Source organism: Oncorhynchus clarkii, chromosome 20 (assembly GCF_045791955.1).
Source record: "Oncorhynchus clarkii lewisi isolate Uvic-CL-2024 chromosome 20, UVic_Ocla_1.0, whole genome shotgun sequence".
Classification (NCBI taxonomy): Eukaryota; Metazoa; Chordata; class Actinopteri; order Salmoniformes; family Salmonidae; genus Oncorhynchus; species Oncorhynchus clarkii.
This window is the reverse complement of record NC_092166.1, coordinates 58,183,691-58,313,164: the sequence shown is the minus strand read 5'-3', so window position 1 is coordinate 58,313,164 and position 129,474 is coordinate 58,183,691. Positions and strand designations below refer to the sequence as shown.

The following is a 129,474-nucleotide window of genomic DNA, read 5'->3' as shown; positions in this document are numbered from 1 at the left end:
AAATGTCAACCACCCCGGGCATAAAAGGTTTTGCACAAAGTAACAGTATGGACCAGTAATGGTCGATAGCGACTAGATTTTTTTTTGTTGACATGTCAGTTAACTATAACGGGCCAACAAATATAGGTTAGGTTTATGCTTGTTTGTGTTCCTTCAGTATAGGATCACAGAAGTGTGCCTGTGTGTACCAGAGTATAGGGTCGTTGGCTAGCTGGCTGAAGCGTTTGTGTTCCTTCAGTATAGGATCACAGAAGTGTGTGTGTGTACCAGAGTATAGGGTCGTTGGCTAGCTGGCTGAAGCGTTTGTGTTCCTTCAGTATAGGATCACAGAAGTGTGTGTGTGTACCAGAGTATAGGGTCGTTGGCTAGCTGGGTGAAGCGTTTGTGTTCCTTCAGTATAGGATCACAGAAGTGTGTGTGTGTACCAGAGTATAGGGTCGTTGGCTAGCTGGCTGAAGCGCTTGCAGACGCAGGCAGTCTGACAGAGGTCCTGCTCCAGGAGGTATGAGAAGATCTTCAGAACCACCTCATCTGGAAGCTTCTGCTGCAGGTACTGCTCTGCTGGAGCCGCTACACACACACACAGAGTTTCACTTAGCATTAACAGATGATGCATACACAGTTGTAGAAAGAGCCATGCAGACACGTCACATCCGTGACTTGTACACCTACACACACATTGTTACCTGGCAGGTCGTGGCTTTTGCCGGAGACTCTGGCCCGTTTGGCTCGGTGGCCGAAGGGTTCGGTTGTTGAGGTGGAGGCTCCCTGTGTCAGAATAACACACATCAGCAACACACACTGCTACCTCCCCCAGTGACGTGACTGAGACACACACACTTAAACATTCTGTCTCACTCAACTACATTGTCTACCTTTCTCCTGAAATATACACTGGTGCTAGTGGGAGTATACACCACGTTTCAAAAACCAGTCCTCTCCTTATAAACCAATTAAGGAAAGTGAACAAGCACAGAAAGGTGCTCTCTCTCTCTGACCTCCATTGCAGTCTTGCTGGGACAGGCCACTGCAGTACTGGAGGCTGTTCTCTTGGGCAATAGAGACTTGCGTCGGAGCTGGTAGGGGCTGTTCCCAGCTGCAGGCCCGGACTCCTCCACAGCCACCTCCGCTGCTGCAGCTGGAGCCTCCTCATCTGCTGGACACAGAGGACGCAGTCAGAACACAGTCTGACAGATACAGCACAAAGAAACGTCTTCTCTTTCAGCACAGTTCAACTGACTGGCAGCATCCTCTCTCTGCAGTTCGACAGACAAATACCGTCAGGCAGATGACATTTAAACACCATCCACCCACACAGATATCTACTGTACTGCAGTTGGTAGGGGAATACAGACTGATTACAAAACACAGGTTAATAATGACAGCTGATCACTGGCATTCTAGTTCGCCTTTTATCAAAACGCTTTCAGGACATTCACAGACTGGGTGTCGTGGTTGTGTTTGATTGACTGCATATAATGACAGGGACTGGCTGTTGTTTTGCAGGGCTGTGTGTGTGGCTGACAGACAAAGGTTGGTTGATTGACAACCACAGATGTGTCCCTGCCGCCCAACAGAGCCCTACAATACCATTCCCTTCTCTAGCTGGACACCGGCCTCTGCCCCGTCACACTGATACTAAAAGTCACAGCCCTGAACAGTTGACCTGAAGGTAACCTGGCCGCAGATTTTTACCGCGGGCGACCAGAGTCAAAACGCAACTAACGTTAGTTACGTAGCTAACTAGTTCGTAAATCCGACGTGTAAACAAACATACAGCTAGCCAGCTAACGTTAGCGATCAGTCAGACACAAATTTTTAGCTAGCTTGAACTAGTAGTTCACTAACTAGCTAGTTAGTTAAATTAAATAACTAACGGTAGCCGATGAATGTGATCCACGCAGTTATCTACCGTTAGCTGCCGACTGCTTAACGTTAGCAGGAAAATGAACCTGTCTAAATTGCGGATGATATATTCATATCAGTTGGCTAGTAAGGTTAACTAACTTAGTTGCTGGAGGATGGCGACTGGCTAACACACCCCAAAATGGCAGTCCAAAAACGCAACGCAGATTAATTTCGTCCGAAGCGTTACAGCTAATAGCTAACCTTTTAGTGAGCTAGTAACGTTACTGCCATGACCATGATGACACGTCCTGGCAAAGTCGGAACAAATATATATAAAAATGTGGTCACTGTGGTTCCGCCATGGTCGTCGTTATGGTTGCGTAGTGTGGGCTAGTTCTTTGGCTAGTCACCTTACTAGCTGACTAGTTAGCGAGGTAACGTTAGCTACACAGGCAAAGCACTCACTAACGTCGTTACCCCTAGCCCCACTGGTAGCCACAGACACTCAAGCCAAACAAAGCGCGGCCTGGCCCGGGCCAAAAAGCTACAAGCGTCGGCTTTTCCTAAATAACACCCAGACAGCTGAGGTTGGGGGTCACAGTGGAACCTTGCCGCCCTGACACGACTACAGTCCCTACAGTACTCTGACCGTGGTCCCTCTCACCTCGGTCGCCCTCGTTCTGGTCGGGCTGCACCGGGCGCGGCCTTGAGACTCGCCTGGGTCTCCGGTTGGTGGCTCTGACGGAGTTCATTTGGGGAGTCGGTTGTTAAAATACAAAACGCTTTCCTCGACCGTCCACTTTGCGCTTTAACACCAGGCCTCGACTACAACCCCGTGCGCCGGTCTCTCTCAAACCACCCACCGCGCTAGCTAGCTACCCGAGGTGTAGTTTATGTTTTTTCGGACTGCGCCCTCCTGCACAGCTCTCTACCAGCTCTGTCTCTATATCAAGCAGGAGGAGCCATTGACTCACACAGGGACAGTCGGAGGATGTCTGCCACTAATCATGAGCTTACAGCGACCTCCTGTGGCCAATAATAGACATGTCCTCTTGAGCATGGGTTCTCAAAGTGGGGTCCGAGGTATTTCATGTTTATAATTTCTCTTCATTATTTGTCTTCATATGACAACGATTAAAAAGGATTTGCCAGTAAATTGTCGACTTGATTCATGATGATGACTGCTAGCTAAGATTTTGAAAGTATGATGTTGACATGACAGAGTCCAATCAAAGCTACTGTAGATAAGCCTCCCAGTGGTCTAAGGCACTGTATCGCAGTGCAAGCTGTGCCACTAGAGATTCTGGGTTTGAGTCCAGTCCCTGTCGAGACCGGGAGGCCCATGGGGCGGTGCACAATTGGCCCAGCGTCGTCCGGGTTAGGGAGGGTTTGGCAGGCAGGGATATCCATGTCTTAGCACTAGGGACTCCTGTGGCGGGCCGGGTGCAGTGCACGCTGATATGGTGGCCAGGTGTATTGTGTTTCCTCTGACACATTGGTGCGGCTGGCTTCCGGGTTGGATGGGCATTGTGTCAAGAAGCAGTGCGCCTTGGTTGGGTTGGGTTTCGGAGGACGAATGGCTCTCGACCTGCGCCTCTCCCGAGTCCGTACAGCAGTTGCAACGATGAGACAAGACTGTAACTACTACCAATTGGATACCACGAAATTGGGGGTAAAAAATTAAAAATAATATATAAAAAAAAATGATATAATGTCATTTGACGTCATTTTATCTGTGGCCAATGACCTGGAGCCTTCTTGGATGGGCACTTCTAATGTAACTAATGTAACTTTTTGAGCTCTACCCTTAGATTTGGCAGTGACAGAACACTAAGCCAATCACAGCACAACTAGAGAACATTACCAAGCCTTACACACATATTTTCTGCTGTCTGCCCCACCACCAACTGAAGGCACTGAGCTAGGCTGAAACACCTGCATTTTGGAGCTGCCTTATTCAAGAAAGCAAAAAAGAGACCATGTTTGTATGGAGACTTTACAAACGCAATTCATTTTTAATTTTTTTTTTTTACATTTGCAAACTGATATGTGACATGTATTAATGCCAAAATAACATGCAAAACAGGCAAGCATTCTATAGGTTTTATTTCTCAAATCTCAATATTCAGCTCAATAGCAACTATTTTACAACCAAGATATTTGATAAGGCTTTAAGATATGGATTGACACATGCGCTAAATGCACACTGGCCATTGCGAGGGCATAGGCCTATAGGTCTAATGGGTAGTAGCCTACAACTGCAATGTTTTTTTTTTGGACATTGCATTTACTGTTGGATGAATACATAGCTACTAACAGTGGAGAGTATATTTAGAGTTAGCATTCTAGCTAGTTAGCATGTGTTCCTTGGGTGTTGAACCCCAACTTAATTAGCCTATGATATTAGTGAACATAAATATGTTTGTAATTTATCTCTATAATATAAAACAAAATCTGGAAATTCTGGAGTCCTATTTTGACAGTAAAATATAGCAACTATAGTTTAATTGTCAACCCAAAATTCGCCCACAATCACTGGATTAGGTTGTACAAAATATATTGAGTCATGCATTCCTGCTTGGATGCGTTTGATGAAACAACTTATTTCTTGAATAGCTCAGAAGTCTATTTATTACACTTCTTAATAAAGCACTATGAATTAATTTATAACACATATGTCAGAGTCAAGGCCCGCGGGCCACATCCGGCCCGCAAGAAGGTTTTTTACGGCCCCTGGGATGATCTTGATTTATTATTAGAACCGGCCCGCAGCAAGCCGGCAGCCCGCAGATCTTTTACACGCACCAATACTACATTTCCCACAATGCAAAGGTGACGCACCGAGCAGTAGGCTGCTTCATTTCAATATTTATTGGCACAGCAGTCGTCAGCATCACAGTAAAATTAACTTTCAGATACCCATCAAAAATGGCAAAACGGAAGGTGGATACTGAGAACCGGGGGTTTCAAACAAGGTGGGAGTCGGAGTATATGTTCACGAAGGTAGCTGGAAAACCTGTGTGTCTTCTGTGTGGAGAAAGTGTGGCGGTACTGAAAGAGTATAATCTGAGACGACATTATGAAACGAAACACGCGGACACACACGCGGACGCAACTGTCAAGGCCAGTTTTATTTTGGCAGAAGAGATCGCTAAATCAGCCCGGCCATTTACGGAGGGGGATTTCATCAAAAACTGCATGATTAAAGTTTGTGACGAAGTTTGCCCAGAAAAAAGGCAACTCTTTTTAAATGTGAGTCTGAGCAGAAACACCATTGCCGAGAGAGTAGACCAGTTGTCCATCAATCTAAAAGAGCAGCTTGTGAAAAAGGGAAAAGATTTTATTGCATATTCCTTGGCTGTGGATGAGAGCACCGACATTTCTGACATTGCCCAGTTGTCAATTTTCATCCGCGGAGTGGACTCCAACCTAAGCGTGACAGAGGAGTTTTTGGCTTTACGTCCTATGCATGGCACAACTACGGGGCATGATTTGTATGAAGAGGTGTCAAGATGTGTAAATGAGATGGAGCTGCCTTGGGAAAAACTCGTGGGTTTGACAACCGACGGAGCACCTGCGATGTGTGGACACAGGAGCGGACTGGTGGCGAAGATACGGGAAAAGATGCAAGAGGAAAACGCGACAGGTGAGCTGACAGCTTATCATTGTATCATACACCAGGAAGCGTTGTGCGGTAAAGCCTTGAAAATGGAGCATGTAATGAGCATCATCACGCGCACAGTTAACTTTATCAGAGCCAAAGGTTTGAATCACCGCCAGTTCAAGGCATTTCTGACGGAGTTAGAAACGGAGCATGGTGATTTGCCTTATCACACAGAGGTGCGATGGCTAAGCCAGGGAAAGGTGCTTCAAAGATGTTTCGAGCTTCGTGAGGAGATTTGTCTGTTCTTGGACAGCAAAGGGAAAGACACAACACAACTCCGAGACGAAATGTTTCTGTGTGAAATGGCTTTTCTGTGTGACATTACGAGTCATCTGAATGCAATAAACTTGCAGCTGCAGGGTCGGGATCGTGTCATCTCTGATATGTACAGTACAGTGAAGGCATTTAAAACCAAACTGACTCTGTGGGAGACGCAGATGCGGAAAGAAAATTTGAGCCACTTTCCCAGCTGCCAGACCATGAAAGAGAAGCTCTCTACCAGTGCGTTCCCGAGCACACAGTTGGCTGATAAAATAGGTATGCTTGCCGCTGACTTTCGACGCCGATTTGCTGACTTTGAAGCACAAAAAAGCAGGTTGGAACTGCTCGGTAACCCATTTGCTGTTGACGTGGAAAGCTCACCACCAAACCTCCAAATGGAGTTGATTGACCTCCAATGCAATGATGCACTGAGGGCAAAATATGCGGCAGTGGGTGCTGCGGAGTTCGCCCGTTTCCTCCCCGGCACAATGCCCCAGCTGCGCATCCAGGCTGCTCAAACGTTGTCTATGTTTGGCAGCACATACCTGTGTGAACAACTGTTTTCTTTGATGAACCTGAACAAAACATCACACAGAAGTCGACTTACTGCTGAACACCTCCACTCAATTCTGAGGATTTCTTCAGCTCAGAGCCTTACCCCGAACATTGATGAACTTGTGGAAAAGATGGGACACCACCAAGTATCACCCTCAACCTCAAACAAGTGAACATTACTGTGCAATCACATATTTAGAGTTTTTACTCAGTTCAAGTTTAAAAGTTAAAATTTAATATTTGTTTTCACTGCATGTTACTTCTCCTTAAACAAAGTGTTGTTTTTGATTAATAGATTTTTGCACTTTATTTTTTTGTATTTCAATCCAATTATATTTTAAAAATATTTCAGTTGAGTGGATGATAGAAAATTGCTATTATTGTTTTTTCTTTGAAGTAAATTTAGCCCACTTTTGCTAAAATAGAAAATATAGTCTACTGATGGTGCCTTGAATACCGGTTTCTTTCATTTAATGTTCATGTTATGGGGATATTTATATAAAGGAAATTTGTCTTTTGTGTCTGTTGAAAATTAAAGATTACTGACAGAGCCATAAGAAAATATTGCTTTATTTATCTGATCATATTGTAATATATTTGTTAGGTTTTCAGTAGGTTCAATTAGGTTCACTAGACTATATGCGTCATTTAAAAATTTTTCTATGAACATTCGAACAGTCCGGCCCTCGTCTTGTAGCTGATTTTTTTATTTGGCCCTCCGTCCATTTGACTTTGACACCCCTGATTTATAAGATTAATTACTCATGACTTGGGTGAATGGGTCTGACCAATTCTTGGCTGGTGCCTGTGCCACCAACTGTAAAAGTCAGTGACACCAGGGAAAAATGTTAGGCTGGAGCCCTGTAATAATAATTAACACTTAGGGTAGTTGTTGATTCAGGGGAACACATGACAGGCACTCATTTGCAATATAGCCTAAGTCGTTAGCTTGGCTTTCATAAAGTATAAGGCTTAAGCAGACAGGCAGACAGACATACAGTGCCTTGCGAAAGTATTCGGCCCCCTTGAACTTTGCGACCTTTTGCCACATTTCAGGCTTCAAACATAAAGATATAAAACTGTATTTTTTTGTGAAGAATCAACAACAAGTGGGACACAATCATGAAGTGGAACGACATTTATTGGATATTTCAAACTTTTTTAACAAATCAAAAACTGAAAAATTGGGCGTTGAGTGGCTGCTGCCAACACACTGACTCAACTCCAGCCACTTTAATAATGGGAATTGATGGGAAATGATGTAAAATATATCACTAGCCACTTTAAACAATGCTACCTAATATAATGTTTACATACCCTACATTATTCATCTCATATGTATACGTATATACTGTACTCTATATCATCTACTGCATCTTTATGTAATACATGTATCACTAGCCACTTTAACTATGCCACTTTGTTTACATACTCATCTCATATGTATATACTGTACTCAATACCATCTACTGTATCTTGCCTATGCCGCTCTGTACCATCACTCATTCATATATCTTTATGTACATATTCTTTATCCCCTGACACTATAAGGTAGTAGTTTTGGAATTGTTAGCTAGATTACTTGTTGGTTATTACTGCATTGTCGGAACTAGAAGCACAAGCATTTCGCTACACTCGCATTAACATCTGCTAACCATGTGTATGTGACAAATAAAAATTTATTTGATTGGATTTGATTTGGTGGTCTGCTTATAACATGTTGGTATTACAGACTCAGTCAGGGACACGTTGAAAATGTCAGTGAAGACACTTGCCAGTTGGTCAGCGCATGGCCCTGCAGCCTTGTGAATGTTGACCTGTTTAAAAGTCTTACTCACATCGGCTATGGAGAGCGTGATCACACAGTCGTCCAGAATAGCTGATGCTCTCATGCATGCTTCAGTGTTGTTTGCCTTGAAGTGAGCATAAAAGTAATTTAGCTCATTTGGTAGGCTCATGTTACTGGGCAACTTGCGGCTGTGTTTCAATTTGTAGTCTGTAATAGTTTGCAAGCCCTGCCACATCCGGCGAGCGTCAGAGCCAGTGTAGTACGATTCAATCTTAGTCCTCTATTGACATTTTGCCTGTTTGATGTTTCATCTGAGGGCATAGCGGGATTTCTTATCAGTGTCCGGGTTAGAGTCTCGATCCTTGAAAGCGGCAGCTCTACTCTTTAGCTCAGTGTGGATGTTGCCTGTAACCATGGCTTCTGGCTTGGGATGTGTACTTACTGTCACAGTGGGGATGACATCATCAATGCACTTATTGATGAAGCCAGTGACTGATGTGGTGTACTCCTCAATGCCACCCGAAGAGCATATTCCAGTCTGTGCTAGCAAAATAATCTGCGTCATCTGACCACTTCTTTATTGACCGAGACACTTGTGCTTCCTGCTTTAGTTTTTGCTTGTAAGCAGGAATTAGGAGGATATACTTATGGTCAAACGGAAGGCAAGGGAGAACTTGGTACGTGTCTCTGTGTGTGGAGTAAAGGTGGTCTAGAGTTTTTTTCCCCTCTGGTTGCACATTTAACATGCTGGTAGAAATGAGGTAAAACTGATTTAAGTTTCCCTGCATTAAAGTCTCATTAGAGTCTCAGTCTCTGTATTTTATCTATGTCGTCATTCAGTCACAACATTTTTTAATGTTCCTTTGGTAGGATATTTGTGATCGTAGCTCATCTATTTTGTTATCCAATGATTGTACGTTGGCTAATAGGACTGATGGTAGAGGAAGATTACCCACTCTCCGTCGGATCCTTACAAAGCATCCGACCTAGATCCCCGATACCCCCATCTCTTTCTCATGCGAATAACGGGGATGTTGGCCTTGTCAGGTGTCTGAAGTAAATTCTTTGCGTCCGACTCGTTAAAGAAAACATCTTCTTCCAGTACAAGGTGAGTAATCACTGTCCTGATTTCCAGAAGCTCTTTTCAGTCATAAGAGACTGTGGCAGAAACATTATGTACAAAATAAGTTACAAATAGCACAATTGGTTAAGAGCCCGTAAAATGGCAGCCATCTCCTCCGGCGCCATACATATCTCCCTGCCATATTACATAATTTATGCATCAGCATACAATACATTTTTGAACTCACCTTGTTGTGCTGTGCTCACTTGAACAGGAAGGTGGCTCGGTGGTCCTTCAAGGGCAAATTTTGTCATCAAAATCTGGCATTCTCTGGATTTATGGTGCTTTCAAGACAACTGGGAACTCGGAAAAAAACAAGGTCGAATCACGATGACGTTGCTGATCTTCAGGTCGGGGGCTCAAAACAGTACATGGTAAGTGGTAAGAGCTAGGCTCAGGGGCTAGGCCAGGGGTTGATTTGGGTCTGGGCATGAGAGTGTTTCCACATTGAGATGGACCCATGGACCTGCCTCGCACCTGCAACCTTGTAATAACATCTTTGGAGTGTGTGTGTGTGTTTGATAAACCATCTACCAGCCATTTCCCTCTTCCTGATGAACGGGCTGAGTGCAGCTGTGTAACCTCTCCTCCCACACATACACGCAAACGCGCACACACACACACACACACACACACACACACACACACACACACACACACACACACACACACACACACACACACACACACACACACACACACACACACACAGAAGGGTTGGGGGATTGGTCATTGTCCTTGAACAGACTGGATGTGCTGAAGGACAGAATGTTTCTGATAACACAAGAAACTGCTCAAAAATGTGAGTGTGCCTGTGTTCATGTGTTCGTTTTGGCTTCTCTATGTGCAGCCACTACACACTATACCTCAACTCCAAGTCTCAGTAACATTCTCACTCTTGGTAAAATGCACAATCATAGAGCTTTATCAACAACAGTAGATGCACAACTCATTTAGACACATTTTTTTCTACAACCAATAAACGCAACTCATGAAAGAACCAGACCTGGGTTAAGTAAACAATTTAAAGTAGTTTAAAATACTTCTGCCGTTGGTTTGGTTTGCCCTGCTCAATGGAATGCAAACTTTCTAATCTACATTAGGCACACAAAAAATCTACATTAGGCACTCAAAAACACAAAGCACCTCTTTGTGTCTGTATCTGACCCAGGTCTGGAAGCAACAACAAACAAAAAAACATCTTTACATATCTCTTAAAAACATTTAACAAATCTTGAACTGTATTTACTCTATATTGAGAAGACAGGGGAGGGGAAAGAGAGATAGAGAGAGGGAGGAGGTAGAGAGAGGGTTCAGTATGTTGATGCGATCAGGTGAATTTGTGAAGTCAAACACTAACTAAAGTACTACTAAACAGCCATCTGCTACTATTAAACAGCAGCCTGTCACTGCGCAAACCTCCTGCAGTCCTGTGTGTGTCTGTGTGCATGTGTGTATGATTGCGTACGTGTGTATGCGTACTCTGAGACATCAGGGTCCCATCCCTCTCAGAGAAGCTGTTGTTGTTTAAACCGGCCACAGTGTCCCGTGCCTGGTCTTGGGTGAGGGGGTGAGGGGTTAAAGGTCAGGGTTTCAGTAGGGGTCCGGTGGCTTGGTTGATTTGAACCAGTTAACACAGCGTCCCGTGGGAGACTTTGGGCGACATTTGGATCCATGCAGCCTGCTGGACGGAGAAACTCTCTGTCCTGTAGACCTGGGCTTTGGTCGTGAACAGGCCGTATCGCGCTGCCAGCAGGAAGAAGTCCCGGCGGAATGTCCGGGTGCATAATCCGTACAGGAAGGGGTTGGCGCATGAGTTTATTGGGTAGAAGAGGACCAATAGCAGCTTGGAGTCGGAGACAGTGATGAGGGGTAGTTTGAGCGCGGCAGAGAGGGCGAAGAAGGAAATAGGCGCCATGCACAGGAAGTCCGTGAAGATGAGGATGGCCATCCGCTGAGCCATGCGGGTTTCAGCACTGGCTGGGGGGGAGGAGGAGTTACGGACGGACAGGTAGATGCTCAGGTAGCACACACACACGCACAGGAAGGCCACCACGTTCAGCAGCAGGAGGAACATGACAAACACCTGAGACGGCAGCGACTCCACATCCATGGGCAGGCAGATACTCACCTGAAACACACACACACACACACACACACACAATTCCCAAATTAGCATAGAAGCTGTGCAATATAATACGTGTAGAAAAACAGGTAGCATCACACATCCCTCACCTTGCTGTAGCTGCTTACCCCTACAGTGGGTAGCAGAGCCGCCAGACAGGAGAAGGCCCAGCCGGTAGCCATGACAGCACAGGCGTGTCGGAGGCGGAGCTTGCGGTCCAGTCTGAGGGCGTGGGTGATGGTGTGGCAGCGCTCCAGGGTGATGGCCGTCAGAGTAAACACAGACAGCTCACTGGCAAACACCTGCACATTCAGTATAGCGCCTCTGTTAGAGCATCAGTTCTAAGCGTTCAGATCACTTCAGTATACGAAGGCTAGGGCGCGCGCACACACACACACACACACACACACACACACACACACACACTTCCGGCGCCGACAGAGATGGCCGCCTCGCTTCGCGTTTCTAGGAAACTATGCAGTTTTTTGTTTTTTTACGTGTTATTTCTTACATTAGTACCCCAGGTCATCTTAGGTTTCATCACATACAGTCGAGAAGAACTACTGAATATAAGATCAGCGTCAACTCACCATCAGTACGACCAAGAATACGCTTTTCGCGATCCTGTGCTCTGCCTTACAAACAGGACAACGGAGTGGATCCCATGCAGCGACCCAAAAAAACGACTCCGAAAAAGAGGGAAACGAGGCGGTCTTCTGGTCAGACTCCGGAGACGGGCACATCGTGCACCATTCCCTAGCATTCTTCTTGCCAATGTCCAGTCTCTTGACAACAAGGTTGATGAAATCCGAGCAAGGGTAGCATTCCAGAGGGACATCAGAGACTGTAACGTTCTTTGCTTCACGGAAACGTGGCTTACTGGAGAGACGCTATCCGAAGCGGTGCAGCCAACAGGTTTCTCCACGCATCGCGCAGACAGGAAAAAACATCTTTCTGGTAAAAAGAGGGGCGGGGGCGTATGCCTTATGACTAACGTGACATGGTGTGATGAAAGAAACATACAGGAACTCAAATCCTTCTGTTCACCTGATTTAGAATTCCTCACAATCAAATGTAGACCGCATTATCTACCAAGAGAATTCTCTTCGATTATAATCACAGCCGTATATATCCCCCCCCAAGCAGACACATCGTTGGCTCTGAATGAACTTTATTTGACTCTTTGCAAACTGGAAACCATTTATCCGGAGGCTGCATTCATTGTAGCTGGGGATTTTAACAAGGCTAATCTGAAAACAAGACTCCCCAAATTTTATCAGCATATCGATTGCGCAACCAGGGGTGGAAAGACCTTGGATCATTGTTACTCTAACTTCCGCGACGCATATAAGGCCCTGCCCCGCCCCCCTTTCGGAAAAGCTGACCACGACTCCATTTTGTTGATCCCTGCCTACAGACAGAAACTAAAACAAGAGGCTCCCACGCTGAGGTCTGTCCAACGCTGGTCCTGAGGTCTGTCCAACGCTGGTCCGACCAAGCTGACTCCACACTCCAAGACTGCTTCCATCACGTGGACTGGGACATGTTTCGTATTGCGTCAGACAACAACATTGACGAATACGCTGATTCGGTGTGCGAGTTCATTAGAACGTGCGTTGAAGATGTCGTTCCCATAGCAACGATTAAAACATTCCCTAACCAGAAACCGTGGATTGATGGCAGCATTCGTGTGAAACTGAAAGCGCGAACCACTGCTTTTAATCAGGGCAAGGTGTCTGGTAACATGACCGAATACAAACAGTGCAGCTATTCCCTCCGCAAGGCTATCAAACAAGCTAAGCGTCAGTACAGAGACAAAGTAGAATCTCAATTCAACGGCTCAGACACAAGAGGCATGTGGCAGGGTCTACAGTCAATCACGGACTACAGGAAGAAATCCAGCCCAGTCACGGACCAGGATGTCCTGCTCCCAGGCAGACTAAATAACTTTTTTGCCCGCTTTGAGGACAATACAGTGCCACTGACACGGCCTGCAACGAAAACTTGCGGTCTCTCCTTCACTGCAGCCGAGGTGAGTAAGACATTTAAACGTGTTAACCCTCGCAAGGCTGCAGGCCCAGACGGCATCCCCAGCCGCGCCCTCAGAGCATGCGCAGACCAGCTGGCCGGTGTGTTTACGGACATATTCAATCAATCCCTATACCAGTCTGCTGTTCCCACATGCTTCAAGAGGGCCACCATTGTTCCTGTTCCCAAGAAAGCTAAGGTAACTGAGCTAAACGACTACCGCCCCGTAGCACTCACTTCCGTCATCATGAAGTGCTTTGAGAGACTAGTCAAGGACCATATCACCTCCACCCTACCTGACACCCTAGACCCACTCCAATTTGCTTACCGCCCAAATAGGTCCACAGACGATGCAATCTCAACCACACTGCACACTGCCCTAACCCATCTGGACAAGAGGAATACCTATGTGAGAATGCTGTTCATTGACTACAGCTCGGCATTCAACACCATAGTACCCTCCAAGCTCGTCATCAGGGTCTCGACCCCGCCCTGTGCAACTGGGTACTGGACTTCCTGACGGGCCGCCCCCAGGTGGTGAGGGTAGGCAACAACATCTCCTCCCCGCTGATCCTCAACACTGGGGTCCCACAAGGGTGCGTTCTGAGCCCTCTCCTGTACTCCCTGTTCACCCACGACTGCGTGGCCACGCACGCCTCCAACTCAATCATCAAGTTTGCGGACGACACAACAGTGGTAGGCTTGATTACCAACAACGACGAGACGGCCTACAGGGAGGAGGTGAGGGCCCTCGGAGTGTGGTGTCAGGAAAATAACCTCACACTCAACGTCAACAAAACTAAGGAGATGATTGTGGACTTCAGGAAACAGCAGAGGGAACACCCCCCTATCCACATCGATGGAACAGTAGTGGAGAGGGTAGCAAGTTTTAAGTTCCTCGGCATACACATCACAGACAAACTGAATTGGTCCACTCACACAGACAGCATTGTGAAGAAGGCGCAGCAGCGCCTCTTCAACCTCAGGAGGCTGAAGAAATTCGGCTTGTCACCAAAAGCACTCACAAACTTCTACAGATGCACAATCGAGAGCATCCTGGCGGGCTGTATCACCGCCTGGTACGGCAACTGCTCCGCCCTCAACCGTAAGGCTCTCCAGAGGGTAGTGAGGTCTGCACAACGCATCACCGGGGGCAAACTACCTGCCCTCCAGGACACCTACACCACCCGATGTCACAGGAAGGCCATAAAGATCATCAAGGACATCAACCACCCGAGCCACTGCCTGTTCACCCCGCTATCATCCAGAAGGCGAGGTCAGTACAGGTGCATCAAAGCTGGGACCGAGAGACTGAAAAACAGCTTCTATCTCAAGGCTATCAGACTGTTAAACAGCCACCACTAACATTGAGTGGCTGCTGCCAACACACTGACACTGACTCAACTCCAGCCACTTTAATAATGGGAATTGATGGGAAATGATGTAAATATATCACTAGCCACTTTAAACAATGCTACCTTATATAATGTTACTTACCCTACATTATTCATCTCATATGCATACGTATATACTGTACTCTATATCATCGACTGTATCCTTATGTAATACATGTATCACTAGCCACTTTAAACTATGCCACTTTGTTTACATACTCATCTCATTTGTACATACTGTACTCGATACCATCTACTGTATCTTGCCTATGCTGCTCTGTACCATCACTCATTCATATATCCTTATGTACATATTCTTTATCCCCTCACACTGTGTACAAGACAGTAGTTTTGGAATTGTTAGTTAGATTACTTGTTGGTTATTACTGCATTGTCGGAACTAGAAGCACAAGCATTTCGCTACACTCGCATTAACATCTGCTAACCATGTGTATGTGACAAATAAAATTTGATTTGATTTGATTTGACACACACACACACACACACACACACACCCTCCTAGGTCTACAGTATACCCACAGTGAAGAACCCGGCGATGTCACAGCCCGCCCCGGTCTGCCAGCTGATAGCGTGGTTGTAGTACAGACCTCTCGTACGCACGTCCACTGTTGCTATGACCACCAGGTATACGCCCATACACAAGTCGGCAAAGGACAGGTGGCACATCAGGAAGCGTGGCACCGTCATCTTCGCTCGGCTGCCTAGCAACGGGGAGGGGAAAGTTTAGTAATAACTTTTATCACAAGAACGTATTTTAATACGATAACTGCTTTCATTACAACATTTGTCATCATTCACACATTTGTATTGTGATAAAAACAGTTATTGTGATAAAAACTGTTATTGCGATAAAAATGTTTTTTTTTTTTTTTACTGACCTAGCAACACAAGCAGCACGATGGTGTTGCCTAACAGTGCGAGCACAGAGATAATCCAGATGAGGACACGTAGAGGGGCGGAGCCCATGATGTCTTCACAGGGGTTGAAGGCATCGGGGGCGGGACTACAGGCCACAGATGTCCAATTTAAACAGAAGTCCATAAAGAAGTGGAGGTTGTTCTGAGCCCCGGGTTTAAAGCACGCGGAGGTCATCCGGAAGGTCCTGACAAATGCACGCAAGAATACGAAAATACAGACACACACACACTAATTTATATGTGACATAATATACACAGATATATTCTATCTTGGAGTGTGTGTTTGTCTTCGTACCTGTTCCTCTGGTGTTTATGGAAGGCACAGCAGTGAGATGGGTAGGTGAGGTTAGCCTGTCGTAGCTTTGTGAATAGGGACAGGGGAGGCAGTGCTCTGAGTGAGAACACCGAGACAGCGGACAGATGCTCAACTTCACCCAGCACTGACTCTGGCAGGGAACTCAGCGCTGTACGAGAGATGTCTCTAAATACACACAGACAACAACAACAACACTTGGACACAAAAACAAATGACAGCGGATGATGTCACTGACGTGTCGTTGTGGAGCCATGCTTACAGGAACCCCGGCCCCTCTGCTCCTTTGAAGGAATTATTATGCATATGAGAAAGTTGCAGGTTGCCCATGAGAAACCTGAGCAAAGAGAGAAAGAGAAACCATTATAGTATGTATGTACAGTGGGGCAAAAAAAGTATTTAGTCAGCCACCAATTGTGCAAGTTCTCCCACTTAACTTCCATTTCCTAACAATTGCTCCCACAGTTGATTTCTTCAAACTAAGCTGCTTACCTATTGCAGATTCAGTCTTCCCAGCCTGGTGCAGGTCTACAATTTTGTTTCTGGTGTCCTTTGACAGCTCTTTGGTCTTGGCCATAGTGGAGTTTGGAGTGTGACTGTTTGAGGTTGTGGACAGGTGTCGTTTATACTGATAACAAGTTCAAACAGGTGCCATTAATACAGGTAACGAGTGGAGGACAGAGGAGCCTCTTAAAGAATATGTTTCAGGTCTGTGAGAGCCAGAAATCTTGCTTGTTTGTAGGTGACCAAATACTTATTTTCCACCATAATTTGCAAATAAATTCATAAAAAAATCGTACAATGTGATTTTCTGGATTTTTTTTTCTCATTTTGTCTGTCATAGTTGAAGTGTACCTATGATGAAAATTACAGGCCTCTCTCATCTTTTTAAGTGGGAGAACTTGCACAATTGGTGGCTGACTAAATACTTTTTTGCCCCACTGTATGCGTGTGTGTATGCGTGTGTATGTGTGTGGGCGTGTGGACTCACAGTTTGTGTATCTTGGTTCCGTTAAAGGCGTGACTCTCCACCTCACTGATGCCGTTCTTGGTCAGTCGTCTGGAAGAGGAACGATGTATAAAGTCATTCCATGAAAATGTCATATTTCCAGGGAGATGTGTGGCTACTCTGGGTGTGTGTACTCTGTGTGTCTGTGTACTCTGTGTGTGTGTACTCTGTATGTGTGGGTGTACTCTGTGTGTGTGGCTGAAATGGACAAAATGGAATGGTATTAAAACACATACTGTAGAACCTGTGTGTTTGATGTGTTTGATACCGTTCCAATAATTCCGTTCCAGCCATTACTATAAGCCTGGCCTCCCCAATTGTGGTGCCACCAGCCACCTGTAGTGTGTGTGTGTGTGTGTGTGTGTGTGTGTGTGATGGTGGTCACAGTGTAATATAGACCTTGGGAGACGGGGTTGATAAATTGTTCACTTATCCACCAATTCCCTGTCTGTGTGTGTGTGTGTGTTTGTGTGTGTGGGTAGTGTACTCTGTGTGTGTGTTTGTTACTACTCACAGTTCATCGATGGTATTAGTGGTGAGGCCGAGGAAAGCGTTGCTGGGGATGATCACTATGTGTACATTGTCCTGCAGGTCCCTGCACCACACACACACACACACACACACACACACACACACACACACACACACACATACAGAGTACACACACTCACAAAAATAAAATAACCAAACTCCTACAGCTACAGATGTACAAATCTTAATCTAGAGCCAGTTTGCTACAGCAACAGGAAATGTACAATTATTATGTGGATTATAACATTTCCTGCTGTGCATTCAAATGTACAAAAGTGTGATTAAATTAAGATTCTGCATCTGTAAGAGAAGCAGCTCATGTTTCCCACACAATACAGTAACATGTGAACTAGTGAATACACACTCACAAACACTACAGTAAGAGAGCATGGTGACCTACAGCAGAAACGTCAGGGCGGCGGAGTGGATCCGGGAGAAGTTAGGTAGAACCCTCAGTCCAGTGTTGCAGATTGTCCTGAAAAACAGGGCAGTCCCGTCAAAGCCAACTGATTTAGGATTAGCTCTTAGGGTTTAAGGGTTAGGGTTCACTGGCACTCACAGGTATGTTAGTTTGGGCTGTCCCATGAAAGCCTGTTGAAGTAGGGGTAGTGGTTAGGGCTAGGTTTAGGGCTTAGGGATTAGGGTTAGAGTTTAGGGGTTAATGTTAGGTATAAGGGATAAGAGGTTAGGGGTTAGGGCTTAGGGGATATGGAACTCACAGGTGACTGAGTTTCGGAAGTCCCATGAAAGCCTGATGATGGATGATGACCAGGTGTTTTGACTTGGTGATGGTTCTGGAGCAGACATGCAACATTTGAAATACACACATGATGCATGAAATGGTGTGAGAGTGGTGTTTGAGTTGCCTATGAATGGTGCATGGATGCTGTTTGAATGGTGTATGAGCGGGGTATGAATGTGTTTGAATGGTGTATGAGCAGGGTATGAATGTTGTGTTGAGGGGTGTATAAATGTTGTGTTGTGGGGTGTATAAATGTTGTGTTGAGGGGTGTATAAATGTTGTGTTGAGGGGTGTATGAATGTTGTGTTGAGGGGTGTATAAATGTTGTGTTGAGGGGTGTATAAATGTTGTGTTGAGGGGTGTATAAATGTTGTGTTGAGGGGTGTATAAATGTTGTGTTGAGGGGTGTATAAATGTTGTGTTGAGGGGGGTATGAATGTTGTGTTGAGGGGTCTATACATGTTGTGTTGAGGGGTGTATACATGTTGTGTTGAGGGGTGTATAAATGTTGTGTTGAGGGGTGTATGAATGTTGTGTTGAGGGGTGTATAAATGTTGTGTTGAGGGGTGTATAAATGTTGTGTTGAGGGGTGTATGAATGTTGTGTTGAGGGGTGTATAAATGTTGTGTTGAGGGGTGTATAAATGTTGTGTTGAGGGGTGTATACATGTTGTGTCGAGGGGTGTATAAATGTTGTGTCGAGGGGTGTATAAATGTTGTGTTGAGGGGTGTATAAATGTTGTGTTGAGGGGTGTATACATGTTGTGTTGAGGGGTGTATAAATGTTGTGTTGAGGGGTGTATACATGTTGTGTTGAGGGGTGTATAAATGTTGTGTTGAGGGGTGTATAAATGTTGTGTTGAGGGGTGTATACATGTTGTGTTGAGGGGTGTATACATGTTGTGTTGAGGGGTGTATAAATGTTGTGTTGAGGGGTGTATAAATGTTGTGTTGAGGGGTGTATACATGTTGTGTTGAGGGGTGTATAAATGTTGTGTTGAGGGGTGTATACATGTTGTGTTGAGGGGTGTATAAATGTTGTGTTGAGGGGTGTATAAATGTTGTGTTGAGGGGTGTATAAATGTTGTGTTGAGGGGTGTATAAATGTTGTGTTGAGGGGTGTATAAATGTTGTGTTGAGGGGTGTATAAATGTTGTGTTGAGGGGTGTATACATGTTGTGTTTTGGTACTGTAGGACTAATACTTACATCTCAGTTAGTCTGGGGAGGTTAGCAAATGCAAAAGCCCCGATGCTCTCTAACATACCATTCTCTGTTAGCACACTGAGAGAGAGAGAGAGAGAGAGAGAGAGAGAGAGAGAGAGAGAGAGAGAGAGAGAGAGAAATGGTCAGAGAAAGGGAGAAATTGTCAGAGAAAAGGAGAGAGGGAGTTAGGGAGACAAAGGAAGAGAGATTGGAAAAGATAGAAATGGACAGAGGAGTATAGCAGTGAGAGTGGTTGATCTATCTATATATAGCACACTTGGTTTTAAAGTAACTGTCCAGTGTTTCCAGATTTCTATGAAATGTGAGCTATAATTAATTACAATATGATTGAAATAGTTTTCCTTCCAAAAAATACATCCAAAGTAATTAAGTATGTTGAAAAGCATATTCTCTGTGTTGGAATGGTGTGAGCGTACCTAAACAACAGACGGGTGTGGGCGTATACCGGTCATTAAAAATATGAATGCGAGTAGTCAGCTGATTGGCCAGAGGAGGATGACAACATAGCTAGCATTTTTTTAAACCTTCCGTTTTTGGTGGAGATGTCAACAACATTATTTGGGTATGAGTTAAACAGAATATTAACTTTTAAAAGTTAGCTTTTCAATGGACAGTTACTTTAAGTAGCCTAGCTGTAGTCGTTCCTAAGGAGACAAACCAAAGACAGAAGATTAAATGACAAATCATATTTTCCATAACATAGGCCTATTATAAGGTATTCCTGTCTTCCTCTCCTCTGTTTGGGTGATCAAAATCTACAGTGTTTCTACTCATCGTGTTCCACATCAGTCTAAACACATAGTCGGACTAAACACACACACCGACACACCGACACGCACACACACTTACATGGCAGTGAGCTGCTGTAGGTTGGTGAAGGCTTCTCGGGGAAACACTCTGATGTGTGTCTGTTTGAACTCCCTGCAAAACACAACAACGAATTAGATTGTCTGTCGTACCTCATTCACTAACTAGCCAATCAATGAAAAACGTTCCCTGGCCTTGACCTGAGAACAGAACACACACAAAGAGTTCACATTATTGCTGGGAACGATACAGCAGCCTGTGTGTGTGTGTGTGTGTGTGTGTGTGTGTGTGTGTGTGTGTGTCCGTGTTAGGGGGACCTGATATCTCTGTCACATCCTCTTTGGCTGTGATTGACCGGATTGAATCCCAACCTTAGTCTTAAGACCTGTATTTACACATACGTGTGAGTGTGAGTGTGAGTGCGAGTGTGTGTGTGTGTGTGAGAGTGAGAGAGAGAGAGAGGGATAGTGGGTTCAATTCTAAGTGGCATATACTGTGTTACTGTTACATTAGAGAATGTCTCTGCTGGAAGTCTTTGTAGGAGACATGCACTGTTGCCCATTTGTGGTGATAGCCTTGAGATTCCTTCAGAAATGTTTCAACTATAAAAGCATGAGGCCAGAGTTTACCACAGTCTACTACTATCGCCTCCCCCCGCACCTCTTCACACCATAACACCAACCCAACGACATCATGACAACACAAAGAGACAACAATTGCAATAATGACAACAACAACATCCACATCAGCAGCTGTTAATACAATCAAACAGACAATAATTCAAATCACTAGAATTTCCATCAGCAACATCAACAGCCAAAACTGGATCCCCTCCACCTCTCTTGCATCTTGGGGTGTGTGTGTGTGTACTCACAGGTCGGTGGTGTTCTTGGGGTGTGTGTGTGTGTGTACTCACAGGTCGGTGGTGTTCTTGGGGATGTGTGTGTGTGTACTCACAGGTCAGTGGTGTTCTTGGGGATGTGTGTGGGCATATGTGTGATGGTGTTACCCATACAGAGGTAGGTAAATGTTGTCCCAGAGTTTACCATTGCTACCTCTGCCTGAGACACACACACACAGCCCAACACAAACAGCAGCATCTTCATAATCTTCTTCATCTTCATCATCTCCCTCCTCCACCTCTCTTCTCTGTTCTAAAGTGTCCAGAATGGCTTCAACTCGCCTGTCTTTTTCTCGTCCCAGCACCTCTTCTCTTTCCTCCTCTCCGGTTATTTCTCTTCTCCTCTTTCTTCTCTGTCTTCTTCTTCTCTGTCTTCTTGTCCTCTCTTTTCAGATCCCTATCTCATCTCTGCCGTAAATGCTTACATGTACACAGGTGCTTCAGCAGTGCCCACAAACTCATCCCGCCTTTCCCTTTTCCGTCTCTCCCTCCTCAGCAGTGCGTGTGCATGAGTTTGAGAGAGAGTGTGTGTACAAGAGAGAGAGAGAGAGAGCGGGAGAGAGACAGAGATTGAAAGAGGCTGGCGCTTCTTCCTGTATGTGTGGGTGTGTGAACTGCTGTTGAGTGTGTGTGAGAGAGAATGTCTCTGCTGGGAGTCTCTGTAGGCTGAGGCTGAGAGGACGGCTCATAATAATGGCTGAAATTGAAGAAATGGAATGGTATTAAAACACATACTGTAGAACCCGTATGTTTGATGTGTTTGAGACCGTTCCATTAATTCCGTCCAGCCATTACTATAAGCCTGGCCTACCCAATTGTGGTGCCACCAGCCACCTGTATAATATAGACCTTGGGAGACGGGGTTGATAAACTGTTCACTTATCCACCAATCTCTTGGATCCCTAACCCCTACCCTTTGTCCCCTTCCCCTAACTCCAGAGGATCTTGTTTAATATCTAAATTAAATAGGTCAATCAATATGTAAATACAGTAACTCTTACTGTAATACAGTAACCCTGCTCTCTGATAGGCTGGATTAAATCACGTACACCTTTCCAATCACTTACTCCATTGTATAAACCGCTAGGGGTTAGGGAGTAGGAGCTGTAATGTGTTGAGGATAGGAGTTAGGGGCTGAAAGAGGCCCTGGCTGGGACCAGTGAGTGTGTTTAGTCTGTGTGTTTGTATGTGTGTGTGTTTAGTTTAGTCTGATGTGTCATATTTGTGTCTGAAGGGAGCAATGTGGACATAACATTCTCTAACCCTACTGCCCTACAAGCACTCACACACACACACACACACACACACACACACACACACACACACACACACACACACACACACACACACACACACACACACACACACACACACACACACACACACACACACACACACTGTATTTTGTCCTCCTCTTCTCCCCCATTCTCTTCTCCCTACATACCTCGCTCCTCAATCTCTTCCTCCTCTTTTCCCCTTCCTCCATGCACCTGTGTCTGGAGCTGGAGGGGTGTGAGTGTGAGTATGTGTGTGTCAGTGTTTCAAGTTTCAACGTTTATTCGCCATGTGCACAGGATACAACAGGTGTAAAACAGCACAGTGAAATACCATGAGAGATCTTTCCCAACAATGCAGTGATAATAATATGAATATAGATAATAGAAAATAGAATAAGTCCCGAGTGGTGCAGCGGTCTAAGGCACTGCATCGCAGTACTAGAGGCGTCACTACAGTCCCGGGTTCGATCCCAGGCTGTGTCGCAGCCGGCCAAGAACCGGAGACCCATGAGGTGGTGTACAATTGGCCCAATGTCGTCCAGGTTAGGGCAGGGTTTAGCCAGCTAGGATGTCCTTGTCCCATCGCAATATAGCGACTCCTTGTGGCGGACTGGGCGCATGCACACTGAATTCGGTTGCCAGCTGTATGTTGTTTCCTCCAACACATTGGTGCGGCTGGCTTCCAGGTTAAGTGAGCAGTGTGTCAAGAAGCTTGGCGGGGTCGTGTTTCGGAGGATGCATGGCTCTCGACCCTCGCCTCTCCCGAGTCCGTACTGGAGTTGCAGCGATAGGACAAGACTGTAACTACCAATCGGTGAAAAATGTTGGAAAATGGTGTTTCATAAAGAAAGTATTCACATTTTCCACAATTTTTCACCACCATACATATTTGTCCTGATTTTTTCTTTTTTCCGAGTAGGCTGGCTCATAGTAATGGCTGGAACGACGAGAATGGAATGCCATCAAACACATAGAAAACCATGTTAAACTGATCCCACTATATGTTTTTGTGCTTGTAGATATGGCTGTCCTTGTTCGATAGAGCCATTGAACCTCTTTCAGCTATGTTCCTATCAGAGGATTCATTGCTAAATATACAAGCAAAAAAAAAAAATTATCCAGTCTCCGAAAACTACAATTCATGTGGGGCGGTGCTTTGTGCTCTGGCCTGTCCCTCCCACAAGGCAGGCTCTTTTGAAAGGGAGGCAGACACTAACGTCACAATCCTTTGGGCAAAACTAAAAGAACTGACCAGACCACAATGGCTTCAAGTGATTCCTCTGAAGTGATTCCTCTCAACACAAATTCGACAATGAAGAATTGTTTGATGCTCTGTTAGCTACATGGTGACATTCAACCATACATGTTTCAATCAGAATAAAGCGAAAAGGATTTGAAACAAAGAGTTGGATTTAGCTAGAAGCTCAGCTACAGCTGATGCCAGCACTACTGTAAAAGGGCAGATGACAAATACGGTGGCTAGCTAAGAAAGTCATTTTCCTGCAAGCCACCTAGCTAGCTAGGTAACTTCAGTTTATCTACTGAAACCCATATTGTGTATTGCTGGCTAAAATACTACTGTGTTACAGTGGGGGAAATCAAATTATTTTTCTGATTGCTAACTTAGGTAGCTAGCTAGCTAAACAACTACAGGTAAACATATATATGGCTAAAAATAGAAGTGGTTTTACAATCAGATATCTATTGTACCTCGATTGTAAAACCTCTTCTCTTTTTAGTCATAGATATAGCTACTAAACAGCTACCTACATTACAACCAGACACCTAAAGCTAGGTTTACCAGCAAACGTTAGCACATGACTGGAGTTGGCTGGCTAGCTTGCACCTGCTAACTTGTTATGCGCCACGCCTTGCGTTTGTAACTGGTTAGCAAACATGTGTAACATCAGCGACTGTGAACCATTTTACTAGCTAGCTATGTGACGTAATTGAAGAGGGTTGGCATTGGTTATGATTATGACGGTGGAATCTCACAAAATTATAGGCGTGACGCAATATTGGGGGTGTAATCAATGTAATACACACCATCACAATAAATCCATTATTTATTTTAGTCAAGTCTAAAGAAACATTTTGATATGAAGAAAATGTATTTTAGATGAACAGAATATGTTATCTGTCTATGCGCCATGCCATAGGCTGTAGGCTTGTTCATTTAGCTGACAATGTATGCTTATAAATCCTGGGTCATTCTTTTATTCAACATGATTTTATAGTAAGAATAATATAATTTAACTTAGCTGAATAAAATAGAAAGGATATGTTTCCTATTTATTTATTTAATTTTTTACTTGCTATATTGTATTTACTTTGCCACCATGGTCTTTTTTGCCTTTACCTGCCTTATCTCACCTCACTTGCTCACATTGTATATAGACTTATTTTTCTACTGTATTATTGACTGTATGTTTGTTTTACTCCATGTGTAACTCTGTGTTGTTGTTCGTGTCGAACTGCTTTGCTTTATCTTGGCCAGGTCTCAATTGTAAATTGAGAACTTGTTCTCAACTTGCCTACCTGGTTAAATAAATGTGAAATAAATAAAATAAATATAATTACAGAGTAGCTATGATGAGCATAAAAGTGATCATTTGAAACAGGTTCAATATGACATATTTAGAGTTATTTGGCAACTTTAGTTGTGAATGATACAAAACCTTAGAATGTTTTATAAATCAGAACATACACTACATGACCAGAAGTATGTGAACACCTGCTCGTCGAACATCTCATTCCAAAATCATGGTCCTTAATATGGAGTTGGTCCCCCCGTTTGCTGCTATAACAGCCTCCACTTTTCTGGGAAGGCTTTCAACTAGATGTTGGAACATTGCTGGAGGGACTTGCTTCCATTCAGCCACAAGAGCATTAGTGAGGTCGGGTGCTGATGTTGGGCGAAGAGGCATAGCTTTTGTAGCAGTGTGATGTTGTTCCCCTAGATTATGCACCAAATTGCACACAAGGACAAGAGGGGATGTTAATAATTTGATAATAATAATAATAATAATTCAGTGTATTTTTTAAATTTAATTACAGCTGCATAGCTAATGTTTTTCTTTGGTGTTCAAACACTTTTTCATATCAATATTGTACATACATGTGATTGTAAAAGTTTTGTATATTTTGGTTTGGTCCATCGAGGGTTATCTGTATTTCCGTACCCCCTTATTGTTCTCTTTTGCCCCACCTTCGGCTAGCAAGGTATGTTGTCCTTGGCTCCGAAATTGTTTAATATAAAACCGTCATAATGATACACAATGTACTTTTATGCTACCATAAGTTTGTTACAATGTGGATAATACACTGCTCAAAAAAATAAAGGGAACACTAAAATAACACATCCTAGAATGAAAAATTCTTATTAAATACTTTTTTCTTTACATAGTTGTGCTGACAAGAAAATCACACAAAAATGATCAATGGAAATCAAATTTATCAACCCATGGAGGTCTGGATTTGGAGTCACACTCAAAATTAAAGTGGAAAACCACACTACAGGCTGATCCAAATTTGATGTAATGTCCTTAAAACAAGTCAAAATGAGGCCCAGTAGTGTGTGTGGCCTCCACGTGCCTGTATGACCTCCTTACAATGCCTGGGCATGCTCCTGATGAGGTGGCGGATGGTCTCCTGAGGGATCTCCTCCTAGACCTGGACTAAAGCATCCGCCAACTCCTGGACAGTCTGTGGTGCAAAGTTGGTGGATGGAGCGAGACATGATGTCCAAGATGTGCTCAATTGGATTCAGGTCTGGGGAACGGGCGGGCCAGTCCATAGCATCAATGCCTTCCTCTTGCAGGAATTGCTGACACACTCCAGCCACATGAGGTCTAGCATTGTCTTGCATTAGGAGGAACCCAGGGCCAACCGCACCAGCATATGGTCTCACAAGGGGTCTGAGGATCTCATCTCGGTACCTAATGGCAGTCAGGCTACCTCTGGCGAGCACATGGAGGGCTGTGCGGCCCCCCAAAGAAATGCCACCCCACACCATGACTGACCCACCGCCAACCGGTCATGCTGGAGGATACTGCAGGCAGCAGAACGTTCTCCACGGCGTCTCCAGACTCTGTCACGTCTGTCACATGTGCTCAGTTTGCTTGCACAAAGGCGGAGGTAGCGGTCCTGCTGCTGGGTTGTTGCCCTCCTATGGCCTCCTCCACGTCTCCTGATGTACTGGCCTGTCTCCTGGTAGCTCCTCCATGCTCTGGACACTACGCTGACAGACACATCAAACCTTCTTGCCACAGCTCGCATTGATGTGCCATCCTGGATGAGCTGCACTACCTGAGCCACTTGTGTGGGTTGTAGACTCCGTCTCATGCTACCACTAGAGTGAAAGCACCGCCAGCATTCAAAAGTGACCAAAACATCAGCCAGGAAGCATAGGAACTGAGAAGTGGTCTGTGGTTATCACCTGCAGATCCACTCCTTTATTGGGGGTGTCTTGCTAATTGCCTATAATTTCCACCTGTTGTCTATTCCATTTGCACAACAGCATGTGAAATATATTGTCAATCAGTGTTGCTTCCTAAGTGGACAGTTTGATTTCACAGAAGTGTGATTGACTTGGAGTTACATTGTGTTGTTTAAGTGTTCCCTTTATTTTTTTGAGCAGTGTATAAAGATTTATGTCAACAAGTTTCACAAAGCTCGCTAACTAGGGTATCTATTGTAACTTGTGAGTACTTGGGACAGTGTTTGAGTGAGTGTCCATGTGCTTGCGCAGGTGCCTGAGAGCTAGGACTGCACAAAAGTTTAACATAATGTGTGTTGTCTCTTCGTGTACAGGGCATATAAAAAATAATTCCACTTGCAGACCTTCAGTTGTTTCAGCTAAATTTATAAAAAATAAAAAAACTGAAATATATACATAAGTATTCGAACCCTTTACTCAGTACTTTGTTGAAACACCGTTGGCAGCGATTACAGCCTCAGTCTTCTTGGGTATGACGCTACAAACTTGGCACACCTGTATTTGAGGAGTTTCTCCAATTCTTCTCTGCATATCCTCACAAGCTTTGTCAGGTTGGAAGGAGAGCGTCGCTGCACAGCTATTTTCAGGTCTCTCCAGAGATGTTCGATCAGGTTCAAGTCTGGGCTCTGGCTGGGCCACTCAAGGACATCCAGAGACTTGTCCCGAAGCCACTCCTGCATTATCTTGGCTGTGTGCTTAGGGTTATTGTCCTGTGGGAAGGTGAACCTCCGCACCAGTCTGAGGTCCTGATCGCTCTGGAGCAGGTTTTCATCAAGGATCTCTCTGTACTTTGCTCCATATTTCCCTCAATCCAATCCAATGCTACTGAAAAACATCTCCCACCACCATCCTTCACCGTAGGGATGGTGCCAGGTTTCCTCCAGACGTGACGCTTGGCATTCAGGCCAAAGAGTTCAATCTTGGTTTCATCAGACCAGAAAATCTTGTTTCTCTAGGTCTGAGAGTCCTTTAAGTGCCTTTTGGCAAACTCCAAGCGGGCTGTAATGTGCCTTTTACTGAGAAGTGGCTTCCGTCTGGTCACTCTACCATAAAGACCTGATTGGTAGAGTGCTGCAGAGATGGTTGTCCTTTTGGAAGGTTATCCCATCTCCACAGAGGAACTCTAGAGCTCTGTCAGAGTGACAATTTGGTTCTTGTTCATTTCCCTGACCAAGGCCCATCTCCCCTGATTGCTCAGTTTGGCCTGGCGGTCAGCCCTAGGAAGAGTCTTGGTGGTTCTAAACTTCTTCCATTTAAGAATGGATGCCACTATGTTGTTGGGACCTTCAATGCTGTAGACATGTTTTGGTAGCCTTCCCCAGATCTATGCTTCGACACAATCCTGTCTTGGAGCTCTACGGACAATTCCTTCGACCTCATGGCTTGTTTTTGTTTTTTTACATGCGCTGTCAACTGTGGGACCACATGTGTGTTCCTTTCCAAATAATGTCTAATCAATTGAATTTACCACAGGTAGACTCCAATCAAGTTGTAGAAACATCTCAAGGATGATCAATGGAACAGGATGCACCTGAGCTCAATTTCAAGTCTCATAGCAAAAGGTCTGAATACTTATGTAAATAAGGGATTTCTGTTTTTTATTATTATTACATTTGTTAAAATGTCTAAAAAACTATTTTTGCTTTGTCATTGTGGGGTATTGTGTGTAGATTGATGAGGAAAACAATGAGTTTAATCAATTTTAGAATAAGGCTGTAACGTAACAAAATGTGGAAAAAGTCAAGGGGTCTGAATACTTTCCGATGGCACTGTATGTGTGTGTGTAAGGTGTGTGTAGGTGTGTGTTCTCTATCCTTACAGAGGTCTATAGGGAATGCCTACCAGCGTGAGAAGCATGTAAGGTGTGTCTGAACTCTGGTTTTACAGCGGCCTACGTATGGCTTGTCATTCAGCGTAAGTGCAGATGTGTATGTTTAAGGTGTGTGGGTATAAGTAGTGTTGGTAGTTGAATACTTGGTTCTTACAGAGGTATGGGGCATGCCGTTGAGGGTGAGGTGTGTGTAAAGCAGGGGTGTCAGACTAATTTTGCCCCGGGGGCCGCATTCGGCCTTCAACAAGTGACACGGATCCCTCCGGAACTGTCATTATGCACACCTGGTCCCTATTCCCATTGATTAGTAATTGTATAAGTGTGCCCTTTGTTTACCATTGTCCTGTCGATTATTGTTCCTATGTCCGTTGGTCGTGTGAGTACCTGTGCTGTGTTGTTTTGGCTTTCGTGCCACTTGTATTGCGCAGATGATTATGGGTCTCGTCCCGTGTGGTAGTCATTGTGTGCTTGTGTGTGTTCGGGCCTCGTCCCGTGAATTTATTAGAGGCACTCCTCGCTCTGTACGTGTTTGTTTGGTCTTCGTCCCCGTGCCTTTACATGGCATGCTGTAATTTGGGGTCAATAAAAACCTCTATTACGCATTCCTGCGCCTGTCTTCCGATCCCTTTATACCAACGTGACAGCAAGGTCCGGAGGGCCGCACAAAAAATGTGCTATATTTCCTTGCTGTGAACATTTTCAGAAAATAGTCCTCTATCCATCGTTTTGGGGATTTTCGATGCTCCCTGCCTGTCTAGCTTTCATTTTGGTGATTATTAGCAAGCTGGACACAGTCAATAAACAGTATGAATATACAATAGGTCCATTATCCTTCCTACACATTATCCTTCCTCTTGCCCTTAGAACAGGCTCAATTTGTCAGAAACCTACAAGATGTTGAAAGCATCCCACGGGGATGCTGGCCCATGTTGACTCAAGTTGGCTGGATGTCCTTTGGGGTTGGACCATTCTTGATAGACAGGGGAAATAAATCAATCAATCAAATGTATTTATGAAGCCCTTTTTACATCAGCAGATGTCACAAAGTGTTTATACAGAAACCCAGCCTAAAACCCCCAAAGAGCTATTGTGTGTAGATTGATGAGGAAACAAATACATGTAATCCATTTTAGAATAAGGCTGTAGCATAACACAATGTGGAAAATATTATAAACTACAACACAGTAACTAACCAACAGTCACTACAGTGTGGTAACTATGAACCCGTCATGTCCCTGCCCTGATCTCCATGTTCAATCAGCAACACATCTCCTCCACCAAGTCAATAAATAATGAAAAAAAGGTAGCGATAGCATCAAAAGGAACACGATGTCCTCTGAAAAAAAACTTGCACACAGGTGCTTCAGCATTGCCCTCACTCCTCTATCCAGATACTCATCCCTCCATTCCTTTCTCCGTCTCTCTCCGGTCAGCAGTGTGTGTGAGTTTGAGTGAGTTTGAGAGCGAGAGAGACAGTGTGCGAGAAAGAGTGTGTTAAAGAGAGACAGAGATTGAAAGAGGCTGCGGTTTCTTCCTGTGGTGGTGTGCATCTGTGTGTGATGGTGGTCACAGTGTGACATAGACCTTGGGAGATGGGGTTGATAAGCTGTTCACTTATCCACCAATCCCCTGGATCGCTACCCTTTGCCCCGTTCCCCTAAATCCAGAGGATCTTGTGGATATCTACTGCGACCAGGGAGTGTGTTTAGCCTGCTTGTATGTGTGTGTCTGAGGGAGACAATGTGGACATAATGTTCTCTAACACAACACTCATAAAATGGTTATTAGGTAGTAACCCTTTTTGGTTCCAGGTAGTACCATTTTGGGTTCCATGTAGAACCCTCTGTGTAAAGTTTTTTTTACCTGAAACCAAAAAGAGGGAGAGAGAGAATGGGATAGAGGGAGGATAAAGGAATATTTCGGACCAAGGCGCAGCGTGAGTATAGGTCCACATATTTTTAACCTCGTGAAATCATGATGTGCACACAGGCAACTAAACAAACATTATCCCACAAAACACAGGTGGGGAAATGGCTACCTAAATATGATCACCAATCAGGGGCAACAATAAACAGCTGCCTCTAATTGGGAACCATATTAGCACCAAGATAGAAATAGACATACTAGAACACCCCCTAGTCACGCCCTGACCTACTACACCATAGAGAACCAAGGTCTCTCTGAAACCAAATGGGGAGGGTGGGGGGTGATTAGTGTCGGTTGTGGCTCCGGTGCAGGTCGTAGCCCCCGCCCAGACCCCGGATCCGGACATGGTGCCGGGCTGAATGCCGTGCCTGGACTGGGCATCGGCGCAGAGGAAGGCTCCTGCCCTGGAGCTGGACCGGACGCCTTGCCTGGAAGCTCTGGACCGTTGACCGTCGCGGGAGGTTCTGGACCGTTGACCGTCGCGGGAGGTTCTGGACCGTTGACCGTCGCGGGAGATTCTGGACCGTTGATCGCCGCGGGAGATTCTGGACCGTTGATCGCCGCGGGAGATTCTGGACCGTTGACCGTCGCGGGAGGTTCTGGACCGTTGACCGTTACGGGAGGTTCCCGACTGTGAACCGTCGCCGGAAGCTCTGGACTGTGAATGCGCACTGGAGGCCTAGTGCGTGGAGCCGGCACAGGTGATACCGGATTGGTGACACACACTTCAGGGCGAGTGTGGGGATGGCACAGGACGTACCGGACTGGGGAGGCGCACTTGAGACCTTGTGCGTGGAGCCGGCACAGGTGGTACCGGTGACACACACTTCAGGAAGGGTGTGGAGAGCTGGCACAGGACTCACCAGACTGCTGACAGGCTCTTCAGGTCGGATGCCATGCAGAATACACCGACATAACATTTCGCTCATCTTTCTCTCAACTTCTCCATCGCCTCCCTGACGGTCTCTGGCTCTTCCCGCGGCTCAGCCGCCAGCTCCATGTGCCCCTCCCCACAAAAAATCTTGGGGTTTCTTTGGCAGCGGACTGACGACACGCTCCTCATGGAGAGTGCGAGGAACTGGCACAGGACATACCGGGCTGGGGAGGTGCACTGGAGATCTGGTGCGTGGAGCCGGCACAGATGGCACTGGACTGATGACCCGCTCTTCAGCCCGCTAGAGCTGCAGCCTACTCCTTGCTAACCCCTCTCTCCGGTATCCTCCCTCACATTGTTCCATCGACTCCCAGGCGGGTTCTGGCACTCTCCTCGGCTCGACCGGCAACCCCTATTGCCCTTGGTGTTTCTGTGGCCGTGGTCCTCGTCGCTGTCCTTCCATGCTCCTTGGCGACTTCCGCCAAGGGTCTTGTGTCCTTCCATGATTTCCTCCCATGTCCAACTCCATGGCACGCTGCTTGGTCCTTGCGTGGTGGGATATTCTGTCACGATCGTCGTAATGAGCAGTCCAAGGCGCAGCGTGAGTAAAGTTCCACATTTTTTTAATCTCCGTGAAACAAAACAAAACAATAAAGAAACACCGAAACGTGAAGTCATGATGTGCACACAGGCAACTAAACACAAACAATATCCCACAAAACACAGGTGGGGAAATGGCTACCTAAATATGGTCACCAATCAGAGGCAACGATAAACAGCTGCCTCTAATTGGGAACCATATTAGCACCAAGATAGAAATAGACATACTAGAACACCCCCTAGTCACGTCCTGACCTACTACACCATAGAGAACCAAGGGGTCTCTATGGTCAGGGCGTGACAATATTGTTGTGTAGGAAATTTGCTAAATAACTTCACTTATGTCATATTTTTGAATAGAAGAGAATAGAATAAAAGTTAAGGTAACTTCACTTGGGTAATATTTTATTGACTCGTTTGATCTTCAAAACTATTTTTCATAATAAAGTTCCACTTTATGTTCTTCAAAGAACTGTAACAATAAAAATAAAAGTAAAATACTGTAGAAAAATTGTATATATATAAAATCAAAAGGCTAAATGAACACTTAGATGAAGAACACCACAGTTCAATGCTCCTCCTTCACTTCAGATAGAAACAGAGAGAGGAGAAAGGGAGAAAGAAAGAGAGAGAGGAAGAGGCGTCGACGAGAGGGAGAGAAGAACAGAGAGAAATAGGGATAAAGGGATAGATAAAGAGAAGGAATCAGTTAGTTACATTTTTCTGTCAAATTTTTAGGTTTTATTACTACTATGCCTTTAATGCTTTATGTCCCGCCCCCAGTCTGATTCCCATGCATGTGATTGGTTGGCAATATTGCTTGGATGACCCGGGGGAGCGTGGTTGCCGACAAAAGCTAGAAATACAATGTCCAGATTAGTCACAATGGAGACTACTGCCTGTTCTGGACAGTGCATTTCTATCTACTCTGTTCTTACAGTAGGTTTGTGTCTCAAATGGCACCCTATTTCCTGTGCACTACTTTTGATCAGAGCCATGTAGTTTTAGGGTTAGCACTAATAGTGCACTACTTTAAACATCTGCCATTTGAGATCTACACAGTCTTACATGCACTGAATGACATCATAGTCACACCTTTAACCTTCTCCACAGAGCCCGCCCCCACCCCCCCTACTCCTGGCTGGCTGGAATTGATCACATGGACAACGAGAGGGACAATCAACCAATGTGAACACACAGGATGCTCGGAGAGGGAGGGCCAATGAAAGTAAAGCAACTCAAATTCTATTAGCCAATGGCATCATGAACAGCTCTATCATTATAGAAACACATGATAACACTTAGTATTCTGTTTTTGATTATTTTACAGACATTTTTTTTTTTGTAATATAAAACGTTCATCAGAGCACGTATAGTTGTCTATAGGACAGGCTTTAAAACGGGCTGGGCCTGTGGCAGGAGGACATACCCAGCCTTTACACCAGGGTTACTCACTAAACCACAATCCAAAACAAACACACCAACCTGGCTCTCAGAGACCCTGGAGCCTGGTCACACTCTGCTGTGTGTTGGAAGGGATGGAACGTTGTTGTGTGTACAGCATTTGTCCTGTCTTCTTATTGATGATTGCTATATGATGTTAGTTCTGAAGTTAGCTTATCCTGTTGTGTTGTCTGTCTGTCACTATTAAGCCCTGTAATAATTGGCCCTCGGGTGGTGGATCATGTGGTAGGCTTCGGTGAGCCAGGTGGTAGGTTATTATAAGCCCAGGTGGTGGATCATGTGGTAGGCTTCGGTGAGCCAGGTGGTCGGTTATTATAAGCCCAGGTGGTGGATCATGTGGTAGGCTTCGGTGAGCCAGGTGGTCGGTTATTATAAGCCCAGGTGGTGGATCACGTGGTAGGCTTCGGTGAGCCAGGTGGTAGGTTATGGCTGTACTGGGTTTAGGAGTAACCCCTGTAGTCTCTGCTCTGTTAGAAACACATGGAGTAAGATAATTCAACGTGCAACAATTTCCCCAAAGAGTCTAAACTGTCCACATGTTCATCCTCATTCTTCTTTTTCTTCATCATCGACTTCAGCATTATCATAATAATATCATCATTATCGCAGATATCGTTGCCACCAGTCAGGGATGAAGCTCTGGTAATGAAGCTCTTGTGGTGTTGTAGGAGGTGTGAGTGTGTGTGTTGTGTGTTGTGTAGGTAGGTAGGTGTAGGTAGGTAGGTAGGTAGGTAGGTAGGTAGGTAGGTAGTTCTGGTGTCTCTGGTCTCCTCTCCAGAGTCAAAGTCTCTCGTTTTCATAGTCTGGATGGGTTGATACAACGTTGTAACGTACGTTGTATAACGTTTGAAAATAAATGTCCCGGCAACATTTCAAACACACACAGCTTCCTTTTCCTCGTACACGCCCTACTCCGCCCCTCCCCAGCGAGTCGGGCAAACAGAGCCACCATGGCAACCCTGGTGGGTGTGACTCTTCCGGTCTTATTGGCGTGGTAACGTCCATTCTGCTGACTGGTGGGCTAGGGTTAGGGGCAGGGTTCAGGTAATCTGGTGTTCCCCCATTGGACAACACCAGCCTTACACAAAATTGAAACTGGGAGTTTATCAGGGTGTTAATCTGGATATACTGATTTTGACTCCGTACGACAGAACACTAGTGTTTTCTTTAGGTGTTCTTTCCCAGTCTACCCCCTGCCCCCTCCTCTCTCTGAGTCTACAGGACAGTTTATAGCAGGGAGAGACAGGGGCTAGTCCTTGAAAAAAAACTGCTCTTTACTGGTCCTGTACCAGGAGTCTACCTGGTGATTACTCTGCTTGTCATTACGGTTATTCTGGTCGAACACAGGCCTCACACAGAGAGGATGTGGTTAGTGGTTATTATTACTGTACAGGATGGGTCTCTGCCCTTATGGCAGTCTCTTTGTCTCTGTGTGTTTCTTTTATGTGTGTGTGTGTGTGTGTGTGTGTGTGTGTGTGTGTGTGTGTGTGTGTGTGTGTGTGTATGTGGGCGTCTCAGGGCATGTCCTCCTGTATGTGTGCATATGTCTGTATAAGTGTAGATGTGTATATGTAAATGTCATAAGGGTGTCCCTCCAATCCTCACACGTAGTACTCCTTGTCTTTGTTCTTCTTGTTCTTGGAGATCTTGGCGATGCCCAGCGGCTTGTCCTTGGTGCTGCCGTTAGGCTGGGTGGCAGAGTTACTGATGTAGTTGCGGCTCTCGTCCACGTGGTACGAGCCCTCGTCGCGGTTGCGGTACTTGTACATGGCGTAGAGCAGGATGAGGATGCAGAGGGCGGCGGCCGCCACGATGCCCACCACCATGCCGGTGGTGCTGCTGGACTCCCTCACTCCCTCTGATGTCCCTGGGAACGGCTTGACCTCCGGGAGAGGGGGGTGGGCTGCTGGAGGGAGGATGACGGGAGAGGGGGAGGGAAAGGGGGACAGTGAGAGATGTCTGCATTGTCCAACATTTTTCTCCATGTTAGTTGCCATCATTGTCCATCTTTCTGTTTAGTCTGCAGTTGTTTTTGCTTTGGTTTTTGTTCTGTTTGAAACTGTAAAGCGTATTTGGATTCTTGAAAAGCTCTATATAAATTCCATGTATATTTAGTATTATTCATGGAAATCATATAGAACAGTGCTCCATAGTTTCACTTGCATTAATTCCGCATTTGTGTGATCTCAGGATAAACCTAACGCACATTAAACCTAAATGTTTCTCTAGTCTACTAGCCATACTGTTAGTGTGTGAGGGTAGTAAATGTTCTCCAGTCTACAAGTTGTACTGTAAGTGTGTGAGGGTAGTAAATGTTTCTCCAGTCTACTAGCCATACTGTTAGTGTGTGAGGGTAGTAAATGTTTCCCCAGTCTACTTGCCATACTGTTAGTGTGTGAGGGTAGTAAATGTTTCTCCAGTCTACTTGCCATACTGTTAGTGTGTGAGGGTAGTAAATGTTCTCCAGTCTACTAGCCAAACTGTTAGTGTGTGAGGGTAGTAAATGTTTCTCCAGTCTACTAGCCAAACTGTTAGTGTGTGAGGGTAGTAAATGTTCTCCAGTCTACTAGCCAAACTGTTAGTGTGTGAGGGTAGTAAATGGTTCTCCAGTCTACTAGCCAAACTGTTAGTGTGTGGGGGTAGTAAATGGTTCTCCAGTCTACTAGCCATACTGTTAGTGTCTGAGGGTAGTAAATGGTTCTCCAGTCTACTAGCCAAACTGTTAGTGTGTGAGGGTAGTAAATGGTTCTCCAGTCTACTAGCCAAACTGTTAGTGTGTGGGGGTAGTAAATGGTTCTCCAGTCTACTAGCCATACTGTTAGTGTCTGAGGGCAGTAAATGGTTCTCCAGTCTACTAGCCAAACTGTTAGTGTGTGAGGGTAGTAAATGGTTCTCCAGTCTATAAGCCATACTGTTAGTGTGTGAGGGTAGTAAATGTTTCTCCAGTCTACTAGCCATACTGTTAGTGTGTGAGGGTAGTAAATGTTTCTCCAGTCTACTAGTTGTACTGTAAGCGTGTGAGGGTAGTAAATATTTCTCCAGTCTACTAGCCATACTGTTAGTGTGTGAGGGTAGTCAATGTTTCTCCAGTCTACTAGCCATACTGTTAGTGTGAGGGTAGTAATTGTTTCTCCAGTCTACTAGCCATAATTTTAGTGTGTGAGGGTAGTAAATGGTTCTCTAGTCTACTAGCCATACTGTTAGTGTGTGAGGGTAGTAAATGTTTCTCCAGTCTACTAGCCATACTGTTAGTGTGTGAGGGTAGTAAATGGTTCTCCAGTCTACTAGCCATACTGTTAGTGTGTGAGGGTAGTAAATGGTTCTCCAGTCTACTAGCCAAACTGTTAGTGTGTGAGGGTAGTAAATGGTTCTCTAGTCTACTAGCCATACTGTTTGTGTGAGGGTAGTAAATGTTTCTCCAGTCTACTAGTTGTACTGTAAGTGTGTGAGGGTAGTAAATGGTTCTCCAGTCTACTAGTCTACAATACTGTTAGTGTGTGAGGGTAGTAAATGTTTCTCTAAATGTTTCTCCAGTCTACTAGCCATACTGTTAGTGTGTGAGGGTAGTAAATGACATTCTGTTAGTGTGTGAGGGTTAAATGGTTCTCCAGTCTACTAGCCATACTGTTAGTGTGTGAGGGTAGTAAATGTTTCTCCAGTCTACTAGCCATACTGTTAGTGTGTGAGGGTAGTAAATGTTTCTCCAGTCTACATAGTTACATTCTGTTAGTGTGTGAGGGTAGTAAATGGTTCTCCAGTCTACTAGCCATACTGTTAGTGTGTGAGGGTAGTAAATGTTTCTCCAGTCTACTAGCCATAATCTTTAGTGTGTGAGGGTAGTAAATGAGGGTTCTCTCCAGTCTACTAGCCATACTGTTAGTGTGTGAGGGTAGTAAATGTTTCTCCAGTCTACTAGCCATACTGTTAGTGTGTGAGGGTAGTAAATGGTTCTCCAGTCTACTAGCCATACTGTTAGTGTGTGAGGGTAGTAAATGGTTCTCCAGTCTACTAGCCAAACTGTTAGTGTGTGAGGGTAGTAAATGGTTCTCTAGTCTACTAGCCATACTGTTTGTGTGAGGGTAGTAAATGGTTCTCCAGTCTACTTGCCATACTGTTAGTGTGTGAGGGTAGTAAATGTTCTCCAGTCTACTAGCCAAACTGTTAGTGTGTGAGGGTAGTAAATGTTCTCCAGTCTACTAGTTGTACTCTAAGTGTGTGAGGGTAGTAAATGTTTCTCCAGTGCCTACTGTTAGTGTGTGAGGGTAGTAGCCTATACTGTTAGTGTGTGAGGGTAGTAAATGTTTCTCCAGTACGAGCCAAACTACTAGCTACTAAACTGTTAGTGTGTGAGGGTAGTAAATGGTTCTCCAGTCTACTAGCCAAACTGTTAGTGTGTGGGGGTAGTAAATGGTTCTCCAGTCTACTAGCCATACTGTTAGTGTCTGAGGGTAGTAAATGGTTCTCCAGTCTACTAGCCAAACTGTTAGTGTGTGAGGGTAGTAAATGGTTCTCCAGTCTACTAGCCAAACTGTTAGTGTGTGGGGGTAGTAAATGGTTCTCCAGTCTACTAGCCATACTGTTAGTGTCTGAGGGCAGTAAATGGTTCTCCAGTCTACTAGCCAAACTGTTAGTGTGTGAGGGTAGTAAATGGTTCTCCAGTCTATAAGCCATACTGTTAGTGTGTGAGGGTAGTAAATGTTTCTCCAGTCTACTAGCCATACTGTTAGTGTGTGAGGGTAGTAAATGTTTCTCCAGTCTACTAGTTGTACTGTAAGCGTGTGAGGGTAGTAAATATTTCTCCAGTCTACTAGCCATACTGTTAGTGTGTGAGGGTAGTCAATGTTTCTCCAGTCTACTAGCCATACTGTTAGTGTGAGGGTAGTAATTGTTTCTCCAGTCTACTAGCCATAATTTTAGTGTGTGAGGGTAGTAAATGGTTCTCTAGTCTACTAGCCATACTGTTAGTGTGTGAGGGTAGTAAATGTTTCTCCAGTCTACTAGCCATACTGTTAGTGTGTGAGGGTAGTAAATGGTTCTCCAGTCTACTAGCCATACTGTTAGTGTGTGAGGGTAGTAAATGGTTCTCCAGTCTACTAGCCAAACTGTTAGTGTGTGAGGGTAGTAAATGGTTCTCTAGTCTACTAGCCATACTGTTTGTGTGAGGGTAGTAAATGTTTCTCCAGTCTACTAGTTGTACTGTAAGTGTGTGAGGGTAGTAAATGGTTCTCCAGTCTACTAGCAATACTGTTAGTGTGTGAGGGTAGTAAATGTTTCTCTAGTCTACTAGCCATACTGTTAGTGTGTGAGGGTAGTAAATGCTTATCCAGTCTACTAGCCATACTGTTAGTGTGTGAGGGTAGTAAATGTTTCTCCAGTCTACTAGCCATACTGTTAGTGTGTGAGGGTAGTAAATGTTTCTCCAGTCTAATAGACATTCTGTTAGTGTGTGAGGGTAGTAAATGGTTCTCCAGTCTACTAGCCATACTGTTAGTGTGTGAGGGTAGTAAATGTTTCTCTCGTCTATGAGCCATTCTGTTAAAGTGAGAGGGTTTTAAATGTTTCTCCAGTCTACTAGCCATACTGTTAAAGTGAGAGGGTAGTAAATGTTTCTCTAGTCTACTAGCCATACTGTTAAAGTGAGAGGGTTTTAAATGTTTCTCTAGTCTACTAGCCATACTGTTAAAGTGAGAGGGTTTTAAATGTTTCTCCAGTCTACTACACATACTGTTAGTGTGTGCGGGTAGTAAATGTTTCTCCAGTCTACGAGCCAAACTGTTAGTGTCTGAGGGTAGTAAATGGTTCTCCAGTCTACTAGTCAAACTGTTAGTGTGTGCGGGTAGTAAATGTTTCTCCAGTCTATTAGCCATACTGTTAGTGTCTGAGGGTAGTAAATGGTTCTCCAGTCTATGAGCCATACTGTTAGTGTGTGAGGGTAGTCAATGTTTCTCTCGTCTACGAGACATACTGTTAGCGTGTGAGGGTAGTAAATGTTTCTCCAGTCTACTAGCCATACTGTTAGTGTGTGAGGGTAGTAAATGTTCCTCTCGTCTACGAGCCATACTGTTAGTGTGTGAGGGTAGTCAATGTTTCTCCAGTCTACTAGCCAAACTGTTAGTGTGTGAGGGTAGTAATTGTTTCTCCAGTCTACTAGCCATAATTTTAGTGTGTGAGGGTAGTAAATGTTTCTCCAGTCTACTAGCCATACTGTTAGTGTGTGAGGGTAGTAATTGTTTCTCCAGTCTACTAGCCATAATTTTAGTGTGTGAGGGTAGTAAATGGTTCTCCAGTCTACGAGCCATACTGTTTGTGTGAGGGTAGTAAATGTTTCTCCAGTCTACTAGTTGTACTGTAAGTGTGTGAGGGTAGTAAATGTTTCTCCAGTCTACTAGCCATACTGTTAGTGTGTGAGGGTAGTAAATGTTTCTCCAGTCTACTAGTTGTACTGTAAGCGTGTGAGGGTAGTAAATATTTCTCCAGTCTACTAGCCATACTGTTAGTGTGTGAGGGTAGTAAATGTTTCTCCAGTCTACTAGCCATACTGTTAGTGTGTGAGGGTAGTAAATGGTTCTCCAGTCTACTAGCCATACTGTTAGTGTGTGAGGGTAGTAAATGGTTCTCCAGTCTACTAGCCAAACTGTTAGTGTGTGAGGGTAGTAAATGGTTCTCCAGTCTACTAGCCATACTGTTAGTGTGTGAGGGTAGTAAATGTTTCTCCAGTCTACTAGTTGTACTGTAAGTGTGTGAGGGTAGTAAATGGTTCTCCAGTCTACTAGCAATACTGTTAGTGTGTGAGGGTAGTAAATGTTTCTCCAGTCTACTAGCCATACTGTTAGTGTGTGAGGGTAGTAAATGGTTCTCCAGTCTACTAGCCATACTGTTAGTGTGTGAGGGTAGTAAATGTTTCTCCAGTCTACTAGCCATACTGTTAGTGTGTGAGGGTAGTAAATGTTTCTCCAGTCTAATAGACATTCTGTTAGTGTGTGAGGGTAGTAAATGGTTCTCCAGTCTACTAGCCATACTGTTAGTGTGTGAGGGTAGTAAATGTTTCTCTCGTCTATGAGCCATTCTGTTAAAGTGAGAGGGTTTTAAATGTTTCTCCAGTCTACTAGCCATACTGTTAAAGTGAGAGGGTAGTAAATGTTTCTCTAGTCTACTAGCCATACTGTTAAAGTGAGAGGGTTTTAAATGTTTCTCTAGTCTACTAGCCATACTGTTAAAGTGAGAGGGTTTTAAATGTTTCTCCAGTCTACTACACATACTGTTAGTGTGTGCGGGTAGTAAATGTTTCTCCAGTCTACGAGCCAAACTGTTAGTGTCTGAGGGTAGTAAATGGTTCTCCAGTCTACTAGTCAAACTGTTAGTGTGTGCGGGTAGTAAATGTTTCTCCAGTCTATTAGCCATACTGTTAGTGTCTGAGGGTAGTAAATGGTTCTCCAGTCTACGAGCCATACTGTTAGTGTGTGAGGGTAGTCAATGTTTCTCTTGTCTACGAGACATACTGTTAGCGTGTGAGGGTAGTAAATGTTTCTCCAGTCTACTAGCCATACTGTTAGTGTGTGAGGGTAGTAAATGTTCCTCTCGTCTACTAGCCAAACTGTTAGTGTGTGAGGGTAGTAATTGTTTCTCCAGTCTACTAGCCAAACTGTTAGTGTGTGAGGGTAGTAATTGTTTCTCCAGTCTACTAGCCATAATTTTAGTGTGTGAGGGTAGTAAATGTTTCTCCAGTCTACTAGCCATACTGTTAGTGTGTGAGGGTAGTAATTGTTTCTCCAGTCTACTAGCCATAATTTTAGTGTGTGAGGGTAGTAAATGGTTCTCCAGTCTACGAGCCATACTGTTAGTGTGTGAGGGTAGTAAATGTTTCTCTCGTCTACGAGCCATACTGTTAGTGTGTGAGGGTAGTCAATGTTTCTCCAGTCTACTAGCCAAACTGTTAGTGTGTGAGGGTAGTAATTGTTTCTCCAGTCTACTAGCCATAATTTTAGTGTGTGAGGGTAGTAAACGTTTCTCCAGTCTACTAGTTGTACTGTAAGTGTGTGAGGGTAGTAACTGTTTCTCCAGTCTACTAGCCATACTGTTAGTGTGTCTACTAGCCATACTGTTAGTGTGAGGGTAGTAACTGTTTCTCCAGTCTACTAGCCATACTGTTAGTGTGTGAGGGTAGTAAATGTTCTCCAGTCTACAAGTTGTACTGTAAGTGTGTGAGGGTAGTAAATGTTTCTCCAGTCTACTAGCCATACTGTTAGTGTGTGAGGGTAGTAAATGTTTCCCCAGTCTACTTGCCATACTGTTAGTGTGTGAGGGTAGTAAATGTTCTCCAGTCTACTAGCCAAACTGTTAGTGTGTGAGGGTAGTAAATGTTTCTCCAGTCTACTAGCCAAACTGTTAGTGTGTGAGGGTAGTAAATGTTCTCCAGTCTACTAGCCATACTGTTAGTGTGTGAGGGTAGTAAATGGTTCTCCAGTCTACTAGCCAAACTGTTAGTGTGTGGGGGTAGTAAATGGTTCTCCAGTCTACTAGCCATACTGTTAGTGTCTGAGGGTAGTAAATGGTTCTCCAGTCTACTAGCCAAACTGTTAGTGTGTGAGGGTAGTAAATGGTTCTCCAGTCTATAAGCCATACTGTTAGTGTGTGAGGGTAGTAAATGTTTCTCCAGTCTACTAGCCATACTGTTAGTGTGTGAGGGTAGTAAATGTTTCTCCAGTCTACTAGCCAAACTGTTAGTGTGTGAGGGTAGTAAATGTTCTCCAGTCTACTAGCCATACTGTTAGTGTGTGAGGGTAGTAAATGGTTCTCCAGTCTACTAGCCAAACTGTTAGTGTGTGGGGGTAGTAAATGGTTCTCCAGTCTAGTAGCCATACTGTTAGTGTCTGAGGGCAGTAAATGGTTCTCCAGTCTACTAGCCAAACTGTTAGTGTGTGAGGGTAGTAAATGGTTCTCCAGTCTATAAGCCATACTGTTAGTGTGTGAGGGTAGTAAATGTTTCTCCAGTCTACTAGCCATACTGTTAGTGTGTGAGGGTAGTAAATGTTTCTCCAGTCTACTAGTTGTACTGTAAGCGTGTGAGGGTAGTAAATATTTCTCCAGTCTACTAGCCATACTGTTAGTGTGTGAGGGTAGTCAATGTTTCTCCAGTCTACTAGCCATAATTTTAGTGTGTGAGGGTAGTAAATGGTTCTCTAGTCTACTAGCCATACTGTTAGTGTGTGAGGGTAGTAAATGTTTCTCCAGTCTACTAGCCTGTTAGTGTGTGAGGGTAGTAAATGTTTCTCCAGTCTACTAGCCATACTGTTAGTGTGTGAGGGTAGTAAATGGTTCTCCAGTCTACTAGCCAAACTGTTAGTGTGTGAGGGTAGTAAATGGTTCTCTAGTCTACTAGCCATACTGTTTGTGTGAGGGTAGTAAATGTTTCTCCAGTCTACTAGTTGTACTGTAAGTGTGTGAGGGTAGTAAATGGTTCTCCAGTCTACTAGCAATACTGTTAGTGTCTGAGGGTAGTAAATGGTCTACTAGCCATACTGTTAGTGTGTGAGGGTAGTAAATGTTTCTCCAGTCTACTAGCCATACTGTGTCTACTAGCCATACTGGTAGTAAATGTTTTCTCCAGTCTACTAGCCATACTGTTAGTGTGTGAGGGTAGTAAATGTTTCTCCAGTCTACTAGCCATACTGTTAGTGTGTGAGGGTAGTAAATGCTTATCCAGTCTACTAGCCATACTGTTAGTGTGTGAGGGTAGTAAATGTTTCTCCAGTCTACTAGCCATACTGTTAGTGTGTGAGGGTAGTAAATGTTTCTCCAGTCTAATAGACATTCTGTTAGTGTGTGAGGGTAGTAAATGGTTCTCCAGTCTACTAGCCATACTGTTAGTGTGTGAGGGTAGTAAATGTTTCTCTCGTCTATGAGCCATTCTGTTAAAGTGAGAGGGTTTTAAATGTTTCTCCAGTCTACTAGCCATACTGTTAAAGTGAGAGGGTAGTAAATGTTTCTCTAGTCTACTAGCCATACTGTTAAAGTGAGAGGGTTTTAAATGTTTCTCTAGTCTACTAGCCATACTGTTAAAGTGAGAGGGTTTTAAATGTTTCTCCAGTCTACTACACATACTGTTAGTGTGTGCGGGTAGTAAATGTTTCTCCAGTCTACGAGCCAAACTGTTAGTGTCTGAGGGTAGTAAATGGTTCTCCAGTCTACTAGTCAAACTGTTAGTGTGTGCGGGTAGTAAATGTTTCTCCAGTCTATTAGCCATACTGTTAGTGTCTGAGGGTAGTAAATGGTTCTCCAGTCTACGAGCCATACTGTTAGTGTGTGAGGGTAGTCAATGTTTCTCTCGTCTACGAGACATACTGTTAGCGTGTGAGGGTAGTAAATGTTTCTCCAGTCTACTAGCCATACTGTTAGTGTGTGAGGGTAGTAAATGTTCCTCTCGTCTACGAGCCATACTGTTAGTGTGTGAGGGTAGTCAATGTTTCTCCAGTCTACTAGCCAAACTGTTAGTGTGTGAGGGTAGTAATTGTTTCTCCAGTCTACTAGCCATAATTTTAGTGTGTGAGGGTAGTAAATGTTTCTCCAGTCTACTAGCCATACTGTTAGTGTGTGAGGGTAGTAATTGTTTCTCCAGTCTACTAGCCATAATTTTAGTGTGTGAGGGTAGTAAATGGTTCTCCAGTCTACGAGCCATACTGTTAGTGTGTGAGGGTAGTAAATGTTTCTCTCGTCTACGAGCCATACTGTTAGTGTGTGAGGGTAGTCAATGTTTCTCCAGTCTACTAGCCAAACTGTTAGTGTGTGAGGGTAGTAATTGTTTCTCCAGTCTACTAGCCATAATTTTAGTGTGTGAGGGTAGTAAACGTTTCTCCAGTCTACTAGTTGTACTGTAAGTGTGTGAGGGTAGTAACTGTTTCTCCAGTCTACTAGCCATACTGTTAGTGTGTGAGGGTAGTAAATGTTTCTCCAGTCTACTAGCCATACTGTTAGTGTGTGAGGGTAGTAAATGTTTCTCCAGTCTACTAGCCATACTGTTAGTGTGTGAGGGTAGTAAATGGTTCTCCAGTCTACTAGCCATACTGTTAGTGTGTGAGGGTAGTAAATGGTTCTCCAGTCTACTAGCCAAACTGTTAGTGTGTGAGGGTAGTAAATGGTTCTCTAGTCTACTAGCCATACTGTTTGTGTGAGGGTAGTAAATGTTTCTCCAGTCTACTAGTTGTACTGTAAGTGTGTGAGGGTAGTAAATGGTTCTCCAGTCTACTAGCAATACTGTTAGTGTGTGAGGGTAGTAAATGTTTCTCTAGTCTACTAGCCATACTGTTAGTGTGTGAGGGTAGTAAATGTTTCTCTAGTCTACTAGCCATACTGTTAAAGTGAGAGGGTTTTAAATGTTTCTCCAGTCTACTAGCCATACTGTTAAAGTGAGAGGGTTTTAAATGTTTCTCTAGTCTACTAGCCATACTGTTAAAGTGAGAGGGTTTTAAATGTTTCTCTAGTCTACTAGACATACTGTTAGTGTGTGAGGGTAGTAAATGTTTCTCCAGTCTACTACACATACTGTTAGTGTGTGAGGGTAGTAAATGTCTATCTAGTCTACTACACATACTGTTAGTGTGTGCGGGTAGTAAATGGTTATCCAGTCTACTACACATACTGTTAGTGTGTGAGGGTAGTAAATGTTTCTCCAGTCAACTATACAAACTGTTAGTGTGTGAGGGTAGTAAATGTCTATCTAGTCTACTACACATACTGTTAGTGTGTGCGGGTAGTAAATGTTTCTCCAGTCTATTAGCCATACTGTTAGTGTGTGAGGGTAGTAAATGGTTCTCCAGTCTACGAGCCATACTGTTAGTGTCTGAGGGTAGTAAATGGTTCTCCAGTCTATTAGCCAAACTGTTAGTGTCTGAGGGTAGTAAATGGTTCTCCAGTCTATTAGCCAAACTGTTAGTGTCTGAGGGTAGTAAATGGTTCTCCAGTCTATTAGCCATACTGTTAGTGTCTGAGGGTAGTAAATGTTTCTCCAGTCTACGAGCCATACTGTTAGTGTGTGAGGGTAGTAAATGTTTCTCTCGTCTACGAGCCAAACTGTTAGCGTGTGAGGGTAGTCAATGTTTCTCTTGTCTACGAGCCATACTGTTAGTGTGTGAGGGTAGTAAATGTTTCTCCAGTCTACTAGCCATACTGTTAGTGTGTGAGGGTAGTAAATGTTTCTCTCGTCTACGAGCCATACTGTTAGTGTGTGAGGGTAGTAAATGTTTCTCCAGTCTACTAGCCAAACTGTTAGTGTGTGAGGGTAGTAAATGGTTCTCCAGTCTATTAGCCATACTGTTAGTGTCTGAGGGTAGTAAATGTTTCTCCAGTCTACGAGCCATACTGTTAGTGTGTGAGGGTAGTAAATGTTTCTCCAGTCTACTAGCCATACTGTTAGTGTGTGAGGGTAGTAATTGTTTCTCCAGTCTACTAGCCATAATTTTAGTGTGTGAGGGTAGTAAATGGTTCTCCAGTCTACGAGCCATACTGTTAGTGTGTGAGGGTAGTAAATGTTTCTCTCGTCTACGAGCCATACTGTTAGTGTGTGAGGGTAGTCAATGTTTCTCCAGTCTACTAGCCAAACTGTTAGTGTGTGAGGGTAGTAATTGTTTCTCCTGTCTACTAGCCATAATTTTAGTGTGTGAGGGTAGTAAATGTTTCTCCAGTCTACTAGTTGTACTGTAAGTGTGTGAGGGTAGTATTTGTTTCTCCAGTCTACTAGCCAAACTGTTAGCGTGTGAGGGTAGTCAATGTTTCTCTCATCTACGAGACATACTGTTAGCGTGTGAGGGTAGTAAATGTTTCTCCAGTCTACTAGCCATACTGTTAGTGTGTGAGGGTAGTAAATGTTTCTCTCGTGTACGAGCCATACCGTTAGTGTGTGAGGGTAGTCAATGTTTCTCCAGTCTACTAGCCAAACTGTTAGTGTGTGAGGGTAGTAATTGTTTCTCCAGTCTACTAGCCATAATTTTAGTGTGTGAGGGTAGTAAATGTTTCTCCAGTCTACTAGCCATACTGTTAGTGTGTGAGGGTAGTAATTGTTTCTCCAGTCTACTAGCCATAATTTTAGTCTGTGAGGGTAGTAAATGGTTCTCCAGTCTACGAGCCATACTGTTAGTGTGTGAGGGTAGTAAATGTTTCTCTCGTCTACGAGCCAAACTGTTAGCGTGTGAGGGTAGTCAATGTTTCTCTTGTCTACGAGCCATACTGTTAGTGTGTGAGGGTAGTAAATGTTTCTCCAGTCTACTAGCCATACTGTTAGTGTGTGAGGGTAGTAAATGTTTCTCTCGTCTACTAGCCATACTGTTAGTGTGTGAGGGTAGTAAATGTTTCTCTCCAGTCTACTAGCCATACTGTTAGTGTGTGAGGGTAGTAAATGTTTCTCCAGTCTACTAGCCATACTGTTAGTGTGTGAGGGTAGTAAATGTTTCTCCAGTCTACTCCATGGTCTACGAGCCATACTGTTAGTGTGTGAGGGTAGTAAATGTTTCTCTCGTCTACGAGCCATACTGTTAGTGTGTGAGGGTAGTCAATGTTTCTCCAGTCTACAAGCCAAACTGTTAGTGTGTGAGGGTAGTAATTGTTTCTCCAGTCTACTAGCCATAATTTTAGTGTGTGAGGGTAGTAAATGTTTCTCCAGTCTACTAGTTGTACTGTAAGTGTGTGAGGGTAGTATTTGTTTCTCCAGTCTACTAGCCATACTGTTAGTGTGTGAGGGTAGTAAATGTTTCTCCAGTCTACTAGCCATACTGTTAGCGTGTGAGGGTAGTCAATGTTTCTCTCGTCTACGAGACATACTGTTAGCGTGTGAGGGTAGTAAATGTTTCTCCAGTCTACTAGCCATACTGTTAGTGTGTGAGGGTAGTAAATGTTTCTCTCGTGTACGAGCCATACTGTTAGTGTGTGAGGGTAGTCAATGTTTCTCCAGTCTACTAGCCAAACTGTTAGTGTGTGAGGGTAGTAATTGTTTCTCCAGTCTACTAGCCATAATTTTAGTGTGTGAGGGTAGTAAATGTTTCTCCAGTCTACTAGCCATACTGTTAGTGTGTGAGGGTAGTAATTGTTTCTCCAGTCTACTAGCCATAATTTTAGTCTGTGAGGGTAGTAAATGGTTCTCCAGTCTACGAGCCATACTGTTAGTGTGTGAGGGTAGTAAATGTTTCTCTCGTCTACGAGCCATACTGTTAGTGTGTGAGCGTAGTCAATGTTTCTCCAGTCTACTAGCCAAACTGTTAGTGTGTGAGGGTAGTAATTGTTTCTCCAGTCTACTAGCCATAATTTTAGTGTGTGAGGGTAGTAAATGTTTCTCCAGTCTACTAGTTGTACTGTAAGTGTGTGAGGGTAGTAAATGGTTCTCCAGTCTACTAGCCATACTGTTAGTGTGTGAGGGTAGTAAATGGTTCTCCAGTCTACTAGCCATACTGTTAGTTTGTGAGGGTAGTAAATGGTTCTCCAGTCTACTAGCAATACTGTTAGTGTGTGAGGGTAGTAAATGTTTCTCTAGTCTACTAGCCATACTGTTAGTGTGTTAGGGTAGTAAATGTTTCTCTAGTCTACTAGCCATACTGTTAAAGTGAGAGGGTTTTAAATGTTTCTCCAGTCTACTAGCCATACTGTTAAAGTGAGAGGGTTTTAAATGTTTCTCTAGTCTACTAGCCATACTGTTAAAGTGAGAGGGTTTTAAATGTTTCTCTAGTCTACTAGACATACTGTTAGTGTGTGAGGGTAGTAAATGTTTCTCCAGTCTACTACACATACTGTTAGCGTGTGCGGGTAGTAAATGTTTCTCCAGTCTACGAGCCAAACTGTTAGTGTGTGCGGGTAGTAAATGTTTCTCCAGTCTACGAGCCAAACTGTTAGTGTCTGAGGGTAGTAAATGGTTCTCCAGTCTATTAGCCAAACTGTTAGTGTCTGAGGGTAGTAAATGGTTCTCCAGTCTATTAGCCATACTGTTAGTGTGTGAGGGTAGTAAATGGTTCTCCAGTCTACTAGTCAAACTGTTAGTGTGTGCGGGTAGTAAATGTTTCTCCAGTCTATTAGCCATACTGTTAGTGTCTGAGGGTAGTAAATGGTTCTCCAGTCTATTAGCCAAACTGTTAGTGTGTGAGGGTAGTAATTGTTTCTCCAGTCTACTAGCCATAATTTTAGTGTGTGAGGGTAGTAAATGTTTCTCTAGTCTACTAGCCATACTGTTAGTGTGTGAGGGTAGTAAATGTTTCTCTAGTCTACTAGCCATACTGTTAAAGTGAGAGGGTTTTAAATGTTTCTCTAGTCTACTAGCCATACTGTTAAAGTGAGAGGGTTTTAAATGTTTCTCTAGTCTACTAGACATACTGTTAGTGTGTGAGGGTAGTAAATGTTTCTCCAGTCTACTACACATACTGTTAGTGTGTGCGGGTAGTAAATGTTTCTCCAGTCTACGAGCCAAACTGTTAGTGTGTGCGGGTAGTAAATGTTTCTCCAGTCTACGAGCCAAACTGTTAGTGTCTGAGGGTAGTAAATGGTTCTCCAGTCTACTAGTCAAACTGTTAGTGTGTGCGGGTAGTAAATGTTTCTCCAGTCTATTAGCCATACTGTTAGTGTGTGAGGGTAGTAAATGTTTCTCTCGTCTACGAGCCATACTGTTAGCGTGTGAGGGTAGTCAATGTTTCTCTCGTCTACGAGCCATACTGTTAGTGTGTGAGGGTAGTAAATGTTTCTCCAGTCTACTAGCCATACTGTTAGTGTGTGAGGGTAGTAATTGTTTCTCCAGTCTACTAGCCATAATTTTAGTGTGTGAGGGTAGTAAATGTTTCTCTAGTCTACTAGCCATACTGTTAGTGTGTGAGGGTAGTAAATGTTTCTCTAGTCTACTAGCCATACTGTTAAAGTGAGAGGGTTTTAAATGTTTCTCCAGTCTACTAGCCATACTGTTAAAGTGAGAGGGTTTTAAATGTTTCTCTAGTCTACTAGCCATACTGTTAAAGTGAGAGGGTTTTAAATGTTTCTCTAGTCTACTAGACATACTGTTAGTGTGTGAGGGTAGTAAATGTTTCTCCAGTCTACGAGCCAAACTGTTAGTGTGTGCGGTTAGTAAATGTTTCTCCAGTCTACGAGCCAAACTGTTAGTGTCTGAGGGTAGTAAATGGTTCTCCAGTCTATTAGCCATACTGTTAGTGTGTGAGGGTAGTAAATGGTTCTCCAGTCTACTAGTCAAACTGTTAGTGTGTGCGGGTAGTAAATGTTTCTCCAGTCTATTAGCCATACTGTTAGTGTGTGAGGGTAGTAAATGGTTCTCCAGTCTACGAGCCATACTGTTAGTGTCTGAGGGTAGTAAATGGTTCTCCAGTCTATTAGCCAAACTGTTAGTGTCTGAGGGTAGTAAATGGTTCTCCAGTCTATTAGCCATACTGTTAGTGTCTGAGGGTAGTAAATGTTTCTCCAGTCTACGAGCCATACTGTTAGTGTGTGAGGGTAGTAAATGTTTCTCTCGTCTACGAGCCAAACTGTTAGCGTGTGAGGGTAGTCAATGTTTCTCTCGTCTACGAGCCATACTGTTAGTGTGTGAGGGTAGTAAATGTTTCTCCAGTCTATTAGCCATACTGTTAGTGTCTGAGGGTAGTAAATGTTTCTCCAGTCTACGAGCCATACTGTTAGTGTGTGAGGGTAGTAAATGTTTCTCCAGTCTACTAGCCATACTGTTAGTGTGTGAGGGTAGTAATTGTTTCTCCAGTCTACTAGCCATAATTTTAGTGTGTGAGGGTAGTAAATGTTTCTCCAGTCTACTAGTTGTACTGTAAGTGTGTGAGGGTAGTAACTGTTTCTCCAGTCTATTAGCCATACTGTTAGTGTCTGAGGGTAGTAAATGTTTCTCCAGTCTACGAGCCATACTGTTAGTGTGTGAGGGTAGTAAATGTTTCTCTCGTCTACGAGCCATACTGTTAGCGTGTGAGGGTAGTAAATGTTTCTCCAGTCTACTAGCCATACTGTTAGCGTGTGAGGGTAGTCAATGTTTCTCTCGTCTACGAGACATACTGTTAGCGTGTGAGGGTAGTAAATGTTTCTCCAGTCTACTAGCCATACTGTTAGTGTGTGAGGGTAGTAAATGTTTCTCTCGTGTACGAGCCATACTGTTAGTGTGTGAGGGTAGTCAATGTTTCTCCAGTCTACTAGCCAAACTGTTAGTGTGTGAGGGTAGTAATTGTTTCTCCAGTCTACTAGCCATAATTTTAGTGTGTGAGGGTAGTAAATGTTTCTCCAGTCTACTAGCCATACTGTTAGTGTGTGAGGGTAGTAATTGTTTCTCCAGTCTACTAGCCATAATTTTAGTGTGTGAGGGTAGTAAATGGTTCTCCAGTCTACGAGCCATACTGTTAGTGTGTGAGGGTAGTAAATGTTTCTCTCGTCTACGAGCCATACTGTTAGTGTGTGAGGGTAGTCAATGTTTCTCCAGTCTACTAGCCAAACTGTTAGTGTGTGAGGGTAGTAATTGTTTCTCCAGTCTACTAGAGATAATTTTAGTGTGTGAGGGTAGTAAATGTTTCTCCAGTCTACTAGTTGTACTGTAAGTGTGTGAGGGTAGTAAATGTTTCTCTAGTCTACTAGACATACTGTTAGTGTGTGAGGGTAGTAAATGTTTCTCTAGTCTACTAGACATACTGTTAGTGTGTGAGGGTAGTAAATGTTTCTCTAGTCTACTAGACATACTGTTAGTGTGTGAGGGTAGTACATTTTTAACCAGTCTACTAGACATACTGTTAGTGTGTGAGGGTAGTACATGTTTCTCCAGTCTACTGGCCATACTGTTAGTGTGTGAGGGTAGTAAATGTTTCTCTAGTCTACTAGCCATACTGTTAGTGTGTGAGGGTAGTAAATGTTTCTCCAGTCTACTAGCCATACTGTTAGTGTGTGAGGGTAGTAAATGTTTCTCTAGTCTACTAGCCATACTGTTAGTGTGTGAGGGTAGTAAATGTTTCTCTAGTCTATTAGCCATACTGTTAGTGTGTGAGGGTAGTAGTGTGGTAGTACAGTAGTAGTATGTACTGTATATGGTATATATTACCAGAGCTGGGGTCACATGGGTCAATGTCCTCGTCATCACTGGGACACTCAGCTGATGCCACCAGCAGGTCGTCTGTCGACTGGAGAGAGACAAGGTATCATTAAACACACACTTTTGTTTTTTGTAATACTTATGGATCACTGGAGCCTTTCATGTACATGTTATTGACATGTAAAGTATTTTCAGAGAGCTCCTCTCTTTCTGCAAACAGAACACAAAAAACTCTCAACTTGAAGGCAAATATACTTTGGATTTACAGAAATCTATATGTTTTTTCCCCGAGTCCTGGCAAACTTCCAAACTGCCAAATTGTGAAGAGAGAGGTGGAGAGAAAGCGAGAGAACGGAAGTGAGATAGACAGAAGAGGAGGAGAGAGGTGTTGGTTACGAGCTGGGATCTAATCACAAGGGATCACATATCCATCTCCTCCTCCTCCGGCTCTCCCCTTCCTCATCTTCTCCCACATTCCTTCCCACTTTCTTCCTCCCCTTTCTCCTTCCTCTTCCCCTGGTCCACTGATGTGCTGATTGCTGATCTCTGAGGACTGTGTGTACATATAAGTTAACTATGATAAAGTGACTAACCAACAGTGTACCGTACAGTAACTATGAATCCTTCATGTCCATGCCCTGCTCTCTGAGCAACACAAGTTGGGAAGATGCTCCTTTGGCCAATCCCCCTCCTTCCTCACTCTCTCTCAGCCGAACAATGCCTCTCCACTTCCTCTCCGCCTCCACCCTTTCTCTCATTGGCAGCGCCCTCTCTCTTCCCCTACTCTTCCGCCTGTTGCCGTGGCAACTCTAAGTTCAGGCCGTTAAAACGAAGGGCGTGTTTCACTGAGAGACCTGAAACACTGGCACTCACCACCAGACAGAAAGAGAGAGATTATCAGGGCGTTAATCTGGACTCCGTATATGACAGAAGACTAGCGTTCTGCGTTATTTCCCAGTGAGAGAGAGAGAGAGAGAGAGAGAGAGAGAGAGAGAGAGAGAGAGAGAGGATAAGAGAGAGAGAGAGTGAGAGAGAGAGTGATGTAAGTAATGGAAGTAGCGAGAGAAAATTAAAGAGCTGTGTTGGGAGAGAGACAGATGGAAGAAGAGAAAGAGATGGAGGAAGAGAGTCATGGAGGGAGAGATGGACTAAGGATAGGACAAGGAAAAGCATGAGGAGAGAAGGAAGGAGACATCAAAGTGTTGCAGCTTAAGTTAACGTCATGCTAATTGAGTGTGCATATTCATGAGTTTGTTAAACATCGCCTGCTTCGACTTTACAGCGGATAAATGTGTGTGTGTGCATAAGCGTGTGTGTGTGTGTGGGAGCGAGAGTGTGAGTGCGTGTTTTAAACCCACACAGAGTCCGCGGTGTATTAAAATGGGAGAGTGATGCATTGCAGTAGTCATAACTAACCTCAGTATGGGGACTGGAGAGAACAGCAGAACCAAATCTAGAACAGGTCTAGAACCCAACATAGAACGGGACTAGAACCCACAAACACCCTCACAAAAAATCTATGCAAATACATTTAGCGTAATGCATCCCAAGATAACAGAAATGCAGCACTATTGAAGTCTAGTAAAAGGCACTATAGAAGCTAACCTCGCATTAATGGCTACATCAGCCAGGTACTTCTTGCAACGATGTGATAGATTTTAAGTTTGCTAATTAGACAATCAAAAATCCCGGGAGAAAAGTAAACATAACGCTGTCTGCTTATAGGGTGCCCATGATCCCAATTGCCTGAGTGTGATTAGTCAAGAGCAACTGTAAGCAGATGTGTATGTTTAGATGAATGCCCTTTCGACACCTTTAACTGTAACCCCTCCAAACTCGATTCCAGACGGATTCTAATGACTCCGACTCATTCTAGACTCCAAACGGAACTGTCTCCTCAGCTGACCTCTACTCACATGTCAATCAAACTACAGACCTGCCAATCAAACCACAGCCCTTTTAAGTTGCCAATTAAAAGTGAGCCAAGTCTGTTCCACTAATGCACACTCACACTCCTGAACAATGCATGCCAACCTCTTCCTATAGCCTCATCTCTTTTTCTCTCCCGTCTTCCGTCTCTCCTCTACAGCCTTATCTCTCCCTCTCTTTGTCTGGCAGCGATGCATGCCACCTTCCAGCACAGACGAAGAAAGGTAGAGGGCGAGAGATAAAGCAAGAGGGGAAGAGAAAATCGAAAAGGAAAGAGACGGATAGCGAAAGAAAGAGGGAGAGAGGAAAAGGGAGAGATGGAGAGATGAAGGCGAAAGATGGTATCATGCTGAAGGAGTAAAATCAGTACCTGAGCAGCCGAACAATGCCAGCGAGCGTCCATGCCTGCCTGACTGCCTAGCTCACACATAACACACACACACGGTGTACACACACTGCTCTACTTCAACACACACATACTCTGTTGGCTGCAGCTCTGTCAGCACGGAGAGAAGAGGAGCTATTCTGCATATGTACTGATACACTGACTACCTACCACTGCTGAGAGAGAGAGAGAGAGAGAGAGAGAGAGAGAGAGAGAGAGAGAGAGAGAGAGAGAGAGAGAGAGAGAGAGAGAGAGAGAGAGAGAGAGAGAGAGAGAGAGAGAGAGAGAGAGAGAGAGAGAGAGAGAGAGAGAGAGAGAGAGAGAGAGAGAGAGAGAGAGAGAGAGAGAGAGAGAGAGAGAGAGAGAGAGAGAGAGAGAGAGTGATGCTTCTACCCATATAGCACACATGGACACACACACGCACACACACAAAAAACACACTGATAACACCCAAACTAAACTGAGCAAAGTGAGTCAGAGCAGACTGTAGCAAAACACAAACACACACTCTTTTACATTATAAATAACTCTTTACTTCCTAGGAGAGAGTCTCACTAAACTCATGGCAGCAGGAAGAAACACATCAAACACACTCAAAATCACACACACGCCACGCGCACACACACACACACACACGTCACATGTACACACGCACAATCACAAAATCGATTACTTGCTCTGATCCACCATTAAGTGGTTTCACTGCTCCTCCCTCTGCTGCAACCGACTGTAACTAAGTACAGCCTACATGTTACCTCTATATGTTTGTGTGTGTCCATGAACACTTGTTGAATACAGCTTGGTTGCTAGGTAACCCCAGCAGCAGATTAGTGTTTCTTATTAAGCACACACTCACTGCAACACACACACACACGCGCATGCACAAACACACACTGCAGCATATCGAGCATACATTCTGTCTGACCTAGTTCCCATCTTGGGATATTGACTCATTTGCAATGCTCTCTGCAAACCAGTTACACCACCAACTACACACACACACACACACGTCTGAAGTGTAAAAAGGAACACTGTGTCTCACTCCATCACTCAAACCCTCCATCCATCTAGATATATTATTGATGCCTGAGGCTCTGCTCACAGCCCTGCATTCCATTATTTATGTCTGAGGTATTCACAAAGGAGCTATACACTTTGGAGCACGAGAGAGTGAGAGAAAGAGAGAGAGAAAGAATATCTAAGAGGGTTCACTATCTCCATGGCAACTCGCATCATTGGAAATTATTATTTTTTAGAGTGCGTCAGACTATTTCATAACCCAGAATCCCTCTCCACACACAAACAAAGAGAGCCTGTTCACCATAACCTCCTGACAGGTAATAGCAGATACAGTTTATAGTATATATATCTGTGAGGTTATGATTTGCTCAATTAGCCTGTTTATGCCTTAGTGTCATAGTTAGTTTCCTACCTGTTGCGTAGCTCCTCCTCCTTGCTTCCTGTTTGTGGCGGTTGTCGTGGTGATGTCGCCGGCATTGGCGGCGGGGTCTGATCGGTTTGCCCCGGCGGCAGCGCTGGATTGGGGCGTGATGGAGGAGGGCATGTCCCCAACCAATCGCGTGCTGCCCTCCAGGCGGATGTGGGCGTGTCCTTCGGCGGCCATGTTGAGTATCTTCAGTCCGTTGTAGTAGAGACCGGCCATCTGACCCTGGAACTGACCTGCTTCCTTTCCTCTTCCCACCGTCACCGTCGTCTGGCTGTTGAAGATGGTCAGCTGGCGGCCTGGACACACACACACACAAACACACAGACACACACACGCATACATATGAGTCGCCGGTGTGATGATAATATACACGTTAATCGTAATGTTAGCGTGTTGTAAGTATGAACAAAGGCTGAGATGTACTGTGGAAATGGGGGGCTGGAGGAAGAGAGGAGGAGGAAAAGAAGACGATGAAGGAGGATGAGAGGAAGAGTAGGATGAAGAGAGAGGACATGAGATAGCTGAGAGATGGTTGCTCTTGGAGACGCATCAGGAGCAAGTCATCATGTTGATCGGACATATCGATTGATTTCCCTCAGAATATGGTTATTACAGCCTTATGAAGCCCTAAGAAGCCAAATGAAGCATTATAAAGCCATATGAAGTTCTATGAAGCATGCACAGGTCATAGCTTTGTCTCTGGTCACTGGTAAAGGGACTTCAGGTATTTAAAGGAGCTCTGCTGAAGTTTGAGGTTAATAAAAAAAACAATGCATTTAACATCTCTCAAGTCTTACAAGTAATATCTGATTATGGACTTTGTTCAACACTGATATGTGGTATCACTTCAGAATGACTCCTCGCAATAAAGCATTTATATAACGGAGGAGTAAATAGTTTATTCATCATTTATTGATCATCACTCCCACATTTGTACATTTTTAGTAACCTAGTTATTCACACATTTCTAAACCCCTTTTAGCGTATTTAATAAGGACTCATAAAGGCCATTCAGAAGATGTTTCATATATGTCCTTATAAACCATTTACTAATCATCAGTCAACTCTTTGCATGGCCTCGTCTTAAGTGTGGGCTATTTATACTTTATAGATACTTTATAAACATCTTGAGTGACTGGTGTACTTTCTCACAAAAAGATGGACATGCCATTGGTAGACATTCCAACAGTGGTTGATGCTCCTTAAGGTCTCAAAATGCCCCCCTAGGACATATCAGTGGTTAAACAACAAGCAAAAAATAAAGAGGATGTTCAAGAATATATATTGAACATTTTATTCCAAAAGTCACAATTGTAATGTGTAACTTGAGTAAAAAAATGGTAACATAAGCATTTCTTGGCAGTGACTTTTCTACCAAAACCAAAGTGTGGATTGCAGTCACTCCTTAGAGCAGTGTAATCTTAGAATTTGGTCAGCTCCGTGTTTTTCCCCGCGTGCATGAAGCAGTCAAAGTTAAAGCACCGCTTTCACCCAATCCTGGTGCGGCTAAATAACCAGTGACGAAAACCCAAACACCTGAACTACCGCTGCTTGTTATCCCACACGTTCCATGCCGTCGCGGGAGATTCCGGTTAAACGGCAGAATGATTCCATGAAAGATGAGGAGCAGTTCGTAGACTGCTGACGAGGTAAAGGAAACAAATATCTGAATACATTATCGTGCTGAACTATTCAATTACGCTTAAAGGAGATACTACATTTTAAAAGCCCAGTAGAGGTACAGCCAAACAAAGCCATGTGTGAACATAGTCTGTGGTTAAAAGACTGAAGCACTGGAAGCATTTAAAGGTCCAATTCGGCCGTTTTGTATCTCAATACAGCCTAAAATCATTTCTGGGTAACTGTGTACCTTACTGTTATCAGTTTTCCCCTCCCCACTCAGACCACTCACAGACAGTCGTAGCTAAATTCTTGTTTGAGAAATTGCTCTTTGTTGTTTTTGTTCATTTTTGACCATTTTAATTGAAAACAATCACAGAAAGGTAGTTATTGTTTTTTTTAACCAGAAATGATTTTATATTGAGATAAAAAAATTACTGTATTGGACCTTTTTAAGGAGCGTCAGGTACTGTTGGAATGTCTACCAATGGTATGTCCATCTTTTTGTGAGAAATTACACCGGTCACTCAAAACACTTCTAAACCATTTAGAAAGTAGAAGTATTCAACACTTTTCATCAGGACACGCAACAAGACTTAACTAATGTTTAACTAATGGTTTATAAGGACCTACATTAAACATCTTATGAATGGAGTAATGATTAATAAATGATGAATAAACTATTTACTAATCCATTATAAATGGTTTATTACGAGGAGTTACCCTAAAGCGAAGCCTTTAAATGTTTACAATTGTAGAAACAGCATTATGACAGAATCTTAATAAAGACCTTTTTATCTGTACTAGTTTCACATTTATTCAGATGAATCTTCCCATTGTCCCTTTAACCTGGTATTATCAACCTTTCTCTCTAGCTACAGTTTACAGTAAATTACTGTATTACAGAACAGTACAGTTACACTACAGTTTACACAGTCTGACAATATTACACTCTAACAGCTACTATAATGTTTAAACTTAGTTATGAATTTAGAATTTTAGATGTTAGTTGATGGTCACAGTTTCAACTTGCTTCAGGTTGACTTTTAAGCTAAAAGTTTTAAGTAATTTTAATGATGTTTTTACCTTTGTCGAATAGCCAATCGTCAACTACTCGACCGAGTCGATAGGGGATTCTCTGTCTAGCGATGGCCAGGCGCTCGTTATCAATGTTGCCTTTAATTTAAAGATGAAAACACAGTAATTACGCACATCAACACCTGGCACAGGAGCTGGACAACAAAATGAACAGCCATGAAGAGAAAGTCAAAGTCCTGACCAAGGTCTTGTTAGTCAGTCCGAACATTGTTGCTGTCTTAATTTCAATAAGAGTTACGATCAGGAGCAGCAACCAGCGAGCAGACATTGACTTTCTGTTCATGGGCTTTGATTTAAAGAGACATTTAAACAGTTAATTATCATCTGACAGACAGGAGTTTAGAGAGTTTGATAAAACAACAGAATAATAACGATAATCATTGTTAAAGCTAACAGATCAACCCTCATACACCCGTCTCTGTCTAGTGTTTAGCCGTTTAGCTAACATCTAACTAAATAACTCTCGAAAATATATGATTACTACTTTTATATAAAAACAACAACAAATGTTTAAAAACCCAATGCAAAAAAAAATAAATACAATCATTTTTTCTCTTTGTTTTTTTTTTCCAGTCTAGTTTACTCAGAAAATGAAATGTTTATTGTGTTGCTGTTTGGCCAATTGCCCCAATGGCTATTATTATTATTTTTTAAATAAAACACAACTACTACCTGTATTAAATGTTTACATGGTTCATTTACGTATCACACTATTTAACATAGCAACATAAATTACCAGTCATGTCAGTACAGACTCCCTGGAGTCAAGGCAACCTGGGGAAGTGTTACTACATATGTCTTTTTTTTATGTTTTAACAGGAAAATGACATCATAACATAGACATTTGATCTTCAGCAAGTCATAACAAAAGTCCTAATAGTAACGTAGCTATGATGTAGTAATAACATCAGCAACAGCAACATTACAACACCCTTATATTAATACTGAAAGAAATACTTACGGTATACAGTCACTTCCTTTTATTCAGGAAGTAAAGCGAAGCCCTGTAGTGTGATTGGCTGTGACAGGCGGGGTGTAGGCTGTGGTCGGTCCTTACCTGAGGGGTAACGCTCTATGATTGGCAGGTCATCCAGCTGCAGGGTTGCGTTGCCTCCGCTGCGGGTAAACCGAACTATGTGGTACTTCCCATCATTAACGGATTTAGCAGTCTCTTCAATGTTGATGTCATCTGTCCCCACGTTAAACACTACCCTAATATTTCCTTTATCCTGAGGAGTGAAAAATAGACACAGAGAGAAAGAGAGAGATCAAGGGACAGAAAGGGATAGAGAAAGAGGATAGGAAAGGAGAAAGGGATATATAGTTGGTAGTGTAGCAGAGTGCTGATTTGAGGAAGACAGCGCAGTTCCACAGGGATTTTGTAGAGGCCAGTGTTAAACAATGTAATCCTTACTATCTGTAGCTGTAGGTAGTCCCCCAGTCCCGAGGCGCTGTCGACCCGTAGCAGGGTAGCGTGTTTCTGCTGTGTGCTGAAGCCCAGCGCGAGCCGGTCAGCCCGTGTACTGGGGCGCTCGTTAGGAGGCCAGGTGTACACAATCACACCCCCATCACGACCAAAGATATACGTGGTCCCCGCTGTGGACAACAGATTTACATGACTTGTTGTCAAATGAGCAGAAACAGGATGCAGTAAACAGGAAATAGGTCATAGGAATAGAAGAAAAAAAAGTGACTCACCGTCATTGCAGAGCGGTCCTCCGAATGACGTCATACTGCAATCACAGCTAAATCCCTCCCACTGCTGCAAACACACGCCCTGATTGGAGCAAGAGTCTTCCTGACAGGTAGTACTGGGACCTGGAAAGACAAATCCTTTAACTTCTAAACGATGAAGGCTAATGTCAACCAGAGGCTGCTGAAAGTAAGAAAATAATCAGAATAAGCCCTTAAAAATGCTCTGGTTAAAATCGACCAGAAAAAATATATTAATTCCAAAATCTTTGTGAATCATTCCATTAAGAGTTGATCCTCATTGAAAATGAATAGCACTTTTGGATTGTTGAATTGGATATCCAATTCACTGGACATCCTGTAGCTGTCCATGAGGTTGGCCAGCCCTAGGTTAGATACAAGGAGGGAGAGGTCAAACAGAAGAGGGTGGGGTTAGAAGCAGGGGGTTTAGAATCATGCTTCCAAGTGAAGGAGGTGCAGGGTGTGTGGTCTAAATTAAACAGTAATGGTGTCACTGAGGGGATGATGTCACTATGGTGACCTGGACAGGTTACGTCAGAACACACCACACACATGCACCCACAAATGTAACCGAGGTGGCTTGCGTAATGAGTACGCTTGCCTGAGACCTGAGCACATACGTTAGCTGAGCAAATGCCTAAACTTTAGCTTAGCAGGCTAACACAGACGTGTGGCGCGCAGGAGGCCCAGGTTCGAACCCAGTCGATCACAAGCGCACACAGACACATACACGCACACACAGAGCGATCTACCTTGCAAGTCAGCTTTCATCAATGCAACTTTCGCCAGCCGAAAACAAAAACAAAACAACGACAAGCAAAATATGTTAGATGGTTAGTAAAAACAAAGCATAGAAATGCCTGTAAAAAAAAAAAGAACAAAAAAACAGAGAGAGCAAAAGAGAGAGAAAGAGGGAAGAGAAAGACAGATGCCAAAACAAGGGGGACAATCTCCAACATAATAAAAACAGCTGTTAGCTGGAGCAATAGTGAAGGAATGAGTAAAAAAAAAAGAAGAAGCTATGATATGCATTGGTAAGGAGAAAGTCCTGGTATGTGTGTGTCTCTATACTTTTTGTTGTGTAGGTACTCATGGTTTGTGTGTGTGTGTGTGTGTGTGTGTGTGTGTGTACCTGTGTGTGTGTGTGTACCTTCACAGCCCCTCTCTACTTGTCCGGTGGTAGCTAGAGCATCAGCCAGCAGGTCGGGTAGTCGGCCGTTAAGGTCAACGGTTGCTAAGCAACCCTGGAAGCCTTCCCGGGAGTGGACGAGCTTGGGAAGGTCCCTATACATCTCCTTAGCCACCCCCCCTACGTACAGGTCACCTATAGGAACACAGCATAACTTGAGTGACAGCTCCATGCGACAAAAAAAAAAAAAAAATCTCTCTCTTAGCTGACAGTACTGCCCTCTGCTGTTAGGGAACAAGGGCTGAGGCAGAGAGATTCCATAGTAGTAGAAGGGTAGTATGGTATGTACAGTGTGTGTGTGTGTGTGTGTTACCTTTGAGATCCAGGTTCTTGGCCCCCATAGTGGTCTGTGTAGTGACCTTGGTATCTATCTTAACAGTGTGCAGGTTGTTGGTGTCTCTGGATATGAGCACATTGTGCCAGTGGTTGTCATTCAGAGGAGAGTTGGAGTTCCCTTTGATCAGGTGTGCCCCATTCCCCAGGTCGGACACATAGTGGAGGTAGCTGGGGGAGGGTGATTAGGATTAGAATATTATAATATGAACTGTATATCCATGAGTTGTCGATAGTTGTCCCACTCTGACATGTCCCTTCACCAAACAATTTCAATCTCCTCTGTTGTACAGTATCAGTAATGTAAATAGTAGCTATAGGTAGTTAGCTATCCTCTGTTGTACAGTATCAGTAGTAGACAGACTACAGTATCAATAGGTAGTTAAGTAAGTAATTATGCCGTACCCTTTGACCAGCTCCACCACTATGAAGTCGTTTCCGTCTCCTCTGTTGTAGAGTACGAGTCCGTCAGGGGAGGTGGTTTTGAACTGGAGGAACAGGTGCATGGAGTAGTAGGCCTGGAGCGTGGGCAGGGTCACGTAGCTCGACCGTGACCTGAACGTCACCGGGTCCGCCACGATGCTCTTATAGCCAATCACAGCGTTCAGTTCGCAATAGTCGATGTCACCATTCTTACCTAGGATCAAGAGGACCAAGGATGAGATGTGCGTGTGTACTCTGGTCTTACGGTGGTCTATATAAGGCGTGTCATTCAGCATGAGGTGTGTGGAGTTGTGTTCAGTGCATTCAGAAAGCATTCGCACCCCTTGACTTTTTCCACATTTTGTTGTTACAGCCTGAATTTAAAATGGATCAAATGTAGATTTTTGCCGTCACTGGCCCACACACAATACCCCAAAATGTTAAAGTAGAATTATGTTTTTGAAGTGTTTACAAGTGAATAGAAAATGAAAACCTGAAGTATTCAACTACTTTGATATGGTAAGCCTAAATATGTAAGTAGTAAATAAATAAGTAAAAGTAAAAATGTGCTTACTAAGTCACATAATAATTTGCATGTACTCACTCAATGAGCAATAACAGTGTTTAACATGATTTTTGAATGACTGTCTCATCTCTGTACCCTACACATACAGATAATTGTAAGGTCCCCCAGTCGAGCAGTGAACTTCAAACAGATTCAAACCCAGGGAGGTTTTCCAATGCCTTGCAAAGAAGGGAACCTATGGTTAGATAGGGGGAAAAAGCAGACAGTAAATATCCCTTTGGGCATGGTGAAGTTATTAATTACACTTTGGATGGTGTATCAATACACCCAGTCACTACAAAGATACAGACGTCCTTCCTACCTCATTTGCCAGATAGGAATGCCAATCAGGGATTTCACCATGAGGCTAGTGGTGAGTTTAATACAGATACGTAGATTAATGGCTGTGATAGGAGAAAACTGAGGATGGATCAATACTAACTTAACTGACAGAGTGTAAAGAATGAAGCCTGTACAGAATACAAATATTCCAAAACACGCATCCTGTTTGCAACAAGGCACGAAAGTAATGTTGCAAAAAATGTGGCAAAGAAATTAACTTTTTGTCCTGAATACAAAGTCTTATGTTTGAGGCAAATCCAATACAACACAGTACTGAGTACCACTCTCCATATTTTCAAGCATAGTGGTGGCTGCATCATGTTATGGGTATGCTTGTAACCGTTAAGGACTGGGGAGTTTTTCAGGATAAAAAAGGAATGGAGCTAAGCCCAGGCAATATCCTAGAGGAAAACCTGGTTCAGTCAGATACTGGGAGATTAAATCACCTTTCAGCAGGACAATAACCTAAAACACAAGGCCAAATCTACACTGGAGCCGCTTACCAAAAAGACAGTCAATGTTCCTGAGTGGCCGAGTTACAGTTTTGACTTAAATGGCCTTGAAAATCTATGGCAAGACCTAGAAATGGTTGTCTAGCAATGATCAACAACAATTTGACAGAGCTTGAAGAATTTAGTGCAAATGTTGCACAATCCAGACTTACCCAGAAAGACTCAGAGCTGTAATCGCCAAAGGTCATTCTGTATTGACTCGAGGGGTTGAATACTTATCTAATCAAGATATCTTAGTGTTTTTTTTTTTTACAAATGTTCAAATGTTTTGTACACTTTGACATTACAGAGTATTTTGAGTAAATCGTTGACAATTAAATCCATTGTAATCCCACTTCCTAACACCACAAAATGTGGAAAAAGTCAAGGGGTGTGAATACTTTCTGAAGTAAGGTTTGTGTGTGGGTATAAGTTGTGTGTGTAGGTGTGTGCTCTGTCCTTCCAGAGGTCTACGTAGGGCATGCCGTTGAGGGTGAGGTCTGTGTAGGTATGTCTACACCACGATTCAAGTATACTGCATTCAGAAAGTAATCAGACCCCTTGACTTTTTCCACATTTTGTTACGTTAAAGCTTTATTCTAAAATTGATTTCACCCTTATAAATCTATCCTCAATACCCCATAATGACAAAGCAAAAACAGGTTTTTAGAAATATTTGCAAACTTTTGCAAAACTTTAGTGAGTACTTTGTTGTAGCACCTTTGGCAGCGATTACAGCCTCGAGTCTTCTTGGGTATGACGCTACAAGCTTGGCACACCTGTATTTGGGGAGTTTCTCCCATTATTTTCTGCAGATCCACTCAAGCTCTGTCAGGTTGGATGGGGAGCGTCGCTGCACAGCTATTTTTAGGTCTCTCCAGAGATGTTAGATAGGGTTCAAGTCCGGGCTCTGGCTGGGCCACTCAAGGATATTCAGAGACGTGTCCTGAAGCCACTCATGCATTGTCTTGGCTGTGTGCTTAGGGTCATGTCCTTCTGGAAGGTGAACCGAGGTCCTGAGGTCCTGAGTTCTCTGGAGCAAGTTTTCATCAAGGATCTCTCTGTACTTTGCTTAATTTATCATTTATTTATCCTTACTAGTTTCCCAGTCCCTGCCGCTGAAAAACATCCCCACGCATGCTGCTGCCACCACCATCCTTCACCGTAGGGATCGTGGAGGGTTTCCTCCAGACTTGACACTTGGCATTCAGGTCAAAGAGTTCTATCTTGGTTTCATCAGTCCAGAGAATCTAGTTTCTCATGGGCTGAAAGTCCTTTAGGTGCCTTTTGGCAAACTCCAAGCGGGCTGTCATGTGCCTTCTACTGAAGAGTGGCTTCCGTCTGGACACTCCACCATAAAGGCCTGATTGGTGGAGTGCTGCAGAGATGGTTGTCCTTCTGGAAGGTTCTCCCATCTCCACAGAGGAACTCTGGAGCTCTGTCAGAGTGACCTTCGGGTTCTTGGTCACCTCCCTAAACAAGTCCTATCTCGCCCGATTGCTCAGTTTGGCCGGGTGGCCAGCTCTAGGAAGAGTCTTGGTGGTGCTTGGGGACCTTCAATGCTGCAGACATGTTTTGGTAGCCTTCCCCAGATCTGTGCCTCGACACAATCCTGTCCCGGAGCTCTACGGACAACTCCTATGACCTCATTGCTTGGTTTTTGCTCTGACATGCACTGTCAACTCTGGGACCTTACATAGACAGGTGTGTGCCTTTCCAAATCATGTCGAATCAATTGAATTTACCACAGGCGGACTCCAGTGAAGTTGTAGAAACATCTCGAGGATGATCAATGGAAACAGGATGCACCTGAGCTCAATTTCGAGTCTCATAGCAAAAGGTCTGAATACTTATGTAAATAAGGTTTTCTGTTTTTTAATATGAATACATCTGTTAAAATTTCTAAAAACCTGTTTTTCTTTGTCATTGTGGGATATTGTGTGTAGATTGATGAGGAAAACAATGAGTTTAATCCATTTTAGAATAAGGCAGTAACGTAACAAAATGTGGAAAAAGTCAAGGGGTCTGAATACTTTCCGATGGCACTGTATGTGTGTGTAAGGTGTGTGTAGGTGTGTGTTCTCTATCCTTACAGAGGTCTATAGGGAATGCCTACCAGCGTGAGAAGCATGTAAGGTGTGTCTGAACTCTGGTTTTACAGCGGCCTACGTATGGTGTGTCATTCAGCGTAAGTGCAGTTGTGTATGTTTAAGGTGTGTGGGTATAAGTAGTGATGGTAGCTGAATACTCTGTTCTTACAGAGGTATGGGGCATGCCGTTGAGGGTTCAGGTGTGTGTAAGGCAGGGGTGTCAAACTAATTTTGCCCCAGGGGCCGCATTCGGCCTTCAACAAGGAGTGCCGCACAAAAAATGTGCTATATTTCCTCGCTGTGAACATTTTCAGAAAATAGTCCTCTATCCATCGTTTTGGGGACTTTCGATGCTCTCTGACTGTCTAACTTTCATTTTGGTGATTATTAGCAAGCTGGACACAGTCAATAAACAGTATGAATATACAATAGGTCCATTATCCTTCCTACACAGTTTCGATTTAGTTTTAGTCATTGTTAAATATTTTAGTTGTTTTCCCCCACTGAGTGTATAAAACATTAAGAACACCTCCCTAATATTCAGTTGCAACCCTTCCCCTTTTGCCTTTAGAACAGCCTCAATTTGTCGGGGCATGACCTCTACAAGGTGTTGAAAGCATCCCACAGGGATGCTGGCCCATGTTGACTCAAGTTGGCTGGATGTCCTTTGGGGTTGGCCCATTCTTGATACACATGGAATATCAATCAATCAATCAAATGTATTTATAAAGCCCTTTTTACAGCAGCAGATGTCACAAAGTTCTTATATAGAAATCCAGCCCAAAACCCCAAACAGCAATGCAGGTGTAGAAGTACAGTGGCTAGGAAAAACTCCCTAGAATGGCAGGAACCTAGGAAGAAACCTAGAGAGGAACCAGGCTCTGAGGGGTGGCCAGTCCTCTTCTGGCTGGTGCTGGTGGAGATTATACAGTGCCTTGCAAAAGTATTCACGCCCTTGGCATTTCTCCTATTTTGTTACATTACAACCTGTAATTTAAATTGATTTTTATTTGGATTTCATGTAATGGACATACACAAAATAGTCCAAACTGGTGAAGTGAAATGAAAAAAATAACTTGTTACATTTTTTGTTTTAAATTTATCCGTTATTTTGCCAGGTATGTTGCCTGAGAACACGTTCTCATTTGCAGCAACGACCTGGGGAATAGTTACAGGGGAGAGGAGGGGGATGAATGAGCCAATTGTAAACGGGGGATTATTAGGTGACCGTGATGGTTTGAGGGCCAGATTGGGAATTTAGCCAGGATACCGGGGTTAACACCCCTACTCTTATGATAAGTGCCATTTAATGACCTCAGAGAGTCAGGACACCCATTTTAACGTCCCATCCGAAAGACGGCACCCTACACTGGGGCATTGGGATATTTTCTTTAGACCAGAGGAAAGAGTGCCTCCTACTGGCCCTCCAACATTTAAAACGGAAAAGCGGTGTGTATTCAACCCCTTTGCTATGAAGTCCCGAAATAAGATCTGGTCCACCTGTGTGCAATCTAAGTGTCACATGATCTGTCACATGATCTCAGTGTATATATATATATATATATATATACACCTGCTCTGAAAGGCCCCAGAGACTGCAACACCTCTAAGCAAGAGGCATCACCAAGCAAGTGGCACCATGAACACCAAGGAGCTCCCCAAACAGGTCAGGGACAAAGTTGTGGAGAAGTACAGATCAGGGTTGGGTTATAAAAAAATATCGGGAACTTTGAACATCCCACGGAGCACCATCAAATCCATTATTAAAAAATGGAAAGAATATGGCACCTCAACAAACCTGCCAAGAGAGGGCCGCCCACCAACACTCACGGACCAGGCAAGGAGGGCATTAATCAGAGAGGCAAGAAAGAGACCAAAGATAACCCTGAAGGAGCTGCAAAGCTCCACAGCGGAGATTGGAGTATCTGTCCATAGGGCCACTCCACAGAGCTGGGCTTTACGGAAGAGCGACCAGAAAAAAGCCATTGTTTAAAGAAAAAAATAAGCAAACATGTTTGGTGTTCGCCAAAAGGCATGTAGGAGACTCCCCAAACATATGGAAGAAGGTACTCTGGTCAGATGAGACTAAAATTGCGCTTTTTGGCCATCAAGGAAAATGCTATGTCTGGCGCAAACCCAACCCCTCTCATCACCCCGAGACAACCATCCTCACAGTGAAGCATGGTGGTGGCAGCATCATGCTGTGAGGATGTTTTTCGTCAGCAGGGACTGGGAAACTGGTCAGAATTGAAGGAATGATGAATGGCGCTAAATACAGGGAAATTCTGGAGGAAAAACTGCCAAGCTTATAGAGATATACCCCAAGAGACTTGCAGCTGTAATTGCTGCAAAAGGTGGCTCTACAAAGTATTGACTTTGGAGGGAAGGGGGGGTGAAAAGTTATGCATGCTCAAGTTTTCCTTTTTTTGTCTTATTTCATGTTTGTTTCACAATAAGAAATATTTTGCATCTTCAAAGTGGTAGTAGGCATGTTGTGTAAATCAAATGATACAAACCCCCCAAAAATCCATTTTAATTACATGTTGTAAGGCAACAAAATAGGAAAAATGCCAAGGGGGTGAATACTTTTGCAAGCCACTGTAAGAGTACATGGCCATTAAGGGAAACTGTTGAGTGTGAAAAACTCTACAGTGTTGCAGTTCTTGACCCAAACTGGTGCTCCTGGCACCTCCTACCATACCCTGTTCAAATGACCTTACATTTTTTTGTCCTGACCATTCACCCCCTAACCGGCACAATCCGTTCACAATCCATGTCTTAATTGTCTTTAGGTTTAAAAATCCTTCTTTAACGTGTCTCCTACCCTTCATCTACACGGATTGAAGTGGATTTAACAAGTGACATCAATAAGCAATCATAGCTTTCATCTTTCACCTGGATTCACCTGGTCAGTTTATGTCATGGAAAGACCAGTTGCCCTTAATGTTTTGTATTTGTACACATATATATGTATTATTTCTTACTCAAACCACCGGCCTACGGGCTGTATGTTTGACACCCCTGGTGTAAGGTGTGCGTAAGGCGTGTGTAGGTGTGTACTCTGTCCTTACAGAGGTCTATGTAAGGCATCCCGTTGAGGGTGAGGCCCTGCAGGTGCCCTATGAAGTTGGAGGGCACAGCGGGCATGAAGCGCTTCTCCGTCACAATGCCTGTCTCCACGTTGTGGAACTCCAGCTGGGTGTGGTCGCCTGCCATCTGACCTGGAGGGGTTAGAGGTCAGGGATCAGGGGAGAGATTAGCAGACCGGGGTCAAATACATTCAAACACTTGAGGTGCGCTTGATTTAGCTTGACCAGAGTCTCAGGTGAGTGGAGTTTGCACTTTTGGGAATATTCCATTGGTTACATTGGACCAGGTAAGCTAAATACAAGACACTTCAAGTGCTTGTATGTATTTAAGCCAGGTCTGCAGGTTATGGGTTTGAGGACAGTGGTTAAGGTTAGGGCTGAATAGTCAGGGTTGACAGTGTTGGGGGGATGCTATGGTTACCTTCTACAGGTTGCAGGTCGTCGACGGTGAGTTTGAGGCTTTTCCCACGACGCACCACTCTGACCGTGTGCCACTCATTATCATTCAGCCCCACCCCCGCAAAGATGGTCTCTGGACCCTTACCTACACACATTCCAGTTAGTTAATACACACATACCTGTACACAGACAAACACCTTAGACATACTTTCACACACCCACACAGGCACACAGGTAGGCAGGCACACACACCCATGTCTCCTGCCATAGAGTCCTACCGTTTCAGCCACATGGTGGCACTAGATATTCAGCCCTGTAGCTAGAAGGGCTTGATGGAGAGCTGGCATACAGCAGGAAGAATATTCTCCATCCATCGCTCTCTTTTTCCCTCCCCTCTTCTCTGCCTCTTTGTCTCACTGTCCATCTCTCTCTCTATGTCTCTCTCTCTGTCAGTCCTTTCATCCCCCCTATCAGTACATCTCTCCTCATTTCTTGTCTCCCCCTGTCAGTCTTTCTCTCTCTCTCTCTCTCTCTCAAATAGTGAAAACTTGCCAGGCTAGACCAGCGTGTGTGTGTGTGTGGAGGGGTGTGGGGGTGGGGTGGGTGGGTGGGTGGGAGGGGTGGGGGTTGACATATAGGAGTGATGATAAGGCGAGAGGTAAACAGCCTGACAGATTCTGCTGTGGGAAATGTCAGCACCATGACACACACAGACACAAACACATAGCATATTGCTGCATGTGTGAGGTCTCTCTGTGTGTGTACATGCATGTGTGAGTGTGTGTGTGAGGTGTGTTAGGTGTGATTCGTTTTCAGGAGAGGACAGAGGGCTCCCCTGAGGAGTCTCAGCTGTGCTCTGGGCATGAGCATCTCATCCTGTTACCATGGATCACTGCCTGAGAGTGAGTGTGTGTGTGTGTGTGTGTGTGTGTGTGTGTGTGTGTGTGTGTGTGTGTGTGTGTGTGTGTGTGTGTGTGTGTGTGTGTGTGTGTGTGTGTGTGAGATGGGGTGAATGGGCTTATGTGAGTATGAGGCAGTGATCCATGTCAACTCGAGAACAGCCAGGACACACACTCACTCACACACTCACAGGACCATGGAATGTGGTCATGGAAGAGAGGCTAATTGCGGAACCAATGTCTATGGAACTTATACAAATCAGATGTATAAAATACAATCGATTGTCCTTTTGCACGCCCATAGACTGAATGGTGACATTATCATTGAGTTATTGAATGGTATGAACTCTTGTTATGTTTTATAATCAACTCAGAATATGAAGTTCTTTCCATGGCAGTATTTTAGACTCAAAATGGCTGATAACTCAGGATCATTAGAAAATCATAATCCATTTTGAAGGTTTATATGCTTATAAAAAGCATTATGTTACATACTGCAGATGGAGATAAGAAAGTCGGCTAGTATTGTTCCCATGGCAACACCTTCTCCCTTTGAGAGAACCAGGATACCGTCATAGAGCCGTCTTCCGTGGTGAAAGGACACACACACACACACACACAGAGCTCAAGTCACGAAAACAACATCCAGACAAACCAAGCCCTCAGACAGAGGGAGAGAGGAAGGGATGGATGGAGGGATGTAAAGGGATGGAGGGATAGAGTCCTTTGTTTCCGGCGTGAAGGAGACATAATTACCCAGAAGCCCTAAGAAGCTTTCAGTCAATCCCCGTGATGGAACTCCACACCTTCACACTCCTCTGTACATCTCTGTCTCTCACTCTCTCTTTTCCCTTGGCTCTCCTCTGTCTTCCCTCTGTACCTCTTTTTCCTGTTCCCCCTTGCCTCCTTCACTAACACCCCCCCCCCTCCCCCCCTTTCCTCTCTCGCTCTTCTCTCTTGCCTTTTCTCTAAAATGGCTGCCTTAGTCACCCTGGACTCTAGAAGAAGCATACAGTCAGTCGCACATCCACAAACACACGCGCATTCAAACACACGCGCTCACTAACACACACACGCTCACAAACACACACGTACTGAGAGGTAGTGTGAGATCGGGCGTGACTTACTGGCGGTACAGTTAATCCTGATACAGTCTGGAGGGAGAGCAGAGCAGAGGGTTAACGCTGCACAAACACAGAATACCACGCGCTGGGGACAAACACACCAACACACGCTACACACCTCACTGAGAACACACACTCTCCCCACCTCCTGGGGGCAAGCTGGGAGGGGGTTACGGGCCAATCAGAGCAGAGGATATGGCGTTCTGCAATCTGCTCTGAGCAAATGGCATAACAGCACAGTGAATCCAGCAGATAAGATTAGTTGATCTCTGAATTGGCTTGCTCTGTAATTGGCTGAGGGAGAGTGAGAGGTTTCAGTATAAACGGTGTGTCATTGGCTACTCTGGTCAGAGTGATGGCCTCAGTGACTATGACATCCATAACATCAGGACACTGAGGTCGGCTTGGCCCCATATTTCCATCACCTAGCAACAGAGTACCAAATCCCGCCCCTGGTGGAGCAGAGGCTCATGGGAGGTCAGAGGTCATGGTTCCCATAATACCTCAGTGTGTCGGGTGTCGTCAACCACAGCAGAGACGCAGATGCTACAGCCAGAGACCAACACACACCCCTGCATGTGTGTGTGTGTGTGATCTTAGGGGTGCAGTGGTCATCTGGGAGTGAGCAGGGAACGCAGCCTCGGACCGTGAGGACCAACCCTCTGTTCAACAATACACAGACAGACAGTACAGTACAGCACAATAGTGTGGATGTGAGTGTTTGTGTATGTGTAATATCAGATTTAGGTGTAAATTGATGTGTGCACCCTATTCTCAGATTATGTGTGTGTACTTAGGTTGACAGTGTCTGTGTGCATCTAGGCTAACAATATGTGTGTATGTGCTTTGATTAAAAGTGTGTGTATATGTTTACCGAGGTTGACAGTATGGGTTAGTGTGTACCTAGGTTGACGGTATGTGTGTGTGTACCTAGGTTGACAGTGTATGTGTGTGTGTACCTAGGTTGACAGTGCAGGTGTGTTTGTACCTAGGTTGACAGTATGTGTGTGTGTACCTAGGTTGACAGTGTATGTGTGTGTGTACCTAGGTTGACAGTGTATGTGTGTGTGTACCTAGGTTGACAGTGTATGTGTGTGTGTACCTAGGTTGACAGTATGTGTGTGTGTACCTAGGTTGACAGTGTAGGTGTGTGTGTACCTAGGTTGACAGTGTATGTGTGTGTGTACCTAGGTTGACAGTGTATGTGTGTGTGTACCTAGGTTGACAGTGTATGTGTGTGTGTACCTAGGTTGACAGTGCAGGTGTGTTTGTACCTAGGTTGACAGTATGTGTGTGTGTACCTAGGTTGACAGTGTATGTGTGTGTGTACCTAGGTTGACAGTGTATGTTTGTGTGTACCTAGGTTGACAGTGTATGTGTGTGTGTACCTAGGTTGACAGTATGTGTGTGTGTACCTAGGTTGACAGTGTATGTGTGTGTGTACCTAGGTTGACAGTGTATGTGTGTTTGTACCTAGGTTGACAGTATGTGTGTGTGTACCTAGGTTGACAGTATGTCTGTGTGTTTGTACCTAGGTTGACAGTATGTCTGTGTGTTTGTACCTAGGTTGACAGTGAGACGGACACGGCCCCCATCCAGCTCCAGTCGGAGCGTGTCGGCTGAGTTCCGTGATGTTGTTGCCATGAGAACACCGTAGGCCCGCTGGGAGCGAAACCGTAGCGACACGTCCTCCGCCTCAGTGTGCATCGCTACGGGCAACTGGACCTTCATAAACTTACTACCATCATAGGACAGGATGGTCGCATCTAGAGGAGGGAAGGAAGCAGAAGAAGACATGAATATCTGCTAGTGACAAGAAAAGACAAGTCCAGACCAGCCCAGACCAGTCCAGATGAGACCAAATCAAGCCAGTGTCTGCAGTTTGATTTAAATGCCAGAAAATAAATCAAATTGAAAGCTGCTTATTTTCCATGAGACGGCTGAGAGAGAGATGGTTCTATCCTTTTTCTCCGTTTCTACCTTTCTCTGATCCTTCGTTCATCTCTCTCTCACTCCTCTCTCTCTCCTCCTATCTCTGTTTCCGTGGAAGACCGTTGGAGGCGAAAACAAGAGAACAGGAAGAGAGAGGCCTCATGAATACTAATGAGCTCAGTGTGTGTTTGTGTGTGTGTGAATGTGAATAAGGGAGTGAATTTCAGAGGGAACAGAGGAGTGTTCAGTAAAGCGAGGAAGGATAGAGCAAAGGAGAAATGGGGAGAAGGCGAGAGAGGAAGAGAGTGGAAGAGCGGGAGAAAAGCTTTTGGCTAAAATGCAAATGAATCCTCATTAACTGGAGGTTAGCCTGTTACATCACGGTAACATAACTAACTAACACATACGAGTGCACATACACACACACCTGAGTAATTTCTAAACAGCTGACTAATTGAAACGCTAAAATGGCACTTCAGCAGAGCACCTGACTAAGGAGGGGGGTAGAAAGAGGGAGATTGAGAAGGACGGATGATAATGAAGGCAATATGTCTGAACGTGTCCTTGTGACGACTGCTCTGGAATAAAACTGAAGAAACAAACAGATCTGAGAGAATATTGGGGACAAAGAGATCGAGAGAGATATGAGGGAGATGGAGAGAGAGAGCGAGAGGGATAGAGAGAAAGAAAGAGGTAGAACCCGCAGGTAGGAGTAAACATGGCAAATCACTCTCTCCATCTGTTTCTCCATCTGTCCATCCTTTAATCCACTGAACCACCAGTTACTGAGTCTCTCTCTCTCTCTCTCTCTCTCTCTCTCTCTCTCTCTCTCTCTCTCTCTCTCTCTCTCTCTCTCTCTCTCTCTCTCTCTCTCTCTCTCTCTCTCTCTCTCTCTCTCTCTCTCTCTCTCTCTCTCTCTCTCTCTCTCTCTCTCTCTCTCTCTCTCTCTCTCTCTCTCTCTCTCTCTCTCTCTCTCTCTCTTAATCTCCCTATTATGGACGGATCTGAGGTGTGTGTGTTTGTTAGACATTGGCAAGAAAATGAATTACCATGGTAACAGAATCAGCTGCTTCACCATGACAACATGCTCGCTCTCCTCCCTCTCTGACTCATCTTTCTTTTCTCCATCTGTCTCTCTCTCTTCATCTTTCCCATAAGTCTCTCAGGGATTCACTTCATCCATCACTCACTCAATCTACCTTCTTCCATCTCTCTCGGTCTGTCTCTTTTTATATGTTTTGTTGGTTCAGTGTGGCTGTTCAGGGGAAGTAACTATACAGTAGACAATGCTTTAATAAACCAGAGACTAAATAACACCACCTCCTTCCCCCTCTCTTCATCCCTCCGTCTCTCCCCATCCGCTCACCTCTCTCACAGGCCCGTCCCAGGTATCCGGTCCCAGAGCAGTCACACACGTATCTGTTCCAGCCCTCCCTGCAGAGGTAAGAGGTTAGGGTTAAAGGTCAAGTGTCAAGTCAAGGGTCATGCCAGAGTAGATCCAACTACAGACTTCATACACTGGAATTCCTCAATTCACCCTTCACTAAAGCTTGTCCTAGGCGCTGTACTAGAGCTTGGTTAGCGACAGTTGTTATCCAATGGAGCGCTGCGATTGGTTGGCCAAAATTCTGGGGCGGGGGATTAGCGAAGGGTCCTATTGGTCGAGTTGGTCGAGCATGGCACTTTCACCGCAAGGGTTGTTTTGATTTCCAGGGCCATCCATACGTAAAATATATGCACACATGACTGTAAGTCGAAATGGATAAAACCGTCTGCTAAATTAAATATATAAATTCAAGGTGCTTTATTGACAACGGGGCAGCAGGTAGCGGTTGGGCCAGTAAGCGAAAGGTCGCTGGTTTGAATACTTGAGCCGACAAGGTGTAAAATCTGTCGAGCAAGGCACTTAACCCTAATTACCCTCATTTGCTCCAGGGTCGCATACTACCATGTAAAACAACACATTTCACTGCACCTATCCGGTGTATGTGACAACAAAACATTTTTGTTATAATTTTTTTATTTAGACATTCGGTAAATATGTCTAGATAATGTCTTCTTTCTGCCTAAAACTCAGTTAAAAGTGAAGGTAGTCCTTTAGAAACAGTCAGGCAGACGTCAAAATAGTACAGTAGACAGTAGACTTGACTTGAGTAAGTGGCGATGAAGTAGTACAGTAGTACCTGCAGGTGGCGCTGTGTTGGCAGGGGTTGGACAGACACTGTTTAGGAGGCTCTCTGGAGCAAGAGGGCTTAACCCCTACAGCCCTCTGAACCTCAGCCAGACGACGGATGTCCTTACTCTGACCGTCCACAAACAGGTCTCTCACGCAGCCGACATAGCCGTAGTTCAATAACGCTGTCCACACCTACAGAGAGGAGGAGAGACAGAAAGATTACACACACACACACACACACACACACGATACACTCAAGTGTGCGAACATACACACACACACACACACACACACCTCAGTAGGGAAGATGAGTCCTTGGCGATCCTCTGGTAATCCTCCTAGGTACAGAGTATCATCCAGGTCTAGAATCTCACTGTCCCCTGGAGCTGTGTACGCTGTACGCTGTGAATTCACTGAGATAGTACCTACACACGCACGCACACGCACGCACGCACACACACACACACACACACACACACACACACACACACACACACGCATACACACGCACACACACACACGCACACACACACACACGCACACACACACACACACACGCGCAGGTTAGGGTGAAGGGTGGTCAATGATTAGGGTGCACTGACTGTAAAGTTGAGAGTCTGGTAAATGGCTCAAATGTAAATGTTAAGAGACCTTTCCCCTCTGCCCCTCGCCACTTGCCAGACCGTCATTGTAAATAAAGAATTGTTCTTAATTTACTTGCCTTGTGTAATGGCAAATACCAAGAAGGTTATGATGCCACTTACTACCCAGATAGCACATAACGTTCTGAGAACCATATGTTTCTTAGAGCTTGGTTGTCCAATGATTATTTTGCATACAACCTTCCCACAACTTCCTGGGAACAGGTGTAGACTAACAGTGAAATGCTTACTTATGGGTCCTAAAGATAATTGAAATAAAATAATAGAAATGGTTACACAGGGAATGAATACACAGTGAATAACAATAATGAGTATTGCATTACATCCCAGTCGATGTGCAGGGGTTACGGGGTAAATGAGGTAGCGATGTACATATAGGTAGGGTTCGAGTGACTAGCCATGGATACATTTCATTTAAAATGTTGGACTGGTTTGACAATTGGGAATGTTCTCAAATTGTTCCTGAGAACGTTAAGAAACAAATGTTCTTTTGTGGGAATTTCAGTACGTCAGCATATTCCTACAGGTTTCCTCCTGGTTCTATGAAACGTCACATTCTCAAATTGTTCGGAGAACGTTAAAGAAAACATTCCATAAAAACCACAAGAACATTTCAGAGAATTGTCCCCAACTGATCTTAATGAGTGCTTGTTTCCTTTGAAATGGGGTCTGTTTGAATAGAATGAAATGAAAAGCTTTGTATGGGTAAAAAAAACATGGCATGCTAGCTCCATCTTGGTGGCGCAGTGGACGAATTCCATCTATAAAGAACAGAAGATTATTGGTTTGAATCTCACTGATGCCGTATCCAAATAAAAAAGAAATGTGTTTGCATGATTAATGCCTAAGGAAATGAATTTCTATGTGTCCTATCTGTGCTTGGAGTTAGCAGTTTTATTAAAAATCGTATTGAAACATTCAGTGAACGTTTTAAGGAAGTTATTCAAAAACCTCCAACTAGCCTATAATTTCCATTCCCAGGGAGTTAATAAAACCTCCCAGGAAAACGTTCAAGGAACCAGAGTAAAACGTTCTCAGAACCTCCCTGCAGCCTAAAAATGAATGTTCCCAGAACAGGCTAAATGTTCACTTCTGTTCTCAGAACGTTTAAAAAATGGATTTAACGGTCAGGAAACGTATGGATTCGTTCCCAGAACAAATCAAGACACAAAAAACATATGTTCCCACAACACCCATGAAATGTGCTTGCTGGGTAGTGACCTGGGAATAATTCCAACACAATCGAATAAAAGAGAGAAATCCAAGAATAAGTTTAGTCCATTTATTGTCCTTCTCTTCTTCTGTCATTGTCATAAACAAAAAGAGTAAGATACGGTTAAAAATTGTCTATGTTCCCAGGCAGACTAATTCCCACCCACACAATCACTTTGCAGCAAAATATAATCAATGAGGACAAACCGGGTGCTAAACAGGTGCACTACGTAAACATCTCATTCCAAAATCATGGGTAATAAAATGGAGTTGGTCCCCCCCATTTGCTGCTATAACAGCCTCCACTCTTCTGGGAAGGCTTTCCACTAGATGTTGGATCATTGCTCCGGGGACCTGCTTCCATTCAGCCACGAGCATTAGTGAGGTTGGGCACTGATGTCAGGCGATTAGACCTGGCTCACAGTCGGCATTCCAATTCATTCCAAAGGTGTTCGATGGGGTTGAGGTCAGGGCTCTGTGCAGGCCAGTCAAGTTCTTCTACACACCGATCTCGACAAACCATTGCTGTATGGACCTCGATTTGTGCACGGAGGCATTGTCATGCTGAAACAGGAAAGGGCCTTCCCTAAACTGTTGCCACAAAGTTGGAAGCACAGAATAATCTAGAATGTCATTGTATGCTGTAGCATTAAGATTTCCCTTCACTGGAACTAGCCCGAACCATAAAAAACAGCCCAAGACCATTATTCCTTCTCCACCAAACTTTACAGTTGGCACTATGCATTGTGGCAGGTAGCGTTCTCCTGGCATCCACCAAACCCAGATTCGTCCGTCGGACTGCCAGATGGTGAAGCGTGATTCATCACTCCAGAGAACGCTTTTCCACTGCTCCAGAGTCCAATGGCGGGGAGCTTTACACCACTCCAGCCGACGTTTGGTATTGTGCATGGTGATCTTAGGCTTGTGTGCGGCTGCTAGGCAATGGATACCTATTTCACGAAGCTCCCGAAAAACAGTTATTGTGCTGATGTTGCTTCCAGAGGCAGTTTGGAACTCGGTAGTGAGTGTTGCAACCGAGGAATTTTCTTAAGCAATGCGCGAATCAGCACTCTACCGGTGCCATGACTGTTAGCTTGTGCGGCCTACCACTTCGCAGTTGAGCCGCTGTTGCTCCTAGATGTTTCCACTTCACAATAACAGCACAGTTGACCGGGGCAGCTCTAGCAGGGCAGAAGTTTGAGAAACTGTCTTGTTGGAAAGGTTGCATCTTGTGATCCACGTTGAAAGTCACAGTTTGCCAATGTTTGTCTATGGAAATTGCATGGCTGTGTGCTCGATTTTTATACACCTGTCAGCAACGGGTGTGGCTGAAATAGCCCGAAACAACACATTTTGAAGGGGTGTCCACATACTTTTCTATATATAGTGTAAGTACAGGTAGATACAGTATAGGGATGAAATAAATATAACACAAAACATAATAAACGGCACCTAGACCTGGTTACATAAAATCGATCAATCAGATACCTGAGCGCCCGTCCCTCTGGAAGTCGACATGGTACCACTCCCCATCATTGACCTTCCTGTCGATGGCCTTGGTCTTGGTGGTTCCTGAGCCCATGTCCAGCAGCAAATACAGGTGACCATCCAGCATCTCGATGGCAAAGAAATCCACCTGCAACAGTAACGGCAACAATAGAAAAAAACAGTACAACATGAACATCAACACCAACAAAAAGTATAAACATCAATATAATATGAACGTGTGTGTGTGCGAGGGTCGGTGCGAGGTTAATGTGTGTGTGTGTCCTTACCTTTAGGATGGGGGGTGTGCGGGGGTCTTTGCGCTGCTGCTGTCGTGGTTTCCCGTGGCTGAAGAGCATCAGTCCGTTGGGTTCTGTCGTTCGGAAGTCAAAGGAGATTGACCCTGCCTTCTTGGCGCTCCACTTGCTTAATGCCACAAACGACTCTGGGGTGTCAAAGGTCACAGGATCGAGGGTCGCCACACTCTCACACTTAAACGCCACCATACCGCTCACCTGATGGATGGGGAAGTGCATTTAAAATGTAACACATTTTTACATCAAATAGACGCAATAAAATAAAGTGAAACAGCGAGGAATAGAGCTGTGCAGCAATAGACTACTGAAGGTTTAGGATGTGATTTGAGACCAGTGAATAAGAAACTACGGTGTCTTACCTTCATCTTAGCATCTCCCTGCTTAGCCAGCCGAGACAGCTCCAACCGTACATCATTGTTCTTATACACCACCTAGAGGTCAGGGTTGAGGGGTTAAGGGTCATGGGTAAGAAGTTAAGGGAAGAGAGCAATCAATAGTCTGGTATGTCCCTCTCCTTGTCTCTTCTCCTTCAGTCACAATGTTCAGAGCTAGTTGGACAGAAGAAGCGAAACCTCAGGTAGCTCTGTCATGTTGCTTCCTCCAAACTTGTGTTGTCATACCAGTCTAGATAAAAGAGAGGAGACGAGGAGAGGAGACGAGGAAGAACTTATGAGGTGCAGTGCAAAAGGCTTCAGTTCATTAGGGTTCAATATAGAACCGCTTTCTCTCTCCATCTTTGTCTCCAAGTGTGTGAGTAGCATTTTCATGGCTGCAATGTCACTCACACACACAAACATTCTGCTTTCATACATCAGACCTTTGTCTGTGAACTGTGCAGAATTCAGCTAAACGCATCACTGAAATACCCTTTTATATGTGTGTGTGTGAGACGGAGAGAAATAATGTGTTTGGGTGTATATATGTGTGTGTATGTGCATGGGTTTGGGTGTTGGTGTGCATGAAATGTTGTACAGGGCTGATGATCAGTCATGCGAGTGTGTTCAGTCGTACATCTTAATTATTTCTCATGGATTAGCATATGATCACATTAGATATGTAAATGTGTCTCTGACAGCAGCCTGCCTACAACACCATCAGTTCCAATAAACCACACGCACACGTTATGTTCTTCTATCCTCATGGGGACCACGACCATTCAAAATCTTATTTTCACTAACCCTAACCTTAACTCCTAAACCTAACCCCTTACCCTTACCTTAACCCTAATTCTAACCATAACCCTAATGCTAACCCTAAACCTAACCCCTGAGCTTAAAATAGCCTTTCTCCTCATGAGGATGTGGGAAATGCCCTCACTAGGGAGCATTTTCCTTGTTTTACTATCGTTGTGGTGAACTGTGTGGATTTTAGGTCCCCACAATAGAAGAACCAACCCCCACCCCTCCCCCCCACACATGCTAATAATACTGATATCACTCTGTTGGCACATCATCTGTCAGTTTGTTTGTGAGTTTTTATGTGTCTGTTTATTTGTGTGCGCACATGCATTTTTGTGCATATGTCCGTGTTTATGTGTGCACGTGTGTGTGCGCTGTTGGCCCTTTTTTGGAGCAGAGCGGATGGATAGACGGTCTCGGTGGCAGAGCTAATTAGCATGTTAGCGCTTAGCGCTGCATCTGCTCCCTCAGCAACACTCATCGCTGATTCTCTCTGATGCTGCAGCCTGCACAAGGGAGGATGGTGTGTGTGTGCCTCTGCCAAATGTGTGTGTGTGTGTGTGTGTGTGTGTGTGTGTGTGTGTGTATCTCTCTGTCCCTTACTACTGTATACAGTATGAGATCATGAGTGTGTAGATAAGCCTGTAGGCCTAGCTCTGTATATGAAGGATTTTTGCATATGTAGATGTGTGTATTCATGTGTATGATGTGTAGATGTGTACAAGTGTGTTAGTGTGCATGTGTGTGCTCCCCACCTCTTTGAGGCAGCCCATGAAGTTGTTGCTAACAGGAGATCCAGGGAGGTCGGCAGTACTGGGACTTCCTCCCACATAGAAGAAATCGTCTGAGCCCAACATGGTGTAGTCTTCCTGGGTGTAGCCCGTAGTGGTCAGAATGCCGTCCACAGATATGGTCACCTATGCAACAAAGCACAGGGAAAGGACACGCTATACTCACACCAAATGCAGCGCTACGCGCTAGCCAGCCGAATTAGTCTGCCCCTTTCTGGCTTGGTAGGGTCTGGGGAGGTGGTCTGGTCTTGGCTGTGGTTGGTTGGTCAGTGGATTGGTTGGTCAGCTGGATTGGATTGGTTGGTCAGTTGTTTGGGACTGGTCTGTGATTTGATTGGTCTAGCTGTGTTTGGTTTGTGTGATTTGATTGGTCTAACTGTGTTTATTCTGTGATGTCATTGGTTTAGCTGTGTTTGGACATGTTTCCTGTCTGTGTCATGAGGTGGTTTGGGCTCGTTAGAGTATTATGGAACCAATTCCGTTCTCAGGGCAGATCTGTCATAGAGGTAGAACAAATGCAAATCTGAGTCCAAGTCTGTGTTCTTTATACTCAAGCTGTAGTCGAGTTACTATTCCCTTGTTAGTGCTAGAGGCTGCGGTCCAAAAAACTTTCAAGATAAGTTTATAAGTAAAAATATTTTGCTAATACTGTAGCTACCTAACATTTGCTGTTGTAGCTAAGATGTTGTACTGAAAATACATGTAATGATAGGGATGGACTTTACTTGACAAAGTCACAAGTCTTTGAACTTGAGTCCAAGTTCAAGTCAACAATGTCCAAGTCCGAGTCAAGCTCCAAGTCATGGAAATCGTAGAGTCCTGGACTTGATTATAACATAAAACTGCCCTAAAAGCATTTGACTAATTTGTGCTTGAAGTCATTTGCCCTCAGGGCATCATGGACAAGATGCTATGCATATAAATTCTGCCCTGGGGGTGACCTTCACCCATACATTTATTTCCTTTATTTTGCATCTTAACAGTCAGTTCCAATATTTAGGTACATGGTAGCTATCTATGTTCATTATTTTGCCATCTATGGTATTAGCTTAGCATTGCTTGCCCCCTTGTTAAAATTAGCTGACTAATAGGCAATTTATACTTCTTGCATTGCATGGAGGAAATGTGGAACTCCCCATTTCATCCACAGACAATGGTGGGTTGACGAATTGGGGGGGGGGGGGGTGTTTCTTGTAGATTCATTGCCTCAATTCTGTATCTCCACTCTGAACAACGCAAAAAGCATGACTTCTCTGCTGTTCTGCCTAAATATCACCATGAGCACAAGGCAAGAGAGTAGGCGTTGGGCTTAAGCAATAACCCTTTATACCATATACCAGGGTAATTCGAAATAACGACGGTGCGATTTTCAATACCGTTGGGGGTACCCCAGCCTTGAGGTGGCTGCGCGAGTGTGTGCTACACCGGTGCTTAAAACTATAAGTATACCTTTAAGAAAACTAAGATGTGTCAAATAAAGTATGTTCAGCTCAGGTATCCAGCTTTGCATTTGGTTTGCTAACTTGCTAGCTAAGTGGCTAGATATCAAGAACAAGCTTCTTGGTTACAGCAGAGACATTCTAGCCTGACTACCAGTCTCTTTAGCGAACATTCCACTCCTTGCCATTGCCAAAGAGACTGGCCTTTCTGCAATTTTCGAATATGAACATTCTATCACTAATGAGCTCGAGGAGAATAGAGGAGTTGATCCTAATCCTAATTGATAGCTCTCACAGCTATCTTCCAATCACAATGATTATCCAAATATTGGTCACTTTATTCTCCAAGGAACACCTATACGGCTGCAAAGCAACCGTATTCTGTTTGTCCAGATGAAACTAGTCTGTCAAAAGTAGCTAGCTCAAGTCTAAATCCTCAAACTAAATATATAGGCTACTGAAATTACAACCACAAAACCTATTTGCTTTGATTTTAAGCTTCAAAATACAACAACTTGCCTAGCTAACAGCTAAATGTTTGTTTTTGATTTTGTTATAATGTTTATTTACATTTTTGAGGCTTGGGATGTTGTCATGGAAAATATTCATGTTATTTCAAGCAACCAAAGAGCAACTCCGCCGTTAATCCAGCTACATATTGAACATTGAGATTGCCAAAAGGACAGTATCTTTGGCAATGACATGGAGTGGCAAGGAGTGGAATGTTAGCTAAAAAGACTGGTACCCAGATTAGAGGCCTTCAATCCACTCCTGGATCAAGATCCCCGGTGCACTAAATTGTAAATAAAAAAGTGTGTATAGTGTGTGCACTTACGGTAATAGCAAATACTCTATAAAAAAAAGTGTGTATCGTGTGTGCACTTACGGTAATAGCAAATACTCCGATATGATACAGAAACTGAATGACGGTATGAAAATCTGGATACCATCCAACCCTAGTGGGTGGATTGAGCTCAACGGGATGGCGGAATTTGCCCCAAATCAATGTTCCCTATTGTGCATTAGGGAATCTAGTCACCCAACATATGTTATTTTCAATAATTTTCAGGCTCCAGTTCAAGCAGTAATAAGATATGATATAAGATATAAGCAGCACTCAGTCTTCTTTGTCAGTGAATCCACAACACCTCTTGACCTTTTTGCCACAACCAATTGTAATTGATCTGCCATGAGTACAACCAAATGGTGAACATTGGTTCTATAAAACGCAAACAAGCTTGTTGTTGATTAGCAACAACGGCTAACCCACTGGGTAGATTAGAGTAACATGTGTACTGTACCTAGCTCAGGCTATAGCTAGCATTAGCATTAGTATCTAGCCAGGATTACCGTGGCTATAGGTAGCATTAACATCAGTAGCTAACCAGGACTACACTGACCATATAGCACTAGCATCAGTAACTAACAAGGATTGCCCTGACTATATAGCATTTGCATCAGTAGCTAACCAGGACTACCCTGACTATATAACACTAGTATTAGTAGCTAACAAGGATTACCCTGACTATATAGCATTAGCATCAGTAGCTAACCAGGTAAATCAGGCAAGTGTTAGTAAGGCCTCAACAGAGGCTCAACAGCCACAGTGGTTAGTGTGTTAGTTAGCGTGCAGCTGTTAGTGTGTTAGCTAGTAGTTAGTAGTCAGTTCCAGGTTAGTAGAATAGTAGTTTGTAGTGTGTTAGTAAATGGTGTCATTGCGGTTAGTTGTGTTGAGTTTAGTGATAAACAAGATGTTAGTAGTGATGATGGTGTTGGGGGTTACAGTGTGTGAGCGGGTAGGGGAGATGGGTTAGATTGTGGGTGCGTATGTGAGTGTGTGGAGTGGGGAGTTAGTCAGATCAGCAGGTCTGAATGATGTGAACACACATACTGACTCACACACGGACACGCAGAGCGTTAGATGGGTTAGTCATGTCATTCCACACACATGCAGCCTCCTCTCTCTGCATGCAGTCAACAGCAGGAGGAAGACAGGAACGGGAAAACGAATGACAACAGCAGGATGGACAGCATACAGAGGAGGAATGGAAAGAGATTAGGATTTTAAAACAAAGGGGGAGGGGGGTTGGCCTTTCTCTGTGTCTAATGGACCAATCAGAGAGGCACCATGAAGTTGTACCATGCATGGGGAGCGGCCAGTCGCGTGCAAGTGAGGGATGAGCCAATCAGGACACGCCTACATATCAACCACAGGGAGATGGGGTGAATGTTGGACAAAGGTAAAAAAAAAAAAGGTAGAAAAAAATTGTGTGGCTCGGAGGGGAGTGATAAGCGTAGAGTACCAACCGCCGTCATCCTGTCCTAGTATAGTTTTAGTTGTTCTACGGCTCAGAAAAAGAAAATAGACAAACCCAAACTAAGAAACAATTAGAATGGTATCTACCGAACAATGGAGTTTGTTTACCATAGCGTGTCCAATGCCTGAGTGCTTTGTGGGAGACGGGGAGAAAGGAAAGCAAAAAGTGTGAACAGAACAACTTCCAGAAAAGAAAATAAAAAGTAGAAGGCCAGTGGAGGTTAGAGAGGAGTGGAGAAGGCAACAGGTTAGTAGTATGACACATTCCATGGATGGAGGTTAGTTAGTATTACTAGCAGGTTAGTAAGTACAGTTAGTAGTTAGTAGTTGGTACACACACACAGGCAAACAGCAGAAGACTACAGTTAGCAGCACCATTGTAACCCCAGCCTTGACGCTAAAGACACACGCAAGTGCACACACACACACGCATACATACTGTACATACATACAGTGAGTTTAGCAAAGATATGCCCTCTTTCATTCTCTCTCTCTCTCTCTCTCTCTCTCTCTCTCTCTCTCTCTCTCTCTCTCTCTCTCTCTCACACACACACACACACCCTCTTTCTCTCAGCCTGTCTTTCCCTCTCACCCTCTTTATCCCTTTCTCTATAACCCCCTCCCCCTTCCTTCCCACATCCCCCTCCCCTGCTGTTGCCAGGTTACCTGTCTCAGGTTGCGCGTGACCTTGACATCGTGCCATGCGTTATCGTTAAACTTCCCGTTAACCGGCTCCACCAGGGCCTCGAAAGCCCCGGACCCCAGGTTGATGACCAGTGACACGGCTCCGTTCTTTAAGGCCAGGTTGACGTAGTCAGCCGACTTTCCTGTGTGGAGCATCAGGCCGTTCCTCTGCAGGGTCTTAAAGCTCAGGGTGATCTCATCGCTGGAGGACTGGATGGGGCTGGGAGACAGGTCATAGCAGAAATACTCTGATCCCTTAAATGTTGCTAAGTAGTCCTCACGGGCTGGAGAAGAGAGGGAGGGAGGGAGGGAGGGAGGGAGGGAGGGAGGGAAAGAAGGAAGGAAGGAAGGAAGGGCGAACAGAAGGAAGGAAGGAAGGAAGGAAGGAAGGAAGGAAGGAAGGAAGGAAGGAAGGAAGGAAGGAAGGAAGGGAGGGAGGGAGGGAGGAAGGAAGGAAGGAAGGAAGGAAGGAAGGAAGGAAGGAAGGAATGAAGGAAGGAAGGAAGGAAGGAAGGAAGGAAGGAAGGAAGGAAGGAAGGAAGGAAGGAAGGAAGGAAGGAAGGAAGGAAGGAAGGAAGGAAGGAAGGAAGGAAGGAAGGATTGGGAGAGAAGTGGGGAGAAAGAGAAACAGAAAACATTCCATGTTTGTTTTTAATGTGTAATAATATTTATAATATGATATCAAGAGCCCCATTTTGAATGTGTGAACAGCAATGTTAGTGAAAAACGGAAACCTAATAACCGGAGGCATTTCTATATCTAATTCTTTGGTTGCTCATCCAGTAGTCTGGAATGAGTTGACTGCATCGTTCATGAGTGAGTTGACATTGAACCATATGGATCTGTCGTGATACTTCACTTTCTGATGAATTCAGCAGTCATTATGCATTCAATAGTCATTTGGCCTCCCGAGTGGTGCAGTGGTCTAAGGCACTGCATCACAGTGCTAGAGGCATCACTGCAGACCCTGGTTCGATCCCAGGCTGTATCACAACTGGCCGTGTTCGGGAGTCAAATAGGGCGACGCACAATTGGCCCAGCGTCTTCCGGGTTAGGGGAGGGTTTGGCCGGGGTAGACCGCCAAGAATTTGTTCTTAACAGACTTTCCTAGTTAAATAAAGGTTAAATCAAAAATGTCATAAAAATGAAATCTGTCATCTTTTTAACAGAGGAATGCTGTGTCGTTTGAAGTGATGTGTTCTTAAGCACCTATCAGCAACTAGCCATGCCAGCCCAGTAGCGCAGACAACCAGAACAGCCAACCACAGCTCAGACAGCTTCAAGCCAATATAGCTACTTACCATGTCCACCTTTACTAACTCTCAAGGACACTAGACTATCTCATTGTATATCATACACATACACACACATGCAGGCAGACACACATCCCACACACATGCACACACAGACACACCGGGAAGAGATGAGTGAGGCAACATTATCTATCTTTCTTTCACACCAATTCCCCTCTCCGAGTCATCCTTCCCCACTTCCTCTATCACTCTCTCTGTTATCTCTCACACCTCCCTCCTCTCCTGTCCTCCTTCCAGCAGTATCTAAGGCAACCCCCTGAGCCTCTGGCACTGGCAGCATCCTCTACACGTCACCACTGACTACAATAGAATGTAACAATCTACAATGTAACACAATACAATAAAATGTAGCGATAAGAATATCATTTAACATTCTTACATAGAATATAATTTAACATTCTTATATCGAATATCATTTCATTTAACATTCATATATAGAATATAATTTAGCATAATATAATCAATTGTATGCCAGTATGTGTGCCAGGATGTAAGTGGAAACAGAAAGGTCTTTGCCAGCATGTCATCATGGGTGTGACCGTGTTCTGGGTATAATTACCTCCCTCCCAGAGTGTGTGTGTGTGTGTGTAAATATTGGTGTATTTGAGTCAGGAAAGCTATTACCAACCCAGAGCCTGCAGCGAGTCTTTACCGTGGAGGGAGGGCGAGAGTGAGCAGGAAACACACGCACGCACACACAAATGACAGGGCTGTGTGTGAGAGGAGACAATTTCTCACAATGAAGAAATCACCCACCCTTCCACCACCATTCTAGATCTAATTTACAGTCACGCCATTTGATTTCAGGCAACCATTCTGCCATTTTGGCTCTTATTTACAGCCATGTCATTAGATTAGACAGCAGGACATAAAACATCTCGACATCGATCTGTGGGCCAGTTCACGATTCTATCACACACGTACACACACATACACAAACACACACACCCACTGCAGCTGATGTGGTGGCTCTTTTCTCTTCTTCTCAGCCTCTCACATAGTAATTTGCCATTTCCATGGTAACCCTGTGCAATAGGGCTACAGCTGTGTGCGTGTGTGTGTTTGTGAGAGAGGGTGATTGAGTGAACAGTACATTATCAGGGACAGCTGTACTGAATCAAAATGGCGGATAGAGAAACAGCAGGCTGACAACACTACCTGAGAGAGCGAGAGAGAGAGAGACATATGCTGGTGTATCTAAATCCACAGTAGTAGTCCTGTAGTCGTGGAGATAACACCCTGCACCTCATTTCAGCTAACCATGCACTTATTCTATCAGCTCCTTCCAGCCTGCACACACACATGAATGAGCACACATACTGCATATACACACAAGTCAACACGTCGTACTCACACCATGTGTACATACTAGCACATGCATTTGTTGAGACACTCGCCCACACATACAAATGGATGTCCAGCTCTAGAATGTATGCTAACCACAGGAGGCTAGTGAGGGTAGGACGGCTCATAATAATGACTGAATGGAATGGTATCAAACACACCATTCCATTTATTCCATTCCAGCCATTACAATGAGCCTGTCCTCCCCAACTAATGTGCCACCAGCCGCCTGTGATGCTAATGTATGCTAATACATGCAGACTCCAGATATTAACCTTCAGTCTGGTACATAGAGCCAAGTTACACTCTAAACCCTTTACACTTATATCCCTTAACATGTACACCATAGGGCCTAGTTGCCTGACCATTCACCCTGAATGTATTTCCACTGCTCTCTTGATAGCTACATACACTCAGTCTGAAAAAGTCATCCTAGAAGTCGTTTGTTTGACTTTAAAATGAGGGGCATTGTGTAAAATAAATTCATCAGTGATTGGATGGTCTCTAATATATCAGAGTGTCAAAGTTGATGGCATCATCATGAAGGGAGGCCCAACCCATCGGTTTCTGGGGCCAATCCGAATGGTAAGACTGTGTTCACATTCTAGAAATTGTTAGAGAGGGCGGCAAATCCAGACTCATCACGGAGACGAAACATCAGTTAGCCGGAGCGATGTGGATGGGTAGCCAGGCAAATCGACTCTTAAAAAATATATATATACACTACCGGTCAAAAGGTTTTAGAACACCTACTCATTCAAGGATTTGTCTTTATTTTTACTGTTTTCTACATTGTAGAATAATAGTGAAGACATCAAAACTATGAAATAACACATATGGAATCGTGTAGTAACCAAAAAAGAAAAATAGATTTTATATTTGAGATTCTTCAAATAGCTACCCTTTGCCTTAATTACAGCTTTGCACACTCTTGGCATTCTATCAACCATCTGCATGAGGTAGTCACCTGGAATTCATTTCAATTAATAGGTGTGCCTAATTAAAAGTTAATTTGTGGAATTTCTTTCCTTCTTAATGCGTTTGAGCCAATCAGTTGTGTTGTGACAAGGTAGGGTGGGTATACAGAAGATAGCCCTATTTGGTAAAAGACCAAGTCTATATTATGGCAAGAACAGATCAAATAAGCAAAGAGAAACGACAGTCCATCATTATTTTAAGACATGAAGGTCAGTCAATACGGAACATTTCTTCAAGTGCAGTCGCAAAAACCATCAAGCGCTATGATGAAACTGGCTCTCATGAGGACCGCCACAGGAATGGAAGACCCAGAGTTACCTCTGCTGCAGAGGATAAGTTCATTAGAGTTACCAGCCTCAGAAATTGCAGCCCAAATAAATCTTCACAGAGATCAAGTAACAGACACATCAACATCAACTGTTCAGAGGAGACTGTGTGAATCAGGCCTTCGTGGTCAAACCACTACTAGAGGACACCAACAAGAATCAGAGACTTGTTTGGGCATTAGACCGGTGGAAATTTGTTCTTTGGTCTGGAGTCCAAAATTGAGATTTTGGTTCCAACCGCTGTGTCTTTGTGAGATGCAGTGTGGGAGAACAGATGATCTGTGCATGTGTATTTCCCACCGTAAAGTATGGAGGAGGAGGTGTTATGGTGTTCGTGTACTTTGCTGGTGACACTGTCTGTGATTTATTTACAATGCAATGCACATTTAAACAGCATGGCTACCACAGCATTCTGCAGCGATACGCCATCCCATCTGGTTTGGGCTTAGTGGGACAAACATTTGTTTTTCAACAGGACAATGACCCAACACTCCTCCAGGCTGTGTAAGGGCTATTTGACCAAGAAGCAATGTGATGGAGTGCTGCATCAGATGACCTGGCCTCCACAATCACCCGACCACAACCAAATTGAGATGGTTTGGGAAGAGTCAGGCCGCAGAGTGAAGGAACAGCAGCCAACAAGTGCTCAGCATATTTGGGAACTCCTTCAAGACTGTTGGAAAAGCATTCCAGGTGAAGATGGTTGAGAGAATGCTAAGAGTGTGCAAAGCTGCCATTAAGGCAAAGGGTGGCTATTTGAAGAATCTCAAATGTATTTTGATTTGTTTAACACTTTTTTGGTTGCTACATGATTCCATATGTTTTATTTTGTAGTTTTGATGTCTTCACTATTATTCTATAGCCATAGTAGTACGGCCTCCCTGGAACAAATTAGGGTTACATGCCTTGCTCAAGGGCACATCAAAATATTTTTCACCTTGTCGGCTTGGTTATTCAAACCAGCGACCTTTCGGTTACTGGCCCAACACTCTAACCGCTAGGCTACCTGCCACCCTGAAACTAAAACCCTTAAAATATATAGTGCACACTAGCTTCTAGCACTATTTAACACCTACAGACTGGTCTCTGTTACCTATAGCCTTGTTTCTCTTTACCCCTAGTCTGAAACCCCCCCTACCTCTCTCTCTCTGTTGCCATGACAATCTCTCCAGTTAGAGCCCAGTGTTTTGTCTTAAGGTAGATAAGATCAGTTTTATCCCAAGACTCTCACACACACACACGCACACGCACACACACACACACACACACACACACCCCTTAACGCAGGTCATTAAGAAATTATGATAAAGTCAGAAACAGCTTCGGAATGGGCATCAATAACAAAATGGGTTTATAATTAATGGTCTGGCTACTTCAGCTGGCCTAGTTACAACTCACAAGTGCAATGAATGATGCTGCACCCACATAGGCAATAATGTTGTTGTTTTAAAAAATGCAATCCCCTGTGTGAATAAGGTCTATTGGTTAGGCACTTGGCCCAAATTGAACCTTGCTGATATTCTAAATTACAATAAACTTGTGAGTTAGTTGGGGGCTAGCTATGTCAGCCATGAAACAGAACGTTACCTTTGGTGACTGATTATGCCCAATAACTAGCTATTTAGCTAGCACAAATGAAGTACGGGAAACCACAGGGAAGACGAAGCTGCCAGTAGGTAGTAACTATAGCCAGATGACAGATGAATGTTATAACACAGCATTTCTGAATTCCATACACAGACTCATTGACAGGGAAAAGATAAGAATACCCTTTTTTTCTTATCACCTGAAAGCTCTACTAAACATATCCTGGGAATAAAACATCAGTAACACGTTGATTGTTTTATTGTTTCCACCTGCCTCGGTCGGATTCGCTGTCGTTGTTTAATCGGAAACAATGACATCCAGTTTCGTCTTGCCGCCATTGCAGCATAAGTACAGTACATGTTTGTGTTTGTGTCTGTGTGTGTTTGTGGAGGACAGCCAAAGAGGACAGCCAAGCCTGTTACTCTATGGTGTATAGACTGGTGTAGACCATCTCTGCCCAGATAAATACTGTACCTTGTCTATTCCCTCTCTCTCTCTCTCCCTCCCCTCCCGTCTCCCCCTTCGTATCAGAGGGGCTGTTCTGTCTCTCTCTCCCCCCGTCTCCCCCTTCGTATCAGAGGGGCTGTTCTGTCTCTCTCTCTCCCCTCCCGTCTCCCCCTTCGTATCAGAGGGGCTGTTCTGTCCCTCTCAGGTACATCAGTGCTCTGCCCAGATAAATACTGTACCTTGTCTATCCCCCCCCCCTCTCTCTCTCTCTCTCTCTCTCCCTCCCCTCCCGTCTCCCCCTTCGTATCAGAGGGGCTGTTCTGTCTCTCTCTCTCTCCCTCCCCTCCTGTCTCCCCCTTCGTATCAGAGGGGCTGTTCTGTCTCTCTCTCTCCCTCCCCTCCCGTCTCCCCCTTCGTATCAGAGGGGCTGTTCTGTCTCTCTCTCTCTCTCCCTCCCGTCTCCCCCTTCGTATCAGAGGGGCTGTTCTGTATCTCTCTCTCCCTCCCCTCCCGTCTCCCCCTTCGTATCAGAGGGGCAGCTCTGTCTCTCTCAGGTACATCAGGGCTCTGCCCAGATAAATACTGTACCTTGTCTATCCCCCCCCTCTCTCTCTCTCTCTCTCTCTCTCTCTCTCTCTCTCTCTCTCTCTCTCTCTCTCTCTTCCTCCCCTCCCGTCTCCCCCTTCGTATCAGAGGGGCTGTTCTGTCTCTCTCTCACTCCCCTCCCGTCTCCCCCTTCGTATCAGAGGGGCTGTTCTGTCTCTCTCTCTCCCCTCCCGTCTCCCCCTTCGTATCAGAGGGGCTGTTCTGTCTCTCTCTCTCCCTCCCCTCCCGTCTCCCCCTTCGTATCAGGGGGGCTGTTCTGTCTCTCTCTCTCTCTCTCCCTCCCTCCCGTCTCCCCCTTCGTATCAGAGGGGCTGTTCTGTCTCTCTCTCTCCCTCCCCTCCCGTCTCCCCCTTCGTATCAGAGAGGCTGTTCTGTCTCTCTCAGGTACATAATAAATACTCTCCCTCCCCTCCCGTCTCCCCCTTCGTATCAGAGAGGCTGTTCTGTCTCTCTCAGGTACATAACAAATACTGTACCTTGTCTATCCCCTCTCTCTCTCTCTCTCTCTCTCCCTCCCCTCCCGTCTCCCCCTTCGTATCAGAGGGGCTGTTCTGTCTCTCTCTCTCCCTCCCCTCCCGTCTCCCCCTTCGTATCAGAGGGGCTGTTCTGTCTTTTTCTCTCCCTCCCCTCCCGTCTCCCCCTTCGTATCAGAGGGGCTGTTCTGTCTCTCTCAGGTACATCAGGGCTCTGCCCATTTATTTTCTCTCTCTGACCTTCCCCCCTCATCTCCCAATTGCATTAGTCGTTCTTTCTGCTCCTCTGAAACACTTCCCTATACATCCCCCTCTTTCCCTTTCTCCGTGGCCCTCTCTCGTCCTCCCCCTCTCCCTGTCGGTCTGGTGTGTGTATGGTCTATGTAGTGGTGAGGGTTAGTAGTGTGTGTGTGTGTGTGTGTGTATGTGTGTGTGTGTGCGTGTGTGTGTGTATGTGTGTGTGTGTGTGTGTGTGTGTGTGTGTGTAAAATTAGTTCCTTTGATTGCCAACGCTTTATGAGTCAAAAGTGATGAGTCACAATCCACCTCCCTCTTAACACATACCGACTCACGCGCCTGCAGTGCACAACCCCCCCCCCCCCCCCCACACACACACATATGCATGTATGCATGCACACACATACCGTGAAGAGAATGCACAGGCAGCCTTACTCATGCATATTTACACACAACACACACAGAAAGAAGGCACTCGATAAAGGTTATGTGTGTGTGTCTGTGTCTGTGAGCGTGTGTGTCTGTGTCTGTGAGCGTGTGTGTGTGTCTGTGTCTGTGAGCGTGTGTGTGTGTCTGTGAGCGTGTGTGTGTGTGTCTGTGTCTGTGAGCGTGTGTGTGTGTGTCTGTGTCTGTGAGCGTGTGTGTGTGTCTGTGTCTGTGAGCGTGTGTGTGTGTCTGTGAGCGTGTGTGTGTGTCTGTGTCTGTGAGCGTGTGTGTGTGTCTCAAAGGTCATGTTTAGAGAACGCTTGTTGTGTGATGATATGGTTTGGTTTGTCCTCTCTATACACACACACACACACACACACACACACACACACACACACACACACACACACACACACACCTATACTAGCTCACCACAGCCACACTGTAAAGGGGTTGCCATGAATTTGACAGTAACTTACAGGCAGCTAGTGGTAAGTTACTCTATTTCATATTGCAGTACACCTACTGTAATCTAAACACAGTATCAAAGCAAGTACTGTGTAAGGAAACAGTACAATACCATAAAATTGGCTGTACATAGTGTAAAAAGTCAATGTTCCTGTAATCGTAACGAATGAATGAAGGAGTTTGTATTTCTGTCTCATACAGCTGACATAAACCTTCTCTGTCTGTTGTAACGGATATTTCAGTTGCACAAGCAGGACGCAGCCCTTACACATTGCATTTCGTGTGATGATGTTAGCTAATCGTTGGAGTTGTTGCCGTATCGTAGCTACTAGCCACTACTACTTTGACTGCCTGTCTGCCTCCTGCTTAGCCAATGTTTATTCAAAAATAACATCAAATCGCTAATTAGACTGCGTGTCTGTGTCTTGCTTGTATTTGATATGCTGTCTCGATAGCTGAATGTAATTACACACTTGAGTTGTGCATCATGACACGAGAGTAGTCTTCTAAACAACATCCAAAACACTTCATTTCCTTGGGACCGATGAGACAGACACCAGTCACATGCCCGAATGCATGCATGCACACACTGATGCCAGAGTGAGGTTGACTGGAGCAGGACTGACTGACTGGCACTTTGGAGATACAGACCCTAGACATCTAAGGACTCTCTCTCTCTCCCTCTCTCTCTCCCTCCCTCCCCTCTCTCACACCCACAGACAACCCCCCCCCCCCCCGCCCGCTTCTTGAGAGAAACACATTTCAGATAGTCAGCTTCAGAAAGCTTCTTTTCTCTGAGCCGACGGCCACTTCAGCCCCCTCTGACTGCTTTTACATTGCTGCGTGCACACGCACACACACGCACACGCACACACACGCACACGCACACACACCACCTGCATGTACAGCAGCCACATGAACAAAGAAACATTCCAATTCCACACACATACAGCATCTTACATTAATACAGTGTGTAGCCATTCAGTATAGCTCACCACCATACATTCGAGCTCATAGCCATACATAGCCATAAGCAAGAAGGAATCGTATACCTCTGAGCTTTCCTACAGTCAGATGTTGAAGAGAGAAAGGGAAAGAGGGAGGAGGGAAGGAGGGGAGAGAGTAAGTTGGTTGTGTGAAACTAAGAAAGCAAAAGGGGAACCATTTTGAAAAGGAAGAAAAGCAGCGCTGGCGTCAAACAAAACCAAAACACTCCCAATGGAGCAGAATATGCGTTTTTTTTTAACACTATTACACCGTATTGTATTAGATCTCTCTCTATGAGTACCACACTGCAAGCTAAGCAGCACTCCCACCACCAACTACAGTATGCTGTATGGAGGTTTAGAATGTAAGAGACAAACTACTACATTCTGTCACTGATGCATTCCAAACTGTGTTTGATTACCTCTGAGTCTGAAGTGGTGTGTTACAGTACAGTGCCACTAAAGTGAGAAGTGGTAATAGTAGTATAAGTAATACAAGTAGCAGTGGTGTGTTCGTGTAGTTGTCATGTGCCTTTACAGACAGGACAGAGCTACAGCGGTGTGTTTGACAGCGCTGCTTTTATACACTTTTGTTTCATTTAATACACTGTGAAAAACTACATGAACAGAGAACTGGCCAATAAGAGGGGAGTTCCCATGTGCAGGAGTCAGGCAATGGGAGGGGAAGGGATTGCTGCAGGGAGGGGTTAGGATGAGGCACCAAAAACCTGCAACAGACATACAAGCCGCAACAACACACACACACTAGTGATGCGCAGGTCAGCTGTTTGTTCATTCGCACCCTCCCACAAATGCTAATAACCCATCCGGAACCGCCCGACTATATGTGATAGAGTGAAAGTCTGAGGTCCGAACCCGACCCTAAGCCGCAAATATAGAAAATGCGCTGTACAGAGAGGGCGGAGCAATTTTCTGACAGGCCTTTTAGATAAGCCTATGTTCCTGCTTTTAATTTAAGACATTTTATTTGCATTGGCTATTTGTTAGTCAACTTGTTTGTAATTAAATACATGCAGCTTCTCTTCTGTCTTACTTGTTGCCCTAGAATACTAAATACACCTTCACTCACCAGAATAATGTCATAAATCGATAGAATGAAGCCTTGAATCTAGTTGACATCGGTAACATTGTTTATTTAATCTCTGCTTCTCTCATGCAGCAAAGACATTTAGAGACCGGGGAGAAAATTCAATAACAAAATAAAATGGAACGATTTTACTTTTGACCGGTTTTAAGGAAATCAAAAGCTCTGAAAACTACCCAACATGTTCCTGATAAGAATTCAGTTCGGCTTGGATGCATATTTTATGGTTGAAATACTATCAGCTTTTACGATGCTGATAACGATAGCACTTTTACAGACGGTCCCTAACCGTGCAGTCATTCTCTCAAGATGCTGAAAGAAATCCTATTTCTCCACTCCTGTTCCCGAGTCAAAATGTACATTTGGTGTATCATTTTACTGCAAGAAATGCTTCATTCTGCAGGAGTTAATATTATATTAGGCTACATGTGAGAGGTTAAAGACACTACAGTCAGTGTCCAGATTTCAGTTACAATTCCATTTAACCCACTGCAATCATCCTCTTTTACCTCTTCACCAAATCTTCCCCATACATTAGGCTACCTATTGTTCTGACCCTCCTTCTATTTATTTTCAACTCTCCATTTCGCAGCTTTTCTCTTATTGAATTCAACTCAGACATTGGCCTATTTGCCTCAGTGGATCGACGTTAACTTTTTCTGCCCAAGTCCCAAAAACCATTTGGCAATTGCTGTGTTTTTGGCGAGCGTACAGTTAGCCCCTAAAGCTTAGGCTTAGGTTACGCCCTAAAGGCAAATCAAAATAATGAAATAAAAACCTCAGTGTAGCCTATAGATATGAACTCCACAAGAATGATACATTTATGACATTTTAATGTATTATTTTCTCTTTATTCAACAGGCCCGCACGCCAACCACCTGCCCTTCATCCACATAATATTTTAAGACCCTAAACCCGCAGATATAACCAGGGGGACTGCGGATTATGAGTCAACCCACGCATCACTAACACACACACACATGCGCACACGCACACACAACAAACCGTCCATGGAACCAGACCTTGATCTAGGATCAGTTCATATCCTAACACTAAACCTATATCCTCACCTTAACCACACATCTGGGATCAGTTAAGCCTCTCCATATCCTAATATACCCAAAAGAACCCAATATAGACAAAAATCAAACCTGACCTTGGATCAGCGTCTAGGGTCCGGCGGTGATGAGGTTTGGGGTGAGGGGTGTGGTGGGGGTGGGGAGGTGGGGAGGTGATGGGGAGCAGCAGGAACGGGGAGTGATGTCATAGTGATGTAATAGGTCGTACCTTGGTCGCCGATCATCAGGTGAGCCAGACCTTAAAGGAAGACAAGAGCACAGTCAGCACAGCAGAGGAGCATGACGTGGTTTTGTCCACACACACACACACATACATACACACACAGGCACACACATGTGCCCACACACACGCGCTCAAACATACACACATAGACACACACTCACACACCATCATGATAGCTACCGTTGCTAACATTTGCTCACAGTGATGCTAGTGTGCGGTGAACATTAGATAAAAATGACGACTTTCTATTAAATACTGTATATAGTTAAAATAGCACAGTGATTCTCAGTTTGGAAATTGTAGATACTTAAATTGTAGACATAAATTACAATTTGGAAATTGTAGACAAATAAATTGCAGACACTACCAGGGTTATCCTTACCTAGTGACGCATTCCTGTAAAATGTGGGTACGTTCATTCAGATCGTTCAACTGTAACTGTTACAAGCTGACAGTTCACTGCAAATGAAAGTCTTTTTGAATGCACCCTTGACCTGTGTGGAGCACCAACAGCTGGTAGAGGGGGTTCTACAACCATCCCTGCCACCCACACGTCTAAGACACACACCATGTTTAAACTTGTTGCTCGCTCATGTTGGTGTATATGTGTGTGTAGCTTCTACATATATCAAATAACTGCGGAATCACACACACACACACACACTATGTACACTGGTCTTGCTCTCTTACCCGTTTAAAAAAATGAAAATATTGTATCTATCATTCGCGAAGGGGGTGCTGAGTTAGTCAGCCTTGTTATTTCAACTGCCTTCCAATGACCTTTCTTTTTATCCCCTGAATTGTTTGTTTATTCTTTGGTGCCATGCTACTTTTTTGCACTTTGACCTTTGAAATATCATGTTTATATTTGCTATTTTATTACATTTATACTTTGTAATTGTCCTAGGGTATCTTGTAATTGTCCTAGGGTATCTTGTAATTGTCCTAGGGTATCTTGTAATTGTCCTAAGGTATCTTGTACTTGTCCTAGGGTATCTTGTAATTGTCCTAGGGTATCTTGTAATTGTCCTAGGGTATCTTGTAATTGTCCTAGGGTATCTTGTAATTGTCCTAGGGTATCTTGTAATTGTCCTAGAGTATCTTGTAATTGTCCTAGGGTATCTTGTAATTGTCCTAGGGTATCTTGTAATTGTCCTAGGGTATCTTGTAATTGTCCTAGGGTATCTTGTAATTGTCCTATGGTATCTTGTAATTGTCCTAGGGTATCTTGTAATTGTCCTAGGGTATCTTGTAATTGTCCTAGGGTATCTTGTAATTGTCCTAGGGTATCTTGTAATTGTCCTAGGGTATCTTGTAATTGTCCTAAGGTATCTTGTAATTGTCCTAGGGCATCTTGTAATTGTCCTAGGGTATCTTGTAATTGTCCTAGGGTATCTTGTAATTGTCCTAGGGTATCTTGTAATTGTCCTAGGGTATCTTGTAATTGTCCTAGGGTATCTTGTAATTGTCCTAGGGTATCTTGTAATTGTCCTAGGGTATCTTGTAATTGTCCTAGGGTATCTTGTAATTGTCCTAGGGTATCTTGTAATTGTCCTAGGGTATCTTGTAATTGTCCTAGGGTATCTTGTAATTGTCCTAGGGTATCTTGTAATTGTCCTAGGGTACCTTGTAATTGTCCTAGGGTACCTTGTAATTGTCCTATGGTATCTTGTAATTGTCCCAGGGTATCTTGTAATTGTCCTAGGGTATCTTGTAATTGTCCTAGGGTATCTTGTAATTGTCCTAGGGTATCTTGTAATTGTCCTAGGGTATCAAATCAAATCAAATGTATTATTATTACTCTGACGGTCTCTAACCTCTTATCAAACCTTATTATTACACTGCCCATTTATATCTTTGAGTGGAGAGCCACTTGAAACCTCCGGTATATGTCCATGAATGGATCTACTTATTTGTCCATGAAGGGAGTCTACTTACCGTCTGACTGCAACCCACATACAGCACACACACAACCTACACACACACAGCCCACACACCATTCGGTGCCCAAATCAGACATGGAAGAAGGAATGGGATAGGTGTAAAGAAGAAGAGAGAGGGGGGGGGGGGGGGGGGGGGGGGGGGGTGAGAGAAAGTGAGTGAGAGAGACCCACCTGGGTTGTAGTGTTCTGGGAGCGTCCAGACGAAGGAGAGAGAGAGACAGACATTCATTAACACGCCATGCACAGCCGTCTGTTACCACGGGTACACAGATGCACACCCACACCATTACCTTGGTTACACACATGCAGATCCACCCAGACATCACCATGATACCATGTGGCACTGATAGCCTTACATTCTTTCACACGCACACACGCACGCACGCACGCACGCACACACGCACGCATGCACGCACACACACACACACACACACACGTCAGGGTTGCGGCCAATTTATTCAATTCAGGAAGTTAATCGAAATTCAATTCATTGAAAAATCCTCAACAATAGTAGATTTTCAATACATTACTTGAATTTCAATACACGGAATCGACTGAAGTGCCCCAAACCAAGCACACGCACACAGGCACGCGCACACACACAGTGGCCAGGGTGGATGAAAGCGGACGCTCCTACCTGTGTGTTTGGAATCTGGAACATTTATTCACCCAGAACTTACCTTACAGCCTCCTGTACCAGAGCACAGAATACATGCACATGTTCTCTCTCTCTCACACACACACACACACACACACACACACACACACACACACACACACACACACACACACACACACTCACACTCAGACACACACACATTGACCATTGCAGTAAATGAATAGATCAATGGAAACAGGTAACTGATGATAGAAAACAGCAGTGCAGGGGGGAAACATGCTGGGGTCAGTACTGGAGTGTGTGTGTGTCTTTGGAACCAAATGTCCCTTTCCTCTGTCTCTTATTAAAGGTCCAATGCAGCCATTTTTATCTCAATATTCAATCAGTTCTGGGTAACAATTAAGTACCTTACTGTGATTGTTTTCAAATAATATGGTCAAAAAGAAAAAAAATTGCTTCTTAGTAAAGAGTTTCTCAAGCAATAATTTTGCTAGGACTGTCTGGGAGTGGGGGGGAAGGGAAAACTAGCTGTTATTGGCAGTTTAGAACTATTAACTGGTGATGTCACCAGGCAGGTCAAAACTCCATCCCACCAAAACAAGATGAAATTTCAGGTGGTATTTTCAAACAGCTTTTACACTAAAACGGAATTATCATAATTTTCAAACTTTCACAATATTATTCCAACCTCATACTGTGGAAATATATATATATCACAGGAAAAACACATTTTTGACCGCACTGTGCCTTTAATAATAAATTAAAACTAATTAAAGGCCTGGTACAGTCCCTACCCGTTGATCTAAAATAATTGGATAGGTTTAAGCAATGTGACATCAATTTCACCTTCAGTCCCGGTGTTCGAAAATGTGCTCCGCGCTGCAGTATTGTCAAAACAATTGTCGCGCCAACATATGTCACTTGCCTTCTTTCCAACACCCAACACACTAATCAACACACTACACTCACCACATATTTAATGTTCTTATGACAACATACTACGTTTCCAACCGAAATTTATCAACCAATTAATCCAAATGAATCAACTATTTTTTGAGCGATTGACCACCCTATTAGAGAAGGATGAAACTGTAAAGAGAGATAAATCGAGGGTGTGATAGGTAAATAGGTAGAGGGATGGAGGCATAGGACAGCATATGTAACTGAGTCTCTCTTTCAGAGCCCTGCTGTCTCCATGGTAACTTGCTCAGCAGAAAGGGGACGGGGTTGCTATGGAGACAAAGGAGGGGCCTAGATCTCAGACTAAAGACGCACGCACGCGCACACACACACACACACACACACAAACACACAGGGAGGTGATGAACACAAACAGGCTTGTTTTGAACGCAACTCACCACCACAAGGATATACTGACCACCACTAGGATCTAATGACCACCACTAGGATCTACTGACCACTACTAGAATATACTGACCACCACAAGGATCTACTAACCACCACTAAGATCTACTGACCACCACTAGGATAAACCCACCACCACTAGGCTCTACTGACCACCACTAGGATCATCTGACCTCCACTAGGATCTACTAACCATCACTAGGATCTACTGACCACCACTAGGATCTACTAACCACCACTAGGATCAACCCACTACCACTAGGATATTCTGACCACCAGGATCTACTAACCCCCACTAGGATATTCTGACCACCACTAGGATCTACTGACTACCACTAGGATCTACTGACTACCACTAGGATCTACTGACCACCACTAGGATCTACCAACCACCACTAGAATCTGCTGACCACCACTAGGATCTACTGATAACCAATAGGATCTACTGACCACCACTAGGATCAACCCACCACTACTAGGATCTACTGACCACCACTAGGATATACTGACCACCACTAGGATCAACCCACCACCACTAGGATCTACTGACCACCCCTAGGATCTACTAACCACCACTAGGATCAACCCACCACCACTAGGATCAACCCACCACCACTAGGATCTACTGACAACCACTAAGATCTACGACCACCACTAGGATCTTCTGACCATCAGGATCTACTAACCACCACTAGGATCTACAGACTACCACTAGGATCTACTGACCACCACTATGATTTTCTGATCACCACTAGGATCTACTAACCACCACTAGGATCTACTAACCACCAATAGGATCTACTGACCACCACTAGGATCTACTGACCAACACTAGGATCTACTGACCCCCACAAGGATCTACTGACAACCAGTAGGCTCTACTGACCACCACTAGGATCAACCCACCACCACTAGGATCTACTGACAACCAGTAGGATCTACTGACCACCACTAGGATCAACCCACCGCCACTAGGATCTACTGACCACCAATAGGATATACTGATCACCACTAGGATCAACCCATCACAAGGATCTACTGACCACCACAAGAATCTACTAACCACCACTAGGATCCTCTGACCACCACTAGGATCTACAGACTACCACTAGGATCTACTGAACACCACTAGGATTTTCTGATCACCACTAGGATCTACTAACCACCACTAGGATCCTCTGACCACCACTAGGATCTACAGACTACCACTAGGATCTACTGACCAACACTAGGATCTACTGACCCCCACAATGATCTACTGACAACCAGTGGGCTCTACTGACCACCACTAGGATCAACCCACCACCACTAGGATCTACTGACCACCACTAGGATCAACCCACCACCACTAGGCTCTACTGACCACCACTAAGAATCTAATGACCACCACTAGGAAAAACCCACCACCACTAGGCTCTACTGACCAAAACTAGGATCTACTGACCACCACTAGGATCTACTAACCACCACTAGGATCTACTGACCACCACTAGGATCTACTAACCACCACTAGGATCTACTGACAACCACTAGGATAAACCCACTACCACTAAGATATTCTTACCACCAGTATCTACTAACCACTACTAGGATCTTCTGAACCACCACTAGGATGTACAGACTACCACTAGGATCTACTGACCAACACTAGGATCTACTGACCCCCACAAGGATCTACTGACAACCAGTGGGCTCTACTGACCACCACTAGGATCAACCCACCACCACTAGGATCTACTGACCACCACTAGGATCAACCCTCCACTACTAGGATCTACTGACCACCACTAGGATCAACCCACCACCACTAGGCTCTACTGACCACCACTAAGAATCTAATGACCACCACTAGGAAAAACCCACCACCACAAGGCTCTACTGACCAAAACTAGGATCTACTGACCACCACTAGGATCTACTAACCACCACTAGGATCTACTGACCACCACTAGGATATACTAACCACCACTAGGATCTACTGACAACCACTAGGATAAACCCACTACCACTAAGATATTATTACCACCAGTATCTACTAACCACCACTAGGATCTACTGACCACCAATAGGATCTACTGACCACCACTAGGATCTACTAACCACAACTAGGATCTACTGACTCCCACAAGGATCTACTGACAACCAGTAGGCTATACTGACCACCACTAGGATCAACCCACCACAACTAGGATCTACTGACCACCACTAGGATCTACTGACCACCATTAGGATCAACTCACCAGCCCTAGGATCTACTGACCACCACTAGGATCTACTAACCACCACTAGGATCAACCATCCACCACTAGGATCTACTGACCACCACTAGGATCAACCCACCACCACTAGGCTCTACTGACCACCACTAAGATCTACTGACCACCACAAGGATAAACCCACCACCACTAGGCTCTACTGACCAAAACTAGGATCTACTGACTACCCCTAGGATCTACTAACCACCACTAGGATCTACTAACCACCACTATGATCTACTGACAACCACTAGGATAAACCCCCTACCACTAAGATATTCTTACCACCAGTATCTACTAACCACTACTAGGATCTTCTGACAACCACTAGGATCTACTGACTACCACTAGGATCTACTGACCACCACTAGGATATTCTGATCACCACTAGGATCTACTAACCACCACTAGGATCTACTAACCACCACTAGGATCTACTGACCACCACTAGGATCTACTGACAACCAGTAGGATCTACTGACCACCACTAGGATCTACTAACCACCACTAGGATCTACTAACCACCACTAGGATCTTCTGACCATCAGGATCTACTAACCACCACTAGGATCCTCTGACCACCACTAGAATCTACAGACTACCACTAGGATCTACTGACCACCACTAGGATCTACCAACCACCACTAGGATCTGCTGACAACCAGTAGGATCTACTGACCACCTCTAGGATCTACTGACCACCACTAGGATCTACTAACCACCACTAGGATCTACTGACCACCACTAGGATCTACTGACCACCACTAGGATCTTCTGACCATCAGGATCTACTAACCACCACTAGGATCCTCTGACCACCACTAGGATCTACAGACTACCACTAGGATCTACTGACCACCACTAGGATCTACTAACCACCACTAGGATCAACCCACTACCACAAGGATATTCTGACCACCAGGATCTACTAACCCCTACTAGGATATTCTGACCACCACTAGGATCTACTGACCACCATTAGGATCAACCCACCACTACTAGGATCTACTGACCACCACTAGGATCTACTGACCACCACTAGGATCAACCCACCACCACTAGGATCTACTGACCACCACTAGGATCTACCAACCACCACTAGGATCTGCTGACCACCACTAGGATCCTCTGACCACCACTAGGATCTACAGATTACCACTAGGATCTACTGAACACCACTATGATTTTCTGATCACCACTAGGATCTACTAACCACCACTAGGATCCTCTGACCACCACTAGGATCTACAGACTACCACTAGGCTCTACTGACCACCACTAAGATCTAATGACCACCACTAGGAAAAACCCACCACCACTAGGCTCTACTGACCAAAACTACGATCTACTGACCACCACTAGGATCTACTAACCACCACTAGGATCTACTGACCACCACTAGGATCAACCCACCACTACTAGGATCTACTGACCACCACTAGGATCTACTGACCACCACTAGGATCAACCCACCACCACTAGGATCTACTGACCACCACTAGGATCTACCAACCACCACTAGGATCTGCTGACCACCACTAGGATCCTCTGACCACCACTAGGATCTACAGACTCCACTAGGATCTTCTGACAACCACTAGGATCTACTGACTACCACTAGGATCTACTGACCACCACTAGAATCTACAGACTACCACTAGGATCTACTGACCACCACTAGGATCTACCAACCACCACTAGGATCTGCTGACAACCAGTAGGATCTACTGACCACCTCTAGGATCTACTGACCACCACTAGGATCTACTAACCACCACTAGGATCTACTGACCACCACTAGGATCTACTGACCACCACTAGGATCTTCTGACCATCAGGATCTACTAACCACCACTAGGATCCTCTGACCACCACTAGGATCTACAGACTACCACTAGGATCTACTGACCACCACTAGGATCTACTAACCACCACTAGGATCAACCCACTACCACAAGGATATTCTGACCACCAGGTTCTACTAACCCCTACTAGGATATTCTGACCACCACTAGGATCTACTGACCACCACTAGGATCAACCCACCACTACTAGGATCTACTGACCACCACTAGGATCTACTGACCACCACTAGGATCAACCCACCACCACTAGGATCTACTGACCACCACTAGGATCTACCAACCACCACTAGGATCTGCTGACCACCACTAGGATCCTCTGACCACCACTAGGATCTACAGATTACCACTAGGATCTACTGAACACCACTATGATTTTCTGATCACCACTAGGATCTACTAACCACCACTAGGATCCTCTGACCACCACTAGGATCTACAGACTACCACTAGGATCTACTGACCAACACTAGGATCAACCCACCTCCACTAGGCTCTACTGACCACCACTAAGATCTAATGACCACCACTAGGAAAAACCCACCACCACAAGGCTCTACTGACCAAAACTACGATCTACTGACCACCACTAGGATCTACTAACCACCACTAGGATCTACTGACCACCACTAGGATCAACCCACCACTACTAGGATCTACTGACCACCACTAGGATCTACTGACCACCACTAGGATCAACCCACCACCACTAGGATCTACTGACCACCACTAGGATCTACCAACCACCACTAGGATCTGCTGACCACCACTAGGATCCTCTGACCACCACTAGGATCTACAGACTCCACTAGGATCTACTGAACACCACTAGGATTTTCTGATCACCACTAGGATCTACTAACCACCACTAGGATCCTCTGACCACCACTAGGATCTACAGACTACCACTAGGATCTACTGACCAACACTAGGATCAACCCACCACCACTAGGCTCTACTGACCACCACTAAGATCTAATGACCACCACTAGGAAAAACCCACCACCACTAGGCTCTACTGACCAAAACTACGATCTACTGACCACCTCTAGGATCTACTAACCACCACTAGGATCTACTGACCACCACTAGGATCTACTAACCAACACTAGGATCTACTGACAACCTCTAGGATAAACCCACTACCAATAAGATATTCTTACCACCAGTATCTACTAACCACCACTAGGATCTACTGACCACCAATAGGATCTACTGACCACCACTAGGATCTACTAACCAACACTAGGATCTACTGACTCCCACAAGGATCTACTGACAACCAGTAGGCTCTACTGACCACCACTAGGATCAACCCACCACCACTAGGATCTACTGACCACCACTAGGATGTACTGACCACCATTAGGATCTACTGACCACCATTAGGATCAACTCGCCACCCCTAGGATCTACTGACCACCACTAGGATCTACTAACCACCACTAGGATCAACCATCCACCACTAGGATCTACTAACCACCAACCACTAGGATCAACCCACCACCACTAGGATCTACTGACCACCACTAGGATCTACTGACCACCATTAGGATCAACTCACCACCCCTAGGATCTACTGACCACCACTAGGATCTACTAACCACCACTAGGATCAACCATCCACCACTAAGATCTACTGACCACCACAAGGATAAACCCACCACCACTAGGCTCTACTGACCAAAACTAGGATCTACTAACCACCACTAGGATCTACTAACCACCACTATGATCTACTGACAACCACTAGGATAAACCCCCTACCACTAAGATATTCTTACCACCAGTATCTACTAACCACTACTAGGATCTTCTGACCACCACTAGGATCTACTGACTACCACTAGGATCTACTGACCACCACTAGGATATTCTGATCACCACTAGGATCTACAAACCACCACTAGGATCTACTGACCACCACTAGGATCTACTGACAACCAGTAGGATCTACTGACCACCACTAGGATCAACCCACCGCCACTAGGATCTACTGACCACCAATAGGATATACTGACCACCACTAGGATCAACCCACCGCCACTAGGATCTACTGCCCACCACTAGGATATTCTGACCACCACTAGGATCAACCCACCACCACTAGGATCTACTGATCACCACTAGGATCTACTGACCACCACTAAGATAAACCAACCACCACTAGGCTCTACTGACCACCACTAGGCTCTACTGACCACCACTAGGATATTCTGACCACCACTAGGATCTACTGACTACCACTTGGATCTATTGACCACCACTAGGATCTACTAACCACCACTAAGATCTACTAACCACCACTAGGATCTTCTGACCATCAGGATCTACTAACCACCACTAGGATCCTCTGACCACCACTAGGATCTACAGACTACCACTAGGATCTACTGACCACCACTAGGATCGACCAACCACCACTAGGATCTGCTGACAACCAGTAGGATCTACTGACCACCTCTAGGATCTACTAACCACCACTAGGATCTACTGACCACCACTAAGATCAACCCACTACCACAAGGATATTCTGACCACCAGGATCTACTAACCCCTACTAGGATATTCTGACCACCACTAGGATCTACTGACCACCACTAGGATCTACTGACCACCACTAGGATCTACTGACAACCAGTAGGATCTACTGACCACCACTAGGATCAACCCACCACTACTAGGATCTACTGACCACCACTAGGATCTACTGACCACCACTAGGATCAACCCACCACCACTAGTATCTACTGACCACCACTAGGATCTACTAACCACCACTAGTATCAACCCACTACCACTAGGATATTCTGACCACCAGGATCTACTAACCCCTACTAGGATATTCTGACCACCAGGATCTACTAACCCCTACTAGGATATTCTAACCACCAGGATCTACTAACCCCTACTAGGATATTCTGACCACCACTAGGATCTACTGACTACCACTAGGATCTACTGACCACCACTAGGATCTACTAACCACCACTAGTATCAACCCACTACCACTAGGATATTCTGACCACCAGGATCTACTAACCCCTACTAGGATATTCTGACCACCAGGATCTACTAACCCCTACTAGGATATTCTAACCACCAGGATCTACTAACCCCTACTAGGATATTCTGACCACCACTAGGATCTACTGACCACCACTAGGATCTACTGACCACCACTAGGATCAACCCACCACCACTAGTATCTACTGACCACCACTAGGATCTACTAACCACCACTAGTATCAACCCACTACCACTAGGATATTCTGACCACCAGGATCTACTAACCCCTACTAGGATATTCTGACCACCAGGATCTACTAACCCCTACTAGGATATTCTAACCACCAGGATCTACTAACCCCTACTAGGATATTCTGACCACCACTAGGATCTACTGACTACCACTAGGATCTACTGACCACCACTAGGCTCTTCTGATCACCACTAGGATCTACTAACCACCACTAGGATCTACCAACCACCACTAGGATCTGCTGACCACCACTAGGATCTACTGACCACCACTAGGATCTACTGACAACCAGTAGGATCTACTGATTACCACTAGGATCAACCCACCACCACTAGGATCAACCCACCACCACTAGGATCTACTGACCACCACTAGGATCTACTGACCACCAGTAGGATCTTCTGACCATCAGGATCTACTAACCACCACTAGGATCTACTGACCACCACTAGGGTTTTCTGATCACCACTAGGATCTACTGACTACCTCTACAATCTACTAACCACCACTAGGATCTACTGACCACCACTAGGATCTACTAACCACCACTGTATAGGACAGGGAGAATGGCTGGTGCTGTGATTCACTCTGTAACAGTCATATTAAAGATATGGGTTTCAATGGTCTACACTATATACTACAAATAACACCAGTAGTTTAAATCTGTGTGTAGGGGAGGTCTCTGTGTATGTGTGCGCAGGGCTGGCTCATGGCATAAGCGACATAAGCGGTCGCTTAGGGCCTCCGTCGAGGTCTCAACATACTATTGAGAGTTAGAATAGTAGAATACACAAGGTTGGAAATTTGGTTGTGCATCAGCAATTTTTTGCCATGTCAGCTAACAATTTATAGATTGGTAAGTTAGTCTAGCCAGTTATCTAAACTTGTAGGAATCATGTCTGAATACCGATCAGGCACTTGCTCAGGGACCCTGACCTCCAGGGGGCCCCCACTGATTTTGTTAGTCACTCTCACTCATATATCATTTACATGGCATAAGTCATGGCAAAATGTGTACAATTGCAGAAAATGTGTTATAGAATTGCTAAATGTTCTCTCCGTCCCATGGCAAATTGTGTAGAACTGCAGAAAACTTGCTTTAAAACTGCAACCTTTTTCGTGTCAAGAGGGGGGACACAATTATTTTGTTTTCCACTTGGTAGGGCACCACCCAACCAAATATCGCTTAGGGCCCCCAAAAGGCTAGAGCCGGCCCTGTGTGTGTGTTTTTAAATGTGTGTGCCAGATGAAATCACAACGTTTCAAGGTAGGGTTTGGGTAAGGCCTTACCTTCGCTGCAGTCGTTGCCTTTGTAGCCGGTGTCGGTACAGTCGCAAACGTTCTTCTGCTCGACGACAGAACACACCCCTCCATTCTGACACATGTGGTCCGGCCCACACCCGTCTCCCCCCATGGTAACGCCCTCCGATCCTTCCATTACAACCGCCGATCCATTGATGGTCACCGAAGTGAGCCAGCCAGCAAAGGGGGCGTGGTCTCTGACGCCAGGGGAAGTGAGGCGGAGAGGGGAGGCGTGGAGCTCTGGGGAAACCCCGCCCATAAAGGTGTGGCTAAACACTGTCATGTCTCTCCGTTTGCTCTTCACCTCTGCCCATCCCTCCATCCTTCCATCCACCTCAAGGCTTGTGTTCCTCCAGTCCCGTTTCACACGAACCACATGCCAGTGTCCGTCACTCACGGCGACCCCGGAACTCACCTCAGCCGGCTCGGCGCAGAAGATGGAGAAGCGTAGGCGGAGTTTCCCGCGCAGCAACAATAGTTCCAGGAAGTCGCAGAATCCTTCGTCGTCAAGGTAAAGCAGCAGTCCGTCCTCACTGTGAGTTCTAACGCTGAACGACAGGATGCTCTCGCAGCACGCGTTCCACACCGGGAACCGCCCCCACTGTCCCGACACCCCCCCAAACTCTAGCACCTCCCCTCTGGATCCCCCAAGGCTACAGAGGCACAGCCAGACACACAGCAGGGGGGCCGCGGCCCACACACACACCGCCATCACACACACGCGCAAACACATACACACAACGCACACACACGCAGACACAAAGGCTAGAGCTGGGCAGCACAAACTACTCTACAACTCATGGTGCAAACATCCTTGAGAGCACCCTTAAGTCTTCTTAGGGCCCTTTCTAGTACCCTACAGCCTTCTTAGCCCCGTTAGTAGCACCCTACACCCTCCATAGGTGTTCCTCTGTCTGCCAGTCAAGTGAGGGAGCTGGCTCCTTATAGAGGTCCAAGTGTTCCCAATGTTAGTCTTCTATCTTCTCGTCTCTGTCTCTCCTCGTTCCTCCTCCACTGTCTTCCTTCAATGGTGTGTGTGTGTGTGTGTGTGTGTTAGAGAAATGAGGGGTGCAGTGTGAGAACCATATCGGTGTCTTCGTTGGTGCCTGTTCCCCTCAGAGAGAGAGAGGGAGAATATGGTCATACACTGTCACACACCGTAAACAGAGAGAGACTATCAGAGCATCTCCCCCTCTTTTTTGTCTCTATCAGCGGGGCTTGTGGGTTGAGCACTGTGAGTGTGTCCCTCACTGTCGCGTCATCACTCTTTTCTTTCCAGTGACCTACAGAGGGAAGAGACAGCACTATCACCCTGGGTCAGATACATGTATGGAAACGCACTCTCTCTCTCTCTCTCTCTCTCTCTCACACAGTCTTTCCAGACAGTCCTCCTATCACCAACACCATGTGATATACCAGTGAGTCTTTTCAGAAAGATACAGAATATTCAGATGCATTTCATGTGTTGTATAGAACTTATTGTCTGTCAGGTAGAACAGTATAATTTCAGCTCGACTCATTACCTTAATGTCTACAACGTTCTGTACGTTTTACCTCTCTGACGGCAAAAGACATTCCAACATGACCACCTCGTGCCTCCGCAAGGGACTCGGAAGCGGTTTCTCGAGCGATGCGGAGGATGACTCAAATGCGCCTTGTTTATCGAATTATCCCCTTTTTCGCACCATGGGAAAAAAAGGCGCCTCACACCACTCCGGCGTCTGTCTCTCTAGTGATGTGGTTGAGATTAGGGTTCCAAATCACAGTATTGAAAGACGCGGTGAGATGAGAGCAGGTTTAAATATCGATTATCGATCAACGGCCATTCCTCTCTCCTCTCCCCCTCCTAAGAGTCTCCGTGTATGTGTGTGCGTGCGTAGGCTATTCCTCTCCTCCAGTGAGCTCGAACTCACCCATTACTCCGAGTTTATATCTACCTCACCTGTGCGAAAGAATCCATACACCAAAAACACTGCTGCGGGAAAACGCCCATATTAGGCTATTCTAATTAAATAGGTACATATAGCCCACAGCAAAGACCTAATACAATACATACACACCGAGATAAAAATGTCTCAGCCTACCTTACACACATCTTCTGGTCGGTGTTGTGGCTACTCATCGATTTTCTCCTTGTCATCTGATAACAATCACCGCGTTGTGAGGGGAGATGCTGAGTGCAGCCAAACCGTTCCCGGTAAATACCTGTTAGATAGGCCTACCGAAACAATCACAGTCTCTTCTCGATCAAACAGACCAGTGGAACCAAACGCATCTCTCTCTCTCTCTCTACGGAGGAGGCGAAGGTGCAGTCTGCTGCTCCGTGCATCACGTGGATGATGAAGGGGAGAGAAGAGGAGGAGAGGATGGGCGGGGCCGCTCTGCTGCAGCACCTTGGACAGCGCGCGCTCACTATCTGAATACCGGAGAGGACTCACGGAATACGGCGGCAACATCCGAATCATTACCCAATTTGCTCTGATAATGACTGTCGGTGTGATAAAGTATTTGCAGAGAATCTAAGGAGAATCATTAATTAATCACTGATTGAGCAAGAGAGACTTCTGAACAGAGAGAACATTCATGGCTCGAGATCGAAAACTGCGGGAGAAAAACAACAGTGGTGTTTCCACGTCACGCTCAAGCGGCGTTCTCCCTTCTGCTCCTGCCATCAATTATCTCGCTCTCTCTTATTTTTCTCCACATCTCACACACACACACACACACACACACACACACACACACACACACACACACACACACACACACACACACACACACACACACACACACACACACACACACACACACACACACACACACACACACACCTCCAACTGTATCTCCAACTTGTTTATTACAGTGAGGTGTGCATTTCGGATTAATCTGTGTAGGCCTATCAGTTCCAGAGAGGGAGTCCCAGCTGAGTCTTGTCCATCAGAACGGTATCTCTGGGTACCATCCCCCAGCTGCTGCCCACTCTTTTTAGCTACATGCACAGCTGCACACACACGATGACTGATTGTGCTTGGAAGTATCTAATTATGTGTTCCTATTGATGCTGTATGCACGCCATTACCCTACGGTCATTTTGATACGAGAACTCCAGGTAAGCTTGTGGGACAGGAAGTGGAAAAGCGCTTTTGACAGGTAATTAAATGTCTATGTGGCCACAGCCTTTTATAAGCTCCTACATTTCAGCATCAACACTGGCTTTACACTGGCTTAACATTCTCTACCTCTCCTTCCCCTCTCTCCATGGCCCTGCCGCTCCCTCCTTCCCTTCCTCCACCCCTCTTCCTCTCCCTCCATCCCCTCCCTCCCTCCCTCCTTCTCTCTGACAGGCTGACAGTGAGCAGTGACCCCTGACTCTTTGCCCACTCAGCAGAGAGAAGGTCAGGGCACACTGTTTGTGTATGTGTTATTGTGTGTGTGTGTGTGTGTGTGTGTTTATGTGAATTGCCGGCAGAGAGAAAATACAGCCAAAAATAAAACCTCAGCTGTCAGCATACAGAGTGAGTGCCAGTATGTGTGTGTGTGTGTGTGTCTGTGTCTGTGTGTAAATGCCATATGCAGGTGTTTAGCGGTGCACAGGTCTATATGGGTCAGACAGATACTCCCACTCTCAATGAGACTCAATGGGTGGTCACAAAGAGATGGAGAGAGAGAGAGAGAGAGAGAGAGAGAGAGAAAGAAAGGGAGTGAGAGACAGAGAGGGAGGTGTGTGTTGTGTGTGTGTGTGTGCAAGGGTGGACTGGCCATCTGGCATTTTGGGCAAATGCCAGATGGGCTGGCCCATCTTTAGCTCAGTGGGCCTAACTATGATTTTTGCGCAAAATTATATTTATCTGGCTAATAATGGGGGCCTCAAGAAAAATAATGGGACGATTCTTGGTCCCAGTCCGCCCCTGTGTGTGTGTGTCTGACAGGCAAACAGCCCTCTGTAAATGAGATTCAATTTGAGGTTTGCTTCTAATCGTGTTGTAATGAGTTTTTGTGTAGCTCATATATTCACTCATTCCACTTGCCAATAGTGCAAACAGCTACGTGTGCACCCGTGTGTGTTGAGTGTGTGTGGTATTGGAGGTCACCCAAACTCTCATTTATAATGATACTATTGGTGACATTATCGAATGACTGCATGTTCTAGACGCAAATAACAACATAACACAACGCATACACCCACATGCGCAACAACACACACACACACACACACACATGGACAGTATGTTAGGTATAGATCTATAGTTCATTACAACCTTCTACAGATATTAGTATTGATCACCTGACCAACAGATGGAGACTGACAGCAGAGCAGAGAGACCTGTGTATGTGCGTGTGTGTCGGTGTATCCTAATGGAAAGACTATAGATCTATAGTTAATTATAACCTTCATTAGGCCACTTAGCCACCTGCAGGTAAATTTGATTTGATTTATTCGGATCCCCATTAGCCGACACCAATGGCCACAGCTAGTCTTCCTGGGGTCCGACGCATAACGAAAAATACATTACAGAAAAAACATAATATTTGTTTATTTCCATACATTTAAAAACATGAACATGTAGTGTGTGTGTGTGTGCTTCTATCAGTTACACATACAGTACATACACACAACAAGGAGGTCACATGGGGGAGAGGCGTTGTGCCTTGAGGTGTTGATTTATTTGTTTTTTTAACCAGGTTTTCTGTTCACTTGCACTATACGAGATGGGAGTTCCGTTCACTCATGGCTCTGTGTAATACTGTACGTTTCCTTGAATTTGTTCTTGTCACGGATTCCCCCTGTACTGCTGCTCATTCCGTGCACCAGCTCCGGAGGTCTACATCACCGGCCTCTAGGCGTCACTGAACTGTTTCATTACGAACACCTGGTTCCCATGTCCGTTGGTCTTGTGAGTACCTGTGCTTTGTGGTTTTGGCTTTCGTGCTGCGTGTACCGTGTACTCGTTATTACGGGCCTGGTCCCCGTGTATTGTTGTGCACTTGTGATTACGGGTCTCGTTCCGTGTATTTATTAGAGGTTTAACCCCGCTCTTTTGTTTGTGTTACATCCCTGTGTTTTTGTTTATGTGTTTGTTTTGGGCTTCGTCCCCGTGTCTTTTCATGGCATGTTGTATTTTTGGGTGTGGTGTCAAAAATGCAGAGCATCTCATTATTATTGACAGACCTCTCCCCATCTTTTACAACCATTGAATCTATATGTTTTGACCATGACAGTTTACAATCTAAGGTAACCCCAAGTAATTTATTCTCTTCAACAGCCACACCATTCATTACCAGATTCAGCTGAGGACTAGAACTGAGGGAATGATTTGTACCAAAAACAATGTTCTTAGTTTTAGAAATGTTCAGGCCCAGTTTATTACTGGCCACCCATTCCAAAACTGACTGCAACTCTTTGTTAAGGGTTTCAGTGGCTGAAACATCAGCATACATCTGCCACACATGCTTTGTTTAATGCCAGTGGCAGCTCATTGGTAGAAATAGAAACGAGTAGATGGGCTAGAGAGCTGCCCTGCGGCACACCACACTTGACATGCTTGACGTTAGAGAAGCTTCCATTCAAGAAAACGCTTTTGAGTTCTGTAAGATAGATAGCTCTGAATCCACGATATGGCAGAGGTTGAAAAGCCGTAAAACAAAAGCTCTCAACATCAGGTTATGGTCAATCATATCAAAGGCTGCAATGAAATCTAACTGTACAGCTCCCACAATCTTTTTATTATTCATTTATTTCAACCAATCATCAGTCATTTGTGTCAGTGTAGTACATGTTGAACCCCCTTCTCTACAAGCATGCTGAAAGTATGTTGTTATTTGTTTACAGAGAAATAGCATTGTATTTGGTCAAGCACAACTTTTTTTTTCAACAGTCTGCTAAGAGCTGGCAGCAAGCTGATAGTTCTGCTGTTGGAACCAGTAAATGCCGCTTCACCACTCTTGGGTAGTGGAATGAATTTGGCTTCCCTCCAGGCCTGAGGACAAACACTTTCCTCTCGGCTCAGATTAAAGATATGCCACAGATAGGAGTGGCTATAGAGTCAGCTACCATCCTCAGTAGCTTTCCATCTAAGTTGTCAATGCCAGGAGGTTTGCCATTATTGATCAATATATATATATATATTTTTACACCTCTGCTTCACTAACTTTACAAAATTCAAACTTCCAATGCTTTTCTTTCATTATTCGTTTTTTCTATGCATGAATACGATGGCTCACTGTTAGTTGTTGGCATTTCCTGCCTAAGTGTACCTAATTTGCCTATGAAGTAATAATTAAAATAATTGGCAACATCAAATGGTTTTGTGATGAATAGACCATCTGATTCGATGAAAGATGGAGTTGAATTTATCTTTCTGCCCATAATTTAATTTAAATAAGTTTTTTTGCCATCATTCTTTATACACTTGTGGACACCTGCTCATCTAACATCTCATTCCAAAATCATGGGCATTAATATGGAGTTGGTCCCCCGTTTGCTGCTATAACAGCCTCCACTCTTCTGGGAAGGCTTTCAACTAGATGTTAGAACATTGCTACAGGGACTTGCTTCCATTCAGCCACAAGAGAGTTAGTGAGGTCGGGCACCGATGTTGGGCGATTAGGCCTGGCTCGCAGTCAACGTTCCAATTTATCCCAAAGGTTTTTCGATGGGGTTGAGGTCAGGGCTCTGTGCAGGCCATTCAAGTTCTTTCACACCGTTCGACAAACCATTTCTGTATGGACCTCGCTTTGTGCACCGGGGCCTTGTCATGCTGAAACAGTAATGGGCCTCCCCCAAACTGTTGCCACAAAGTTGGAAGCACAGAATAGTCTAGTGTCATTGTATGCTGTAGCGTTAATATTTCCCTACACTGGTACTAAGGGGCCTAGCTCGATCCATGAAAAACAGTCCCAGACCATTATTCCTCCTCCACCAAACTTTACAGTTGGCACTATGCACAAGGGCAGGTAGCGTTCTCCTGGCATCCCCCAAATCCAGATTTGTCCGTCGGACTGCCAGATGGTAAAGAGTGGTTAATCTCTCCAGAACGCATTTCCACTGCTCCAGGGCCTAATGGCGGCGAGCATTACACCACCCCAGCCAACGCTTGGCATTGCGCATGGTCATCTTAGGCTTCTCAGCCATGGTAACTCATTTCAGGAAGCTCCCGACAAACAGTTATTGTGTTGATGTTGCTTTGGAAGTGAGTGTTGCTCCTGAGGACAGACTTTGTTTTACGCACTACGCACTTCAGCACGGTACCATTCTGTGAGCTTGTGTGGTCTACCACTTCGCGGCTGAGCCGTTGTTGCTCCTAGATGTTTCCACTTCACAATAACAGCACTTACAGCTGACCAGGGCAGGAATATTACAAACTGACTTGTTGGATAGGTGGCATCCTATGACGGTGCCATATTGAAAGTCAATGACCTTTTCAGTAAGGCTATTCTACTGCCAATGTTTGTCTATGGAGATTGCATGGTGGTGTGCTCGATTTTATACACATGTCAGCAACAGGTGTGGTTGTAATAGCTGAATCCACTAATTAATAGCTGAATCCACTAATTATGTACTTTTGTATATATAATGTACAGTGGGGCAAAAAAGTATTTAGTCAGCCACCAATTGTGCAAGTTCTCCCACTTAAAAAGATGAGGCCTGTAATTTTCATCATAGGTACAGTTCAACTATGACAGACAAAATGAAGGGGAATAATCCAGAAAATCACATTATAGGATTTTTAATGAATGTATTTGCAAATTATGGTGGAAAATAAGTATTTGGTCACATACAAACAACATAGCAAGATTTCTGGTTCTCACAGACCTGTAACTTCTTCTTTAAGAGGCTCCTCTGTCCTCCACTTGTTACCTGTATTAATGGCACCTGTTTGAACTTGTTATCAGTATAAAATACACCTGTCCACAACCTCAAACAGTCACACTCCAAACTCCACTATGGCCAAGACCAAAGAGCTGTCAAAGGACACCAGAAACAAAATTGTAGACCTGCACCAGGCTGGGAAGACTGAATCTGCAATAGGTAAGCAGCTTAGTTTGAAGAAATCAACTGTGGGAGCAATTATTAGGAAATGGAAGACATACAAGACCACTGATAATCTCCCTCGATCTGGGGCTCCACGCAAGATCTCACCCCGTGGGGTCAAAATTATCACAAGAACGGTGAGCAAAAATCCCAGAACCACACAGGGGGATTTAGTGAATGACCTGCAGAGAGCTGGGACCAAAGTAACAAAGCCTACCATCAGCAAGGGCATTGAAGATGAAACGTGGCTGGGTCTTTCAGCATGACAATGATCCCAAACACACCGCCTGGGCAACGAAGGAGTGGCTTCGTAAGAAGCATTTCAAGGTCCTGGAGTGGCCTAGCCAGTCTCCAGATCTCAACCCCATAGAAAATCTTTGGAGGGAGTTGAAAGTCCGTGTTGCCCAGCAACAGCCCCAAAACATCACTGCTCTAGAGGAGATCTGCATGGAGGAATGGGCCAAAATACCAGCAACAGTGTGTGAAAACCTTGTGAAGACTTACAGAAAACATTTGACCTCTGTCATTGCCAACAAAGGGTATATAACAAAGTATTGAGATAAACTTTTGTTATTGACCAAATACTTATTTTCCACCATAATTTGCAAATAAATTCATAAAAAATCCTACAATGTGATTTTCTGGATTTTTTTTCCTCATTTTGTCTGTCATAGTTGAAGTGTACCTATGATGAAAATTACAGGCCTCATCTTTTTAAGTGGGAGAACTTGCACAATTGGTGGCTGACTAAATACTTTTTTTGCCCCACTGTATATTGATAGCTTCAAACATAGTAGACAAATGTATCATTATGTATTATTGATCTTGGCTTTATAATTTAAAAAAAAATATCGTTGAGGTTAGTCACATAATTTCTCAATTTCAGTAAGTCAGCCAGTCAGATGTGCAGCCGGACTTATTAGCCACTCCCTTTACCCCATCTCTTTCAATTCCTCATCAATCCATGGAGCGTTAACAGTTCTAACAGTCCGTTTCTTAACAGGTGCATGTTTATTAATACTTAGAAGTCAAGTGCAGCATGTGGATGCTACTTATTAAATCACATTAGACCACAAAATATTGGTTGCATGCACATAAGAGTCACAGAAAAATATTTTGTATGATCTCATACACTAACATTGGCTTTCCTGAATACGGCATCATGAACTTTACCCAGTACCAGGTCATTTTAGCCAAAAACCTGGGTGCCTCTGCTAGGAGGCTGAAACTTGGCCACAAGTGGATCTTCCAACTAGAGAATAACCCCAAGAACACATTAATGGTTAATTGCATACAATATAGCTCAGTATTTGTATTTTTTATTTGATAGTCATTTTTCCTCATCTTTATCAAGGGTGCCAATCATTTTGGACCTGACTGTATACATACTGTATACAGAGCCTTCAGGAGGTATTCACACCCCTTGAATTTTTCTACATTTTGTTCTGTTACAGCCTGAATTTAAAATGGATAAAACATTGTTTTGTTTTTTTACAACTCACTTACACATAGAATCTCATCATTTCAAAGTGGAATGATGTTTATCGAAATGTTTACTAATTAATTTAAAAAAATGGAAAGCTGAAATGTCAACACTTTTTGTTATGGCAAGAGTAAATAAGTCCAGGAGTAGAAATGTGCTTAACAAGTCACATAATAAGTTGCATGGACTCACTCTGTGTAATAATAGTGTTTAACATGATTTTTGAATAACAACCCCACATATACAATTATCTGTAAGGTCCCTCAGTGAAGCAGTGAATTTCCAACATAGATTAAACCGCAAAGACCTGGGAGGTTTTCCAATGCCTCGCAAAGAAGGGCACCTATTGGTAGTCATTGAATATCAGACATTGAACATCCAAATGAGCATGGTGAAGTTATTAGACATTGGATGGTGTATCAATACACTACAAAGATACAGGTGTCCTTCCTAACTCAGTTGCCGGAGAGGAAGGAAACCGTGGCCAATGGTGACTTTAAAACATTTACAGAGTTAAATGGCTGTGATAGGAGAAAACTGTGGATGGATCAACAATGTTGTAGTTACTCCACAATACAAACCTAATTGACAGAGTAAAAAGAAGAATAAAAACATACCAAAACATGCATCCTGTTTGCAATAAGCCACTAAAGCAATACTGCAAAACATGTGCCAAAGCAATTCACTTTTTGTCCTGAATATAAAGTATTTTGTGTTCTATTGGATTTGCTCCAAACAGTACTGAGTACCACTCCCCATATTTTCAAGCACAGTGTTCTAAGATGGCGTACCAGTAAGAGGTTTGTCCCATGTAAATATTCATTTTTTTCCCCATTTATTTTGTATACATTTCAATCTCTTTTTTCCATTTATGAATTAAATACACCTTCCTGCAACCCGCCTCACCCAATGTGGTACGGATCTGCTATTTTTCTAGACCTTTTCACTGGAACCTCCATCAGAAGGTAGCCATCAGAGGCTAGCCAGCTAATTAGCTACTAGCTTTAAAGTCATTGTTAGCCACTGCTAGCGGTCTATACCTTTAGCTTAGACACCAGCAGCTTTAGCCCGGATAGCCTGGATAATACCTGCCAGTCTGCACAGCGCGATATTAGCCCTGAGCATATCGGACTGCTTTTTCCCCACTACATCACCGGATTCCTACCGCAAGCTCTGGACCATTACACCGGATCATCGCAGCTAGCTAGCTGCTACCGAGTGGCTATTGTGGCTAACGCCCTTGTCCAGAAGCAAGCACCAGCTAGCCTCGAGTTTAGCCCATCTCCCGGCTAGCAAACGAAGTACACCAACTACAATACCTATCTTGCCAATTGGCCTGTACCCATTGTCGACATGGAGCGCCGCCGATCTATCACGACTGGTCTGCTGACGTAATTCGGCCGATGTGCTCTCATCCGGCCTATGTGTTGTGGATGTTGGTGAAGACCCTTCTGCTAGCCCTGGCCCGCTAGCTTCCTGAACACCGTGTCTCCCGCTCGCCTAGCGTAGTAATGACTACCGAACGGCTCCCTGTTTCATCTATTGCTGCTCATTAGACCCTATGATCACTCAGCTTCACAGCTGATACCTGCTGAACTGTTCATTAACACAATACTTCTTTTTGTTTATCTGTCAGCCCCAGCTTCGAACTCAGACCCTGTGTGTAGCTAACTGACCCTTTCTGCCCATTCATCTCCATTTACCCATTGTTGTTGTCTTAGCTGTTTACCCGTTGTTGTCTTTACCCGTTGTTGTCTTAGCTCTCCCAATCAACACCTGTGATTGCTTTATGCCTCACTCTAATGTCAATATGTCTTGTATACTGTTGTCTGCACAGTGTGATATTAGCCCTGAGCATATCGGACTGCTTTTTTCCCATTACATTACCGGATTCCTACCGCAAGCTCTGGACCATTATACACCGGATCATTGCAGCTAGCTGCTACCGAGTGGCTATTGTGGCTAACGCCCTTGTCCAGAAGCAAGCACCAGCTAGCCTCGAGCTAAGCCCATCTCCCGGCTAGCAAACAAAGTACACCAACTACAATACCAACTACAATACCTATTTAGGGTAGCTCTCATTGTTTTATTTTACTGCGGAGCTCCTAGTCCCGCTCAACATTCCTCAGATAGCTCCTCTGTCCCACCCCGCACACATGCTGAGACCGCACCTAGCTTGACTGCCTCCTCCAGAGATGCAACCTCTCTCATCAACACTCAATGCCTAGGTTTACCTCCACTGTACTCGCAACCTACCATATCTACCATATTCAATAAGCATTTCTCTACAGCTGGCCATGCTTTCCACCTGGATACCCCAACCACGGCCAACAGCTCTGCACCCCCCGCATAAACTGGCCCAAGTCCCCCCCCCCCCCCCCGCTTCTCCTTCACCCAAATCCAGACAGCTGATGTTCTGATAGAGGTGCAAAATCTGGATCCCTACAAATCAGCTGGGTTAGACAATCTGGACCCTCTCTTCCTAAAATTATCCGCTGCCTTTGTTGCAGCACCTATTACTAGTCTGTTCAACCTCTCTTTCGTATCGTCTGAGATTCCTAAAGATTGGAAAGCAGCTGCATTCATCCTCCTCTTCAAAGGGGGAGACACTCTAGACCCAAACTGTTACAGACCTATATCCATCCCACCCGTAACACGCGCTCCAGCAGGTGTATCTCACTGATCATCCCTAAAGCCAACACCTCATTTGGCCGCCTTTCGTTCCAGTTCTCTGCTACCTGTGACTGGAACGAATTGCAAAAATCGCTGAAGTTGGAGACTTTTATCTCCCTCACCAACTTCAAACATCTGCTATCTGAGCAGCTAACCGATCGCTGCAGCTGTACATAGTCTATCGGTAAATAGCCCACCCATTTTTACCTACCTCATCCCCATACTGTTTTTATTTATTTACTTTTCTGCTCTTTTGCACACCAATATCTCTACCTGTACATGACCATCTGATCATTTATCACTCCAGTGTTAATCTGCAAAATTGTAATTATTCGCCTACCTCCTCATGCCTTTTGCACACAATGTATATAGACTCTCCTTTTTTTCTACTGTGTTATTGACTTGTTAATTGTTTACTCCATGTGTAACTCTGTGTTGTCTGTTCACACTGCTATGCTTTATCTTGGCCAGGTCACAGTTGTAAATGAGAACTTGTTCTCAACTAGCCTACCTGGTTAAATAAAGGTGAAATAAATAAAATAAATGTAAAAAAAATCCTGCCCTGCCTCTCTAAAGTCTTCGAAAGCCAAGTGAACAAACATATCACCGACCATTTTGAATCCCACCGTACCTTCTCCGCTATGCAATCCGGTTTCCGAGCTGGTCATGGGTGCACCTCAGCCACGCTCAAGGTCTTAAAAAATATCATAACCGCCATCGATAAAATACCGTACTGTGCAGCCGTCTTCATCGACCTGGCCAAGGCTTTCGACTCTGTCAATCACCATATTCTTATCGGCAGACTCAACAGCCTTGGTTTCTCAAATGACTGCCTCGCCTGGTTCACCAACTACTTCTCAGATAGAGTTCAGTGTGTCAAATCGGAGGGCCTGTTGTCCGGACATCTGGCAGTCTCTATGGGGGTGCCACAGGGTTCAATTGGGGTGGCAGGGTAGCCTAGTGGTTAGAGCATTGGACTAGTAACCGAAAGGTTCATATCCCCGAGCTGACAAGGTACAAATCTGTCATTCTGCCCCTGAACAGGCAGTTACCCCACTGTTCCTAGGCTCGCCATTGAAAATAAGAATTTGTTCTTAACTGACTTGCCTAGGTAAAATTTATAAAATAAAAAAAAATATTGGGTTGAGTCTTTTCTCTGTATATATCAATGATGTCGCTCTTGCTGCGGGTGATTCTTTAATCCACCTCTATGCAGACAACACCATTCTGTATACATCTGTCCCTTCTTGGACACTGTGTTAACAAACCTCCAATCGAGCTTCAATGCCATACAACACTCCTTCCGTGGCCTCCAACTGCTTTTAAATGCTAGTAAAACGAAATGCATGCTCTTCAACAGATCGCTCCCCGCACCCGCCCGCCCGACTAGCATCACTACTCTGGACGGTTCTGATTTAGAATATGTGGACAACTATAAATACCTAGGTGTCTGGCTAGACTGTAAACTCTCCTTCCAGACTCATATTAAGCATCTCCAATCCAAAATTACATCTAGAATTGGCTTCCTATTTCATAAAGCCTCCTTCACTCATGCTGCCAATTATACCCTCATAAAACTGACTATACTACCGATCCTTGACTTCGGCAAGGTCATTTACAAAATAGCCTCCAACACTCCACACAGCAAATTGGATGCAGTCTATCACAGTGCCATCCGTTTTGTCACCAAAGCCCTATATACTACCCATCACTGTGACCTGTATGCGCTCGTTGGCTGGTCCTCGCTACATATTCGTCGCCAAAGCCACTGGTTCCAGGTCATCTATAAGTCTTTGTTAGGTAAAGCTCCACCTTATCTCAGCTCACTGTTCACCATAGCAACACCCACCCATAGCACGCGATCCAGCAGGTATATTTCACTGGTCATCCCCAAAGCCAACACCTGCTTTGGCCGCCTTTCCTTCCAGTTCTCTGCTGCCAATGACTGGAACGAATTGCAAAAATCACTGAAGTTGGAGACTTATATCTCCCTCACTAACTTTAAGCATCAGCTGTCAGAGCAGCTTACACAGCCCATCTGTAAATAGCCCATCCAACCAACTACCTACCTCATTCCCATATTTGTTTTTGCTTTCTGCTTTTACACACCATTATTTCTACTTGCACATCTATCACTCCAATGTTAATTGCTAAATTGTAATTACTTCGCCTTTCACGTTTGTCATAACGAGGAGACCAAGGCGCAGCGTGATAAGAATACATTCTTCTTTAATGAAAGAGAAACACTGAACAAAGAATACAAAACAACAAAAAATACCTTTACGCTATAAGACACGCGCGCTGACAGGCAACTACACATAGACAATAACCCACAAAATCAAAATGGAAAATGGCAACCTAAATAGGATCCCCAATCAGAGACAATGATAAACAGCTGTCTCTGGTTGGGAACCAATTCAGGCCACCATAGACATACATATACCTAGACATACCAAAACCCGATAGAATTACAAAAAACCCTAGACAAGCAAAACACACATACCACCCTCGTCACACCCTGACCTAACCAAAATAATAAAGAAAACAAAGATAACTAAGGTCAGGGCGTGACATCGCCACTATTGCCTATTTATTGCCTTACCTCCTTACTTCATTTGCACACACTGTATACAGATTTTTCTATTATGTTATTGACTGTACATTTGTTTATCCCATGCGTAACTCTGTGTTGTTTTTGTCGCACTGCTTTGCTTTATCTTGGCCAGGTCGCAGTTGTAAAAGAGAACTTGTTCTCAACTTGCCTACCTGGTTAAATAATGGTGAAATAATTTTTTTATAAAATAAGTGGTGGCTGTATCATGTTATGGGTATGCTTGTAATAGTAGGACTGGGGAGTTTTCAGGATAAACAATAAATGGAATGGAGCTAAGCACAGGCAAAATTCTAGAGGAAAACTTGGTCAGTCTACTTTCCAGCAATCATCAACAACCAACTTGACAGAGCTTGAAGAATTTTGAAAAGAATAATGGACAATCCAGGTGTGGAAAGTTCTTAGAGACTTAGACTCCCAGCTGTAATTGCTGCAAAAGGTGCTTCTACAAATTATTGATTCAGGGGTGTGAATACTAAATGAGCAAAGATGTCTAAAAACATGTTTTTTACTTTGTCATTATGGGGTACTTTGTGAAGAATTGGCTGAGAATTGTTTTAAATCCGACTGTAACACAACAAAATGTGGAATAAGTCAAGAGGTGTGAATTATTTCTCAAGGCACTGTGTGTGTGTGTGTGTGTGTGTGTGTGTGTGTGTGTGTGTGTGTGTGTGTGTGTGTGTGTGTGAGGGGGGGGGGGGTGAATGTTGGAAGTCAGGGCTTAGAGGTTAGAGGTCAGTGCCAATTAAACACTGAAGCGCAAATTCAACACCTCCCCCCTGTTATCTGTAGTGTGCATTCATTCCCCCTCAAGGACTTAAAAATGTAAAAGCATTGGATTGTTGTAGACTGTAGAATAGATGGAGTCCACACCATATTTCTTCCACCAGTTCAATAATTGCACACTTCAATGAGGGGGAAGTGAACAAGTGCACACTTCAGGGAGAAGGGCTAAAGGGAAAAGAATATCTACAGGAAGTGCCCTATTTCTCTGTGTGTGTGTGTGTGTGTGTGTGTGTGTGTGTGTGTGTGTGTGTGTGTGTGTGTGTGTGTGTGTGTGTGTGTGTGTGTGTGTGTGTGTGTGTGTGTAGACCGATGAGTTGATGATACTATCACAGAGACGTAGCAGATCAAAGTGCTACCATGGTGACGCCAGCAGCACTCTGTTTAGCTGCTCATTTAATTATCTTTATCTGTTCCAAGCAAAGTGGCTGAAAGCATACTCTCTCTCTCTCTCACACACACACACACACACGCACACACACACACACACCTGTATCTCTGTGTGAGGGAGAGACAGTGTGTGAGTATGTATGAGGGTGTGTGTTTATGTGTGTGTGGTGTCTAGTGTTACAATAACACCAGGGAACAGAGAGGCTGTTAAACTTTATGGAGGAGAGAGAATGGACACTTAGTGACCTTCTGACTAATAGATGTTGTCATAGCAACCATATCTCTATGCACATAACCATCATTTCCTCTCACACTCTACCTACAAGGCTGTGTGGACACCCCAAAAACATAAGACACACAGAAGTATGTACCCCATCTCTCATCAACAAGATCTGGAAATGTGACATATTATTAATGAACATCTATTTTTGATGCATTCATTTTGCATGGTTGCATTGTTAATTCTGCGTGGTTACAGTGTTCAACCAGAAACAACTCAAAGGTTAACAGTTTAGGCATTCATTCTGTGGAAGAACTTGACTGGCCTGCAAAGAGCCCTGACCTCAACCCCATCGAACACCTTTGGGATGAATTGGAACGTTGACTGCGAGCCAGGCATAATCGCCCAACATCAGTGCCGACTTCACGGATGCTTATGTGGCTGAATAGAACCAAGTCCCTGCAGCCTTCCTAGAAGAGTGGAGGCTGTTATAGCAGCAATGGGGGGACCAACTCCATATTAATATCCCATAATTTTGGAATGAGATGTTTGATGAGCAGGTGTCCATATACTTGGTCATATAGTGTATCTTACCTGGCATGCCTGCTGGCAAGCCTGCTGAAAAGCAAGCAATTACTAAATGAACTGAATAAGACTCACATTCCTTTCCATCTTTAACCCAGACTTTAGCAGAGATGCAGAGAAGCATAAGTAGTGTATTTAAAAAATAAACACCAGTCAGAAGGATACAGACAGCTCAAGAGGTATGCTTAGATATGCAGAAAAGTTTACGCATATTTGATATAGAATTAAGCATCATTTACGTCAATTCTCCACCCCCAAGCCACCGTCACCTACTTTGTGTCTCCTCAGATTTTTGGGGTGTGTGTCCCCGCCATTAAGTGTCATCAAGTATTCTCACGGCTTACTAGAGCATTGTGAACTGCCAAAGCGCAGTGGTCTGACGCTTTGGCTCTGAGCATCACGAGTTCGCACTAAGTTCTGGGCTGCTCTCATATACACGCCAGGGTTGGGATAAATTTCATTTAAATTCCAGTCATTTTAGGAAATATACTGAAATCCCATTTCTCTTAAAAATTGGAATTTGGTTCACTTTCTGAATTGACTGGAATTTAAATGGCATTGACCCCAACCCTGACACACACATACAAACACATTTGTCGCCTACTACCCCTCTTACAGCCTTTTTTCTACTTTTCCAGAGACCACTGTGAAGGTCTCCCTCCCTACCTCTGAGTCCCTCCGTCTCCCTTCCTCCCTTGGTCTTTATCTAATCTATGTTACTCTTTGTCCTCCCATCACAGGTTGCTACGCAACTGTGTTCCATTGATCTAGAAGAGCAGGATGACAGGCACACATAACTGTGATGACACACACACACACACAAGTCGACAGACTCATGCACGTACGTACGCACGCATTCATACACACACCTTTAAATACCTTTATTCCAATTGCACCGTTGACACAAAACGAGGGACACAGAGGGAAGGGAAGAGAGAGGAGAAAAGGAGGGGGAACGGGAGAGAGAAAAGGCAAAGAGGTAGGGGGGGGGGGGGGAATGGGGGCTGGGAGATTGATGCAGCGTTTCTTCCATTTTGATACAGATTGCCCTGGTCTCCTCTGCCATCTGGTGGACAAGACACCACATTGTTCTTTACATGTTGTTTTCATGTTGTTGTTTTTTTTTTGGGGGGGGGGGGGGGGGGGGGGGGTCTATTTCGTGTTGTTCCATGATGGGATTGTTCAGCCTACTTGATTAAAATCCTTCCATACTCTAAACATTATGATTAAATTAAATGACTATTATGCATTATGGGTGGGTCTATAAACAGTATACTAATTATCTCCAAAGTTATGATTGCTGAGTGGAAATCTCGAATGCAATTAACTTGTTTAGAACCAGGCATGTTTACAAGATGTGGCTCAATTACGAAGATTTTACAAAAGATAAGGCCTATAATTACCACTATAGGGCCAGTGTGATTTGTTATTGAGTCTTATTTACAGGATGTGACGTCAATCAGAGCGCTGGAAAGAAAACTAGTGATAACGTACCCTGACTCCTTTTACTTTATGTTCGTATTCATATATTTGATTATTTCCTTTTGTTTTTTCATTGCCGAGAAGAAACCGGCATGTAGGCATTTAGTTTACCATGAGTATATATCATGCGTATATCAGTACATACGACGAATACAACTTGAAGTTTCAGAATTATAAAGTCATCAACTACATTAAATTAATTTGTGGACAGTGATGATAAACCTCATGCAAATGTAAAACATTAAATAAAATCATGGTTTTACCTGACTTATCTAGAATGTAGGCGTGGGCCACATTAGAATTTTTAGGCATTTTTTTTCGACAGTGATGGAAAAGTCACTGCACTGAAGCTGTTGCCAGAAGTAGACAGAATTGCGACAGTAGGGGCAGTGTCGCAAGTGTAGTAGGTTAGATTGGTAGCCAGCAAGATGACATGTTGATAGCCGCCCACATTGGGTACTGTTCGAAGGTGAACGTCATTGCAACTATTTAAAGATATCGATAGTGTGTCCGTCATGACATTGTTTCCCGTGCTTATTTTGGTTGTGAAACGATTTCGCGTTGAGGAGCCTGTGTGTCAGATGTGATGTCACCGCTAGCAGCCTGTATTTTAGCATCGTGGGACGTGTAAAATGTAAGCAGACAACAACGGGGCTCGTTTGTGTTTGTATCCCAAATAGCCAACTACGGTCGCGCTCGAGGTAGTTTCGAAGAGACAAACATTTTTCGAGATTGCATGCGGATATCGTTCTTGTGTCATCAGAACATTTTTTTTTGTGAGAGGAGTGTGTTCGTCTCCCTTGTGAGGAAGTGGGATGTGGCCAGAGTGTATTAATGTTGCCGACGAAGATATGAAAATCATTGTAGCAGTGCTTTTGGAGCCTCGCTACATTGTAAATACTAGGTTAGACTTGGTGCTTAACGCGAGCCCATTTGACGAATTCGATGAAGACATCCCTCGGTGTTCGAAATCGTGCTGGGGCCGCTCTGATTACATAATATCAACATGTGAATTATAGATTGGCTATTTTTATTTTATTTTTTTGAAAACCATTGATTTGCTAATGTCAACTCAACGTCAGACAGTGGACTCATCTTTAGCTTTGGGAAGACTGGAAATCAATAGTCCCATGCTGAACCTGGGAACTTGCCTCTCCGGCTCAGTGAAAGAGAAGACCGCTCAGGGAGGATCGCAGGCGGCGCACCTGAACGGATGTGTGCCACTCTCCCATCAGGTGGCCGGTCATAAGTATGGCGTTGATAAAGTAGGTCAGTGACTGGACTTATCCAATATGTTCTCCTCTCGCCGCGACGGTGCATGTTGTTTATCCACTTCTGAGTTGCATTTAATTTTGCAATCTTGGTCTGCATGGTAGAATAGCTCCGTTTTTGTTCAATGACAATACCTCAGAAAAGCTGACAGAAGTAGGCTAAACTCCCCCCCCCCCCCCCCCCCCCCTGATTCTTTATCACCAGGACAACGCTATGGAGCAAACAAGCCGTGGTGATAGGTTTCATAATGTCAGTCAATAACAGAATAGAGCACCTGCTTGTAGCCTTTTGTGTACTTTAGTTGAAGCCTGTAGTATCTGCTCTCCTATTGTAATCAAGCAACTGAAATCCAGTTTGGCTTCTATCACCACTATCACTCTTGATCATCCACTTAGTTGTAGCCTACAAAACTCACCAGGCAACTTACCAGTGGCTATAGCCTAAATCATGAATTAGGCTTACACATCCAATGTTTGAAGTAACACTCCCTTAGCTGAAGGGGCCAATGTATTATTTCTGTCCTTGGAGACAGTGACAGAGCGCCAGTGTCAGTAGGATGTAATCCGTGTTGTCTCTCTGCTAAGAGCCTCTCCGTTGAATCCTACCCTCAGCCAGGGCTTGGGTGTCAGACTTGTATTTAGG

The 129,474-nt window shown here is 44.4% G+C and overlaps 4 protein-coding genes across 17 annotated transcripts in view; 1 reads left to right on the top strand and 3 right to left on the bottom strand.

Annotated features, from left to right (window-relative positions):
* The window catches only part of LOC139376588 (F-box only protein 11-like), a 16,284-nt gene extending 13,441 nt beyond the window's left edge, over positions 1 to 2,843 (bottom strand). Inside the window, exons 1-4 of one of the 2 annotated variants that reach the window (XM_071119354.1) lie at positions 2,513 to 2,843; positions 999 to 1,153; positions 687 to 768; positions 426 to 570 (exon numbers count right to left, since the gene is read on the bottom strand). In XM_071119354.1, coding sequence (XP_070975455.1) covers positions 426 to 570; positions 687 to 768; positions 999 to 1,153; positions 2,513 to 2,600 — 470 coding nt within the window. In that variant the 5' untranslated portion in view covers positions 2,601 to 2,843. Of the gene's footprint in view, positions 1 to 425; positions 571 to 686; positions 769 to 998; positions 1,157 to 2,512 lie in introns of both variants that reach the window. The other variant, XM_071119353.1, reaches the window with a different exon arrangement.
* A 7,299-nt stretch (positions 2,844 to 10,142) lies between these two features.
* Positions 10,143 to 21,796, bottom strand: LOC139376587 (follicle stimulating hormone receptor). Its single transcript, XM_071119352.1, has 13 exons — positions 21,310 to 21,796; positions 20,395 to 20,466; positions 19,528 to 19,602; positions 18,298 to 18,372; positions 17,979 to 18,053; positions 17,562 to 17,642; positions 17,030 to 17,098; positions 16,301 to 16,375; positions 16,021 to 16,206; positions 15,687 to 15,910; positions 15,328 to 15,509; positions 11,476 to 11,667; positions 10,143 to 11,371 (listed from the first exon to the last, which is right to left on the bottom strand). The coding sequence occupies exons 1-13, from the start codon at positions 21,477 to 21,479 to the stop codon at positions 10,871 to 10,873; spliced, it is 1,977 nt and encodes a 658-aa protein (XP_070975453.1). The 5' UTR covers positions 21,480 to 21,796; the 3' UTR covers positions 10,143 to 10,870.
* Positions 21,797 to 32,645: 10,849 nt separating this feature from the next.
* On the bottom strand, positions 32,646 to 111,567 carry LOC139376585 (neurexin-1a-like). 13 transcript variants are annotated; one of them, XM_071119339.1, is made up of 28 exons: positions 111,386 to 111,567; positions 109,290 to 110,584; positions 98,808 to 98,822; positions 96,679 to 96,708; positions 85,078 to 85,379; positions 84,520 to 84,543; positions 80,620 to 80,781; positions 79,046 to 79,117; positions 78,660 to 78,884; positions 78,373 to 78,520; positions 75,305 to 75,435; positions 75,018 to 75,202; positions 74,201 to 74,268; positions 72,465 to 72,668; positions 70,906 to 70,932; positions 68,902 to 69,024; positions 68,463 to 68,612; positions 61,886 to 62,117; positions 61,461 to 61,651; positions 61,109 to 61,282; positions 60,711 to 60,737; positions 59,944 to 60,063; positions 59,660 to 59,841; positions 59,303 to 59,474; positions 58,234 to 58,323; positions 55,513 to 55,823; positions 51,776 to 51,854; positions 32,646 to 35,626 (listed from the first exon to the last, which is right to left on the bottom strand). In XM_071119339.1, the coding sequence occupies exons 2-28, from the start codon at positions 110,032 to 110,034 to the stop codon at positions 35,325 to 35,327; spliced, it is 4,491 nt and encodes a 1,496-aa protein (XP_070975440.1). In that variant the 5' UTR covers positions 110,035 to 110,584; positions 111,386 to 111,567; the 3' UTR covers positions 32,646 to 35,324. The 13 variants fall into 13 exon arrangements, with proteins under 13 accessions (XP_070975440.1, XP_070975446.1, XP_070975451.1 ...); XM_071119338.1 differs by having other exon boundaries at positions 35,325 to 35,629; XM_071119345.1 differs by lacking the exon at positions 60,711 to 60,737.
* A 16,538-nt stretch (positions 111,568 to 128,105) lies between these two features.
* The window catches only part of LOC139376584 (inositol polyphosphate multikinase b), a 20,505-nt gene continuing 19,136 nt past the window's right edge, over positions 128,106 to 129,474 (top strand). Inside the window, exon 1 of the mRNA XM_071119337.1 lies at positions 128,106 to 128,829. Within this exon, the coding sequence (XP_070975438.1) occupies positions 128,625 to 128,829 (205 nt within the window). The 5' untranslated portion in view covers positions 128,106 to 128,624. The remainder of the gene's footprint in view (positions 128,830 to 129,474) is intronic.

Excerpts from the sequence above, each read along its gene's own strand:
- LOC139376587 (XM_071119352.1), bottom strand. The coding sequence starts at position 21,479 with ATGATGAAGATGAAGAAGATTATGAAGATGCTGCTGTTTGTGTTGGGC. Across the intron at positions 18,054-18,297 it reads CTTCCGAAACTCAGTCACCT|GACAATCTGCAACACTGGAC; the intron begins GTGAGTTCCATA and ends CCTGTTTTTCAG. Across the intron at positions 11,372-11,475 it reads GGGTAAGCAGCTACAGCAAG|GTGAGTATCTGCCTGCCCAT; the intron begins GTGAGGGATGTG and ends TGTGTGTTTCAG.
- LOC139376585 (XM_071119338.1), bottom strand. The coding sequence starts at position 110,034 with ATGTGTTTGCGCGTGTGTGTGATGGCGGTGTGTGTGTGGGCCGCGGCC. Across the intron at positions 85,380-96,678 it reads CCTGATGATCGGCGACCAAG|CCCGTGAGGACTACTTAGCA; the intron begins GTACGACCTATT and ends TCTCTTCTCCAG. Across the intron at positions 72,669-74,200 it reads GGGACGGGCCTGTGAGAGAG|ATGCGACCATCCTGTCCTAT; the intron begins GTGAGCGGATGG and ends TCCCTCCTCTAG.